Source organism: Cheilinus undulatus, linkage group 7 (genome assembly GCF_018320785.1).
Source record: "Cheilinus undulatus linkage group 7, ASM1832078v1, whole genome shotgun sequence".
Classification (NCBI taxonomy): domain Eukaryota; kingdom Metazoa; phylum Chordata; class Actinopteri; order Labriformes; family Labridae; genus Cheilinus; species Cheilinus undulatus.
In genome coordinates, this window is record NC_054871.1 from 30,648,302 (window position 1) to 30,779,175 (window position 130,874).

At 39.7% G+C, this 130,874-nt stretch overlaps 3 protein-coding genes and 2 pseudogenes across 3 annotated transcripts; 2 read left to right on the plus strand and 3 right to left on the minus strand.

The window, feature by feature from the left end:
• Positions 1-210: 210 nt before the first annotated feature.
• On the minus strand, positions 211-3,627 carry LOC121512020 (annotated as a pseudogene).
• A 636-nt stretch (positions 3,628-4,263) lies between these two features.
• Positions 4,264-17,282, minus strand: LOC121512247 (annotated as a pseudogene).
• A 3,190-nt stretch (positions 17,283-20,472) lies between these two features.
• Positions 20,473-27,259, plus strand: LOC121512440 (cytochrome b-c1 complex subunit 6, mitochondrial). Its single transcript, XM_041791715.1, has 4 exons — positions 20,473-20,627; positions 20,956-20,997; positions 22,139-22,300; positions 27,015-27,259. The coding sequence occupies exons 1-4, from the start codon at positions 20,583-20,585 to the stop codon at positions 27,045-27,047; spliced, it is 282 nt and encodes a 93-aa protein (XP_041647649.1). The 5' UTR covers positions 20,473-20,582; the 3' UTR covers positions 27,048-27,259.
• Positions 27,260-27,903: 644 nt separating this feature from the next.
• LOC121511815 (vitamin D3 hydroxylase-associated protein) lies at positions 27,904-38,150 on the plus strand. Its single transcript, XM_041790626.1, has 15 exons — positions 27,904-28,321; positions 29,034-29,147; positions 29,423-29,563; positions 29,718-29,851; positions 30,011-30,217; positions 30,317-30,357; positions 30,445-30,569; positions 32,644-32,769; positions 33,361-33,458; positions 33,955-34,054; positions 34,206-34,249; positions 34,362-34,401; positions 34,947-35,055; positions 35,863-36,008; positions 37,370-38,150. Exons 1-15 carry the CDS (start codon positions 28,109-28,111, stop codon positions 37,490-37,492), a joined length of 1,761 nt encoding a protein of 586 aa, XP_041646560.1. The 5' UTR covers positions 27,904-28,108; the 3' UTR covers positions 37,493-38,150.
• Positions 38,151-54,152: 16,002 nt separating this feature from the next.
• LOC121512558 (diencephalon/mesencephalon homeobox protein 1-B-like) lies at positions 54,153-59,087 on the minus strand. The gene is made up of 5 exons (XM_041791874.1): positions 59,010-59,087; positions 56,801-56,968; positions 56,464-56,642; positions 55,832-56,267; positions 54,153-55,658 (listed from the first exon to the last, which is right to left on the minus strand). Exons 2-5 carry the CDS (start codon positions 56,952-56,954, stop codon positions 55,240-55,242), a joined length of 1,188 nt encoding a protein of 395 aa, XP_041647808.1. The 5' UTR covers positions 56,955-56,968; positions 59,010-59,087; the 3' UTR covers positions 54,153-55,239.
• Positions 59,088-130,874: the final 71,787 nt, after the last annotated feature.

Consider the following 130,874-nt stretch of genomic DNA (forward strand, 5'->3'; position numbering starts at 1 on the left):
CAGAGAGAGAGCAAGGTGTAAAAACGCACAGCTGCATCAGGTAAAAGTAAGTGACACATGCACAAAGAGCATACCTGCGCACCATGATGCTTTGTGCCAGGTATATGATAGGGCTCAAAAGACAGGACTCGTGGTATTTTTAAGTTTAACTCATTGTGTGGACCATTTAAGTGATATAGTCAGGTGAAACTTGTTTGCCCTGATCTTTTCTTAACGTGGGACTGCACAGATTTCATATGGCTTTGGTGCCAGAGTAATGCCAAATTGGTAGTCCAAATCTGGCTTCACTCCAGCAGGCATGGAGAAGGTGAAGTGCTGCAGGAAGGAGGTGAAGAAGAGAAAAAGCTCCATCCTTGCCAGGTTCTCACCGAGACATATCCGTTTCCCTGAAACAAGAAGACAACAAGCCAATAGTATGAGAAATCGTAGTGTGCTGGGGCAAACCCAGGCTCCTGTATTAACAGTGAGAGATACAAATAAAACAGGGGACTGTGTGGGTCTTCACCTGCAGAGAAAGGCATGAAAGCAGCTGGCTTAACAAACTTGCCCTCCTTGTTCAGAAAGTGTCCTGGGTTGAAGGTGTAGGGCGTCTCCCACTCTTTCTTGTCGTATAGCACAGAGGTCAAATTTGGAAAGATCATAACACCCTGTGGATTGAAATAATATAATATATACTTGTTGCTGGAAGAAAGGAATGCCCACAGCATCCAACAAATTTCAGAACTTTTACAGATGTTTCATGGAGACAGAAACATGTTTTTCAGCTCTCATGCAGCTGGCTTCCTTGCTGTCTGCAGCTTACTCTGACTCTGCTTGACAAAAGTAAACACTTCAACTTGAAACAGTGTAAGCTCGCTATCTACTGGATTGAAAGGTAATAGCATCTAATTTGTATTAATCACCAAGTATTTTACTAATCAACAAAATCTGTTCATAATATAATATAATATAATATAATCAGTGGAATGAAATGCATCTTGGATAACTGACCTTTGGGATAGTGTATCCTCCCAGCTGGACATCTTTATTGGTCATACGAGGCAAATTGAGAGGAACTATGTTGCCAATCCTCTGGACCTCATGGAGGACAGCATCAGTATAGGGCAGGTTGACACGATCTTCCAGTGACGGGGGTCTGGACTGACCAATCATTCTGTCTATCTCAGCCTGGACCTTTGCTGTGAGGGAGGAAAACGTAGAAAAAGTGAAAAAGTCATTCTTCAGCAGCCTAAAAAGATAAAGAAAGAGATGTTTTTATGCAAAATGTAGCACTACTATGTTAGTTTTTCAATAGATTTTATGCTTTGTGAGTTGAAAATTTAATGAGAACAAAATTATTTTTTCAATCATTGTTCTCACAGTTGGCCATAAATGCTGGCTACTGTGATAACAGTTAGTCAGATTGTGATGATTTACCCTTTGTCTGTGCTCTATGGATTAGATGATATATTTGACTCATTTGGCATGTGCAAAGGAAATGCAGTCCTTTTGTGGATATGGCCAAAAATCTTTTAATTGTTGCAAGAAATTGCATGATGTGCTGGCATTCATTGTAGAATGAATACAATTAATATCATTTTGTGTGATTTTGTTTGTCAGCTGTTGTCAGATTAGTGAGTGAGAACTGTCCTGGTGAAAACTCTTACCCTGGATCTCAGGGTACTTTGCCATGTAGAGGAGAGCCCAGCGGAGGGTGGTGGATGTGGTCTCTGAACCAGCCACAAACAGGTCCATGACACACATTACCAGGGTCTCCTCATCAAAAGTGCTGTCAGACTGCCCCTTAGTCTGGAAAGATATAAATATGTATCTGTTACAAACATGATACTTAAGCACACATGTCAGGGCAGCTGTATTTATGAACTGTGTCTAAGACTTCATGCTCCTAAAATGTTTGACATGATTTGCTATATTTGTTTCTTTGATTTATCTTTTTTGCATTGGTGAAACAGATTAAAGTTATACCAACATGTCCCCGAAAAAGAGAGGTATGGCCTTTACTAGGTAATAATTAGCCTTTTTTTCCTAAACAGAACCATGTCAACAATTGAAAGCCTTTAAGTCAGTCACCATCTCTATCTCATTCAGGTAGCAGTCGATGTAGTCTCTTGGGTCAGATGGGTCCCAGTTTTGTTTGTGCTGCTTGAGCTCTTCTCTTACGAAATCCTTTACATATTTCCACACTTGGAAGACTGTCTGATGTGGACCTGGTAAACGCCTCATCAGCCGGGGGAAAGAGTCATAAAACTGCAGAGTAGAGCAGATTGAGATGCCAGCAGAAGATGGAGAAATTATGGGACAAATGACCTTACTTTTTCTTCAGAGACTTGTTACCTGTGCCCAAATGGAGGCTTCCAACTGGAGTGCTGTCTCAAACCAGCCAATCAGATTCCTGAATTTTTCATCCGAGTACTCAAAGCGATGTCCAAAAACCAGAGAGCAGATGATGTTGGAGATAGCATTGCCAATGAGGACTCGTGGATTGAAGGGCTTACCTCAAATTTAAACAGAGAGTAGATGTAAACCTTTGATTTATGGCTGTCTCTCTTTATTTATGTGATAATGCACACAGAGTATTTACCTTCATACAGCTGAAATTCTTGTGAGCAATGTGTGAATTCATCCAGAATGACGGGTTCAAGTGACCTCTTGCCAAATCCAAAATTTCTGAGGGTTGAAAGTGCAAAGCGCCTCTGCTGCCTCCACAAGTGCCCATTAGTGAACACTGCAATACATTTGTAAACCCAAAATACAAAAATGCTTTTCAGATCAACCTGTCGATTCATGACACAGGAGCTAAAGTAGGCTGAGCAAAATTAACCCATTAAAGCTGGAAAACACAAATTATAGCTAGAAAATTCTAATTTTTTGGAACTGAAATGTTTATTTCACTTTCTACTGAAATCCAAAAAATCTAAATTTAAATAGAATTTAACTTATTTTTTGTAGCTAATTTGATACATTAGGTGTTTTGGTAACTGATACTCCACTTGAGGGCATTTTTATCATTTTTCAGATTGCATTTTAGTAATTTATCATCATATTGATTAGATAGAGGTATCATAAAAGTATGTATCAAATATGATACAACAAGCTTTAAGGGGTTAAATTTAGAAATCTTTTTCACAGCTGTGTGTTTAGGTGTGCTATATCCTCTCACCTAGTCCTTGGCTTATGTCCAGAGGCATGGGAAGGGGTGGGCGGTCAGTAAAACTATCTCCCTGGTTTACCAGAGCTTCTTTTACAACATCAAACCCATTTAGAACCACAACCCATTCCATGGCAATACGCAGACTGTACACATCACCATATTTCTCCGCTAACTGCGAGTGAATTCAAGGAAGAAGTAAGAACACCACTTAATATAACAGATAACATGTGTTGTATAAATTGATCATTTCTGATTGTACCTCTACTAATCTACCTGTGTCATGCTTTCATGCATCCGGTTTTGGTCCACAGAGAACATGTTGCCCACAATAGGCAGAGCCAGAGGTCCTGGAGGGTAGCTGGCTGATCGGAGGTTCTTAAAAAATCTGCAGTGATGAGAAAAACCACCATGAAGAGCAGAAGACTTTTTATGTCCCACTCCGTGAAGGATCCAATGACAGAGAATATTGGTTCCATTTTTCAAACAAGGTCTCAGTTCAGTCGTAATACAGCCTGTGCTTTTATTTGCTTGCATTTAGTTGCCTGGAGTCACCTCTCTCTCTCTTTCTCTCATCCAGTAAAAACTTGTCATTGATTGTCGGCCATAAACCTAAACATCTACCATTGGACTCTTACTTCTGCGATTGTGGATAAGTAATATTACACAGTTAACCAATAATTAACATTAATGTGATAAAACAATCTATCAATCCACCCATTGTCTATAATGCCTAAAGTAGACTTTTATTTGATGTCAGACCACCAGGAACTCTGATTTAAAGTGCCTTTTACCTTAATGTCTGTTGTTAATAGTTTACTACCACTGATAAATCATTACCTTCTGACCAGCATTATTGTTTGTTGTGGTAGTATAAAGGACTTCCTCTTTGCAAATCTTCTGTATACTTTTACTTTTATGAGTAGTTTTTAAAATCAGTAGTTGCACTTTGACTTAACTGTATATTGGGGTAAGCATTACTACATTACATTTTAAAAGCATCAGTCACTGATGGATGACAGTCAGTAGAGCATAGTGATTTAAAAAAAAAAAAAAAACGATTCCACTTTACATCCAGAAACAGCTGTTGCATTTACTTTATTATAAAGGCGTGTCTTTGATTAAACGATCCTGTAGGATATCCATATTCTCTTGTTATTGTAACACATTAAGGAGAACTCTTGTTTTACTGAACAACCCTCTTAGGTACCAAAAGGAGCAACATAGTATTCAGTACTTTGATTACACTAGTCTCGTACTCTTTCCATCCCCAGCAAATACTTTTTTTATTGCATGGTTGTGACACGACAAAGTTCTGATCATTATGTCATACCATTCCTTCCATCTTAAATAAACTCAGGATGTTACCAAGTTGCACCTTTTTCCTGAAGTCTGTTAACCCTGCAAAGCACATAGATTTGCCAGACTCCATGTGCACATCCATCTTGAAAAGCTCCAGTCTACAATGTTTAAATTCAATTACATTTTGTTGAGATAAAACATAGTTTTTATTCTTTCACTATTTTTTGTTAACCCCTGAGCTTTTCTAACGTGGAGTTGCACAGATTTCATATGGCTGTGGTGCCAGAGTAATGCCAAATTGGTAGTCCAAATTTGGCTTCACTCCAGCAGGCATGGAGAAGGTGAAGTGCTGCAGGAAGGAGGTGAAGAAGAGAAAAAGCTCCATCCTTGCCAGGCTCTCACCGAGACATATCCGTTTCCCTGAAACAAGAGCACAACAAACACGCAAATAGTATTTGAGACTGTAGTATGCTGAGGCAGGTCTGGGCTTCTTTAATAACAATGAGAGATGTAAATCAAAGAGGGGACTGTGGGTCTTCACCTGCAGAGAAAGGCATGAAAGCAGCCTTCTTCACAAACTTGCCCTCCTTGTTCAGAAAGTGTCTTGGGTTGAAGGTGTAGGGTGTCTCCCACTCTTTCTTGTCAAATAGCACGGAGGTCAAATTTGGAATGATTGTAGCTCCCTGTTGATTGACATAACATAACATAACATAACATAACATAACATAACATAAAATAACATGACATAACATAACATAACGTAACATAAAATAACATAACATAACATGCAGAATGAAATGCACAATGATCCCACATGGTTGTATTTTTTGCCACATCCAAACTGCATTAAGAATAACTGACCTTTGGGATAGTGTATCCTCCCAGCTGGACATCTTTATTGGTCATATGAGGCAAACTGAGAGGAACTATGTTGCCCACCCTCTGGACCTCATGAATGACTGCGTCAGTATAGGGCAGGTTAATACGATCTTCCATCGATGGTGATCTGGACTGTCCAATCACTCCGTCTATCTCAGCCTGGACCTTTGCTGTGAGGGAGGAAAACACAGGAATTGAAAAGCATTTCTTCATCAGGCTACAAAAGGAGGGCTTAAAAAGAGATAATGCAATATGTGACACAGCCACCTTAACGAATAGAAAGACTCAGGCTAATCTTGATTTGAAACTTTTATGAGATTGCAACTAATTTTGACTTATTGTTATTACAGTTATTCTTTAATTTTGAGGAAAAGAAAGTAAGTCTTTCACCAGATCCACAAACAAGTACTTGTGAGAACTAGTATGTGCTTTTAGCCCTTTTTTGCATCATATCCACACAGAATTTGCTCATATCATATGCTGGAGCTTAAAACCTTAGAATTTTGTCAACTGAGTGCACTTGAATAGATGATAAATATACGAAAAATAAACAGCCACCACAAGTTAAACACAGTGACCATTCACTGGTGCCACTACTGTCATATTATTAAAGAAAACACATTGTTATGTTAAGTTTTTTTTATGTCCCCTAGTTAACACGAATGCAAATGGGACAGGTGGGCCCACCATATTGTCTGCTTTACAGAGCAGTATGTGATGATTCACCCTTTGCATTTGATCTGTGGGCTGGTTGACAACTTCTTCTCTTATTTGCAGTGGTTTGGCACGTGCAAAAGATATGCAAGTCTTCATTGAATCTGGCAAAAACTCTTCTAATAATTGTAAGAAATTGCATAATGTGCTGGCATTCATTGTAGAATTAATACAATTAATATCATTTTGTGTGATTTTGCTCATCAGCTGTTGTCAAATTAGTGAGTAAGAACTTGATTGATCAGAGCTCTTACCCTGGATCTCAGGGTACTTTGCCATGTAGAGGAAAGCCCAGCGGAGGGTGGTGGATGTGGTCTCTGAACCAGCCACAAACAGGTCCATGACACACATTACCAGGTTTTGCTCATCAAAAGTGCTGTCAGACTGCCCCTTAGTCTGGCAAGATATACAAATGTAATTGTTACAAACATGATACAGATTTATGCAGAAAAGCTGCAGGTCAGTATTTCTTTATTTTTGAACTGTGTATAAAATAATACTCTGAAAATGATTCTGTATTATTTTTCTTTGAATAAACTGAGTGTAGCGATGCATCAGATTATAGTTCCAAGTCAAGTTAAATGGGAAATTACTTCTGTGCTTTAAGCATCTTCTTAAACAGAACCATGTAAACAATTGAAAGCCTTTAAGTCAGTCACCATCTGTATCTCTTTCAGGTAGCAGTCAATGTAGTCTCTTGGGTCAGCTGGGTCCCAGTTTTGTTTGTGCTCCTTCAGCTCTTCTCTTATGAAGTCCTTTACACCTTTCCACACCTTCAGGACTGTCTGATGTGGACCTGGCAAACATCTCATCAGGCGAGGGAATGAGTTATATAACTGCAGAGCAGAGCAGATTGAGATGCCAGCAAAAGTTGGAGAAATTGCGTGACAGTTTTTTGTTTTGGTAACATTTATTTATCAATATTGAAAATCCATCTGAGAAATGATCTTTAGTGAATTGTTACCTGTGCTGAAACTGAGGCCTCAAGCTGGAGTGCTGTCTCAAACCAGCCAATCAGCCTCCTGAATTTTTCATCCGAGTACTCAAAGCGATGCCCGAAAACCAGAGAGCAGATGATATTTGAGATAGCATTGCCAATGAGGACTCGTGGATTAAAGGGCTTACCTCAAATTTAAATGGAAAGTAAATGCAAACCTTTTATTTATGGCTGTCTCTCATTATAAAAGTGATCATGAACACAGAGTATTTACCTTTATAGTCTTGAATTTCCTTTGCACAACATTTAAATTCATCCAGAATGACGGGTTCAAGTGACCTCTTGCCAAATCCAAAGTATCTGAGGGTTGAAAGTGCAAAACGCCTCTGCTGCCTCCACAGATGCCCACTGGTAATAATCGTACCTGTTGGGAAAAACATCCAAAGATATCTGCATTTTTTAAATAAGCTTGTTCAGAGTAGTAGTGATGGGAAACACATTTGTATATCCAAAATACATGCATATTGTAGATCAGCTTGTTACCACTCATTGCACAAGAGCTAAAATGAAATGAGGTTGAATTTTGCATAATGGTTTTTTGCAGCTGTGTGATTATGTGTGGGTTATATCCTCTCACCTAGTCTTTCAGATATGTCTTGAGCCAAAGGGAGATCTGGGCGGTCAACAAAACTTTCTCCCTGGTTTACCAGAGCTTCTTTTACAACATCAAACCCATTTAGAACCACAACCCACTCCATGGCAATACGCAGGCTGTACACATCACCGTATTTCTCTGCTAACTGTGAGTGAATGAGAGAAAGAACACCAATTAACATAACAGATAGAATAGGTTGTATAAATTGATTGTTTTATAATTGTACTTTTGTTGAATCTACCTGTGTCATGCTCTCATGCATCCGGTGTTGGTCCATAGAGAACATGTTGCCCACAATAGGCAGAGCCAGAGGTCCTGGAGGGTAGCTGGTTGACCGGAGGTTCTTAAAAAAATCTGCAGTGATGAGAAATACCACCATGAAGAGCAGAAGACTTTTTATGTCCCACTCCATGAAGAATCCAGATGCAGAAAATATTGAATCCATTTTTTCAAACAAGCAAGCTCAGTCAGCTCAGTCGTAATACAGCCTGTGCTTTTATTTGCTTGCATTTAGTTGCCTGATGTTATCTCTATTTCTTCCTCCTGTCATGTAGAATCTTTGCTATGACCGGATATTGTTGTAGTAGCAGACTCTGACCCCTGTGATCGTGGATCAGTGATATAACACAGTTTATCAGTGATCATAAAACATCCAGCCATGGGAATCCACATGGCTGATTCCAATCTGTTGGAAATCAAGCCTGTGGAAACAAATACTCAGGCCTAGCAAGCTTTGCAAAAGCTGCCTTCGACTGTGTTGCTTTGTTTTCCCAGCTTCAGCTTAAGTTTAAGGCCAGTTAGCAACTGCCTGGATGAGCATCAAGTTTTCTTTCCTCATTCTTTTCTTCGATGTCAAGGAGCATATTCAGAGAGGAAAGATACAGCCCCCGCAATCTGAAGAAGGACACTGAAAGAACTCAACTGCTGCCTCCAGAAAGACGAGAGCCTTGCTCTGGTCAGAAAGTTGATCCATAATACCAAAGACTTTCCACTTGCTGGAGGAAACCATGGAAGAAACACTGATGGACTGACCTCCGCTCCCTCCTGGATCTAGTTGGACATCAGACTCTAATCATACACAGTAAGAGGCTTTGTTTGGGCAAAACTAGCTGAAGAAAGTGATTTGTCTTTTTCTCCTTATGTGTTGCTGTTTTACTTTGCTGTGTCCATTTATGCCCAGTAGAGTGACTTTACTTACACTAGTGTTTTTGTTGTTGAGTGAAGTCTGGCCACTGGGTTTCTGTATGGTAAAGTTACCATACTGAGTTTTTACTCCTTAGCCACACCAGGGATTTCTCTTTGTTCTGCCATCTTTAAAGTCATATGTAAAGCCATTTGGAATCCATATCTTTATACAGTCATGGACAAAAGTGTTGGCACCCCAGGAATTTTTTCAGAAAATACACAATTTCTCCCAGAAATTGTTGGAGTTACAAACGTTTTTGGTATACACATGTTTATTTCCTTTATGTGCATATGAACAACAGACACACACACACACACACACACACACAAAAAAAAAAAAAAGAAGAAGAAGAAGAAGAAGAAAGCCAAATTCACATGATTTTACACAAAACTCAAAAAATGGGCCGGACAAAATTGTTGGCACCTTCAACTTAATATTTCTGTTTCTGTTTTCTGTAAACAGTAGAATGACGTGCTTTTCCAAAAAGCTCTACCTTAGTCCCATCTGTCCACAAAATGTTCTCCCAGAAGGATTGAGGCTTACTCAAGTACATTTTTGCAAACTCCAGTCTGGCTTTTTTATGTCTCTTTGTCAGCAGTGGGGTTTTCCCCGGTGTCCTGCCATAGAGTTTCATCTCATTCAGATTTTGACGTATGGTCCAAGCTGACACTTTTGCACCCTGAGTCTGCAGGAGAGCCTGAATTTGTGTGGAAGTTGACTGAGGATGTTTATCCACCATTCCAACTATCCTTTATTCTTATTCTTTTGTCAATTTTTCTCTTCCGTCCACGTCCAGGGTGATTAGCCACAGTTCCATGGGTTATAAACTTCTTGATTATATCACGCACAGTGGACAAAGGAATTTCAGGATCTCTGGAGATGGTCTTGAAACCTTAAGATTGTTCAAATTTTTCCAAAGTTTTGCTTCTTAAGTCCTCAGACAATTCCCGGCTCTTCTTTCTCTTCTCCATGCTTGGTGTGACACACACAGGCACACAACACAAAGGTTGGGTCAACTTTTATACATTCTGACTGGCTTCAGGTGTGATTTCTAGATTGCCAGCACTGCCAGCACCCATTTTTTGAGTTTTCTGAGAGAACTGGTGTATTTTCTGGAAAAATTCCAGGGGTGCCAATACTTTAGTCCATGACTATAAGACCATCAACTATTTCTTCTGTCTCTTCTTTCCCAAACTCTCTCATACATGTCCACCATGCTTTGCTTTATAAATAGTTTATTGTAGTTTAGTTATAAGAGTTATTTTTGATGAAGTGCCTTTGATTCTGATTCCTGCTTCTTTGTTGAATAGATTCTATTAAAGATTTAAAGAGAAGTTGTCTGTGATTATTGTAAATACACACTGTAATAATTTGTTGGTTGAGAAGGTCAGTTACAATTTCACACCTTCTGTTTATTTAAATATCAATATTTATGGAATGATACAATTATTCTATATAGTAAAGCTCAATTCTGAGACAAATTTTTGCTCCTTTTGGTTGCTGCTCTCTGATTTCAGGGTGGTGCCCTGTTATTTACTAATATTGATTAATAATTGTAATTATTTATATTTATTATAGTATTAATCATTGATATTTTAATAATAACCAAAAACTAGAATAACAAATCCCAACACATCATTCCCAGCATTTTCTATACTTCCTTCTATACTGCCAAGAGAATGTGGGAAAACAAGATCTTTTATAACTATAGGTGATTAATAAAACATGTAGCACCAAAACTATTAGTATTGTGATGAAAATTGATTTTCATTGCACAAGCATAGTTAGGAATAATCAGGGCTGTTTATGGACATCAACTGAAGCTGAAAAGAACCTTAAAAGTGCTGCAATAAGATAGAGGCAGATCCATTTCCCTTAGAGTAATATTACAAGGTTAAAGAATGAAAACAAAACCTTTCTTTCTTTCTTGGAGTTTTCCAACTCAGTGATTTATTCCACCTGCTGTAGAACCAACTTTCCCTTGGAGTAGTAAACAGTTTTTTATTGTTTGCATGGAGTAAAATTGCAGTGTCCAGATGTGCAAACCTGACTGAGACACACCGTGCTACGACTGGAGCCAAAGGCGCATCTGCTAAATACTGGCTCGAAGGGGGTGAAGATTTATGCAGGCACGTACTTAACATTACATAACTTTATTCAGTCCACATAGAAATCTGTTTTCACTTTGACATTATGGAGGGTTTTTGTAATTTTCTTGTCAAAAAAGCCAAATATATGGAACATGATTGATCTATAAAATCAATAAAAGGGTAGAACAGGTTTTTTTTTAGGCAGTCTAAACTGACCCAGCTTGAATGCAAGGTTACATCAAGCTTGTCACTAACCACTATTTGTCACTGAGTTTGTTTATGTTGCTATATCTAACTCTGCCAGCATCACAACAAAGCATATAAGTAAGTGATGTTAACAGTAATAGGTTAAGACTGGAAATAAATTTTGCGTGTTTAGGTTTGTGAATGGACAAAGGCAAGGAATTCAACTCCAAAAGATGATTGATAAGAGTCAAAAGACATGATCTTCACGATGAATTGTGAGTCAAGTTGGTAAGAAAACGTAAAAAAAAACTGCAAAGACACAGACATTATCAGATTATTATAACCTAAAAAAGGTAATAATGAACTTCATGAAAAGTAACCACTGATTAAATCAAAATCTTAATATATTTTTGAACAATTTTTGTCAGCCTAAGCTTAACGTGGAGTTGCACAGATTTCATATGGCTTTGGCGACAGAGTAATGCCAAATTGGTAGTCCAAATTTGGCTTCACTCCAGCAGGCATGGAGAAGGTGAAGTGCTGCAGGAAGGAGGTGAAGAAGAGAAAAAGCTCCATCCTTGCCAGGTTCTCACCGAGACATATCCGTTTCCCTGAAACAAGAGCACAACAAACACGCAAATAGCATGTGAGACCATAGTGTGCTGAGGCAGGTCTGGGCTTCTTTAATAACATTGAGAGATGCAAATCAAACAGGGGACTGTGTGGGTTTTCACCTGCAGAGAAAGGTATGAAAGCAGCTGGCTTAACAAACTTGCCCTCCTTGTTCAGAAAGTGTCCTGGGTTGAAGGTGTGGGGCGTCTCCCACTCTTTCTTGCCAAATAGCACAGAGGTCAGATTTGGAATGATTGTAGCTCCCTGTTGGTGGAAAATATAATATGATAGGATAGAATATATACAGTATGTTGCTTGTCACATTCAGAGAGGCCTTGCATAACTGACCTTTGGGATAGTGTATCCTCCCAGCTGGACTTCTTTGTTGCTCATATGATGAACACTGAGGGGAACTATGTTGCTCATTCTCTGCACCTCATGGAAGACGGCATCAGTGTAGGGCAGGTTAACACGGTCTTCCAATACTGGCGGTCTGGACTGTCCAATCACTGTCTATCTCAGCCTGGGCCTTCGCTGTAAGGAAGGGAAGCACACAGGAATTGAAAAATAGCTGACTAATGATAAAGCAAATACGTATGCCAAATTGAACGTTGTCACACTAGTGGATAATATATCAATTTGTTTTAACTTTTACATGAAACTCACTCAGTCATGCAGCTACATTCAAACATCCATACTTGTTGCAAAGTCAGTGTCAGTTTTTTATGAGTTAAAAGAAATAACCTGATGTGTGGGTTGTGACCTTTTCACCTGCAACATTACCATCAATAACCGTCTGTCACCTTTTTGAAGTAGGGGCTATCCTGGTCGGAACTCTTACCCTGGATCTCGGGGTACTTTGCCATGAAGAGGAGACCCCAGCGTAGGGTAGTGGATGTGGTCTCTGAACCAGCAACAAACAGCTCAAAGACACAAACAACAAGGTTTTCCTCATCAAACGTGCTGTCAGGCTGGCCCTTAGTCTGAAATGTGTTCAAACACACGTTACTTACATTCAACCAAGAAAATCCACAACAATTACATCTTTCTTAGAGATTTGAAAGGCTATGCTGTATTTTTAATTTTATTATTTAATTATGCTGTGTTGTATGGAGAAAATACCTTAGAAATAGCACTCTGAGGCAACACAATAAAAAAAAACTTGAAGACTGTACATCTCTACCAACCTTTCTCACAGATCGTTCATGTGAGATGCCGTTTTTGTGCTGAAATTTGCCAGTACAACGTATTTCCAGTTTTAGATTTTGTTTTTATTTAACTTGATTCATAAATAAAGTCTGGCAGCTACACTCAGGAAAAAAAGCACATTGCAAACATTGCAGACTAAGCAACATTTCATAAATAAAAAGGAGAAAAAGGTCAGAGGTCAAATCCAGGATTAAATTATGTGTCAACCCATTTTAGAAGTGGTAGTTAGATGAATGGTGACTCGCTTCTGCTTTGTTAGCTAACATAGCTATGCTAGGTATATAATTAACATTACTACATAAGGCAATACAGCTAAATTAGTTTTCGCAACATGAGTTTTAGCAAGCATAGCTAAAGCTAACGTAGCTACATAGATAACAAAGCTTATGTAGCTGCTAGGTGAGCTTAGCTCTAGGTACGTTAGCTAAGTAGCAACATTGTCTATGTAGCTTTTGCAGCTAAAAGAGGTATGTAGGCTCCATTTATTACAATGTTTACATGGAGGATGCGCTTGTGTCCAGTAAGCAGCCTGTTTACTCGGCTTCATTAAACATTTTGAAATCCGGTTTTGCAGGTCTGGCTTTTAGTTTTTAACCTTTGGTATCCTAACCCTTATCTTAACCCGTACCTTAACCCTAAACAAAATTTTAATCCAATTTTATTTTGAAAGTTTGATGGGGTATTTCCGTTCTGACAGAGACGGCCTCTTACATGAATGTGGCTGTCAGACCCCTCTCAAAATCTTGGTTTAAGGCAAAAAAAAAGGTGTTTGCACATGCACAAAATCTGGGAAGGGATTCAATAAGAAAATGTCATGTATCTCCAGCAAAAACAAATATAGAGCTGAGACTTAAAGTCAGTGTTTTTTTTCTCTAAACAATACAAAGCATATCTAGTGCTAATCACCGTCTGTATCTCTCTCAAGTAGCAGTCAATGTAGTCTCTTGGGTCGGAGGGGTCCCAGTATTTTTTGTGCTCCTTGAGCTCTTCTCTTATGAAGTCCTTTACTTTTTTCCACACCCGCGGGATTGTCTGATGCTCCCCTGGCAAATAATCCATCAGCCGAGGGAATGAGTTATAAAACTGCAGAACAGAGCAGTTTAAAATGACAGCAAAACATGATTTCTTTTTGTGACATTCATTTCTTAAAAGTGAAAATCCTTTTAAGACATGACTTTAAGAATTGATACCTGTGCTGCAAGTGATCCTTCAGCCTTGAATGCCACGTCAAACCAGTTTATCAGCTCCCTGAATTTGTCATCAGTGTACTCAAAGCGATGCCCAAAAACCAGTTGGCAAATGATGTTGGCAATAGCGTTGCCGATGATGAGTTTTGGATTGAAGGGCTTACCTCCACATTGAAACAGAAAAATCAAGTATCAAGTTCTGATTTGCTAAAGTCAGAGGCCTCTATCTGCTTTGATCTTTTAGCAATGTTTTAATGACCATACATTTTTATCTCTCATTTTCACATCTCTTTATTATAATACCAAAAACACACATGTATGCAGTAGTGGTCAGTATTTAGTGTGCACTCTTTTTCGCTAGGCATGTTTTAACTCTCCATATGGAAGAAGAATAAGAGAATAGATCTCCAACAAGATTGTTCAGGTTAAGTCACACCTGTGTAATTATATTGGTCCACCCTACTTATAGTTAAACTGCACTGTTGAAGGTGTTAAATATTTTTCCATATGACAGAGCTGCAGTAACTCCTGAAAATCTGTGGCAAGGTGCGTCTACCCTTGCAAGAAAAAAAGCAAAGCCAATCTCATTGCAAGACAGTGCATACTAATGAAGAATATTACGCTTTTTTGGGAAAGCCTAAAGTCAAACCCCAACACAGTTGATAACTTCACTCATGGTGCAAATGTGTCTCACGTCAAAAACAACCAACCAGCAAAACAACTAAAAGAACCCTAGCAGGGATTACAAAACAGGCAACATCTAAACACATCTTAACACTCAAGAGCATGACTTGGTGGGGGGTCCCCATCATGTCCTTGGGTTTAGATCAATTGACTCTTTACTGAGTTGAATTAACACTTGTGGATCAATACTGTTAAATAACTCCAAACCTGAAGACCATTTCCCTCAGAATGAAGTGAAGATTACATATTAAAGCCAACTCTGAAATTTTTAACCCTGAGATATCAACACTCCAGTTTTTGCTGGTTACAACAGCTGTTTTATGATGTCACATGGAATCATCATCTAAAAAAAGTACATATACCCTTAAAAATCACTCAACTGCAGTAGTTTGTGTAAATGTAATTAGTTACTCTTCACCCATAGGAACAAGTGCATCAGCTTTGCAAGATAAATCCCCCCTGATGACAGGCATGATATCTGGCCAATCCATATACTTTCCAAGGTTGATATACCGCAGCAAGACAGGCATGAAAAGCAGAGTTGAAATGAAACACAGAGTTGTTGTTTCAGAAATAGTTCATCGTCTCTCATAGTTGCAGGTGAGGTAACTGACAGACTTTCAAGATTAATCATGAGCAGACAAAAAACTTGAAATTGTAGGATTGAAGGAAGTTGTGGCCAAACCTAATCATATCATTAAAATGCATTATCATTTTTTCGTAACGTATTAAGATTTCAAGATTAATCAAGAGCGTTAACACATTTACATTAACAGCCCTAATAAAAATATTGCTCATAAACTATTGTTCAAACATACATTAAAATGCAAAGATTTCTGCAATAATTATGCAACATTTGTTGCTTGCCTAGCCGGTTAAGGGGGGCTCTGTGTAATGTTCTGTCTAGGGGACAGAAATCCCTAGCCATGCCCCTGGGAGTGACTACAAGCACAAATGAAAAAGAGTATTATGGAGTGACAGAGTCAAACTTGAAATTTTAGCATTGAAGTTTTTACAACTTTGGAGCAGATAAAAGCATGAGTGTTTGTACTGTTACACTGTGGAGGGTCTGTAAAGGTTTGAGGCCGCACTTCTGCCAGTGATGCTATTTTGTCTGAATATTATGGGATCATGGCTGTTGATCCCATTTCCCTGCCTGCCTCCCGAAGGTGTGTGAGAGGGATGGGTTTTGTTCCTCAGCCAAAAACAAAATCAAGTACACTTCAAATGCAGTGAGTTCACACAAAGTCACCAGCTGTCCCCCATACAGTTATATTGTAGGGGCAGTTAGGGATCACTTGGACAGAAGGAAAAATTAAGACATGCAAACTCTAAGGTACTGAAAGCACCAAAGAAGCCTGGTATCACAAATCAGAAGAAAACCAAAGAAAACTTCAGGGTAGTTACTCTAAAATTGTAAGTGTAATGGGAGACCACACTGATTTTTGACATTTACCTGAAGGACTCATTTTTTTCAAGAAAGTGTGCTTTTTATCAAGTCATGTATACATATTTCTTGTACATTTCAGTTGTATGAAGACACTGAGCAACAATTATGAATGGTCATTTAAGTTCTGCAAAAACAAAAAAGCTGAGTTGACTAATTCATAGTGCTGTTTTGTATTTGTGATTGTAGATTATTGCAACAATCAAATGTGCTAATGCACATTGAGCATTTACCTTTGAAGCTTTGAAATTCTTTTGAGCAGTGTGCAACTTCATCCAAGATGATGGGTTCAAGTGACTTCTTTCCAAATCCAAAATATTTGAGGGTTGAGAGGGCAAAACGCCTCTGCTGCCTCCACATGTGCCCACTAGTGAACACCGTACCTGATGGGGAAGGCATCCAAAATACAAACAATTACATTTTTAGATTAGCTTGTTCAGAGTAGAAGTGATTTTAGTAAGAGTGTGTGGGTGCATGTGTGCACCCTCTCACCTATTCCATCGCTTATGAGCTCAAACAAAGGGAGGGGTGGCCGGTCAGCAAAACTGTCCCCCTGGTTTACCAGTGCTTCTTTAACAACCTCAAAACCATTTAAGACCACAATCCACTCTGTTCCCAGTCGCAGGCTGTACACATCCCCGTACTTCTCTGCTAACTTAAGAGAGGATGAAGAACAAATCATTCAGTTAAACATAACAGAAAATGATCCCTTTGTTGATATTTTTGTTATTTTGTGAATCTACCTGTGTCATGCTCTCATGACTCCTGCTGTGGTCCACAGAGAACATGTTGCCCACAATAGGCAGAGCCAGAGGTCCTGGAGGGTAGCTGGCTGGCCGTAGGTTCCTAAAAAAATCTGCAGTGATGAGAAAAACCACGATGAAGAGCAGAAGACTTTTTATGTCCCACTCCATGAAGGATCCGATGACAGAGAATATTGATTCCATTTTGTGACAAGGGCTCAGCTGAGTCTGAACACAGCCTGTGACTATCCCTGCTTCCTCTGTGGGAATAAAAGCCTGTGTTGGGTTGCCTTGGGTCACCCCTTTTTCTTTCCTTTGTGTGAGAGAAGCAATTATATATCAACTCTCTGCTACACTGGCACCATGGGACTCTGACCTCTTCATTCATTGATGAATGATGTAACACAGTTAATCAGTGACCATTAAATATTGATTTAGTGAATTTAGTGGAAAGGTTTATTACTTAATGTATAGTGAAGAGAAGGTGAAGTATACTTTTACCTTATGCAAGACCGATAGACGGTAGATTGGAATTACCTTTTACCTATACACTAAACTTATTTACCAGATAGCAGCTACGGTGACCTTAGTTAAACATCACACTTGGCATTGGCCCTTGTAGTCTTTTGTGATGAGATGGGGGTTCTGCTTTGCAAATATTCCCTCCTTTGGAATCACCTCCTTTAATCTGGACTATTTAAATGTTCTTCCAACCATTAGTTCCAGAGAAAATGTCAAAATTCTGACTTTTCACAAGAATTTTGAGATCATGGGAGAAGTTTTTTTATTGAGTTGAACAAATGAGATTTCTTGTTTTTTGAAAGAGCTTTACTTGTCAAAGTTCAGATTTTTCCCTTTAATATAATTCAGAATTCTGACTTTTGGAGTGCAGAGTCCGCATTAAAGTACTTCATAATGCTGTATGGTCTTTGAGACAAATATGACAGGTGGTCTAATAAATTTGTTAAGCACTGTATATGTCTTCTTTTTTTTTTCAAATGAGACTTTCCCCCAAGGTTCCATTAAAAAAGTCAAAGTCAAGTTGGAATTCTTCATTCAAGCTCTGAATTGTATCAGAAAAGTCAGGATAAAGATAATTCAGCTTTTTTTTTCATCAGAATTCTGGGTAACAAGTCCAAACACTAAGATCACGATTGAAACGGTTTATTGTAAGCTCTCATCATTCTTGCATGCAACCCCTGAAAATTTGCAGGATTTACCTGTGTGACTGCAAACAGCTGAATTTTTCTCCCTGACTTTACCGCTAGTATTTTTTGTTAGTGCCTTAGTTTTGTCCCTCCTCATCTCCCTTAACCTGACAAGCAAACTACAGGAAAACTTTCTGCTGTGAGGGACAGGTGTGAACAGATAAGACACGAAATCTGGGGGTAAGTATTTCAAGGGGGTGCTTATACAAACAGTGCTTTAGAAATCTGATTTATTCTTGTAGAATTTCGGAATTAACGGTGATTTAACTTGTGTTCTGAAGTTCCCCTGAGTTCCAAGTCGGGACTGTGATCTCAGGATGGCATATCTGCCTGGCATCTCACACTATCCCACTTGTGATGTTAAACAGAACACAGCATAATCTCAGAGTTTTGAGAAAGGATCATATTTATGACCTTGAATTTCAACATTGTACCTTTTATTTCACAATTTTGACATCATTGATATTACTTTGACATTATTGTCAAGTTATACAGAAAGTCAGAACTCAACAGAAAGTCTGACATTTTTTTCTCAAAATTCTGAAATTTGAGTAAAGTATTGACCTTCGTCTTAGAATAATGAGATTACAGTCTGTTGGTAATCCAAGGACTTTCTGTCTGCATGAGGAATTGCAGCATTTATTATCAAGGGACTTATCATCTGTAATATTGGACCTGAAACTGCTGCACCAAACAGCCCTCCAGGTCTCAGACTCACAGGCCGCTCCCATGCAAGGATCCTTAGCCTATCATGGGACCTCTGGATAGAAGTGTCAAGTACACATACATACAGGGAAGATAAATGGAGGCAAAGTTGGACATTTTAACAAGACCATTATGGATGCTACCACCTTATAATGAACTCTATGATCTCATAAAACACAAATCCTCTGGTACATGATTTCTTTTCTGTAGCATACACCCACACCATGGTTTCCAAATAAAATGCCAAATTGCCTTTAATCCATAAACAGGACTTAAGACAACTGAGCAACGGTCCACTTCTTTTACTCCATAGCCTGGTGGTGAGATGCTTATGATGTCTGTGGTTCAGGAGTGGCTCAACATGAAGAACACCATACTTAAAGCTAATTTCCTGGACACGTCTGTGTGTGTGTGGTGGCTCTTGATTCTCAGTCTACTTTTTGCAAACACAAGCTACCTTAAGTTTTAGACTCTTCTTTGTTTGACAATCCTCTTAAGGCTTACATATCATATTTTTCCCTTCCAGTCAACTTTCCATAAATATGCAATGAAACAGTACACTGAAAACAGCCTGCCCTTTCAGCAACTGCACTCTGTGGTTTACTCCTCCTTATAGAGGGAATCAGTGATTGTCTTCTGGACAGCTGTCAAGTCAGCCAGCCGTCTTCCCCATGTGTATGGTTGTGGGCACTGACCCAGAGTGGGGGGATAAAGGCTCAGGAAACCTTTGCACATGGGACTTTCCCACAATATTTGAATATTTTGAACAGGTAATTTTTATTATTATTATTTTGTGAGCCATAAGCCATAATCATGAAGATTAAGACAAAGATTTATTGAAAAATGTCTTTGTGATGACTTTCAAATACATGGAAGTTTCAATTTCTGAATGAAATCATCGGGGAAAAACAAATCTTTTTCACAATTTTCTATTTTTTGAGATGCACCTGTATTAGAAACGTGCTTAACTTAACGGAGGCATATTTCATAAGTGCTATATACCTTAATTGTAGCCAAGAAATACCTTTTTTCATGGGAAATCATGATGGGCGACCTACAATGTAAGAAATTAGAACTGGTGGAACCTAGACACAGGGTAAACAAGATTCCACTGGGTGTAATACCAACCCTCACCACATGGTTGTAGTAAAGAGTTCTTTTTAGTTCTGTCTGAGGGGAAGTAACAAAATCACTACTGTCGTTTGCAGGACGATGGTTCATTATGAATCTTCAAAATAAAAAAGAACACGAAAGTGTTTTCTATAGGAAATATATTCGTTTATATATGTATTTATTTTTGCATCTTGTGTAGAGACAAGAAAATGCGGCAGCTTGTTGTACTGTTTTAATGAGTAAGTAATTTGTTTACGAATTTCACCCTATATCCACACAAACTGGTCAAACCAGTGCCGTCGTACATGTAGAAAAGCATATTCAAAAAGGATGGATTTTCATTCATATTTTTATCAAAAATGTTTTATTCTGAAGTTTGAACGAACATAATAACTGTGCCTGTCTCAGGCTGTAGAAATGCCTGTCTGCGAGCGTGTGGTTTATTTTGAAAGCCAGGGAACCGGAAACACTTCGTTTTCGCTGACTTTATCGCTGCTCCTGCTCTCATCTGACCCGCTGTGTCCTCTAACTCCAGAGATCTGTCAGCCGGTCATTTAAGGACAAGATCGTCAAAACCATGGTTTTTGAGGAGAAGATGATCATGAACGGAGAGCCAGAGGATGTTAGTAGATTTTAAATTCTATTCGTAGCTTTGCTATGCAAGCAACGTCTGAGTTTTTAGCTAGGAAGCTAACACATAGCAGCTAAATAAGCTACATAATCGCTGAGTTAGCATTAGCCAAAATTAATGTTTCTCTTATGACTTGCGGCAGCATGTTGAAGCCAATTCTTATGGCACACTCTACGCAGCATACTAATCTGTCATTGTTGAAAAATAATTGCTAACTGTGGAAGATATGACGGTAGCTTATATAAAAATCAGAGCTAACAAGTGTCGGTTAGCTTTAGGTTAATCATGGTATTGAATTGGTCTTGTGTATTTGTTTCAGGAGGAGGAAGAAGAGGAGGAGGAGGAGGAAGAAGATATGGTGGTATGTTTCTTTAAAACACACATTTGAGTCATAGTGTGCTAACTTTTCCCTTCTATTATTTGGAGGTTTTACTTTATGATCACAAGCCTGAATTTGATGTATTTTTTCTCAGTTTAAATATCTAATATTCAAAAGTGTTAGATTGTAATGGAAAAACAGACAGTTGAAGTGAGAAATTGTGGGTAGTATTTTTTGTGTGTGGGCTGTAGACGGTATTTAAAGCTCCTCTCTTCCCAAATACGTTACTAACAATAGTGCACATTGGGTCGTTTCAGGTCTGTCACACTACCACCTCCTCCCTGTTGATCTTTATACATAAATACACGTGAGACATTTTGTCCGGGTTGTAAAAGAATTGGCAGTAATGGCTTCAATGATTAAAACCATATAGGTTGATTATATTTACACATAGAAGGAAAAGTGGGAGGAATTTTTTTTTTTATTTTTAACTCTTGATTACAATTTTGGTGCCCCACGAACATGAAAACAAGATGATCAAGAGTAAATGAATACTGTGGCACAAGCCGTGTTACACTTGTTTTTTTTTTTAATAGGTTTTGTCATGTGTGGTAAATGGACTGCACCCTTCTTTCCTTTACAGCACAGTGTGTTCTCAGCTCTTCCTAAGAAAACAGCACTCACTGTAATTAGATTGAGAAATAGAGGGTGCAACAGCACATACTCCAGTTAGTTTGACCGTTAACAGAGCTATAGATGCTGCAGTTTGTAACATGGTAGTAGTTGCCCCTTAAAGCAACTAATTATCCATCCATCCATTTTCTTTACTGCTTATCACATTTGGGGTCACAAGAATGGAGCCTATCCCAGTTATATAGGTGAGAGGTGGAGTACACGCTTGATTGGTTGTCAGTCAGTCGCAGGGCTGACTTATAGAGACAGACAACCAGGCACACCCACAGTCACACCTACAGCCAATTTAGAGTCACCAGTTAACCCAATGAATATGTCTTTGGTGGTGGGAGGAAGCCACAGTACCCGGGGGAGAACCCACGCATGCTCAGGGAGAACATGCAAACTCTGGACAGAAAGGCTCTGACCAGAAGCCTTCTTGCTTTGAGGTATAGCACTGCTAGTGTGCTGTCATTTTCTACATTTGGGACTCTTCTGCTTTTTGTTTCAGGATCCCATTGAAGCTATGCGACAGAAGTGTGAAGAGACAGAACACTGCGCTCACACGCGGGAGCGCCTAGAACAGTGTGAAACCAGAGTTGGCTCTCGGTCTGCGACTGAGGAGGATTGTACTGAGGAGCTCTTCGACTTCTTGCATGCTCGGGACCATTGTGTAAGTGACGTTTGGAAGTGTGACAGTTAATACATTTGCAAAGCATAAATAATTTAAATGCACTTAAATGAAAGGCAAACAAGGATAGAAGTGGCTCTACAATGACAAGCAGTTGACGATTGATAGAAAGGTGTAGGTGTACCAATAAAGCATCTTTTCCCAGTTTTGTTTAGGGTTTTTCACTAATCATTCAAGCTCTTGTCTACCACTTTGTTTAGCACCAGCTTTCAGTTTGAATGTTGTTTTTTTTTTTAAGGATGGTCTTTGACAGGCTGTTAAGTTGATAGGTATGGTGATAGGTATAGGTCTATTCAGAAATATTTAAACTAACTCCTGTTGTACTGAATAGGCTATCAGTGCTTACACACAGTTTATATTGTCTAACTCTGATTTAAATTGTACATTTTAATGCTCTTCAAATCAAACCTTTTATTTTAATGGTCTACCACATCTTCAATTTACTACACTATATACTCATTACTACAATAACAATAATGATAATAAAAGCATGTAGATTATTTTGAAAGTACTTTAAACACAACAGACTGAAATATAAAGAGTTACATCAGTAAAGTACAATAAAAATTAAACTATTTCTCATTTTTTGTATTTCTCTTTCAATACATCCAAAGTTAAAACACTCAAAAGAAATCTTTCTCTTAATAACACATTTGTTTTTTTACAGCTATTAAGAGAAATAGATCATTCTATTGTTTTGTGGTCTTTTTTCTCATAAGAGCTTTGACAGTGTTGGACACGACACACAGATGAGGGTGTGTGTTAATGTGTGTTCTTGGTGAGCGAGTGTTTCTGTTCTGTCTGCTGTCAGACAACAGGCATAAGGCACGTTTAACTGGAGCTAGAACTTCGGTTTTTGGAGCTAACAATGGATGCTGTGGCAGGGGTTCCCAACCTTTTCAGCCCATGACCCCTAAGATAACTGCATCAGAGATCGGGGACCCCCACCTTCCATTGAGGGGGATAAAGTGCATGATTTTGGACGAGCATCATGTACCAAACTTACATGTTAGGTAGATTTTATAACTTTTACTTACATTCAACACAAATATCGCTGGATTACTACATTTTTATTTTAAATTGGACCCATTTTTAACAATATTCCTTTACAATAAAATTAATGATTGTATATCATGTCAGTTTCTCTTTGTTTATTGGAAAGCATCCTGTGACCCCTCATCACTGTCTCGTGACCCCTTTGGGGGTCCCAACCCCCACTTGGGGAACCACTGTGCTATGACACTCAAACAGAGTTTGTTTTGCTACGTTTACCGCTGCAGTATACCACAGACCACACGCTAAGCTTCTGATTGATGATACGCACAGCGAACAGCTGATAGATGTGTGGCTGACAGACGGTGAGACGAGAAGGACACATGAAGAAGCAGCGACTGAATTAAAGTTACAAAGTCACAGATACTGGCACTATGAGCGAGTCTGCACGCATACTTTAACTAAATAAACGCTGTATTCTCCTCAAGGAGACTGCACAGGTTTCAAGCAGCAGCATTTCATAATTTCTCACCTTTATGATGAACTTACTGAGCATTGGCAGATCATGTACGGCCCCAAGTAGCGTACGCAGAGAAGGGAGTGGGGGTTGGAGCGGTGATCATGGATCAGCTCCGTTACTTCATTGGCTGTGAAACCAACAATTTTAAAGTGTCCAGGGCATCTTTGTGATCTTTTATCATTTTCAGTTTGGTATTGTTTTCTGTCAGGTGAGCTGCTGCTCCGGGTGTAGGGGTGTGATGAGATCTCATCACACCCCTACAATTCACAAATACTTGATGAAATTATAGTCAAGTAAAAGAAGACAAACAACAGAGTTAAGGCTATGGTATCCTTGTAAGCTGAGTTGATCTGATCAGTCTAAAGCCTGATTTTTGCTTCTGTTACGCCATAGGTCCACAAAGCCTCGAGTCCTATGCAGAAGACTATGCATGAAGCTGGCATATACCTCCTCAAAATGTAACCACGCATCAAAAGAATGCAGACCTCAGGCCTGGTGATTGGTCTGCTGGTTTACATGGGTGACTGCCAGTCTCTGACTGTGTCTACTGGCATAGAGTGTGCGCTCTACTCTTAGATAAACCGTTACAAATGGAAATACATTAGTCAAATGTACTTGCCGACATCCAAAAATATCACATCTGTATTTCTGCATTCATTGCTCGTAGTGACTGAACAAGTGCAAAACATAATATGCTTAGTTTCACTGGTCATTGTTTCCTATAGGAAAACAAGCAGGGGCTTAAGACTGGTGTAAAAACCGTTCTGTGAATTAATATGTGGGCAAAGGACTGCCTAGTGACGCAGACACACCAGTGCACAAGTATGTGGTGCTCACAACAGCAGAGGCCACTATGGCATGGCTGTGGTGTAGATTCTCCACGGAAGCATGAAACAGGCTTGTTACAAATGCAGCTGACCTAATAAATTATAGCTGATCAGAACACTTGTGAAACAATTGGGAAACACACTATCAAGTAAGAAACAAAAGAATTAAAACAATTTAGTTACATTTACATGAGGGTACAAAAACTTTTTTTTTTTTTTTTTTGTAAGTTGAAAAATTGTACCATACCAGAAGTTGTGCTGCTCTCACAACTTTCCAGATAGCACAGTAAGGTAGAGGAATAGCATGCTTTGCATCTGGTCCTATAGTAAAGTGTATGTACAGTTGCAAGAAAAAGTATGTGAACTCTTTGGGATTTCCTGGATTTCTGCATAAACTGGTCATAAAATGTGTTCTGATCTTCATCTAAGTCACAACAATAGACAAGCACAGTCTGCTTAAACTAATACCGGACAAAAAAATGATATGTTTTCATGTTTTTATTGAACAAAACATGTAAACATTCACAGTGCAGGGTGGAAAGTATGTGAACCCCTAGGCTAATGACTTCTCCAAGAGCTTTTTGGAGCCAGGAGTCAGCCAACCTGGAGTCCAATCAATGTGATGAGATGGGATGTGTTGGTTAAAACTGCCCTGCCATATAAAAAACACACACCAGTTTTGAGTTTGCTGTTCTCAAGAATCATTTTCTGATGTGAACCATGCCTTGCACAAAAGAGCTCTCAGAAGACCTACGATCAAAAATTGTTGACTTGCATGAAGTTGGAAAGGGTTACAAAAGTATCTCTAAAAGCCTTGATGTTCATGTGTCCACGGTAAGACAGACTGTCTACAAATGGAGAAAGTTCCGCACTGTTGCTACTCTCCCTAGGCGTGGTCATCCTGTAAAGATGAATGAGAGCACAGTGCAGAATGCTCAATGAGGTGAAGACTCCGAGAGTGTCAGCTAAAGACTTACAGAAATCTCTGGCACATGCTAACATTTGTGTTGGCAAATCTACAATAAGTAAAACATTAAACAAGAATGGAGTTCATGGGAGGACATGGGAGGAAGTAACAGCGACATTCACTTGGATTATGCGTTGTTTTTCGTGTTGTGAACTGAGGGATACAACTGCCGACCATGGCCCGACTGTGGCTCAACCAGCTGCTCCTGACTGGTCAGATGGATTTCTGACATCTTTGATATTTTGGTCGTACAACTCCACACACACCCACATTGAGTGCAGAAACACAAGCAGAATCCTCAATTTTGGGGTGTGTATTTTCCTTTTTAAACTGTCAGACAACATCCTAAATCATAATGACATCAGCAGGAATGACCTTCTAATGCCTGCAGATGGTGAGGCTGTGTGTGTGGGATAGAGATAGAAGAGAGAGAGTGGGAGAGCAAGGATATGACTTCAACCTCAGTGTTTGAGAATTTTTGAAAGGAAAGTCCACAGATTTTGTCACAGTGCTTGTGCATTGTGAGCACTCAGGTGGTGCACAATGATTGGAATGTATAGTGTGAGCACATAAATCATGCATGATGGTTGTGTGTTGTGAGTGATTCAGTTGCATTGTTTGAATGGATATTCCATCACAACTGTCAGCTTCAAATCTCACAGTGTATGCCCGGCTTAAAGAAATAAACCCATTTGTTAAATATAAAACATAGACCCCCCCTATGTGTTGGTCCCCACTTGATGTAGTCTAATTAGCCACTTCTTGTGTTTTGACCATCTTCAACAGGCAATGCCTTTGCTCAAAACTGACAATATGTCCTCTTTGTAGGAACACTTTCATCAGACTCCTGCACTCTGGAGGCAAAACTGCACATGAAAAATAGGATGTACTCTATAGCCAGCAATACTTTACATAATGTGTTTTATATGTTAGCAAAATGGTTTAGTTATCAATTGTGTCTTTGGCTGTTTGTGTAATGTGCAGGTATGTCACTGCAAAAGAAGAAATCATGAATGGTCCTTACAGGGTAGAATGCTCCACATATGTAACAAGGCCATCAATGCTGACAGCAGGGCTTTAGTATAAGACTTAAATTAAGAGGCAGCCATATGTACCCTTTCCTGTACTTACTAATGCCTCTTATTACTTTAATTGGATTACAAGCTTCTTTATTAGTCTACTGTGCCTGTTATTTGAAAGTATGTCTATACAGTAAAGTAGTCAGTGCTGTAACACAAAATGAAAATAGTTTATGACCTTTACATAACTCATACTGTCTTTTTTTATTTTACTTTATTGTGCAAAACAGTTTAAAGCCATTCAGCATACCTTTCCTTGCACTGTTTCTTGTGTACGTACATTAATGAATCTACCCATATGTCCTTCTAGGTGGCGCATAAACTGTTCCACTCGGTCAAATGAAGTCCCTCCTGATTGTTCCACCAACGACTGATGGCACTCTACAAGCAATGAATGGCCAAGACAACATGGTTTTAAATACATCCATATGTGGACCTGCTGTATGTTGTAACTTTAGATGTGTACTATACTATATTTACTGATGTGAAGATACTTAAGTATTTAACGAGGTAACCTGAGGCAAAATCCATTAAAGTGAATGGCTGTAGAACCTTTTTCTGTGTCACATGTATTTTATATGACCAAGTATAAATGTATAAGTGGATAAATGATTCATGCCAAGCTGGGCTGATTTCTGTGAGATAAAACTGCCAAAAGGCCCACAATGATGTTATTAGCAATAAAAAAAAAAGAGTACATTGCCTCAAATTGTTCATGCTTGTCACTGTTGCAAATAGAAATCAAAAGAGGCTGTTTCAGATGTAAAAGGTGCAGGACTTAGCTTAATTCTGCCACAAAAAGTATCGCAGGAACTGCAGATCCTATGTGAGTAGTAACACTGAAGACATTCATGTAACTTTAAAAGGCAATTATATACGGGAAAGTATTAGTATAGGAAGTATTAGTTGCTTTTTAGGAGCAACTCTGCTGCCTGACCTTGACATGAGATGGCATGATCTTCAGCAGCATGTTACTTAGATGACAGTCACTGATTGAAAAATACATACTCTGGAGAGTTCCTAAATCAGCCAGGCAGAATGACTTGATCCGTGCATTTTAAAGAGATTTCCTGCATAGCTTTATCAGAGAAGTGGGGATTGTGGAGTAATTTAGGTAATGAAATGGATCTTATGATGTAACGTCTTCGTCTTAGCAGCACTGGCGCCATCTACTGTGCAAATCGTATTCCCTACTAAAGCATGCTAACGGGCTATCGACACCTGTACTTGGTTCGTGGAGGTGCTCTACGATGAATCCGCACTCCACAGACGTTAACCGCGCCCACTGATCGGCTTAAAAGCTCCGGAAGGTCCGACACCTCGCCAAATGAGCCGTAACAGCGGTGTGCTAGTGTCACATTAGCTGATTACGCCCTGAGCAGGTCGCCTACAACCAAAGGAGCCATGGATTTTAAACATATACTTCAGCAAGTGGAGCCTCACTACGGAACAGCCGCACTGGTTACGGGGGCTGCATGCGGTGTGGGAGCGCTGGTGATACTGGTGCAGAAGTTAAGCAAACACCAAAAGACGAAGGAGAAGGTCCAGAGAGTTAGAGCACGGAAAGCCGAGAGCCTGCAGCGGGCTGAGCAGGCTGTGCTGCAGTACAAGGAGTCGGTAAGAGCTCCGGGACCTGAGAGGTGGTACTCGGATGTAGGGAGGGGAAAGTTAGCTCTTTTCTAGTATTACACATCCCAGGTGTGGGAAAATTGTGTCGCAACCCCGTGAAGAAAACGGTTAGCTTTTGAGAGCAAGAAAGCCTAACAACCTGAACATGTAAGCTCTAACAGGCGATGCTAGCTATCGCTCTCTCTGTGTTAAGAAGTTCAAACGATTAACGATAGCTACGTAGTAAAGACATACATTAAGAGTTTATATGATTAGCTTAAAGCAGCATAACCCTGTTAGCTTCAAGTAAGCTGTAATAAATTGGTATAATGTTTAAGTAGATAGCAGTAGAGGTCAAAATAACAAGTTAAGGGAAGGTTACCAGGTTACTCAAGGTTTTGAACGTTGAGTTCTATCCAGTTAGTTGTAGAGTAGATTCTGGCTTTCCCTTTCACTGTATGGACCAACAACCACTGAGTCAAACCAGTCAAACCAGACTTACTGGCCTGTTTTTACATCTGCACTGTGTAAAAGACTGGGAAAGTGGCCTTACAGTGTTAGCATGCTAAATAACTTTAACGAGATATTTTCAAAAGTTGACTAGCTTCCTGCTATGTTCATTTCATGTAGATGCTGTGCTTTGCTATGTTTGACAAAATAAGCACGTCAACTGTGTATGTATGTAATGCGTGAGTTTGTGCCTATCTGTGTTTCTTTCTAGCATCCCATGACAAATTCTGCAAACATCTTGTCTCTCTCCCTGTCTGAGTTGACCAAGCAGCTGCAGAAAGGCTCCCTAAGTCCTGAGGATGTCTTCTACGCTTACCTGGAAAAGGTCCAACACTAACTAAATACTACACAGCCCATTGATAGTACCTGCTTGCAGGGCAAAGTAAACATGGAAGTAATCAGCTTGAAACTTCACTATGTTATCTTATCTCTTTTGATTTGGTGTTAACCTATATATGAAATTGACATCCCTTGTACATGATTTCTCAGAAACATAGAATGAGTGTTTGCAACAGTCCATCACCTATAGCTTACATTTTGTTTAAAACAGCTTCAGTATGAACCTGTTGCTAAATGCTTGTTTTTACTCTTTAACCACAGGCTCTGGATGTAGACAAAAAACTGAACTGCTGCAATGAAATCTTGTTGGATAGTTTTGAGCAGCTGAAAACTATTTCCTCCAACAAGAAGGGGCTTTTGTATGGAGTTCCAGTCAGCATCAAAGAAAACATTGCATACAAGGTATGTCTTGTAGTTAATGTATTACTACAGCGTGACACTCATGCAGCGCTTCTTATTATGTAAACCAAAGAAGAATCATGCTGTTCAATATATGTCTTTGACATGCACTTATCTAAAACTGCTCTCTTTGTCTTTTCTTATTTTACAACACAAGAATTATGACTCCACCTGTGGTGTGATCTGTAATTTGGAGCAGCCTGCCGAGAAGGACAGTGTGTTGGTGGAAGTTTTGAAGAAACAAGGAGCTATTCCGTTTGTGAAAACCAACGTGCCCCAAGGCCTAATGAAGTAAATAGTTTTCAATCATGTGGTCTCTGTGCAACTTTGTTCCCAACTCCACAAAGTGTTGTTCAGTTTTGCAGTGATGTTGACACTCAAAGCTTTTTACATGATACTAAAGCTGTTAAGCTCGTAGTTAATCTGTGCTTCCTTTTATTGTCTCCTTAGCTATGACTGCAGCAACCCAATCTACGGCCAGACTTTGAACCCCCACAACCTCAAGAAGACCTCCGGAGGTTCCTCTGGTGGGGAGGGGGCTTTAATAGGGGCTGGAGGCTCTGTGTTGGGCATAGGCACTGATATAGGAGGTAGTATCCGTATTCCTTCTTCATTCTGCGGGATCTGTGGTTTTAAACCAACAGTAGGTCGGCTAAGGTAAATGTCTCTGCCTTGCTCAGATAATGAATTATAATGATCTGTTGTGTCCTTTTGACCTCACTTTTATGTTGGCTTTGCATGTTGTTTCTCTGCCAGTACACAGGGTGTAGTTGGCCTGTATGGAGGGCAAAAATCAGGTCGGTTATGTTTTTATGTTTAAGTACTTAACATGTAGGTCAGCTGGAAAATGTGTTAATTTTTTCCCCTGTTTCTCATTAAATTAGTGATGGCAACTGCTGGGCCCATGGGCAGAGATGTGGACAGTCTTGCTCTGTGTATGCAAGCCCTGCTGAACGATGACATGTTCCACTTGGACCCCACCGTTCCACCGGCATCTTTTAACATGCAGGTGTGTTCTCTGCAGATTCTAGTGGATTGAGATAATGTTCTTGATGCTTTGCACACTTAACAAGTAACTTCCTGGAGTCTTTGCTGGCAGCTTGGCTGTAGGCTTGGGCCATCTACCACTCAGTGGGAAAATTCAAATTCAACAGACACAGAATTGTATATTATTATTTTATGCTTGAAGCCCCTTTCCAATTTCACTAGCAGTTGGTGTAAGGCTGGTGCTGTGTTTTTTTCTGACATGGAGTGTTTGCACAGAATAAAAACAAATAAGGCATAAATGTCAACTAGCTTTTTCTGGTAGGCTGATTTAAAAAAAGAAAAAAGACGTTCTTATTTTTTGCTGCTAAATAGAGCGGGGCTATATGCTTCCAGTATTTATTTTAAACCTGGCTATCCAGCTACTTGCCCGAGTGCATATTTGCTCTCTGTACACAGCACAATCATCCTAATTCACCATCTAAAAAAAAAGCAAATGACTGTATTCCCCGAAGTATAATGTTACTGCATTGAATGTTATATGTACATTAGGCTCTATGGACTCTCTCCATCGTAGCCTAAGCTTTCACAATGGTACACACTGTCACCATATGAACCAACTTCTGTTAACAACCCTGACAAAGGCTTATGTTACTAAGGGGAGCAAATTCCCTACAGGAGGTACATGTTTATCCCCTCCTGTAACAGTGAGGCAAGGGAACACAAGGAGCATATTTCTATGGATTTTTCATGATGCTTTAAAAAAATCATGGAGTTAGAGCACTATTTCTGCTAATGCATCATCCTTAATAGATGGAGTAAAACAGGACAATAAGCAGCTAGAACCCTAGCATGTTTAAATGTACAAATTAAGCCTTCAGTTTTCATCTGTGTTGCATATTACTTTACTCTATTTATTGTATCCACCTCTTGTCATGCCTTAATCCATGCTTGTTGCTTTAGCATCTTTATAATGTTATACATTTTCTTTTCTTTTACTTTGTTGGTCTCTTTTTATGGCCTTTACCTCTTTATTTCTGCCAGTGGCTGACTCATGATGTTTGAGGGGCAGGGCTGAAAACGGATGAAAAAGATAAAAGGCTCCTGCTTTATGTGGGGCACCAGCTCACAAAAAGTTCTTTTAAATGGAAGTGGTTAGAAACCCTGGTTAAGATTTAACATTTTTATTATGTGATTATACCTACTACACCTTAGTAATAAAACAGACAAGGAATTATGAACTAACATTTGTTTCGTTAGAGATACACAAGTAAGGAAGTCGGGTAGGGGTAGTCAGGGTCCTGGAACTGAAGTAGACCTTGTTTGGGTCAACTGAAATGTCCCTCTACAGTGATAGCAACACAAGATCCAAGAGCCTGTCTTCCCCAAATCTGTTCCTGAGCTGAGTCTCAATCACCTGCAATCTTGATGATCTGGATCTTGGATCATTGTTCTACTGAGGCAGCCATTATCCTGATCTGGCAAATGTATTGTGAGGAGCGTTTTAAGGGTAGGGAAGGGCACGTCAACACATTTTTTTTCAAAGAGAGAGGAAGCTTGAGGGCACTTTCCATTGTTTTATCCATTGGAAGGGCATTTACCATAGTTGCCCTCTAGAAGGGGACACCAAAGTGCATTCTGGATTGCTCTGGAGACTGGAAGGGCACACTAGCTGGTACTTTACTGAGTTTAGACAACTGGAATGGCACCCAAGAGAGTACCAACCATAGTTTCTCCACTTGGGAACCTTGAGAACAGACATTAGGGCACAAAGGGACTGTTTTGATCTCTTTTTTATACTTGATGCTGCTTTATGACTTTAATCTCTTTATCCACACTATCACTCTATTTTGTTTAATCTCTAGGTTTTGTAATTATTTCTTGTAATTGCTTCCATTTTCTTACATCTTCGGTCCTCTTGGTCTTGAGTTGTGTTGCTAGGTTCTTATGGTGTTTTGGTAAATTATGTTCAAGTTGTTTTTTTGTTGTTTGGGATTTCTTGCAGATGGATTTTCACTTTTAAAACTCTTTTTTTTTTCTAATTTCTAAAGTGTATTAAAGTCAGGTAGTAAAAATGTCTGTATTTGTCATTTCCTCAGACATACCAAAGCTCCAAACCACTCAGGATTGGTTATGTGGAGAGCGATGGCTTTTTTCAGCCATCTCCAAGCATGGCCCGAGCCATCAGAGAAGTCAAAGCTCTGTTGGAGAAAGCAGGGCACACTGTAAGAACACACAACACCAGTGGTACTCAACCTTATTCTGCCAAAGAGCCACATTGTTTGTTAAAAAATACTTTAGCAAGAGCCACAATCCGAGCTCTCCACGTTTTACCATTTTGAACAGGAATGAGGGATTTCAAACTGAATTCACCCAAATTTGAGCCGGCTCACTGGGCTTCTCTGAGAAGTCAGAAATTAATCAAGCATAACATTCAACCACTAAAACTAATTTTTCTGTTCAGGAATGTAAGTAAATAACTATAATTTGACATATTAATCAAGAATATTAATGTGTTTTACTATTTTTTCAGTTTTTTTTGTAAATCAGTAAATTTGAAAATTCATGGTTAACAATAATAATTATGTTTTAGCATTAAAAATATCATTTGGGTGAAAGAGCTCCTACGTATTGGTGTATTAACCATTGCAGAAACATAAAAAATGATGGTAATTGGTAATTACCAGCTGTGGCATAAACCTTACTTTGGTTAGGGTTAGAGTGGTCTAATAAATTTGTTAAGCACTGTATATATTATGTACTCAGAAGATGTTGTCTGACCTGCACATTTTTGATCTTAAACTGTTCCTTCATAGCTGGTGCCCTTCAGTCTCCAGAAGGTCGGACAGAGTTTCTATGAACTGGCGATGAGGGGTGTTGCTGCAGACGGTGCTTTTTCCTTTGCTCAAAAAATGTAAGATGGAGTTCCCTTTGAGATTCAATCAATACAGCAACCATATATGTTTGAAAAATTGTGTGTTAGGATGAATCAGAGAATTTTAAGTATTTTATCTTTGAATTATTACTAGCTTGGCCTTCTTCAAATCATTTGTTTTGGACCAGCATTCATTCTGCTCTGAGTTAACAGCGTTCATGCTAACTCTGGGTCAATATTTATTTTGGATCATTAAATTTTCCTTATGCTCTATCAACGCATTTATCCAGTATGCTGGTGCATCACTTGAAATCCCTAAGTTTGTCTGTGAAATGCTAATTAGCAAATGTTTAATAAAGATGAAGAACAAGGTGAACAAACCTGCTTCACATAAGCATGTTAGCATCAGTATTAAGTTAATGTTTTTATGCCGATTTTAGCACCAAACTCCGTTATACTAACAAGAAAAAGACACATAACAGTCTTCATAAATGAAAGGCCGTTCTCTCTAATGTCAATGTCTAATTTGTTTTAGGAAGGACAGCCCCCTGGATCCTAGTATCAGACCACAGTTTATCACCATACATGTCCCTGTATGGGTGCGGAAAACCCTCTCATTCCTCCTCAGGCCATTGGTGAGGTCTCTGTCTCTGTAACACACACATATGCACATAGAGAGACTCTAAAATATGATTGCTCCTCATTTATTGGTTTGTAAAAGTAACCTTGGTAGATCTTTGACAGAGCCATGTTATTCATTACATAATGTGTTTTTGTCTTTTGCAGTCTCCTCGTACCTCTGCCATGCTCAGTGCTTTCTGTGGTGTTGGGTAAGAAAGTAATCTTATAATTGTCAGCATATATTGTATGTTTAATTACTAATACATGCATACAATGATCAAAATACCCACACTCACTAACTCTTACTCTGTCTTCTTTTAGATCTATTGCAGATCTGTGGAAGCAGCATGTAGCTGTTGAGGTACTGTTAAAGCCATCAGCCAAAGATTAGTGAAGAGACAAACATTTACGAAATTGCAGATAAAGATGCAGTTATGTAAACATGCCTTCTCAACTATACAAAGTTGTTTGAATGTATAGCCTGTGATGAAATTTTTCAGTTTGCCAGTGAGCTATTTTTACCATGTAAGACACAACAATAGCCAATCAATTCTTGGCAAAGTCAGCTGGCAAGATAAGATACAAAATACTGATAGTTTAAATGAGAAATTAGAGCCAGAACTGAGTTGGAAAAACAAAAAGTTGCTGAAGCCCTAAAACATGCCCCCAACAGTAAGAGGTACTGATGTTTGTGTTGCTTATCTCCACCCCTGTCAAACAGACACAGACCCAAAACTCCATGATGCACATTAAACTCTGACCCATATAGCAAGCATACGTTGTCTCTTTGAAGCATGTTTGTGAATTGTCAGGTTTATAGTGTTGCAGTTATTGAGCTTTAGCTGTCAGCCAGTGATGGTTTTGATTAAATTAATATGTACAGTGAATTCTTGTGTTTCCCATCAGGAATACATCAACAAAACGATAGAAGATTGGAGAAAAAGCGACATTGATGTCCTACTTTACCCTGTGATTGGACCAGCCTTCAACTTCCACTACTGCTGCAAGAATACCCGTATGTTACCGTAAACACTTAAATATAGTAAATGTAAATGCGCATACTCAGTGATCTCTGAAGGGGGTAAGATAAACAGTGCCCATGAAATGTATTCATCCCTTTGGATGTAATGTCAATTAAACAAAAATATGTAAGATAAAATAAGGCTTGCACATCTGGACACTTCAATTTTACTCCATTCTTCTTTGCAAAACTACGAAAGCTCTATCGGGTTGCATGAGGATCAGTTGTTAACAGCCCTTTTCAAGTCCAGCCACAAATCCTCTATTGGATTGAGGTCTCCCAAGCTGTAGTTCTTTTGCAAACTGAATAAGATTGTACTCCAGGATTTTCAGCTATTTTGACGCATTCATTTTATCCTGTACCTTTACAAGCCTTACAGGGCTAAGTGCTAAGAAGCATCCCCACAGCATGATGCTACCACTGCTGTTCTTCACAATAGAGATGCTGTGTTTGTGGGGATGTGCAGTGTTAGGTGTCAGCCAAACATAGTGTCTCGTCTGATGGCCAAAAAGCACCATTTTGGTCTCTTTAGACCAAAGAACTTTCTTCTACTTGACCTCACAGTCTCCCACATGCCTTTTGGCAAACTCTAGTTGAGATTTAATATGTGTTTTCTTCAACAGTGGCTCTCTCCACTTCATCTCAGCTGCTGAAGCTTGTAACTCCTTCAGAGTAGTTGCATGGTCACTCAGTTTGTGAGGACCATCACCATCATCAAACCAATGATAAGAATAGTAATCTTATTACTCATGTACCCAGGCTAGTGCAGTGGAAGACACATTTCTTTTTCTCTCCTTCCAGAGCTTTGCACTTACACGATGCTCTTCAATGTCCTCAACTTTCCTGCGGGGGTTGTTCCTGTTTCCACGGTGACTGTGGAGGATGAAGAGGAACTAAAGCACTATAAGGGCATTTATCGAGATGTCTGGGACAGAAGTTTCAAACAGGTAAATGTGAGAAGAAGTGATACTATACAACTCAGCTAAATCCTATGTCCTAGCCTATTCTGACCGATTATTAGTTCAAGACTAATCTCTCCTGGCTGAGTTGGTGGAAATGATTTTGATGGTCACAATAAAGCAAATTATAAAAAGTGCTCTTAGTTTTCTCACTAAGTTCTACTACACTACAGATCAGTATGTAAATAGGCTACACACATGTGCACACTAAATGAGTAAGGACCACACATGTGAAGCAATTAACATGACTGATTGGCAGTTACCACTGCCGCTAACTTTGAAATTTATCAAACAGATGGTGAAAAAAAAGTAGATTTAGGTGGTTAGTATTCTTATAAATAAAATCTTAATGATAATGAAACCAAAAACTCTTTAATGGCCACTAATGCACCATGGGGATGTAGCAGACACTGACGGAAGAAATCCACCGTCAAACATTGACTCTGAATTTTCTTTTGTCCCTGTTCAGTCTCATCTCTAGATTGTCTGTTTTGTCCTCCAATTCACCAAAAATGTTATCAGTTATGGGAAATGTTAACACTTTTTTTGGAGTGGTCGTATGAACAAGATCAAATGCAAGTGAATTGTAACTATTTTTTTAAGTAATTTAAAATGTTGAGAGACGTATTTAAAGGTCAGACTCTTGACAGTAACACACTTTTCATTATTTATGGTAACCTTTTTTTGTCCTTTGTGTAGTAAATATTTTTATAGGAAATATCAGTATACAAGTTATTGGGAAAAAAAATAAAACACTTTTCGTAACAGTACCCCTTGGCTCATTCAGGCTAAAGGCTTCAGACCCTCCTAATTTTCAATCTGACACAAACACTGAAAGAAAAAGATAAAAAGCAACATGCACAACCTGTATCAGTGATTTGCTGTCATTGAGTTTTTTGTGTACATGCCTGTAAGAGTTTATGAATGAGATGCTATGTGGAAAGCATTTCTTTTCAGAAAAACAAAAGAAAAATCAGTTTGATTCTCAGATAAGCACTCTTTTATTCTCTGGTACATTTATAAAGTTGCTCTGCCTTTCTTTGTGCTCGTCTCTGTCTATTTTTTAGATTCTAACAAATTTTGATGCATACATTCATACAGATACCTGTCCAGAAACATTTGGCCCTCTGGGCCTATTTAGAAATTCTGTATACTAACATTACTTTCCCCCTCTTTACTTCATTAAGTAGTAGTTGGCTCTATTATCTGACTTTCCTGTTCTCTTCTTATTCCGAGTATTTTCAGACTAATGAAGGAGTAGTTCCACAGTTGGTCAGTAGGTGGAGGCAGAAGACTGTGCTTGTTCTGACTGCCTACTGTTGATGGCTGGATCCTGTGTTTCTGTGCAGGCCGTGAATGGAGCCGAGGGTCTGCCCGCAGCGGTGCAGTGTGTCGCCCTGCCGTGGCAGGATGAGCTTTGTCTGCGCTTCATGAAGGAGGTGGAAAAGCTGGTCAAACAGAGCAAAAAGTAAGGCCTGGAGGCCACAGGTGGGAATGAGCACTCCAGCAGCATCAGGTTCAAGCTTGTGATTTAAAATAGTGTGAATGTAAAAACAATCAATACTTAAGGGAGGAATTTAAGTGAGGTTATATTTTAGGTAGATAATAAACACAACACAGAAAAAATGTAAATCACATTAAAATAGATTAAATGTGAGAAGAATAATATTTAATCTTTATTTGCTCGAGAAAAGGCAGAAGAAAATTTGAAAAGCTTAAGATTTGACATTTTTATTGTAATACATGTATGATACTAAGACTTTTAAGCTTACTAGCTTTTAGGGTCATAATAAAAACAGCTGTTGGTCATTTTACTGATTGAGACAGTTTATATTTTCTTTTACTTTTTGTTTATTTTTATTTTAAAGTTGAAATGCCTCCAAGATTTAAACATTTCTTTAAATTGTTTGATACCCAGAAAGTCTCTCTGCTATTAATCATTTATAATGGCACACTGTATGGTACTGAAGCATAAAGAAAAACTTACTGCCTCTGAAAAATGTAATAAGTCAAAGTGGCACTAAATGTTAAAAATTGCATATATGGAGAACCTCACTCATGTACTTGTATTGACTAGAACTGAAAAGCTTTCCCTTTCCTGTTTAAGAATGAAATAAACTAACAGACTGCACAAAGACAAACCAGTGGTGGATCATGTTTCAAAAGAAATGGTAAGATTTTTTGCACTAAGGTTAAGTCAACAAAAACACATCATGAACAGGTAAGAATTGATCCTCAGGATCCTTCATCTGTTCATCCAGGTCTACAACAGTGAAATTTTTTTTGATTTACTGTTTTTGATATGATAGTTACAGATTTTAAAGTCTGTACAGCTGACTTTTTCTTGTTGTCAACATCTAAAAGTGTTGCATCTTTAAGGCATCCACCTCATTTCCACTGCTTCTTTTTCCTCCACTTCTCCGACTCCGTGCTTCGGATCAGCACAGACAATATTTTATTCTTATATTAAGTGATTGTTGCATCGATGCCATAACATGAAGTAGAAAAGAGATAAAGGAGACTAATGACACATGGCGCCTCCATCTACAAGGCCAGCGCACCATGTCGTCATATTGTGATTACCCTGTGCTATTGTAAATATATGTTTCTGTTGGGTTTACATAAATTTACATATGTTTTAAAACTCTCCTGGGATGGGAAACCATTAGGAACAATGTTAGTGTTTTCCATTACCACCTCCCACGTTTACGCTGCCGTCTCATTGAATGGAAATGGCCGTGTGCATGTGGTTGAGGAGGGAGGGCACATTAGGCGAGCAGGAGAGCTGGAATTGAGAGGTTGTTCTTAGCATTATCTGAGGCACATAGAGAGAGGGTGTGTGGGTCTCGCTGTGCCACTCAGTCAGGGAGCATTAAGCTTTAAGAGGCAGTGAAGGGACTCAGGTCTTCAGAGGGAGCTTGACATTGTTCATAAATCCCTCAGGATCTGAAACAGAAGCAATGACAAATACGCACAAAGTCAGTCATCATTTTTGCCTATTTAATACATTTACCAGTTATAATTGGGCTGTAATATTTATACACAATAAAATCAATTTAAAAATGTATGTAAACACTGGTCATTAAACGTCATTGCACTAAAGAATATCAGTTTTCAAATTATAAATACACCATTAAACATACCCATTGTTTTAAAAATTGGTAAGTTCAACCCAGATATTCTCTTCTTGGCCTAACATTATCTTGTGATTCCCAAAGTGGAGTCCATAGTCGAGCAGGGACCTAAAGTAATGACAAGGGGATTGGAAAGACTAAGTAAAACTAATGCATAACGTTTAGCATTGCTACCAAAGCATGACCCACTTTTTGAGAGTTCCTTCCAGGTAGATGTAGGGCTAACACCAAATCTGCAGCAAATAAAAAGACAGCAGTGAAAACAAAGCGTTTCAGACGGAGGTTAAAATAAGGGTTTTCTTGAGGACACCAGTGTGAGAAACATGAGGAGTTTTTTGAGCTGTAAACCATGTGAAGCTACTACATGTGTATCAGAGAGATGGTGTAAAGCTTTGAAAAAAGGCATAATACCCCCACTTTAAAAAAAAAAGCAACAACTTGCAAATCTCAAAAACCCGTATTTTATTCACAGTATAACACAAATGTCATCAAATGTTGAAATTGAGACATTTTACTATCCCATGAAAAATATCAGCTCATTTGATTTTGATGGCAGCAACACATCTCAAAAAGTGAGGACTGGGCAACAAAAGGCTGGAAAAGTAATTGGTACTAGTGGAAAAACAGCTGGAGGAGCGTTTTGCAACTAATTAGATTAATTGGCTACAGGTCAGTAACATGACTGTGGATAAAACGGGCATTTTGGAGAGGCAGAGTCTCTCAGAAGTGAAGATAGAGGTCCAACAATATACGACAAACTGCGACCTAAAATTGTGACACAGTTTTAGGAAAATGTTTCTCAATGTAAAATTTTGAAGACTTTGAATGTCCCACTATCGATAGTACTTGATATCATCAAAAGATTAAGAGAATCTGTAGAAACCTCATCGGCTGATGAACACTTCTAGAAACTGTCAACACAGTTTGCTGTGCCATCCAAAAATGCAAGCTAAAGCTATATCATGCAAAGAAGAAAACATATGTCAACATGATCCAGAAAGCCACAGTCTTCTCTGGGGCAAAGCTCATTTTAAATGAACTTAGGAAAAATGGAAAACTGCTCTGTGATCAGATAAATCACAATTTGAAATTCTTCTTGGAAGCTATGGATTCTGTGTCTGTTTGTGGAATAACACTGAAAAGAATGGCAGACGCTCCTATCAGGCTCAGGCTCTGTATTGCACTGTGTGTATGAAAGACTACAGCAAGAATACCAACATCAGGGTGACAGACCCCCTCAAGTCAGCTCAGCCAATAACAGATAGCATCAATCTAAATGGCCCCGTAACAGTATCCTTTCTCAAACAAGTCCCCATCTTCAGAACAAAGTGCACACTGTAATTATATCGACCCAACATTAATTAAAATGAAATTTCTTTTGTATTAAACGGTGATCTCCATTACACTTTTCAACCCAGCTGTATAACATACAAACTACACAATGAGAAATAGTTAAGCTCTCCCTTACAGAACCTTTGCCCCTTTTCCCCCCAGTATCCGTACTACTAACCCAGTCTCTCAGGTGGCTTTGACAGCCGTCCAGCCCAGGTACATTTGAGCCCCTTAGAGAGTGCACCCCCCACTGATCTGTAGACCTTATCTGCAGACCTTACAGGGTTTGGGTCCTTCACAGCTGGGGAAGTCACCAACCTCTGGAATGTGAGTTGGCTCCAGCCCATCCTCCCCACAGGCCCAAGCAGCAGAAGGTTCAGCTACTCTAAGGTCAACCCTGTTGCATCTATAAATGGAACCATCAACATCCACTAGGTAAGATCTAGGTGCAACCTTGCCAAGGCAGGTCCCGGCCCTCCAGATATGGGTACTGTCACAAGACAGGGGTTTCATCTTGACAGCTTTGACCTCCAGTTCTGGCAGGACCTGTGCAAATCTGTCGTAGAAAGACTTGACAAGCTGCCTTCTGTGCTGCAGCTTTTCTGTGACCCCCTTCACCACAGCAGGTTCCAGGAGTTTGTTAGTCACAGGAATGGATGTCTTCAGCCGACGAGACAGGAGCTGCTGTGCTGGGCTGCTGTCCATGTTCTCAGTTGGAGTATTACAAGAACCAGTGCAGTATCGCCAAGGTTGCCAGCTCTGTGTGACAAAACCAGCCCAATGGCTGATAAAAACCAGCCCAAAACTAGCCCAAAAACAAGCCCAATGCTGAAATTCAAAATGATCCAATAACCTCTGCCACACTGCATATATTGCTTGATTGCCCACAGACATTCTGCTTCTCTGTAGGTGGCGTTTATGTCTTGTGCCATGTTCCATGGTTTCCTTCCTCTCTGCTGGTTGTTTTAGTTGTACTTGAGTGTAACTAGAGTAGTTTGTTCTGCTACAGAAATTAAATACTCGTACACATGTAAAAAAAAAAAAAGGGTCTGCTCAACCTGCGGACAAAAAATCTACCGCAGCAGTACGTTATAGGTATCCCAATTCTGCGGGAAAGCCGCGGATCTAGCAACCCCGAGTATTGCCTTCCAAGGGTCATTGTGGTTACGCATGGTTTTGTGCAGGAGATTGTTTGCAATCTTGACGGCTGACTCTGCCTTACCATTCACCTTGGGTGTCTTAAAGAAGAGGTCAAATGCTCAAACTCCCATCCAGAGGCAAAATGAGCAAATTCAAATGTGAATTGAGGGCCATTGTCTGTGATGACCTTGTCTGGCTGGCCATGGCATCTGGCCAAAGCTCAACTGTGCCTTACAGAGATCACTGTCTCTGCGACAAGGTCAGGAAGGAGCTCAATCTCCCAAAAATCAGAGTAATGATCAACAATGAGCAAGTAGTCCTTCCTCCCGTGACTGAAAAGGTCCATGCTGACAATCTGCCATGGCCTTGTTGGCAGTTTGTGGGTGAGCATGGTCTCTTTGTGCTGGATATAAGCATGCTCATTGCAGGTTGTGCAGGCACTCACAAAGTCTTTAATCTCTGCGTGCATGGTTGGCCAGTATAAGGTTTGACGAGCTTGACGGTAGCATGCATCTTCCCCTATGTGGCTGGAGTGTATGCGTGTAAGCATCTCTAGGCGCAGTGTTTTTGGAATAATAACCCTTTGTCCTCAGAACAAAATGCCATTTTGAGCACTAATTTCATCCCGATAGGGCCAGTACCCACTGATAATAAGAGGCGTCTCCTCTTTGATGTCTGGCCATCCTGCGAGAACAGTGGATCTCAGTGTCTGGAGACTTTCATCCTGGCCAGTGTGCCGCCTTAATTTGTTCCAGATGTTGATCGGTTACATTAAGGTAGTCAGCCTGGTGGACATGTTGCATGTCCTCTTGCACTTCTTGTAGTGAGCAGACAGTGTGCTTATGGTAGGTTGTCCCCTTGCCCGTGCATGCTGCTGTTGTCCTGCTGAGTGTATCGCTGATAAACATCTCCTAACCACGTTTGTAGACAACTCTTAGGCTGTAGTTCTGCAGGGTCATGAGCATGTCTTGAAGCCTCTTAGGACTGCTGAGGAGAGGCTTGCTGAAGATTGAACTCAAAGGCTTGTGGTCCGTCTCTGCTGTGATAATATCACAGCCGTACAAATAACAATGGAATCTCTGACAAGCAATTATGATGTTGAGGCACTCTTACTTAATTTCTGCATAATTTTTTTCTGTAGCAGTGAGAGCTCTTGAAGCAAACGTGATAGGCTGACCCTCCTGCATGAGGCAGCAGCCGAGTCCACTTTGGCTGGCGTCGCTCTGGATTGTAACAGGCTTTGTTACATCATAATAACGCAGCACTGGAATGGCTGTGGCCAGCGATTTGAGTTCCTGCATTGTGGCATCATGTTTGGGCAGCCAGTGCCAGGGGGTATCTTTGTCCAGTAAACGTCGTAATGGTTCACAAACACTTGACAGGTGGGGCATCAATTTAGCCAGGTAGTTGGCAAAGCCAACGAGATGTTGTATACCTTTGGCATCTATCAGATTTGGCATGTCAACAATGGCTCTCACCTTTTCTGGACCAGGCTTCAGACCAGCAGATGAGAGGATGTGGCCATGAAACCAGACTTCTGCTACCTTGAACTGCAGCTTCTTTAAACCTAACCTCAGCTTCACCTCCCAGCAGCGCTCTAACAGTGCCAGAAGTTTGGTGTCATGGTCATGTTCTGCTTCTTCATCAGTATCATAGCAGCCCACCACCAGTATTTTGTAAGCAATGGTCTCAATGCCTCACAGACCTGCCAAAAGCTCATGCTGCTTTCTTTGATATACCTCAGGTGCCACCGACACACCAAATGGTAGTTTTAGCCAACGTTTTCTCCCCCAAGGGGTCCAGAATGTGGTCATGAGACTGCTCTCTATGCTGTGTTAACAGCAGCCCTCATGGCAATGGGGACATTGCAACTGAACTGCCGGAACATCAGGATCCAGGTCAAAATGTACCTCACCTGGCACAGACTCAACTGGTGAGGTTAATACATCTCTGTACTTGCTGACCACCTTTTCCTTGCCCAGTGGTCCAGGCAGCTGTGCCCGATCACCTTTGAGCACCTCATCAGGGATGGTAAAGTGCATGAATCCTAGGCATTCGTTGGTGTCTCCTGACAACAGAGGATGCTGTCCCTTTGTCACAATCTCAAATCAGAGCTTGTGTTTGTGACCTCATACCGTGCATTCGGTGTTGAAAATGCCTATGGATTCCACCAGCTCTCCAGAGTATAGCTGAAGCTGGGCGTGGCTTGGGCGAAGCTTTCCATTGGGTGCAAACTTTTCCTTATCTTTGCTAGTCATTATATAACAAGTGGTCCCTGAGTCCAACTGACATCTCTTTGGTTCGGTGTGGAATCGTAATGTCACAAACCATTACATTCCTTTAGTCTGTCCGACTGCAATGACTGACTCAATCATGTTCGACTCTCCATCACTGCTCTGCTCTGAAGCCTCCTCATCCATGCAGTGCACTTTCCTTGTAGTACTTCTCAGTTTGCTTTTTTGAAACACTTTTGCGAAGTGATTATTAGTCCCACACAATTTGCACTTTTTCCCGTAGGCTGGGCAGTGTTCTCTACCCCTAGAATGAGAATTGCCACAGTATCACAGTATAGGGGCATGTATAAGCAGTGTCAACCGTCTTGGGTGAATAGCTCTGTCTCGATTTGCTATGCCTGGACGGTTGCATAGCAACAGAATGAACAGCGTCAGTGTTTGGAACATGTGACAACGCCGTGTCCATCACTCGCATTCTACTATCAGTCTGTTCTGCTGCTCGACACATTTCAACAGCCATGACAAAAGTGAGCTCTTTTTCTCTCAACAGCCTGCACTTAGTGCTCTCGTTTGCAATCCCCAGCACCTTTTTGTCACAAATCATTTTATTCTTCAACTGTCCGTACTCACACGTAGCTGCTTTCTCCCTCAGCCTGGCCACAAAAGCGTCTATGGACTCGCCCTTCTCCTGTTTGCAGCATCCGAACAGGTACCTTTCATTAAATAATGTTCTTAGCTGGTTTGAAGTACTTTTCCAATGCGTCCAGTATCACCGTCGGGTCTCCCTGCTCTTCCTCCGAGAGGTTCAGGTTGTGACGATAAACATACCTGCATTCACTCCCAATCACACTCTGCTGGGTCGCTGCTTGAATCTTCTTGTCTTTCTCTGCAATTCCGGTAACAAGAACATAGTCCGTAAACTCGGCCCGGAAGACGTCCCAGTTCGTGCTCCAATCACCCGTGAAGCACATAGGCGAAGGTGGGGGAATGTTATCTGCCATGCTAACTTCGTAGGTGTTATCAGTGCACTCTAGCTTGACAACGCCAACAGCTTATGTTAGTTGCGTCCAACCGCCCACTTAGTCAAGATACACAGACCGAGCCACCATTTCTGACACCATGTTTGTGGCATAACACTATAAAGAATGACAGACGCTCGTATTAGGCTCAGGCTCTGTATTGCACTGTGTGCTCAGCCAATAACAGATAACCTCGATCTAACTAGTCCCGTAACAGTGTCCTGCAGACTAAAGAGAAAAGGAGCCATTCAGCTTGTTATCAGTGCAAAGTTCAAAAGCCTGCATCTCTGATGGTGTGGGATTGCATTGGTGCCTTTGGTGTGGGCAGCTTACTCATGTAGAAAGGCACTATCAATGGTGAAAGGTACTGTATGTAGAAGTTTTAGAGCCGCATATACTACAACAGGTGACACCCTTTCAAAAATTCCTATGTTACTGAATTTATTTTACCCTCTACCTTTATAAGCCTTAAAGGGCTGGCTGCCGAGAAGCATCCCCACAACATGTTGCTGCCACCATCGAGCTTCACAGTGGTGATAGTGTGTTTACAGTGATGTGCAGTGTAGTGTCTTGTCTGATGTCGACAATGGAGTCTCCCACATGCCTTTTGATGAACTCTAGTTGAGATTTAATACGTTTTCTTCAACAGTGGCTTTCTCTTTGCCATCCTCTCATAAAGCTTTGACTGGTAAAAACCTGGGCAACAGTTGTTGTAAGCAGAGTCTCTCCCGTGTGAAGCTTATAACTCCTTCAGAGTCATCATAGATCCCTTGGTGGCCTCTCTCACTAGTCTTCTTCTTGCATGGTCACTCAGTTGTGAGGACAGCCTGATCTAGGCAGATATCACGTGCTACATTCCTTCCAGTTTCTTGTTGATGGATTCAACTGTATTCTGGGAGATAGTCGGTGCCTAGGTAATTTTTTTGTGTCCATCTCCTGACTTACACTTTTCAATAACCTTTTCTCTGAGTTGCTTGGAGTGTTCTTTTGTCTTCATGGTGTAATGGTAGCCAGGAATACACATTAACCTGGGACTGGACCTTCCCGACACAGGTGTCTATACTACAATCACTTGACACAGTCACTACACTCAGGTGATCCCAACTTCACTAATTGTGAGACTATTAGCACCAACTGGCCTCTGTTGAATTAGGTCAGTCACTTTAAAGGGATGAATATTTATTTTATTTAAATACATTTTATTTTATTAAATATTTTGTGTAATTGACATAACTTTGTAGAAGTATGTTTTCACTTTGACAGAAGAGCTTCTTGTTATTTCTTTCTGTCACGAAAGCCATATTATATTGACCATGAATAATTCATCAGATCAATAAAAGGGTGAATACTTTTTATAGGCACTTTAGCTGCACATCTAGCAAGTTCAAATACTTCAACTGTAGTTCAAAGCTATCTATATTTTCTAAAGATACATTTAACTCTTCACAGTTAATTAAAAAGCTCAATATATCTTTAGTTTTACTTTTTTTATCAATTGATTTTCACTGAGATTGACTCTTTCAAAAGACCTTGAGTGCAACTTGTTTTTAGGCACCCACTGTTAAGTTATGTTGATGACTAAGCAGTATCTCAAAGAAAGTGTCATGATGTATTTTGTTATCCCCCTACATTAGTCCAAGTTAACATAAGAAAGTTAAAAGTGAGAGTTGAATGAAAGAGTTTGAGAAATTTGATGTCGAGGGCATCTGGCCAAAGCTCAGCCTTTTGTAATCAAACTGCCGAAGCATCCAGCAGCCCCAACGGGCCAAGGTGCTCCTCTCATGCAACGTCTCATTGATAAGAGCAGCAAACACCTCATTTACAGGAACCTTAGGCTATAAGATCAGGTACTTTAAAAGCCATCCAAACACATTCAGACCCTGCCTGTGTGCCAGCAAATAAAACACCTTGATATCACCCCAACTAAACTAGGATGATTCTGTCTTAATGTCCCATTTCAGGGACCAAGGAGCCCATAGTCTTTATGGCACCACAGTATTGCAGGTAATAATGTTTGACACAGCAGGACTCCTGCCTTTCAGATGATCACAATGACAAGTTCAGCCTGCATCCACAGCCACTTACAGGAGACATCAAAAAGCAGCAAGATTGGCAGCTTTTAGTGCTTTGGTCCATTTCATCAGTGGCTGCTACCAGCAGAGGCGACGTGCTGCGGAGGACGAGTGGGAGGAGGGGCAGGCAGATTAACAGACAGCTGATACAGGTGTATAGGCGGTATCAAACAGCAGCTCTGTCAATACAGCAGCCTCCAGAATTCTTCAGAAGGGGCTGGGATCCTCAAAGTATGCCCACAGATTTCACTATGACAGGATTAACTGGGAGCTCCGTATGATTTTCTCAGATTCTGTGACTCAACAATTCAGTGATCCACGTTCTATCGGCTTTAAAGGCCCCTATCCCAAGTTTCAAAAGCTTACCCTTCGGACAAGGGACATTCTTTCTCTCATGCGGTTCCGCTTCCCCTTTTTTGCTGCTTTCAGTTGTTCATCAACCCCCGCGTCCTCGCCAGCTCTCCCATCCTCCCTTCTCTGCACATCTGCTAGGTTTGAGTTTTCCTTTCTTCCCTCCGGCGCCTTGCTTGGCCCAAGGCCCTTATAGCCAAATTGGTTTACATTGGAGAGATAAATGCTCTGCAAATGCGCTTAAACACGTACAGTAAAAAATGCAGACAGTGCGTGTCAGGATTATCACCCAAGTCAGGGGGAGAAAGGAGAGCGTTTCTGTAGCACAAAGCTGGGGAGCCGGAGTGAAGCCTGCAGATATAGTCCGTCTCATCCACTTCTCAGGAGAAAGAGAGGAGGATTTAGCATTTGCATGCTAGACTGTAATTCCTGGCATTATATAACTTGTCGCCAACAATCAAACTCCTGTATTGTGAAAGTATTGTTTCACATGGGTGAGCAAAGTGTGGAGTTACACTCAGGGGTTTAGTGGCAGCATGAAGACAGCTGGCCCAGGATGCATGGCAGAGACCACCCTATAAGCCCAGGCAAGAACTACTTTGCAGCCCAACCTCAGGCCCAACTACAGAAGGTGCAGCTCAAAATCCCTTCAGAATATTCAGCTTTGAGTATAAATGACTCACCTGACTGCACTGAGTGACATGCTGAAAGAGGCTGATCCACAGTGCTACAGCTATGGGAGGAGAGGACACAAATATACAAACATGTAGTCCCAAATATCCACTCTGCTTGACCAATCATATGAGGAAGAAATATGCTGTGGGTTTTAATAAACAATTTGAAATGTTGAGGTAAAATAATTTGAAACATATTTTGTATTTAAAATATTAGCTGGGCAGTTCTGGCACAACCTCACCAACTTCCAAGGTGCATGGAGAATGAAGAAAGTCTTGAAAAGAACAGAAATCTCCATTAACACTTGTAGCTAAGAGAAGAACTTTACCAGACCAACGAGTTTCGGCTTGTAGCCTTTATCAGGGTCATCCTAATCCTGAGTGTGTAAAATATTACAAAGCCCATGTGTCTTCATATGCCGTTTTATTCAGTTTCATAAATTTTCCTGATGTAGCCACAGTGCCTATATAAAGTATTCACCCCTTGGATGTTTACTTCTTTTATTGATTTTATAAACCAATCATGATTAAAATGATTTGCCTCTTCTGATTTAAAAAAAAAACATCTTTAATGTAAAATTGAAAACAAATTTCTACAAAGTAATCAATTTAAAATATGTAATGTAAAATAAGTGACCACATAAATATTCACCCCCTTCAAGTCAGTATTTAGTAGATGTACCTTTGCCAGCAATCACAGCCCCGAGTCTGTGGATAGTTGTCAATCAGTCTTACACATCTGGAAACTGCAATTTTTCTCCATTATTCTTTGCAAAACTGCTCAAACTCTGTCCCACTGCACAGGGATCTGGATTGAAAGGCTCTTTTCAGGTCCAGCCACAAATTCTCTACTGGATTGACGTCTAGGCTTTGACTTGGCCACTCAAGAACATTCACCTTGTTGGCTTTAAACCATTTCTGTGTAGCTTTCACCTGTTGCTTCAGTTTATTGTCTTGATGGAATAAATCTTCTCTCAAGCAGCAGTGCTCTTGCGGACTGAATAAGATTCTCCCTAAGGATTTTTTATTTTTGCCATATTCATTTTACCCTCTACCTTTACAAGCCTTTCAGGGCTGGCTGCTGAGAAGCACGCCCACAACATGACGCTGCCACCACCATGCTTCACAGTGGGGATGGTGTGTTTGTGGTGATGTGCAGTGTTTGGCGTCTTGTCTGATGGCAATAAAGCACCATTTTGATCTCATCAGACCAAACAACTTGCTTCCACTTGACCATAGAGTCTCCAATGTACCTTCTGGTGAACTGTCTAGATTTAATGAGTTTTCTTCAACAGTAACTTTCTTTTTGCGACTCTCCCATAAAGCTTTGACTGATGGCACATATGTGTCTCGGTGGCCTCTCCCACTAGACTCCTCCTTACATGGTCACTAAGTTTGTGATGACTGCCTGATCTAGGCAGATTTACACATGTGCCATATATTTTCTATTTCATGTTGATGGATTTAACTGAACGGTATGATGTAATGGTAGCCAGGAATACTGGTTAACCAGTGATTGGACCTTCCAGACACATACATCTTTATACTACAATCACTGCACTCAGGTGATCCCAGTTTCATTAACTGTGAGACTACTAGCACCAATTGGCTTGACCTCTGTTGTATTAGGTCAGTAACTTTACATTAAGGAATTTGAAAATGTCAAAAAAAAAGTTATGTTTACCATGATTCATCTATATTATCAATTAGGAGAGAGGGGGCTTTCTTGGATCTATCCTCATAAGGGGCTCATGGCAATTTTAATTTTGACATCTTTTTTAAATTATAGTCTCAGTCGTAGTCTTTAGATCACATGCCTTTAAGTTTTAATCACATTTTAGTCATTTCTACCCTTTATATTTTTAGTCCAGTTTTAGTGGACAAAACTCAAAAACATTGTAGTCTAGTTTTAGTCCATAAAAAGTCCTCACATGTTGGTCTTTACTTTTAGTCCAAGCATTTATTCTCTTGCATGAATCTGGAACCACATCATGGTAGTGTGTTCTATGCACTCTGCCAAACCTGGGGTCCCTGCTTTCTACAGCTGAGAGGCAGAAGTGATAAAATATGGAGTGGAGAAAAATGAATTTTGACTGTTCGACAAAAACTCATTTTAGTCTAGTTTTAGTCATCTTGAAGAAAACTAAAAATACTTTTTGTCCATTTGTCAGTCAACAAATTTAGCACTGGCCCGTGGAGGTTAAGAGAGGTCGTCCATCCTTAATTTGACCAATTTTACTTTTGATCTAAGTACTCACTATTATATATTAAAATGGGCTGTCAGCATTAATGCATATATAGTATAGCATAAGATATTTTAAATTGCAAATACCCCCACATGATCAATCCTTACTATGAATTATGGGTGTTTGATTAAAATTTATAGTGTTTGTTGTCTTAGCGGGCTTACAGGTCACCCAGTTTTACTTAAGCAGATATAAACTGCACAAATCCACAAATACACACACAAAGACACACAACAACTTGTTTCATTTTCCTACGTTTTTAAAATCCTAACTGAAATGAATTTACAGTATTGTGACAATGTTTTATATAATAACATGCATACAACAGCTCATTTTTTAATGTCTTGGATACCTTTTATTCTTTATTCTTTGTCCTATATTTTTTATCTGTTATCAATGATTAGATTAGATCTGTTAGACGTAGCCTGTGATTATCCTGACTACTGCCTGACCTCTAATAATGATCCAAATTAATCCAGAAATTCTTCTCATTTTACCCAAAAATGTGCTAGAATTAAATGTAAACCAGATAATTGATAAACAATTCCAAAAACAAAAGTACATCTTGGACTAAAGTCTGCTTAAAAAACAATGTAACATATAATAATATGATATTATATGATCATATGTCGGTGATAATCCAACAAATGTACATGTCTTGTATTTACAGTCAAAATATATCATTGTTTCTGTTGAATTTGACTCTTAAAAGGTTTAATTTCATATTACTGAGGACATTAGACTGCATAGACTACATAAACTCTAAATTTTAAAAAACAAGTTTAAAATCTGTGTGAATGACCTGGAATAAAGTTGGTTAAAAAGTCAAATACAGAAATGAGTGATAAATTGTACATTGTACATAAATTGTTATTTTTGACCCACAAGGACAAGAAGTGTGTTTATTTACTACCATTAAAAATAAATTTGTGGTATCATAAAATTTCAAACTAAAATTTAACATATACCAGTCTCATTACCAATAATCAAATGGTCCTCTAAACATAACTAGAATTTAAAAAAAAATCCCAGTTAATTATTATTTTATTACTATTATTTTACAACTCATAACCAAGGAATAATCTCACCTGAATGAGGCATACTTGCCATACATTTAAGTAAAAGGTGTAAAGCCTGTGTTAATATGAAAAGGAATTGAAGAAAATTACACAACAGAAATAACAGACACTTAATGCTATCATGCTTTACAAACAGTGAAACCAGGGTGGGTCGAATTTGACGTGCAAGGACTCCAAACAAAGTAAGCACAAAGGCTAACCAAAACTAGATCTTTGAAAATAAAAACTATAATGAAAGTCAGTGTTGTTTTTTTTAATCATACAGATTCAATGAAATTGACATGGTAGTAATTGAATGTCAGACATTTAGAACTGATATATATCACAGAGCACAAAAGTTCTGTCAACATTTTAATCAGTTTATTTACAATAAAGTATTGGTAGGGCATTAATATGAGTATTTTTCATTAACATCAATTTTACACTATGGCTGATTTAATTAGTTCAAAGAAAATATATTTTTTATCAAAGGTAAGACTAAAATGCAAGGACTTTTTATTGACTATAACTGGCTCTTTGAGTTTTTGTCGACCTAAACTCTGAAGTTTAAATATGAATTAAACTAATAAACACTTTACTCTAAACACAAAAGATTAATTTAAAATATCTCAACATTAAGACAATAACCTGTTGACAGTCTCCAAAAACTGATATTAACCAGGACTAGTAGATGGATGTTAGCCAAAGTACCAGTGCTTCTGATGCAGTGCACATGCATGTATATTGTTCTATCATGTCAGCACCTACTGGGTCTCACAGGGACCCAGACATTTTTTCATGTATCCCACATATGGTGGCTTATTTATAAATTCGGTTTCAGTTTATGACTGTGGAAGTATATGAGTCATGAACAGTCTTAACAGGCTATAATTGAGCAAAACAACTCTATGATAAATGTATCATAGATTTTGGTATTTTAATGGGATTTATTGACATCTAAATCAGAGCGATTATCACTTGAATAATCCTAAAATCAAATTCATTTTTTAAAAGAGTGTACACTTGATTTTTCGAATGTGGCTACAAGCATAAAACACCCACCCTTAAAAGGCCCATATTTCTGAGGTGAAGAATGGTTTGGCTTTCACAGACTAAAACAACATCGTTGAAATAGAGGAAATGTCTTTTCTTTCCATCCCCACCTGTTCCTGTCGTCCTTTGGAGGACATCAAACTGCTGTCTCTGTCTGCTAGCATCAGTGTAAAACCCCACCACATGCTCTGCCATGGGGATTTGGGTGTAAAACTTCCAAGAAGGACCACAACCACCCCCTCTACCAAAAAAAGCCCCCCTTTTCTGGTCCCAAAACCTTACCCCTCCTTCCAAATCAATGCCGCCCCCCTCAGACCTCACAACACAAAGCCCTCAGTGCAAACCCCAGCACAGAAATCATAGCACACCATTCAATCATTGTTTTTTCCCCTCTCTCACCCCTTTTATGGTCCCACTAAAGGTTTTAGCTGGGCAGAGAAGGAGGGCTGTCACTGAGGAAACCTTAGCCCATTGATGAAGTGACAGGAGCTGCCAGAATATGATCCTAATCCTGTTTCCAGCATTCTTTTAGCCCGCTGGCATCGCAATTCCTCCACACATTCTCTGAGCTGTCAACTAGGAAAATCCCTCTAATAGCGCATTGCCCAGATACACATCAAAGAGCTCCTGGAAACCTTCAGCAGCTTAGCTGCCATTGACACACTCACACACACTATCTCACACACACACAAACACGGCGTTCCCATTAACTTACACCCATATGTTCTTTAGACACACAAATTGACCACATAAAGACTACCGCAGAAAAATCCCAAAGGTGTTTGTTAGAATTTGCCCTAAAATTATTTTCATTTACTGTAATCTGCCCACTTCTTAACCTCCCACCCCATTAACCTCTGTTTCCCCACTTAGACAGTGATATAATCTTTACGGTCGATGAGAGAGCAAGTGGGAAAAGCCCAGGAAAAAAACAGGTGTCTGAACTTTGCTGACTCCAGGAACCCTTTCAGCCCCATTTTTATCTCATTCTATTCTTACTTAATCCATCGATATCCCAACCAAAGGTAATCTTCTTATGGCAAAGCATTCTGTTTCGGTGCAGCCAAACCTTGGCTGACAGGGTGGGGGAAAGGGGGGGGGGGGGGCAGAAAGAGAGAGTGAAGGGTAGGTGGGTGGGATGTGGATGGGAGACTCTTTAGCGCCTGACACTGCTTCAGTCATTTCATTTAGGATTAGTTATTCCACACTGGGTGAACAAGTGGCAGGTTGTGGTGTGTAAACCTCGCTATCAATGTGATAGACCTCCTGTGTCTAAATTATGAACGCTTCTTCAAGGTGTCTGAAGTGGAAAATCTTAACCAAACTTTAATTTGTGCTCAACTTTGAGCTTTGAAAATCAAAACTTTACTAAGATTAAGTTTCTGTCAGTTCCTTGATGTTGGCAGCCACAGAGAAGCAAGATAGACTTGGTCGTCTAATCCGTACAAACTTCATCGTAGAAGAGGAACTTTTTGGGAGTGGCCTTTTGTGGGTATGTTGGTTGCTTTGTTTGTTAGTGCTTGTAATAATCCCTGGTATGCATTTGCACCCCAAATTTTTAAATGAGCTTTTTGTGCAAAAACAACATAAATTGGTTGTCAATAATTCTGTTTTGTTGACCCCTATCTCAGTTCTCTCTTAAAATTTGAGCTCATTTTGCTTTTAGAGGTGTCAAAATAAGGCAACTGACCACACTGAGAACACAAATCCTTATGTTTGATTTATTCCCTTGCATTGAACAGATAAATTACTTACATCTTAAACAATTGAGAAATACATGTCTTCAATCTACAGTGATATAATACATAGGGAACAGGCCTGTGCGTCTCTCTGCATAAAAAGCCACTGGCTCAGAAAAAGTGACAACTGTTGAGTTCTGAACAAAACCACAACTGGGTTCATATTTATTTGTCACCGCGCCTTCTTCATTTCTGCTGGAGGTCCTTCACTTAAAGCCAAAATCCAAAAGAATAAATGGAATGTCTTCTCTCAAATTCCTCACGAAAAAGGAGATGTCGAGTTACTCTTGAGCCGGACAAACGGGGGAAACATTGACTGATATTTACAATGCTAAATGGATTCTTGAATATGGAGCTGGGTGATGTTATTTTAAACCGGGAGCGTAACGTGTCATCTACAAAAAAATGTATTTGGTCTGGGATATAATGATTCACCCAAGCTTTATTTTGATATTAGATCTGACAAGCCTTCATTTTGAGGTGTACGGCTGCAAGCCATGCTTCAGCTGGGTTCATGCATGCATAGTTAGTTAGTAATAGAGAACATTTTCATGTCTTTTAGCTTCATGAAATCAAAGTGAGAAGCTAAAATAAGTACAGCTGGAAATATGCTGCTGACCAAGAGGAGGCACATACAAGAAGATCCCAAGATCTGCTGGGCAAAAGTCCAAAAGGCTCAATCATGATAGCAAAGTCCTTTGAGATGTTAGTTTCTTGTTTTTTGTTTTGACTGTCTGCCATGCTTCCCATAGTGAGCTGTATGCTTACAATGAAGACGAGGGAACAGAATAAAGTCTTGTTAAAAACCCAGAGGCCTATTTTGAGTTTTCATGCGTGCTTGAGTTAGAATGGATCTACTAGTTTTGGTTCTGCTTTGGCTTAAGAAAAGGTTAATTTGAAAAGTGGAACTGTAAATTAAACTTTGACATTTAAAAGATAAAAAAGCTTAAATTTGTAGTTTGGACTCTTGGGACCTAAGATGTTCTCTTCTTGTCAGCCTTGAGTTTTTTGCTTCTTTGAAAGTTTTGGTTGGATACTTATATTTGCAAATGGTAATGTGAGGTCAGAAAGAAGGTGAAGGGGGACAAAGTGTCACCATATGTTGACAGGAACCATATTTCGTAGGTACGGCCCTGGCTGGAGGTTGTAGCCTCAGCTGTCCGAGCTTTAGTTGGGAAGTGTGTCCAATCCCAGTGAAGCTGCATGCTGCTTGGCCCTCAGACGGAGGTTTTCGATGCTGGTGGTCTTGCTGTTGAGGCTTCCAGGGAGGCTGCCTGGTGCCGCCTGCAGTAGCGGGCTATTCCACACCTGCTGGGCCTGCGACAGGGTCTGGTAGTAGGACTGGCAGGGCAGCGAGCCCAGTGGGGATGGCATGTTGACGTTCATGCCCAGGTAAGGCAGAGAAGAGGGCGTGCTCATGTCAAAGGACGGGTAGTGCACCAGGTTGTTTGTGGCGGCCATGTGTTGCCGAAACTGCTCCTGCAGCCGGAAGAGGCTGAGAGGAGAGGAGGCGTAGGAGTTGCTTTGTGCCAATCCAGTGGTGGCGCTGCTAGAGGAGGGTAAGGTTGGGGAGCTGAGGGGAGAATCTGAAGGACAGGGAGAGAAGAAGAGGATGTTAGTTTGTTTTGACAAACATGAAGATTTTTTGTTTCACTATCTAGCCCAAACAGAATTTACTAGAAATGCTCTAACATTGGTTATTATCCCAACAGTGAGGGAATATTTGAGAAAAAGAAAAAAGAAAAAAGAGTGTTTTTACCTGATGTTGGACTCAGTCGTTTGCAGGATGGTGATCTGCTCCGTGGCTGCACCCCTCCTTCCCCTTGCATCTCCTCCCTGATCTTCACCCTTGTCTCCCCCCTCATTTCGTCCTCCTCTCTGTCAGCGTTATCTTCTGCTGCTGACTCACTGTCTGATGGCTCAGGGGAGGTGACGTTGACTTCCACACTCATCTCTCCGGGCTGTGGCCGTGCGGCTGCCAGCCTCTCTGTCTCAGAATGACAGGAGGATGTGGAGGAAGGAGGTGGAGGAGTGCGGGCCTCAGGAACCAGGGTGTTAGCTGTGCTGAGATCGGTCTTAGATTCCTCTGTGGAGCCCTCTGCAGGTCCAGATGCCTCCTTCTGTTTCTGGAGCTGTTCCTTCTGCAGGCTGCGCTGCTTTTTACGGAACTTAGCTCGGCGATTCTTGAACCAAACCTGGATGATAAAATCCATGGACAGATCAATGCACTGGTCAAGCACAAACAGCAACTTTACAACTAAGGATACACCTGCTTTTTCTCCACAATTTTAGCTCTATTGCCCTCCGGTCCTCCTTTTACTCTTGAAATTAAAAAAAAAAAGTGCAGTAGGCCAACAGTACGTAGAATAAATGCATTACAAATGGTTTTACCTGAACACGAGCCTCAGGCAGGTTGGTGCACATAGCCAGACGTTCACGCATCACCACATCAGGGTAGTGGGTCTTCTGAAAAGTTTTCTCCAGGGCCTCCAGCTGCTGGGCTGTGAAGGCTGTCCGACTGCGCCGCTGCTTTCGGTGCTGGGATCCATATCGGGCCTCAAGGATAATGTCTTGAAATGTACAGCCGTTGAGAGAAAAAAAGAAACATGCCCAGTTTAATTGAAGTGCACATCATTAATCAGTCATTATTTTGAGTGGTGGAGGCTTTCAGTGACAGTGGATGAAAGTTAAACACTGAATAAGTAGAAAATGAGCAACTATTTCTTACCAGCCAGTCTCTCTGCTAGTGTGAGGGCATGCACTGAAGGCCTGTAGTCAGGCGCATGCTGGGCCTGTTGCGCCGCCTGCTGGTGGAGGTTGTACATGGCGCTCAGTGAGTTCATGGCGTGGAGCGAGTAGCCATTCACCCCGTAGTGCTGCATGACCGGAGAGCTGTCTACACAGAGGACAATAAACTGTGAGGGTCAGGCAAAAGGTATGTGAAAACAGCCTCATTTAAACAAGGCTTATTTAACATTTTAGTTTTTTTACGTTTAAAGCAAAAATTCTTAATTTTATAAGTGTTTGTTGTAGCCTGACGGCAACAGGTGATGGACTACAAGTATTTATCAAGGCCATTCAAAGGGAGAGAAAAACGTATTTCAACCCTAATATGAGTTTAAAAAAAGAAAGAAACTTTTTTTTTTTTAGAAAAATTTTATAGGCGAATTTTTTCAATACTTATAATTTTTTATACAATTTTGTGTTCTTGGATCATGTGACAACGTTTTAAATCAGAGAGCTCTATTTAAACCATTTAAAAGAATAAAATATCTAAATTTGAAATACTAACAAACACTGTAAACATTAAATAAAAGCTTTCAGAAATTGTTACGGGAATGTTAAGCATAGCCCTGAATATCAGCCTCTTCAGACTCGTTTGTTGTATTTAAGATAATTACAACGAAAATTCGTTAACAGAAATTGTCCGTAATTTAACAGCTTTGATAAATAACAATAAGATATTTATGTCCTTATTAGGAAAATTAAATACATCATGTAGGTTAAGTTCAGCTGTTTAAATGTAAAAATAGATGTAAAATGTCTCCTCTTGATGTTTTCAGGCTTCATTATTATGCGGCCTTCGTTTTTTAGACGGAAATCCTTTTTTTCCATCAGATATTAACCCAACGTTAATAAATCTAACAATTGCACTTTTTGAGCCAACAAGAGCAAAAATGCGATTTTTTTCCCGGTAGATTAATGACGTTGAAAATAATGAGGACCATTGTGTCCATCAGCTACAGTCGAATGTTGAGTGAAAAGAGCATTGAATAAAAAAATTAGAATAATAAATTTGTAAGATAATATTTTCGTTTCCGCAGGCTGGAATGACAGCAGCTTCATACCATTTTGACTCTCCTCTCTGAGAGCTTGACTCTGTGAGTGTGCAGCGTTTATTATTTCAATCTGTGTTGGTCCCTGCAGGTCACTTTCTAACGCCCGAGGGCTCGAGCAGAAGTGTGACAGGTCTGCGGTGAAATATGCACGCGGGGTCCCTCAGGGCTCCTGTCTAATGTGGGTGCAAATAGGGTCCAACTATACAAAGCTATTAATTTATCATCAGGCCTGACATGTAAAAGATGTCTGTGTTTTTTTTTCCGTGTTCAAAACGTGTGACTAATGCAATAACAAATTTTAAATGGCTATTTTATTACATTATTTCACTGAATCAGCCTCTGGATGGATTCGTGTAATCTGTTCAGTTTTTTAAATCTTCAGCTTAAGATTTGAGCATAACGCTGTATTTTTGGGGACAATGTCCCCCATCCTCGGGCTCTGCTTTAAGCCTCTTTATGCTAATTGCCGTGGATATATGGGTTAGCTTTACTAAAGACTGCCTCCAGGCACAGCTCCGTAAAACAGCGTCAATTTAGCGACATTTACAAACTGAAATAACTTATGGAGATAATAACATTCGTTCAACTGACAACAGTAAAAGTAAAAAAAAAAAAAAAAGAAAAGAAAGTAAAACAGTCAAATGGAATTGCATTTGATTATAGCCTAAACTTAGGCAATCAATTTAAGCTAAACACGCTACAATCTGAAAAAGCCTAGCTTAAACTTAGCCTACCAAAAACTACACCGTAAACACTGCTGGTGTAAAATAAACACATTCATTTAAAAGGGGTTACCAAACACTAATAACTTGGGGTGTAGTTTAACGTCTGAAGTCGAATAAAATAAGCTTGCTTTAATTTTTACTTTTAAAGTTTTATTATTGCTTTTTAAACTAACTTTGCAAACATCCATGGACTTTTGAAGACAAAATGTTCGTAATGGCAGACAACTGTCGATGTAGAGAGACTCTCAGTAATATTGTTTAAAAGAAGCAGACAGAGAGGGCTGATGATTGAGGCTACAAAACAAACTGAGAAAAGCGACAGTGACATCAACATTAGACTCTGTGGCCACACTTGGATCCACAAACTTCTTACCTTTCTCCTCTCTGTGTATTTGGAGCGAAAACAAATCCACACAAGCCGCCGAATATTTTCCCTCTAAATCTTCTCTATAAAGTCCACAGCTGGTTGTTCATTTTTCATTTCGTGATATGATTTTAAATTACTTTGATATCCTGAGAATATCCCGGTGTGCTCCGTTCTGTCCTCGGCTCTCCTCTCTGTCCGTGGATGTGGATGTGGGAGGATGCTGAGCTGCCATCTCTGGGCCTTTAAAGCGCTCCGGGTGGGGTCACAGAGCCGCTCACACGCTCGGTCTCTGTGCCAATCACGTCGCTGTCCTCCTCCACCCTCCTCCTCCTCCTCCACGTTACTCTGCACCTCACACAGGACTCCTCTGCTTTCGAGCTAGCCTCTTTACAGCTGTTTCTTTACATTTTAAAGAGAAAACAGAGCATTCAACTTTTGTATCTTTCATTCTTTGGGTCTACATTTTTTATTTTTCACCAACACTGCTATTTTACTCGGTCTGTTAATTCTGAAGGCGGTAACAATAATAATCATGCTATTGATAATGTTGATATAATTTTTCTAAAAAAAGCACGCAGACTTACACAAGAGGAGGTTTAATACGTTTTAGGGCGATTTGAAACAGAAAATTAACACGATAAGATGTTTGTATACACTGAATTTATTTGCTGTATTAGTCTAAATGTTTAGTGTAATTTTTGTTACTCCTTAGGAACATGAGTCAAGTTCACATGCAGAGCAGCACTTTATTTTTCCTTTAATTTTTTTTTCACCAGTATTTCTCAAAATGATCTACCATCAACTTCATTCAAACTGCAATTTAAAATTAGGTTTCACAACATTCATTATATTACTTAGCTGCAAATAAAGACTAAAGCGGATCCTTGCATAAATGCATTTTTTAAATAAAATAAACAAATGGCATTAGCCTATATTAAATGTTCATTAAAAAGATTTAATGAGGTGTCAGCTGATCATCAGCTGCAGTCTCAATGTTATGCCTTTTATATGCAAGTGAAAGTCGAACTGGTGGATGTTTGAATTCATCTAAAAAAAAAAGGAGGAAAAAAAGGGTCTAAAACACAGTTTTAATTAAATGATATGCAAATTGTAAGTAATGGCCTGCACCTCTTCTTCTGACTCCTGCACAGTGACTTTCAGGTTAATACCTTGCTTTAATTTTATTTTCTTCCTGCCTCTGTGTGCCTGCATGTTTGGTGGGAATGCAGCTGAGATGGAGAGATGCAGGCTGGGCTCTACTCCTGCCTCCAGCAGCTCCCCGGCCCCGAGGGATTTAGGTTAGGATTGGGTAGACAAGACGCCATTTCACCCTCCAAAAAATGTCTTAAAATGACTGCTGGTAAGAGGATTAAAACAATAATGCCCCTCTCTTCTTCAAGGTTTTTAGAAAAGATTTCTTCTCCCGAAGAAAAACCGTTTAGGCTGGAATTAAGGGCAGCGAAAAGTAGCCTTTTAATGTAAAGCTTGCATATTTTGCTGAATTTTCTCAGAGAGAGTGAGAGAGGAAAAAGGGGAGGTGGCATAGGGGAGTTCAAATCCTAAACTCAGTTTGATCTTTGGCCCCACTGATTTTCAGAACTTTAGATTCCTAGTATGTTTATGAAGACAAAACTCAGTTCTTATATTTATCTGCACACATTTATTTAAAGTTTCCTTTTTGTTCTCAAGTATCAGCCTCAACTTATCCACTAGTCATTCGGCTTCTTATCAAAAATCCTAAAACCTGTAAAGGGACTCAATTAAATGACAAGTTTGGTGGATTTTGTCAAGCAACAAGTGGTTGTCAATCCTGAAATTGATGTCTTAGAGGAGCGAATGATTAACAGTAATCAGTGATCATAAATAACTGTTGAAAATGCATTTTAATAATGTTTGTTTCTCATATCCACATGTTGTTTTTGCTTCGTTTTCTCCTGACAGTAACACTGCAGAGCTTATGGCAGAGAGGAAGAAAAAAATGGGATTAACTTGTGAACCAATGGAAATAAGAACTTAAACTGGAGGTAAATCTGGCCAGTGTCTCTTTGTGGGAAGCGTTTCTAAAGCAATTAAAGCGAGAAGGAATTCCTCTCAGCTGCTCTTCCTCAAATCAGCTTTTTTACGGCCCTTAATGCGGGCTGATGTCCAGCATGGCTGAAGGCTTTAATGCAGAGTGTCAGAGGGCCTGCTATTAGAGCCATATTAGGCCAGTGGAGCAGCGACCTCTCCAAACCAGGCAGCAAACTCACAGTGACACACAGCCGTTCAGATGAACATTAGTACAGACACACTTTCAAACAAATACAGTGGAGGGTTATTTATCATCTATGAGGACTGAGGTATTAAAGTGAGCATACATACACCATGGAATTCAGTTTTGACTGTAACTTGAAGGTGAGAAACCTCAATTTTCATCTCACACTCTTGAGAGATATTTTCTTTAAAATGTTCTCCGTACACTCCAGACTAAGCTCCAATTGGAAAAGTCATTCAAGAAAAAATGACAACCTAAATGATTTTGTTCTGAAAGTTAAAGCATATTGTATGCATTCAGACCGTAATCGAAAAGAATTAGGAAAAAAGAAATGAAAGACATATTTAAAATAAAGGTTCATCCAGTAAAAGAGGTAGAACAAATCTGTTTTCTTTTCCTAGAATTAAATTTTTTTTTTTAAAACTCTTTTACATCACTTGATACTATTTTACCTCACAGTAATCCACCTACTCACTGTTCTACTATAGGGATCTATCTGTAATTTAGTTGATATGAAGACATGGTGGAGCTTTTTGAGGGGCTTGAACAGTCAAACTCCAGTTTGATGCCACATTCACTGGTGGCCTCTAAATACATCCAAAGTACACGTCTTAATCTTTAAAAGTGATTTTAGACTTAAACCTCAGATTTGATGCACGCTTCAGTGACAATAGCTTGAGGCCCCTTGGAGCACAAGGCCTCAGACACTGCCTTTGACTAATGGTAATACTGCCTATGAAAATACAACAAAGATAATAAATACAAAGGCATAAAAGAGAAAAAGCAGCCAATCCTAATCCTGTTGAAACTACAACCTACAAATCTTTATTTTTGCTTTAAATAGACTAAACCAGTTAATTATTATCAAAGCAATTGCTGCTTGGTTTTATGCCAAACCACCTTATTAATCAATGTACTTTTTACCCTCCAGTTGAATGTTGCAGAGCAGTACCAGTGGTTTTGAGGCCTAATCATAATCCTAAATGCAGGATGTAGTTTACTCGTCTGTTTATTTACCGTCTCCACGCTGCCTCTCATCCTGATCACATTCAGGATCACATTCAGGATCTCAGCACCGTTCGCTCCAGGCTAACTTTCTAAACCCCAAATTCATCTCCGATTTCTGTGGATTTTATCGACGCCCTCATTGTTCTCCTCACTCGGGCTGCATTCAGGCTTTATCGTGTTAAAGCCTCCTCTCAGATCTGAGTTATCGTCTTTGCTCTCAATCATCCTCTCGCCTGCTTTCTGAATATCCAAACTTTATCCCTGCATCAGGACTTTGGCAGCCTGAATCAAAGCTCAGCCGAGGAAGCTGCAGCGATTTATAAATCATGTTCACTTTTTAATCAGGTTTATAACGCATGAACGTTTGTAATTTTACCCCTCAAATGGCTGTGTATATTTCCAAGTGGCGTTTTACATCAAATCGAGGAGAAAGTTGATGCCTTCAGCCTTCAGAGCCCATTAACTTTTATCATTAGGTTTTCTTTAACTTCATGAATATATTAGGTTTCAATCCAGCTCCCCCGTCCTGCACATGCTCTTAGTCAAGGTTAGCTTGTGCTCATTTGGGTGAAATTAATCATTTTGATGTATGGTTTAGAATTGACTGCTTCCTTGGGACTTGTGTGACTGGAGTAACAAAGCAACATGCCATTAGCAATCCTCGGGCTGTGTATAAGCAGGGCATTCGCCTTTAAGACTTTCCTCGTTTGTGGTGGATAACCTGATTTAATGGACAGATCTGTGGCTTCAGAAAGCTCCACATTGTCTGTATTGCATCCATTATAAAGACATCAGTCTGTGATACACATGTAACTGTACACAACCTACAATCACATTTAGATCTCTGGCATCTTTTCTACTTTAAAAATAAGAATTAAACATTTTGTGATGGCATCTCTAAATAAAACTAATGACATAGATTGGACATGTCATTGAAGTACACCAGGCTTCTAAGTTAGAGAGTTTGTTTTATACAAACAACCAGACCAAAGTCACATACAAAGGAGCGGTATGTAGAATTTTTTGTACTGAAATGTCTACATTAATTAAAACTCATTACTACTTTATGCTCTTAATAATTGGTTTGAGCTTCTTTTACACAAATTACTGCATCTTTGTAACATAGCATGGAGCCAATCACTCTGTGGCACTGATGGGTGTTATGAAGCCCAGATTGCTCTGATAGCAGCCTGAGTCTGGTGTCTCTCACATTTCTCTTGATATTTCTTCATGGGGTTCAAACACAGTAATACCATGGTCAGAAAACCAGTTTCTGGCAGTTTTGGCTTCACTGTGAGCAGGTGCCAAGTCCTGCTGGAAAAGGATATCAGTATCGCTATAAAGCTTCTCAGCAGATGGAAGCAGGAAGTTCTCTAAAATCTTCTGGTGGATGACTGACAGTGTTGACCCTGGACTTGATACAGCACAGTGGACCAACAACAGCAGATGACATGGCACCCCAAACTATCACTGACTGTGGAAACTATTAACGGTGGACTTAAAGCACCTCTGATTCTGTGCCTCTGTGATCTTCCTCCAGACTCTGGGACCTTAAATTTCCAAATGAAATGCAAAATGTATTTTCATCTGAAAACAGGACTTTAGACCACCGAGCAACAATTCAGTTCTTTTTCTCTTTAGCCCAGGTGAGACGTTGGTGACATCTGTGGTTCAGGATTGGCTTAACACACTAAGAACACAACACTTGTAGCCTGTTTCCTCTACTGTCTGTTTGTGGTGGCTCTTGATCCACTGGCTCCCGCCTCAGGAGCTGTCCACATGAAGACAAGTTTAGAGTATCTGCAAACATAATTTATTGTATCAGCGTTTCATCCACATGGAACCGGCATTTTGGGAGCCCGAAAAATGCTACTTTTTGAAACCGGGTCCTAGAGTGAACAGATCTGTATATAGCAACCGTTAAGTCTATGTGTCTAAGCCCACCTTTCCTGAAAAGATTATGTCATAGCCCAGCTAACCTGCATGCACAAGCTCAGCCAACAGCAATAATAATGGCAGATTGCTTGATTGTGTTCATGTCTTCTGCTCCTCTGTAACCACTGTGAGCAACAGATGGTCATGGAGAACAGCATACACCACATGTTATCAGATCCATGGGGAAGTGCAACCAGAAGAGCAGGCAGGATAAAGTTTTGGGTTGGCTTGCTTCACAATCTTCTTCTCTGTTTCTGGTGCATTTCTGTGGCAGTGTTACAGTGCCACTCACATGCCTGGCATATATACTACAGTGTTTTCAGTCGTTTTGAATGGTTTCATGCATACGAAGACATTCTTGAAACAATCCCGTGTTTATGGAAAACTTTCATCAAAATGAAACAGAAATAAATTGTTTTCGTCTCCATTGACAAGGCCTCAGTCCACTCTTTGTGAAGCTCCTCTAAGTTCTTGAATCTGCTTTATTTGACAATCCTCTGACAACTGAGCTCATTCCTGTTGCTTGTGCTCCTTTTCTTACCACACTTTTCTCTTCCAGTCAACTTTCCATGAATATGCTTTGATACAGCCACTAAGAAAAGTCTGCCCTTTGAGCAATGACCTTCTGTCAGTGATTGTTTTCTGGACAAGAGTCAAATCAAGTCTTCCCCATGATTGTGGTTCTGTGTACTGAACCAGAGTCAGAGAATGAAGGCTCAGGAAACTTTGGACTTGAAATTGGACCTTTCTGCTGACTTGAACTCCAATATATTTTCAGCAGTTTTCAAAGCAAGAGAAACTCTTGATTTATATAGTTGTGACAGGACATGTTGAGACACAACATATTCATAGTTGCTGTAGAAATGATCAATGTTTAAAATGTGTGTTAAAAATGGCAAAGAAGAGGGTTAAAAGAAGCAGAAATGGGCAGGGAGTGGCCAAAAAAGGGTTATAAGTGACATAAACAGGCAGAAAAGTCGGTGTAAATGGGTTACAAGTGGCAAAAATGGCTTTAAATGGGCAAAAAAGTGTAAAACAAATAATTAAATGTGGTTAAGTTTGGCAAAAATTGGTTGACAGGCTCTACAGAAGGTAGAATAGCCGGACAGGGTTTAAAATGTGGCCAAATGGCTTCAAAAAGGCAAACACCAGAAAAAGAAATTGGTGAAAATGGCTTAACAGAGGTAAAGAAATGATTAACAGTGGCATGAATGGGATGAAAAGGGGCAAAAAAGCAGAGAGTAACAAAAATGGGTTGAAAGTGCCAAAGACTGGCCGACAAAGTGGTGGGAAGAGGTTAAAATGTGGCAAAAACCGGCAGAAAATGTGGTGAAAAGAGGCAAAAAATGCGTTCAAAGTAGCAAAAATTTGCTTAAAAAATAGAAATGGTAAAAAATGGGCAAATGTATGAACAGGGGAAATTTTAAGTGGCAAAAATGGGTGGAAAATTGGTTAAAAGAGGTTAAAAATTGTCAAAAATAAAGAATTCCAACATCCGAGCCCATCAGACCTTGATAACTTTTTAGCTCCAAAATGAGGTAACTGTTAGCCAGGATGCTAGCACCAATGCTACTGATCCAACACAAATGCACTGATATCAATAAATCAGAAGTAGGGATGTCCCATTCTCTGGGTTCTTCAGGGGCCCAGCCAGTTCTGTGGGCAGATCTGCCCAGGTACGAGTCCTTAAGGAAAAAAATGTTTAAAAAAGGAGTTGAGTCAGCACCACATCGTGAAAGAACACCATCAGTTACGCTTTAAAAGATTACCTAATAAAATAAGAAATTAAACCTCATTCTTACCCATTCTTTTTTTGTAAGCAAAACTAAGGCATATGTTACCCACAATGCACTTCTTGCAGGTTGAGCAGGACTCAGGTATGTGGTGCTTATAATTCTTTCTCAGCAGAATTACTTATAACTCAAACCTCAAGATCTTTTTCAATTTTAAACACCTACATCCCTAACACATGATGCCTTGAGTGACATCACTTGATACTATTTGTTGGACTCTGGAGCCATAAAAGACTGCACATCTTGTATTTTTTTGTTTTGAGATGTGTTCAGTAAAGATATTTTGATGTTCCCTTTAAATTGCTCTTTTTCAACAACAGTGCTGTGATAGATTTCAGTGTTCCTACAACATAACCACAAGTTGTTCACTCTCACTATTGTTGCTTCTCGTATGATCCTGTAGCTGCAGCAGCCATGGCCGCCCCCCTGAACGGTTTCTCTGGCAGACTTGACATATCGAGGTTGGCAGGTTTGTTTCCTCCCTCTTTCTCAGAGCCGCTCTTTGGTTGTGCCCCTCAGGCTGCGGCCCAGCACAAGGGTTCCTATTGTCGGGGCCTAATCCAGGGGCTACACAGCTTTAGCAACATGGTGGGATAAAAGCCCATCAAACCACTACTTTATGGGGGCAAATCTTTCCTAATCCCTCGCTTTATCTAAACAAAAGGAGAGAAACAAGAGGATAGAAAGAAATTGTGCAGACACAGGGCAAGACCGGGAGCTAAGATGCAAAGAAGTAGTTTCACTGGAGAAGCTAACCATTTTTGACAGGCTTTCACTAAAGGGTTGACAAAAAACGGACACCAGGATTCCAAAAAGGGCCGTACAGGGTCTTTTTCTCTTTTCTAAAGTTAAGCTTTAAGATCCTTAGAGGGATATGTTGAAATTAGTGAGATTAAATTCAAAAACCTGAACTATTAAGAGGACTTGGCAGGGGGCACCTGTCAGTTTTGGACATTGTAAAAAATTGGTCCGGGTTCATTCGGATTTCGTAAACAAGCAACGATTGTTTGATCTTGAATCTATTCTTTGTTTCCTCTCAAACTGGGAAACTAAGTATACTTTCCCAACTCACATAACAATCTCCTCTATCATCAAGCTAAGACTTTGACATGTTTTTACTCAAATGTACTTCAAGAAAGTGCAAGTCAGCAGGAATCTGTTTAATGTCATGTGTCTAAATTCCTAAAATTTGCCGAATGACTGCTACTAATAAGGCTAAGTAATGTTATTGTTCAGACAGACCCTTTATAAATCAGAGCATCTCGTATCGTGTGTGTTCTGCGTGTTCTTGCGTGTACTCCAGTGACAGATCCCCTGACCCCGTTTCATGTCTGCTGCCAATTCCAATTTCTATCTTTGCTCTATGGCAACTCGCATCCAATCCCAAGAGTCACATCTGCAAATGACTCTGAGTTAGAGGCTCCATTTTCTGCACACAGACCAAATGCTCCACAAGAGGACCATTTGGAGCCGGGCAGTCACAGAGCTGCGCAGAGATTGAGAACAAGCCAGTTTGCTCTGGCTCTACGTACATAAACCAGCACAGCCGGGGGGCTTTCACTGTCTTTCTCGCCCTCTCAGGTGCATGAACAGAGACAGGGTGACATACATAATTCACCATTTGATGGTAAATATATTGTCCATATAGAACAAAGTTCAGAAGTTTATCCATATGAAATGATCATTATTGTACTGTTTGATATACAGACTGATTAATTTGCATGACATGTATTTATTTTACACCACGCCCCCTGCTGGCCTGAGTTGGTGCCTTCTCAATAGGGTAATTAAGAGATAATAGGCTGGGGATGCTCGTCTGGGACTGAGTGATTAGTGATTCATTACATGAGCTTATAACGAGGAAGAAGAGTGCATGGAAGTGGTTAGGTTTTAGTGGGGGGTGCACTGTAAAAGCCTGACAAATTGCCAATGGATTTATCCAGGGTAATTAACTATCACCCTGGGAAAGGGCTGGGCCTGCGCCTGTCAGTAACCTACAGTGAAGTCACACAGTCATCACAGCAGGCTGACTCTGGCTTTATTTCAGGTGTTAACGTAGATAATTATGAGGATGTACGTACTGGTATTGCTTAACAGTGGCTTTATCAAGTCTACACACACCTGATAAAATGCCTTATGTTTTAGATTTGAAAAATGATGCCAAGATATTTCATTTCAGAATCCATTTTTAATGTGACCTACAACACATGCAGTTCAACTGAAAAACAACCAAATCCTTTTGGGAGGACATAATGAAAAAAACAAGAAAAATGGTTGCTTTAATATGCACAACCATAGACTAATGAAACATTTTGGATTTTATTGAAATATCCAGTTTTTTGGGGTTGGATCAATTAGCGAAACTGATCACGATTTGCAACATTCACCCATTCTTCATTACAAAACCTTTCAAAATCTGTCAGATTGTAAGGGCATTTTCTGTGCACAGCCCCCTTCAGGTCACTCTACAAATTTCTCAGCAGGATTCAGGCCTGGGCTCTGTTGATCTGGTCCAAAACCTTTATTTTCATCTGGTGAAGCCATTCTGTTGTTATGGGTCTATACTTCATTGTCAGGCTGTAAGGTGGAATTAGTGCCAAAACTGAAAGGGATTTGGAACTGTTCATAATTCCTCACCTTTACAACTTCAATCCCTGCTGAAGAAGAATTGCCCAAAAGTATGAAGCCGCCCCCATCATGCACTATGGCTATGGTGTTCTTTGTTGTCTTGTATTCTCATATTCTGGCAATGGGCTGGGAATCCAAGCTGGAGGTCATTTCACCCCATGGTGGAAAATTTGTTATGGTGTGACAGACCAAGTTTGAACTTTCTGGTCATCTTTCTAAAAGGCACATTATGTGGACAAAAGTATTCACCTGGACATTACACCAACAGAGACTGTAACAACACTGAACTCAAAAGCATGTACTTTAATATGGAGTTGGGCCCCTTTTTGCAGCTATTACAGCCTCCACTCTTCCTCAAAGACTTTCCACAAGTCTTTGGAGTGTTTTGTGGGAATTTGTGCCAATTCATAACTGATGTTAAACGAGAAGGCTTGACTTGCAGTCTCTGTTCCAGTTCGTCCCAAAGGTGCTTGATGGGATTGAGGTCAGGGTTCTGTGGGGGCCAGTCATTCTTCCACACTGAACTCATCAAACCATGTCGTTATGGTTCTTGCTTTGTGCACTGAGGAACAGTCAAGTTTGAACAGAAAGGGCCTTCCCCAAACTACCGCCTCATAGTTGGAAGCATAGCATTGTCCAAAATGACTTGGTATGCTGAGGACCCTGTAAAGTGAAATCCAAATGTAGGAATATGGTTGCTGTAAACATCTGATCACACTGAGATCGACCGGTGACTGGATTTTGGATTTAGGCCATTAGAAAGTTTTTCACCTCTTTCCTGTCAGGGATTAATCTAGGCGGGTCAAATATGTGGGCTGGTGATGTCATCAGCCCACAGTGGGGAATGACCCCAGCCCTCCAACACCATGACATAAAATCATAAAGCAGTAAATCTCATTACAGTCTGTTGTTAGCTAATGTCACAGCCTTCATTGAAAGTTACAGTCAGTTAAATGCAGTTTTTTGGTCATTGTGTGGTCAATTTGCCAAATCTATCAGTGATCTATGGATCATTTAAAGTATCATAACAGAGATTTGAGACAGAAAAAAGACTAAGTCTCTACTCAGCACAGAGCCAGGTAGCTATGCTCTGATCATAGATCAATGCAAGGTCAAGGGGCATGCTAATTTTAGGCATTTTTTTAAATATTAATATTAACACCTGTAGCAGCAGGTCTGATTGAAACACCTGGATTCAATGAGTAACAGGTGTGGCCAAATACTTTTGTCCATATAGTGTATGTTTGACACAAAAACAAAACTGCGCATCACCAGAAACACCATACCCACAGTGAAGTATAGTGGAGGCACCGTCATGCTTTTGTGGCTGTTTTTGTTCAGCAAGATGAAGGTGGAGTGAATTTTAGCACAAAATCTTCAGGTATTTGCTGGAAAGCTTTAGATAAAAATAAATTCTACCTTACAGCCTGACAACCCATAGCATATATTCAAATCTACCAAAGAATGGCTTCACCGGAAGAAGATAAAAGTTTTGAAATGACTCAGCCAGAGTCCGACCCTGAATTCTACGGATAAGAAGAAATTCTATGTATGTGAGAAGTGTCCAGAGGTATTCAAGATTGGCCTGAATTTACAAGTATGATACAATAGTAACGAGGAAAATCAGGGGAGGGTCTGGCACAGAAGTCAGGAAACATTAGGAGCAGGACCTGGAAGATGGAGACATGGGTAACTGATTTAAAATAAAACAGGAAATACCAATAAAATTGAAACAACAATATTTATGACCTCCGGTAACTTGGCATGATGTGTCAACCCCTTTTTACTTTGCATTAAAATGTGTCATCTCATCTATGACAGGTTAGCTAGCTTTGTCTTTGTGTCTCTCTCTTACTCGTGCTAACTGTAACTCACGTCTTTCTGCTGTTATAAGATTGCCACAGTTAATACCATTGATTAGAGGAGATGGTAAACAGCAGTGCCATGGGGACACTGGGTTTTCTTACCAGAATCTCTCTCATGACATGAAGAGAATATAAAAGACACTGCTCTCTGTCTTCACAGCTCACAGGTTATCATGGGCACTGTATGGAGGAAGCTCTTCGATACAGTTTGATAAGGTCATGAGAGAACACTCTGACTTAAGCTGGGCAATGTGGCCAAAAATTTACATCACAGTATTTTTTTGCTCTTCGCATTAATGTTATTGTAAACCTGTCTTATAAAATTTAAAGGGATTACAAATTTAAATGTATATTCAGGTACTAACAGCCCCTTCTCCTAAAACAAAGCTGTGACGGCATACTGACCTTTACATTTCATTTCTCTTTCACAAAGGTTGGCCAAGCTGCTATTGAAAACACCACATTTCCTGATGTTTCACAATTAAAGCATTTCAACAACCACAGACTTTTTTTATGAAGGACTTTTCAGAAATACAGCTTACAGTTGACTTAATTTAGCTTTAACAAATGTACCAGCCAGTGTACGGAGCTACAGTGTTTGTAGCTGCCTTTGTTACCTTGCATGACACCACCGACTCTTTCTTTTGATCAACATGAACTTTAAAAAGTGAGTCATCCATTTAAACACAACTTTAAACAGCTGTTTAAGTTGCCATTATACAAATCACTGCAGCAGTAAAGTTAAGCTGAGTTAATCCATTGCAGCTCATGGCTTGTGTTAAAGCCTCAGACCAACAGAGACACTCCACATCATGAGCACACTGTAATGTAGACACACATCAAACTTGGAGAGGAGAGAACCCCTTCTCTATCTGATTGCTGTACTGCTTATTAATTACACAGACAGGTGGTGCTTGGTTAGTTTCCTCAGTGCTCTCAAGAGTTTAAATCATAGACTTTAAGCTACGGTTTTTCCAGACCCACATAAAAACAGCTCGGTGACTCTCTTTTGGGTCCCGAACCATCAGTTGAGAACCACTGCACTACAGCGCAGTGGTTACCAGTGCTTGAACTGGTAATGAGAGTGTTGCCAAAATCCTTTTCATAGCAGAAATTATACCAGCCAACCACTAACTTGGATGTTATCTGTAGGACTTGATGTCTATTCTAGACTTCATCACCACCTTATTCCCATAACATCTGAAAGTGAGGTGACAAACATCTCTGTGTCCCCTCTGTTCTGTCACCAGTAGTATGGTGCATGCCCTGTTAGGGCTTCCATATAGGAAAACAACAGAGCCCAGTCTTGGTACCAATTTGCCAGTATTTGTCTATCACATATGTGACATTTACAGTCTAGTAATATTCTTAAAGCAAACATACTTTGAGAGTAATGTCGGCCAATTTATGTTATTTTTCAAGATATTTTTGGGGCTTTATGCCTTTATTTGACAGGACAGCCGAAGAAAGAGGAAACATGGGACAAGAGAGTGGGACATGCACTTACATTTACCAAGACCAGGAATCGATCCCAAGACAAGTACTCTGAGGACTTTACCCTCTGTATATGGGTGCTGGCTCTACCAGCTGAGCTGATTTAAATTTTAACAACCATATCAGTTAATAGACTCAAACATCACACAAAGTCCAAGTATCATGAGTTGAGGAATGCAGTAGACTCTCTCAAATATACTGTCCTCCTGTTTTAGGCTGGACTTTTCCAAGTTGACCAGATTTCAAAGAGAGAACTTGTGATCCTAACCCCTCAAAATCATAACATAGTTCATAAAATGAACTAGAACAGAACTGAAAAGAAAGTTATCCAAAGTTGTCTGAAGTTTAAAAGACAGATAAGCTTTATGGGGCATCCTTGCACTGACAAATGTATACTGTAAACTTTGTACTGATGTGTAAAAGAGAAAAAGTTGCTAGAAATCTGTAAAAATATTAACTTTAATACAGCACAAAGGGACAGTCTAAGAAATGTAGCATTAAAAAGCACTAAGAGAATTTAACTGAGACATTCAGCGATGTTCCTCTTTAGTAATCTTTGCATGGCACACACACAAATGACTTCCATCCACTATTTGATTGTCATGATCCTATAATAAAGTAGGAAAGTCTATATTTCCATCTTCATAGTCCTTCCAAAGCCGGCCTCCCATCCAGGAGTAATCCTCTCTGGTCCATATCAAACTCAAAAAGCAGCGCACACTTACATGGAGAAGTTGATTTCCTCTGTCTGTTTTATCTGATTTGGAAGCACTTAGAAACAGCTCAAAGTCTTTTCTCGATTAAAAGGATGGGAAAAAACTCAGCCGGTGTGATAACCGCCTGCTACCTCTGAACATCTGGCTATTGTTGTTAAATCTGCTTTAAAGCATCTGTGGGTCATGTGGATTTGAACATTTAGAGAATTGAGGCTCGTCTATTGGGCTTAAGTCACTGTCAAGCTGCATTTCTTTGCTTTTTAGTCCCTAATCAGAATAAAGCTGCTGAGCTGAAGCCTTGTTGTACCTCTGAAGAATTTGTTCAAATGAACTTGTAAAAACACACCTACATGTGCAAGTGCATGCACAAATACACCACAAACAGGGACAAAAACCCCTCTGATTCTTGGTTAGTGGCAGTTAAAATCCAGTCATCCACTGCCCCGCATCTCTGAGAGGTCACTGCTCACAGGACATGATAAATCCAGTTCTTTCCCCATAAGCTTTATTATAAAGTGTTTTGCACAAATGAGCATAAGGTTTTGATTTATTGTTGTTTCATAATCTGGGTTTATGCCTTGTTCTGCAAAGAGCCTTTCTAAGAAGGCTTTGGCTGTCAAAGCAGAGCCCCATCCAACATTAACCTACAGACTGGACGCCATCTAAAAGGTCAAAAGGATGTACAGCAACAATAATTTATCTAATAATAGTTTCAAGATAAAGAACAATTAAAGACAGAACACCCTCTTCCCAAAAAATAAGGAATTTATACAGTGCCTTTAAAAATTATTGACCCACTTTGATTTTTTTTTTTACCTTTTTAATGATTTTGTGTATCTAGCATGGTCAATATCAATCCAATCCACTTTATTTATATAGCACATTTTATAAACTGAACGCTTCCAAAGTGCTGCACAAAACATCATTTAAAAACAAACAACTGTTCTACCAGTGCTCAAAATAAAACCAGTAAAACCAAGAGAATATACTAAAACAATAGATATGATAATATTATTATGCTTTCTTGATATAAAGATACAGAAAAACCCCTCTTAAAAAACAAAGTCAAAACAGATTTCTACATAGTGTAGAAGAAATAATTAAGGTCCAAATTCTGTGGCAGGTTCAGATGAGCTTTATTCACTGTGCAGTGAAGAGAACAAACTCACAGCATGGCTGGCAATGTCCTCTCTGCCCTGAGCAGGTATGAGATGGGGTTTTATGGAGGCTAATCAAAAAGACAGGATCAAAGGAGAATCACAGGACAACATTTGGTTACATGGGGTACAGGATACAGTCAGTGGGAAGACATTCAATCAATATTCGACTTGTGTATTTGTATGCTGTTTCCTAGGTGGGGCGGCTAGCATTTCTGTGTCGTTTCCTGGTCAAGGTGGCAGGGAGACTAGATTAACAATGAGGTGTGAAGAGTGATCAGAGAATATATGGGTTTTTATTAAAACACAAGCTGATACATGGGTCCACTGAATAGGACATCAAATTCTACTTCCACAATAGTCATGTCAATTAAATAAAAATATTTAATGTAAAATAAGTGTTTGAATAAATATTAACTCAACAGAGGCCCAAGTGGTGCTATTAGTCTCACAATTAGTTAAATGGTGATCACCTGAGTGCAATGAATGTGTTTCAGTTGATTGCAGTATAAAGACACCTGTATCTAGAAGGTCCCGTCACTGGTTAATCAGTATTCCTGGCTACCATTACACCATGAAGAGAAAAGAACACTCCAAGAAACTCAGAGGAAAGGTTATAGAGTTCACCAAAAGGCATGTGGGAGACTCCATGGTCAAGTGGAAAAAGTTATTTTGTCATATGAGATGAAAATGGTGCTTTTTGGCCATCATAAAAGATGCTATGCTAACACTGCAAAGCAACACAAACACACCATCCCCAATAAGAAACACAGTGGTGGCTGCATCATGTTGTTGGGATGCTTCAGGACAGCCAGCCCTGGAAGGCTTGTAAAGGCAGATGAAAAAATGAATGCAGCAAAATACAGGAAAATCCTAATCTTTGCCCATTTCCGTGTTTCTCACTGGCAAATCCATCTTGCAAAGCTCCCATCTGAACCGTTTGGGCCCGGTTACAAAGTGACAGGATCAGCGCAAGCAGTGAGAAGAGGCCAGTGCAATTATGGCAGAAGACGTTCATCCAATCACCCTTCCATTTTTTTTTTTTTCAAAGGCTCTGCCCTTTCCCAAACACCGTCTATGGAAGGTTTACCAGATGGATGTGTGAAACAAATCCTTCTGGTGTGTCAGGTTAGGAAAATCCTGGAGGATGATCTTATTCAGTCTGCAAGAGAACTAAGTCTTGAGGGAAGATTTATTTTCCAGCAGGGGAGATGGCAAAAGGTATCTATTATGGGTTTAAAGGTCATGTAAGACACGTTGGGTGGTTGTTGATCTTGGCTCCTCCTGTGGACAATGTTGTACCTCTCATCTTTTGCTGATGTTGTGCTGACTTTTAGCCGTCAAATATACACTTGTAAATAAAAAAATATTAAAAACTTATTCTGATGATCCTTTTGTTCTGTAGGCAATAAGAAGGCATCTGTTTTGATTTCAGCCTGTTTCCTAGCTAAAAATGCTTCACAGGAACTTTAATATAGGAGTTAAAACACCAACGATTTTCAAATTTTATTTTTTTTATTGCTTTTTTAAAATCTGTTTTTTTCTCAGTTTAGGGCAGGGGATTTGGAAAATGTTATTTTATGTCTAACAGAAATAAATGCATAAAGACTGTTTAATCTGAAATCTTGCCTAGGAGAAAATTCTTTTCCCTTAATTATCACAAAAAAAAAGGGAAAGTTGATTTACTATATTGTGCCCCACCTGCAGATTAGCAGGTCCACTCTCAGCCAGTTGGCTCTACTTACAGCACGGTGGAAGCTCAGCAGAGAGCATGAGCCCGTGTTTAAGAAATGACGGTTTGGCCTGAAGGCATCAAACTCTCTGCAGGGACGCTGCAGTTGGCCACTTAACCTGGATACCTACTCACCAGGATCCAACCAATCAGGGGTGAAAAAGAGAGCATTTGTTGCAATAATGGGGAAAATAAGCATCTTAAATGAGCAGTTTGCAGGCTTAAATGTCCACACACACTAACAAAAGAACAAAATAGAGAGAGAGGTGGCAGAAGCTGTGTAAAGAGACGCCTTCAGAATAAAGGATGTCTTGCTGAGCCCAACTGGCCATGTAAAGAGTCAGGCTGTCCTGTCTGTCAGATGGCTACTGGCTGGAGGAACCCAGGATTGAGAGCTGCTGTCCTTGAGTTAGATAATCCCTCCAGCACACACTAAAGAAGGAGGGGTTGTGAGGGTCCAGAGCCATTTAAAGAAAACCAATTGATATCTGCAGTATTTATCTGTGCCTAATGAGCTCTAATTAGCTGCCTGCTGAGCTGAAACATGGGCGAGAAAAATAAACTCTTAAATTTGAGTATTTTTCTGTAAATATTAAATGGCTAATTTTCCTTTTTTGATTAAAATGTGCGGAGATTTATTAGACAATCCTCAAAATTTGTCACATTTTCACTCTAAGAACTATGATATGCTGAGGCAGAGTTGTGTCTATATTTGTATGTTTTAAGTGTGTTTTGTTACCCTCAGGGTCCTGCCGCACACCCCCACCCTTAAGAGAACCCTTTTAGCGTGGGTCTGACTCCACATGCATATGGATGAGGAAGGAACACACAGGGGAAAGCTGGGGAATCTGATGACAGTGCGGGAAAACACCAGAGCATCTACAGGGACGTATGACTTCCCAGCCCTGCCACTGATATGATAAAGTGGCTGGATTTGAATATGTGTGTGTGGGTTGGCTGTGCGTGTGTCCCGTCAGATGGATATGAATAATGTATTGATAGTTAGCCCCCCTGTGGTCGCTCATACAATCTCTGCAGTGTGTGTTGTGTTTAGCCTGCCCAGCTGGCAGGGTCACAGGGGATGCTCGACACATTATGTCACAGTCCCAGGAGAGGTGTGGGTGCATGTTCGCTTTTCATCATCAATCAGCAGAGTAAACTGTTTAACAACAACAACAATGAGGCAGCTAAGAGGCCCCTCAGCTCATGCCAGAAGTGGTGATAATTACCTAAACATGAAGTTGTCACTCTTCCCTCTTTCTCAGCCTCTCCACGCATCTGCCTCCTCTGATTGTGTGCTGAGTGAAGCATGACTCGCTCTCAACTGAGACAGACATTAATTGGCCAGATTGATTTTTAAAAGCGTATTCATTTGACCTGCACCATGTCTGTATGGAGTACTTTCAATAAGCTTGATAAATGCTTCCCAAACTGTTTTATATGCTATTCTGAAACCTCTCATTCCTCTTATAAAAAGAATCCAATACGCTTTTGTTTCTGTGTTTATCCCTGTCTACTAATATAAGGGACAAATATGATGACTGTGAAAGTGTCAGGATGTCTGCTTAAAGAAATCAAATTCCTCACACTGCCTTTTAAGTATACATCTGAATTCTTTCCAGTACTTTTCAGCTCCTACTGGACCTTTACACTGCAATTATTTTCATGAAATTTCTACAAATGTTGAGTACGATCCCTACACTTTACAAAAAAGTGATTTTTAAACTGATTTATCTGGTGTGGAGGCAATCAATATTTACTTAGTCCCGCAGACCTTCTAGCATAATCTAGCCAGATTAAACAATTTAAGAGTCTTGGAGTTTTCTACTGAGCTAGCTGACCCCCTTTAACAAAAAAAAAAATCCCAATTTTTCACAAACATGCTTTTAATTGAAACAGCGATGTTCCAATTAACCTTGTAAGGTGAACAGCTGAGTAATAATGAGCTGGTCTAACTTTGAGCCATGGTAGCTAGCTCCCATTTGAGGGCCAGTTTTCCTTCCTCTGTTTTTTGTTGGTTTTTAATCCACATTTAAAAAGTTAAACTGGTACCAAATGAGGAGCTGTTTAGGAGCCAAAAAACAGCCCTACTGAGCTGAGCCTTATGATCTGGGTCTCTTAAAAGAGATGGATTTCCAGCCACAACAAGTGACACTGGATGGACATCAGCTGAGGAAACATGGGTAAAATCTGAGTTTCTTGAGCTAAACCATGTCAAAGCTGTATTGAACCAATCTGGACTGCTTTGTGGAAACAGACCATTGTTTTTTTTTTTGTTTTTTGTTTTTTTGCAGAAATGCTACCAAAACTTCTTGCCCCCAGAGGGGAGTTCACCACTGTTGCTTACATAGATACACAGCATCACCAGCAAACACAAACAGCAGCCACATAATGCTTTTCTATCAGCTAGTGATGGGAAGTACAGCTCTTTTTAGTTGGGGTAGGGGGGCTTCTGTTGCAGCAGAAGTCCCCTATGTGATGCTAGAGGTCTAGCAGTCCAGATTGGTTCAATACAGCTTTGACATGGTTTAGCTCAAGAAACTCAGATTTTACCCATGTTTCCTCAGCTGATGTCCATCCAGTGTCACTTGTTGTGGCTGGAAATCCATCTCTTTTAAGAGACCCAGATCATAAGGCTCAGCTCAGTAGGGCTGTTTTTTGGCTCCTAAACAGCTCCTCATTTGGTACCAGTTTAACTTTTTAAATGTGGAAACAAGAAACAATTATGGACAAAATAATTACTTTACATGATGTCTGGAATCAAACACTAATGTTTAACCAGTTAGCTGCGGCGTATTTAATGGCAATGAACAGGGAAAAATAAAGGGAAACTTCTCCCATTATTCACAGAAAAATGCTGGCTCTTAGGACTGGCTGGTTTAGGACAGACACATCATTAGAGTCTGTGGAAAGTCTGCTGATAGGCCTGTTTCCGGCTTGTGTATATCTTTTATGATAGTAAGGGAATACACATCAAACCGGCATGTATACCGTTGTCATGGAAATAAAAAATGCTAAAATACAAATCGACTTTTGCTCCACTCTTCTCTCTGCAAAAGTCCGGTACCACAGATTCACATAAGAAAAGTACATTTGTGAAGTCATGACAGGCTCACAAGGTAGAAATCAGAGTTCTTGTAATACAAAAAAAATGTGAGTAAATGTTGGGTTACAAGTTTATATTGTCATTTTAATCATGTAATATCAATCTACATTTGTGACTTTTTTTCTCTGTGAACAAAAGTGTATGGAAGCAATGTAAATGTTCAACAGCATGATGACTGCAGAGCGTTGTTACAGTTCTGCTGTAGAGACAGTCTGTAAATGAGGTTAGTGAAAGCTAAGGCCCGCTGGCATCTTTCTGCTATGACCTTCTGACCTCTGCCCTTAAGAGCAGTTGGTCCTGGATTGATTTCTGCTTCCTCTTCAGTCACTGTACCGGCTCAAAAAATATTTTGATAGTTGAAGTGATCTACTGGGGATGCTTGCAGAGTATGACGACAGTGAAGTGGTCTAAAACCCCTTTAAAAACTCATTAGAATGAGAAAGGAAAAACAAAAAGGCAGACTATTTTTGCAGTAAGTTTGCCTTGGATTAGTATTTTGTACCCCAAAACATCTCAATGCAAAGAAGACGAAAAGTTAAAATGCAGCAGAGGTCTTTATTAGCACCAGGCAGTCAGTAAACAGACTTCCTTTGGCACAGTCGCATAGCCTTGAAACACAGAAACTAATCCATGATATTGATCAGTGTGTTTCATATTGGCCCCTGTAATCCATCAAGCTAACAGTGCGGGATAGGCCTAATTTATATCATCTGAAAGGCGTAATCAAAGATGAATGAACCCCAGCGTGATAGAAATGTGCGCTGGGTCATAATTTCTTAGACTGTGAGTAATGTTGGTACGGGATAAACACAACAGTGGCTGTGGAAAACACGTAAAACTATACAGAACATCCAGACGTGACGCCATGATCTCAATACAATCTATTTGATGCATAATCTGGTTATGAACTGTTTAATGCAAGACACTGAAGAATATTCACTCACACACTGTATGCTGAAAAAATATATTTTAAATGGCTATATAACCTTTTGAGGCTTTTTATAAGCCAAAGCTTTAACCACATTTTCATTCATGAGAAGAGAAGTTCATGCAAAGTGGCAACAAATATACACATATTTTCACACACACACACACACACACACATATATATATATATATATATATACAGTGCTTAAGAAATTTATTAGACCACCATCCAAAGTAAGGTTTATGCCACAGCTGCATCATGAAGTGCTTTAATGCGGACTCTTTTATTTTCAGTGAGCTCTCCACATTTTACTATTTTGAACAGAAATGAGGGATTTCAAACAAATTTGAGCCAGCTCACTGGGCTTCTCTGAGAAGTTAGAAATTAATCAAGCATAACATTCAACCACTAAAACTAATTTTTCTGTTCAGGAAAGCAAGTAAATAACTATAATTTGACATGTTAACCAAGAAATATTCTTGTGCTTTACTATTTTTCAGTTTTGTTGTAAATCAGTAAATTTGAAAATTCATGGATAACAATAATAATTATATTTTAGCATTTAAATATCATTTGGGTTAAGAGCTTCTACATATTGGTGTATTAACCATTGCAGAAACATAAAAAACGATTTTGGTAATTCCCAATGCTGTTAATTTAGGGCAGCTGTGGCATAAACCTTACTTTGGGTGGTGGTCTAATAAATTTGTTAAGCACTGTATAATATATATATATATATATATATATATATATATATATATATATATATATATATATATATATATACACACACACATATATAAATTAGTGCTGTCAAATGATTAAAAATTTTAATCAGATTAATAACAGGGTTGCTGTGGATTAATTTTGATTAATCATGATTAAATATCATTCATTTTTAATCTATATTAATTGTGTTTCATTTTGTATAAGCAAACAGACTCAAGAAAGAAGGGAACACATATGCCAGGGCTATTCAATTACAAATTCAACTGGGCCAAATTTTTAAATCAAGAAATATAGCCAGGCCAGACATGTTTGGCACCCAGTAAGCAGTTGGTAATGTCAAATTTCGAAACAATTAAGATCAATTTGATGAAAAATATCCACTTTTATTCATATTCTCCCTTTTGAATTTAGCAATATGACAATAGCACATCAAAAAGTGCATAAAAACACAACAACAGAGCTGTATTTGTAAATAACCTGAGGCAGTAGAATTTTTTTCACCTGAATAAAAATACATTTTATTTTTATTCGAGTTGGTTGGTCACTACTGGATCAACGGCCCATTTGCGCGTGCGTGGTGGCATTCTGGACGGTAACCCTGCTTGGACAAACTACCCGAAATGCATTGCCAGAGGCTTTTCAGGGATTTTGAGTCATTCTGCGCTGTAGATGAATCTGCATTAACATGTCAATTTTGACAGCCCTAATATATATCTAAAGTTATATCTAGATCTATCTATCTATCTATCTATCTATCTATCTATCTATATATATATATATATATATTTAATGAATTTTAGGAAACTCTAGGCTATTGCTGAAATCAATAAGTTCACATTTTCTCTACATTACATTAAGATAGAAAATGTTTGAGAATTTCACGTGTAATATTTAAGTACTGACACAAAATAGTTATTTTTCTTTTTCAAAATTCGAAATTATTAGAACAAAAACATCTTTATAAATTTGCACTGACTATTTTTACTGAAACTGTAAGTCGATATAACAAAACATGTTTGTGTTCAGCATCACTCTAAAGCTCTTGATCACATTTTTGTGAAGTAAACACTAATTTTTCTTTTTATAGAAAAAGCCCAACCAAATGTGCCAAACACATATTTGCCTTTATTTTCTTGATTAAACCATCATTATATTTGCAGAGAGCACAATTTACATGTTTGTAATTAAACTTGAACTTATGAGACTGAATACATTTCAAGGAAGTGTTGAAAAAAATTAAAATTGTTGGCCTAACAAAAACAATCTACCTCAGCCTCACAAGAGAAAATGTTTGTGTCAAGTAAACAGGAAGTTTTAAAGTTGACATTTCTTTACATTTGTGTGGTCTCAACACTCACGCTTTATGTCATAGGACTGGGTCTTAAAGTGAAGAGAGAGAGAGAGAGGAGCAGTAAATATACGTGTAAATATATATAAATGTTTCCTTTTTAAAAGCCACTTAAGAACTCCAACCCTTTAAATAAGGCCAGGAATAATCTGTTTCCTCCGTCGCGGTAGATCCAGCAGGGATTTGCAGAAACATTCGGCAGTGACACAGATCTACATAATCATTTTAAGTTTCTACCCGCTCCTTCCAATGATTCTCCTGCTGTCACTTTAGATACCGCTAAAACTGATTTGGGCTCCCTAATCTCCCAGTATTTCTTAGACTTTAAAAATCTCTAATATTATAAGGAGATTATTTCATTTATAATTGATTGAGTGCATTTGCCGGAGTGCCACTTCAAAGTTGCTGAATTAAAGATGCATTTAAGAAGCCTGGTGCCGGGCGCTGTGAGTCGCAGGGTGGGGTGGGAGGTTGCGCTGGGGGGAGAGGATGGTGGCGGAGGGGGCGGTGGCGGTGGGAATGGGGGGAGGCTTGTGTCTTCCATGGAGATTTCTTTAAATGGGCTCTCACTTGGAGGAGGCATCAGAGGACACTGTAGCCAATAGTAGCAGCCCAGAAGTGGAGAAAAATGTCTGCAAAGAGGCAGCTCTCATTACATTTACTTCCTCAGAGATACTGCGTCAAGTCCCATCCATCCTTTGAGTTCCTCTAAGAACACATCAAGAGGATGATTCCTAGGTGAAGTCTGCTCTACCTGTGAGAAACTTTACCCAAATATCTTCCTTTCCCCTTGAGTGAAACCCCTCTGGACTGACAAAAGGTGTAAGTTTTTCAAAGCCTTTTTTCCTTTAAGCTCTATCTTTGGATTCCAGACACACAGGACCCCAAAATCTTCAAATATGAAGCTCCCTGATTCCCCAACTGAACCCCAAACTGACTCTCCCCTCCTCATTGGCTCACCAATACCTCCTACTCCTCCCATTGGACCACTTTTAGGGTCTTCATTAACAGACAGAGAGAGGGCGTCTTTAAAGAAAATCCCCCTCTGCCCCAAAGAACAGGAAAAAGATATGGCCTATTGGAAAGCTCAGGCCTATTGGAGTGCTTAGTTCTGACTAAATGAATCTTGACAGTGAGGAGGATGCTCTCCTCCTGCCCAGTATTGTATCAGCTGACTGTATATCTCTCTGCTTCTGATCTACTGACTCCCCCTCCCCCCAGACCACCATCACCACCACCACCATCATGGCCCAACCAGATCATAATCCTCTTAACGCTCTGCCTTATTAACCACATCTAAATGACATGAAAGCACCCGGCTGGAGAGAGGGAGAAAAAAAGTAAATTATTTCCCCTGGAATAAAGTCCTTGCCTCTTTCAGCATGCACCACTTTGTATTTCACATTTGATTATGTGACAAGTGTATCTAAGTCTGCTTGGGGCTCAAGAGAAATGTATTTCAGAGCCCATCAGCCACAGCAAATTTAAAACCAGGGTCCAACATACCCCGTGATACACACACAGTCACATCAGCGCACACACAGCTAAATTGAATTCCAATTAAGACGATTCCACTCAAGATGAATAAATGGATCATCCATTTGGCTCATTTTTTCAATGAAGAAATCATGATCCCTCTAACCCCCAGAGAAATCCACTCATTAGGGTCCATTTCTGAATTAAGAACTCACTTTCCATTAACTCACATTTGCTCTCACGCTCTTCATCATCACCCCACCCCTTACAGCCTGGTGAACCTCTATAATACTCAGTACCACCACCTGTTAATTAATTCCTGGTTAACCGTTTGACCCAGTTTTTGCTCCAGAGGTAATAGAGTTTTGTCCCCCTGTGTGTTCACACACTGACACTAAAGCAGGTCTTAAACAGAGAGGAAATGACATACAGCGAGGGAGTTGGTTACACACATGCGCCCACTCACTAGGTCTCTAATCAGGAGTTACACAAGTGTGAAGTAATGTTTAAGACCGGCATGTCTGCAAGAGAATCAGTCAGTAACTTCAAATAAACTATATGTTTGTCAATATCTTGTATGGAATCAAGATATTTTAATGTCTACAGTCCATAATATCATCAAAGATTCAGAGAATCTGGAGAAATCTGCACATTAGCAGCAAGACTGATAAACAACACTAGATGACCTTCAGCATGGGTAACTTGCACATCTGTGAAGGCAGCACTAACACTGAGAGGTACATACATACTTCAGAGCAACCTGGGAGAGCTTTCTGGGGCCCAACCAAAAGGGGGGCCCATGGATGATAGCAAAATCCTGATCCACTGTAAAGTTAAGCCATAATAACCATTTATATATTTTTTTTACCTGAATAATGATCACTCTTTAAAGCAACAAATATTTCATTTTCTATGTTGCAGTATATATTCTTCTTAAAACAGATTAAAATGGGTTAAAAGTGGCAAAAATGGGCAGAAGGGAGATGTCATGGGATTTAAAAAGTCGCAGGAATGTGTTAAAAGTGTCTAAAATGTTTTTTAAAGTGGCAAAAATTGGTTAACAGAGGAAAGAGTGAAGAGTGAAGTGGCACAGATGGGTTAATAGTGGCACAAATTGATGTAAAAATATTGAAAGAGGAATTAAAATGGACAAAAATGAGCCTAAAAAGTGGTGAAATGGGGTAAATAGTGCCAAATGGTTCAACAGAGGCAACAAAGGGCAAAAAAGTGGCAAAATGGGTAAAATATTTGCAAAAATGGTCAGAAAAAGTGATGGATAGGGTTCAAAATGGATAATTGGCTTAAAAGTTTTAGAAATGGGTCGAAAAGGTGGTGAAATGAGCTTTTAAAAGAAACAAAAATGTGTTAAAAAATGTTAAAAAAAAAAAGGTTAAAAGGTTAAAGGAGGCAATAATGGGCGGAAATTACACAAAATTGATGAAAAGTGGCAAGTAAGTGTAAAAAATCAGTGGTAAAAGTGGTTAAAAAAAAAAAAAAAGACATACAAATAAATAATTTAATCAGAGCCCAATAGTAGTTCAACACACTTTTCAGCTGCCAAATGAAATAACTGTTCGCTAGGATGGATGCTAGCACCCATGCTACTGATCCACATGCATTGATACTAACATTAAAATCACAGATGGGGTGGGCCCATCCTCTGAGTTTGTCAGGGGTCCAGCCAAATCTTTGGGTGGGCCTGATCCTGATGAAGCCTTTTCAGGGACATCCCTGATTATTTCAGCAAGATATTGCTTTCAGATTTAGAGAGTATGTTAGAAAAGTGTATCAGTTTGAACATTAAATACCTTGTTTTTGCACCGTATTTTAATGAATATAGTTTGGAAAACATTTTTTCAAACCGTATTCTGTTTGTATTAACATTTTGCACAACCCAACTTTTTGGAACTAGGGTTTCTACACTAATCTAAAATGTCAGGATGCCATTTGTTAAATATAATGTATGTTAATTTAAAAAAAAAAAAAAAACTTTTTAAGTTATCCTGCCAATAATTAAATTTGATTCCATATCATGATGCATCGTGAAGGGTTGCATTCACCATTGGCTCTATGCACGCATCACTTCCGCTTTTGACAATAGGCGGTTCCCAAACTTCTGGTCAGGAAATTGAACACAGAAGAGATTAGGTGTGTGATGGCAGATTTGTTGCGGTTTACCTGCTGTTTGAAGGAGTTACCCAAGGTGACTGTCAATGACCAGTTAAATTTAGCTGAAGATGTATGTTGTGGCACACAGCAATGATGTCCAGAGGTGCTATTAACCCGCCTTTGAAACATAATTTTAGTGTGTTCAGATGCCATTATGATAAAGAGGAAACACAAATGACAATCAAAAAAACAAACAAAAAAATATTTGACAAATAAACGCAGTATAGGACGGTTTATTTTTGTAGGAAGATGACAGAAGGTTCTGTTTTGGCCTAGCACGTATCGTTGGGCTTTTTTAGCTTTTATTTACTTCTGTCTCCGTTGGACTGGTGTTGTGTCTATGCGACTTTGAACCACTGGCATTAAGCAAAAAAAATCAATCAAAAGAAAATGTTTGAATTTTCAACACATTTTTTTGTCTGTTTTTATTTGATCTAGTAGCAACCGCTGGGAAAAACTGAGGAGATTTCTAGCTTTAGAGTAAAATTACTGCCTTAGGAGATGTGTAGACCAAAAATTGCTCAATAAATACTGAATATTGACATACAGTATTTGTCCACATTAACACGTCCCATTTATGACTGGGTGGGACTGGGTGATGATATTACAGTGTTGATTTATCAATAGTATTACCCATCAGCACTAGTGAAGGTCCCTTTTAGTTCTCCAGTGTAGCGATCTCTAAATTTTGGAGTAGGCATGGTCCAACAGCTTTCCAGTTTTAAATTCCTCATATACTTCACAACCTTCTTAAGCCGATGTGTTGACTGTATTATCGTGTCTGTGACAGAATCTCACACCACGACCACAAATGACTCTGCTGAATCTTGATCATTGTGGTATTTTTACAATCTTTGTAGTTCAAAGATGTGACTGTAAATCCTTATCTCCCTGTTCCTGTGTATTTTTTAATCATTCCTATAAACCACAGATCAGAGAACAAGTATTGTAATGTTTAGAATTTTAAATCAGAAGAGAAATTTGAGAAAACATTTTCATATAAATAATGTGGATCAGACTGGTTTAACAGGCTGTTCTCCTAAGATTGTTGCTATCACTTTGACACTTTCAGCATGAAATACAGCTCTGCTCTATGTTTGGACCTGCTGAGATAAAATGGACCTGAAATTTGCCGTTCCTTTGACTCCTCTAAGTGAACACCAGACTTGGGTTAAGTTGACTAAAGGCACCATGTCCAGGGCTTTGTAAGGTCTGTTTGGTTTCCCCACATCTTGTTTTCTTGTGGCTCCTCACTGCTCTAAGTCCTTTTCAGGGAGTTTATGAGGGCCCGCCTCACAGAGAGAAAGCTTTGGCTGTTTGCTTTGGGAATAGTCTCCTGACAGGGCGCTAAAGGAGCATGTCAGAGCACGGGTCCCAAAGTGTTTGGGCAAAGAGAGCGGCTACCTCTTGCCACTGAGGAATCCGCCCTTCTTCGGTAATCTGTCACACCTCCTTCCAAATAAAACAGCTCAGAGATTTTCACACAAGTCTGTCAGGGTTAATATTTACCCCTGCCCTTTGGTCAAGAGGGGGAGAGAGGCAGACATGGGGAGAGAAGTGTGAGTCTGGTTTTTGGAGCAGGGAGTCATCTGGGTGTCTTTACGAAAACAGACAAGGTGATAAAATACTGGCAGGTACTTTTTACCAGCCATTTTTCTTTGGCTGATGCTTGTGACCTCTTGGACTTTGTCTGCAAGTACCGATTTTGTTCAGGAGACTTTGGGTTAAATAGTTTTATGTTAAATTTTTTATGAGATGATTAACAGGACTCAAATCAGCTGAAAGCAGGCTACATAGTTGGCCTGGGTCTGTCCAGATGACTGGACTTACATCTTCTCTTGTTTGTTTAATCTCTGAAAATGAAGAACGTAGTAGCAGACTTTTTCATGGCATTGGCTCCAGCGGTGGCTCTCTCAAGCTTCAGACAGTTACCTCATCAAGGGACAACCTTTAGTGTTGTGTTGAAAAAGTTAGTCATCCACTTGAGGTTGGCTCCAACATCCAAGGAATACCTTCTAGAGCCCATATTAACCTGTCAATTTATATTAGGCTTTTATGCCTTTATGTAGTAGATAGGACTGTGGATTGAGTGAATGAAATGTAGATTTTTACTACTACAATAGGCATATTTACAGCTTGGTACAAGATTTTTCCTTGCTTTTTGGGGTCTCATTAGTTCGTACTGTCTTTGTAAAAGTTCTATAATTTACCCTTTTTCTTGTCTTTATAGATGATCAGTTTAGAGTAGATTATGGCTGAGTTTTGCATAGTAACGCATTATTAGGAGCATGGTTGAACTGCCTGAGAGCTTGGTAAGCTATAAGATACAATCAAAACTGATGCTCGTTTCAGACTGGGTGCCTTTTTGTGATGCATGTCCACTCTGGCTCACACTGTAACGGCTTTCCAACCAGGTGCATTTGTGCAGCGTTTTAGCTAAAGGCGCATTTAAACTGCATTTAACTGACTAGTCTAAGAGGAGAAAATACTTACAGAAAAGTCAAATTTATCACAGGGACATTGTGTCAGCAGGTATGATGTGAGCCTGATATGCTGTGTAGAGCGGCCTTTGATCCTCTTTGCAGATTAATTAAATGCTGTGATAAGACCTCTTTTTACTTTGAGTAGTTACACATGAGTTTAAGCCTCAACAGCCCATATACCACTTTATTTCCGCACCATCATATCGCACTGATCCTACGACATGCTAACCACTTAGCTTCTCAGGGAAAGGCTCTGACAGGAAGGCAGTGGCAATTAAGTGAAGCTACAGCAGCTACTAGTGGTGGGAGGCTTCATTACAATTTTTCAAAAGATGAATTCAGGCCTGGTTATTCAGCTATATGTTTATAAAAAAAATTACAAGTACTTGGTTTAACTGATTTATAAATCTTGTGGTGGCTAATTTGATCTACAAATTTAACCATTTAACTGCAGTTTTGGCTGCATCTCCATGTTGTCACAGCCCTCGCTATCTTTATAAGATTTCCCTAAAAAAATCTCCCAACAAGTGACCTGATTGATATAACTAAGGGAAATTCAGAATAAAGGCATTCTGTGCAAATGAGCCAAGTCTCTCTGCAAACATGAAAAACCAGACATATATATTGAAAAGTACAAACCTGAAGTATACCCCCACCCTGTTTATATCACCTGTGCCATATGGTACTGATGTGGACATGTATAACTGCTAAAACCAAGTAAATACAGTCGCTAGAAAAAGTATGTGAACCCTTTGAGATTTCTTGGATTTCTGCATAAATTGATCATCAGATGTGCTCTGATCTTCATCTAAGTCACAACAATAGACAAACACAGTCTGCTTAAACTAATACTGCACAAAAAAATGATATATTTTCATGTTTTTATTGAACAAACCATGTAAACACTCACAGTGCAGGGTGGAAAAAGTATGTGAACCCCTAGGCTAATAACTGGTTGACTCTCCTTTGGCAGTGATAACCTCAACCAAACGTTTCCTGTAGTTGCAGATCAGACCTGCACAATGGTCAGGAGAAATTTTGGACCATTCCTCTTTACAAAACTGTTTCAGTTCAGCAATATTATTCGGATGTCTGATGTGCATCGCTCTCTTGTGGTCATGCCACAGCATCTCAATCGAGTTGAGGTCAGAACTCTGTCTGGGCCAATCCAGAAGGCATATTTTCTTCTGTTGAAGCCATTCTGTTGTTGATTTACTTCTATGCTCTGGGTTGTTGTCCTGTTGCATCACCCATCCTCTGTTGAGCTTCAGTTGGTGGATAGATGGTCTTAAGTTTTCCTGTAAAATGTCTCGATAAAATTGGGAATTCATTTTTCCGTCGATGACAGCAATCCGTCCAGGCCCTGAGGCAGCAAAGCAGCCCCAAACCATGATGGCCTCTCCATCATATTTCACAGTTGGGATGAGGTTTTGATGTTGGTGTGCCTTTTTCCTCCACACATAGCGTTGTGTGTTCCTTCCAAACAGCTCAATTTTGGTTTCATCTATGGACAGAATATTTTGCCAGTAGTGCTGTGGAACATCCAGGTGCTCTTTTGTAAACTTCAAATGTGCAGCAATGTTTTTTTGGACAGCAGTGGCTTCCTCCGCGATGTCCTCCCATGAACGCCATTCTTCTTTAATGTTTTACTTACTGTAGATTTGTCAACACAAATGTTGGCATGTGCCAGAGATTTCTGTAAGTCTTTAGCTGACACTCCAGGATTCTTCTTCACCTCACTGAGCATTCTGTGCTGTGTTCTTGCAGCCATCTTCACAGGACGACCACGCCTAAGGAGAGTAGCAACGGTGCTGAACTTTCTCCATTTGTAGACAGTCTGTCTTACCATGGACACATGAACATCAAAGCTTTTAGAGATACTTTTGTAACCCTTTCCAGCGTCATGCAAATCAACAGTTCTTGAATGTAGGTCTTCTGAGAGCTCTTTTGTGCCAGGCGTGGTTCACATCAGGTAATGCTTCTTGAGAACAGCAAACTCAAAACTGGTGTGTGTTTTTTTATAGGGCAGGGCAGCTTTAACCAACACATCCAATCTCATCACATTGATTGGACTCCAGGTTGGCTGACTCCTGGCTCCAATTAGCTCTTGGAGAAGTCATTAGCCTAGGGGTTCACATACTTTTTCCACCCTGCACTGTGAATGTTTACATGTTTTGTTCAATAAGAACATGAAAACATATCATTTTTTGTGCTGTATTAGTTTAAGCAGGCTGTGTTTGTCTATTGTTGTGACTTAGATGAAGATCGGAGCACATTTGATGACCAATTTATGCAGAAATCCAAGAAATCTCAAAGGGTTCACATACTTTTTCTAGTGACTGTATGGCCCTGTATTTATTATTTTCTGTCTATTTGGGTCGAGAGACGCCCATGGCTTATGGTAAAACAGGTGAGTCTTCTATTCTAAAGACACTAGTGTGTATCAGCTGAGTGAGACATGGCATACACACAGGCAGTTTCATAGCACTGACATGTTCAAATGTGCACCAAACTGAAGCTGTGAGACAGCTGTGTAGTGGCCACAACATAATAAGTCTGAGACAGTCTAAACTCCACCTCTCTACCATCTTCTTGGTCGTGAATGGTAGTTACAGTCAGCATTTTTAAGCTGACGGGCCCTCCAGAAACCAATGGATAACATCACTGGGACCACGTTCAAGATTTATAAAGTCTATGAGACTGCCTTTTGATTCTAACTACAGAATAAACAAAAGGTGATATATTCTCACCAAACAATTTATAAGTGACCAGACATTTTTTTAAATGAACAAGCATATCATAGGTAGGCCAGATGAAACAAGGACATCTTTTTTTTCATAAAGATGAGCTTAAAATTCCCTTCTATCAGTTTCTGAATCTGTCTTTTCGACGCAGCCTGTCGAACACGTGTGGTGTTGGGTGAATCGAGGGAGTCTCTGTAGGAGCAAGTTGGGTGGAGGGGGAGGAGGTGGGGGGATTTAACGTGGCCTGTCGGAGGGCTAATTCCTCCGCTGGTGTTGGAGCTCTTCAGCTCCGCTGTGGCTCAGATATTCAGATTTGGGCTGGGCTGCCATGTGGGCTTGGAGATACTCTGCAGCCGGCTCCTCCCCCCCCGCTCTATTCAGGGCCTGTGAGGAGCCTCGGGATGGCGTTAAAAAAGGAGATTAAGTTTCCTCCAGAGAGCAAAGCTCCTTAAGGGGGTATCTGTGTGCCTCTCAGCCGCCTGGTCAGTGAGGGATGCGTGAGGGGGGCCTCGCCGTGAACTCCGCTGAGACGGTAGGGGGTGGGGGACACATAAGCAGTAGGGTTGAGGATGGCAGGGAGGCTGACCTGACTCCTACCCCATGACTGGCACCACTCTAACCCTGGTTTCCAGCTTAGACACTGATATAACACAGATTCTTTGCTTTGGGTGCTCGCCAAAAGAGATGACGGAAACGGATGATATCACCTGAGAGGATTTTGCTTTTGTTTGTCCGTGTTACACTATCATATAATGTCATTTTTTAGTATATTCCCGGGGTGTAAGCGAGCATGACCGTGCATATGTGCTTTGGAGTGTGTGGTGGAGATATAGTGTGTCTGTATACAAGGCGAGTCTCATTCCCAGAGCTGGGATGCAAATCTAATGGATGACTGTTTGGCACATGCAAGTGGAAAAGAAATAATTCTCAAACATGCAACATCTTTTTCTCCGTGATCTTTTAAATAGACTGTATGAACACCCAAAGACAGGCAACAGACGTTAGAAACTGACTTTTGCAGAGGATACTTAACTTCATAGATCTGACACTTGAAAAAGCAGCCAAAAAGTGTTATTCAAAAGCTCTAAAACACCTTTGATATTGGATCATTACCTGCCCATTCAAAAGTCAGACTTATAGGTATCTAATTTTCAGGCCGATGAAGTGAACAGAGTTAAAATCTACCCTTCAAAAGCCTTTGATATGTTTCTTTGATTTAAAAAAGGGGCTGTAGTGCTAAAGGCAGAGGGAATTAAAAAAAAAACCCTTACACATTCCTTTATTTGATTAGCAATACTGATGACAAGGTTAAATGAGAGGCGGAAAAAATCTAATGACTTCTTCAGATTTGTAGCAGAGCTGAAAAAGCCTTATCTGCTCTATTCAGCAGCAGTCTCTCCTGGGAAGCGAGGATCACTGCGCTGAGGGACTGTCAGGTCCTGCCAATAGCCGTAATGGGCCCTAATTCCACATTAATGCAGTCTAAATGAAGTGTCACAGGAAGATTGATCTGTTGGGGGTGGGCGTTGCCTTGATGAAGGTTGTACTACTGAGTGAGCACCTCACTGGACACCTGGTTACCCTCTACAATACCCCCAGGGGCCTAATGTGAAGCCTGCAGAGTGACCTGTCACCGTCTGCATGCATACATGTAAGTGCACGTTTAAAAAGTCTTAAATGTGCTTAAAAATATGACTGAGTCAAAAAGTGAGGCTAATTTTCTGTGATTTCTGTGAATAAATGCCAGCAGGTGGAGGGATGGAGCTGCAATGTCTCTAATATTTTGAAGATTGTCTAATATTTGCTCGGCTCCTTTTGATGAAGGTACATTTTTCGTCATGTTCTGTTGTCTGACAGGTGCATAGGCCGGATAATGCTGCCAGCTGGAGACTTTGCAGGGGGCTTAAATACAACCAGTCCTCCTACTGTACATATCTAAAACCCCATTTTACTCCTTTCCATTAGTAATTCTTGTCCACAGAAATGGATTTTTACTCACTGTCAAGTTTAAACTGTTACTTCTCCTGTATGGAGCGTATTAGGCTAATCATGCTGAAATTCTGGTTCCTGTATGCTTGTCAAATATAAACAGAGAGATGGGAAGCCTCTCCTGACTCTATGTATATTTAGATATTTTTAAACATTGAAGGTTAGTTAGTACAGAAGATCAGGCATGTTTTAATTGAATTAACATGCAAATTTGTCATTAGATGACTGTTTCCATCATTGTTTATTATTCATACAATAAATTAAATGAAAAAATCAAAAGGTTGTACAGACTTAAAATTCAATGGCCACAAACTTTTGGCCTTGTTCTCCCTTTTTTGTCTGTTTATTTTCCACTGAATAATTGTCTTTGCTTTTCTTCTTTTAAAAGACAATAAACTGTTTGTGTAGATCTGCATGATGTGTGTCTCAGTAAATTTAAATAAGGTAAAATAAGTTGCTTGATATATATTTCCCCCCTAAGTCAGTATTCAGTAGATGCACCTTTCACTGCAATTACAGCACTGTGTCTGTGCTGATAGGTCTGAATCAGGCTTGCAGATCTGGACACTGCAATTTTATTCCATTTTTTCTTTGAAAAATGGCTCAAGCTCTGTCAGGCTGCAAGGGGTGGTGGCTGTGAACAACTGTCTTCTAATCTAGCCAAAGACTGGATTGAGATCTGGGCTTGCCTCAGCCACTACAGAAAATTCACCTTGTCGTCTTTAGAATTTCTGTGTAGCTTTCGCTGTATGCTTTGTGTCATTGACTTGTTGGAAAATAAATAATCTTTCAAGCCATAGTTCTCTTGCAGACTGAATAAGATTGTCCTCCAGGATTTTCCTATTATGAGCCTTCCAGGGCCGGCTCCCGAAATGCATCCCCCCAGCATGATGCTGCCACCACCATGCCTCACAGTGGAGATGGGGTACATTACATACTTTTGTTTAATTGACACTACTTTACAGTGTTACAACGTCATTTAGCAGATGCTTTTATCCAAAAGCGATGTACATCTGACAGTAAGACACGGGTTCCAGGTGTTAAGGACCATTCCCAAACTGGCCCAAACTGGATATTGGTTGTGCACTGGCTGGGATTCAACTAGCAACCTCCTACAAAAAAAATCAGCAGTGTAACCCACTATCCAGCCTCCTCATTACTTTATAGAGATCTGTTTTCACTTCGACATTGAAGAGTTTTTGGGAAAATTTCTTCATCAAAAAGCAAAATTGTATTGACCATGATTGATCTATAAAATCAATAAAGGGTAAAACATTGAAGGGGTGAATACTTTTTATAGACACTGTATCTTTAAGACATTTGAAGTTCTTAAGATGAAGAATATTTTATTTCTTTTTTTGAATGTACACCCACTTAATACTTAAGTATTTTTTAAATTAAGTACTCCTTACCCTTGACTCAATAATTTGACTGAGCAACGTACACTTGTGTTGGGGTGATATTAGACTAAGATTTTCTGTACTTTGGTAAAAATAATGAAGTTGTGCACTTTGTCAACTACTGGTCATTACACGTTCATAAAAAATCTAAATTAAAATAAACAGAACTGTTAAGGAACCTTGTCAAAAACAGGTTTGTTTGCTAGTGTAGACCGTCCCTCGGAGCACAGTTGGTGTATCAGTTGACCTTTAGGTAAACGTATGTCAGTCCAACCAAACCAACCCGGCATCTCTCATGTCAACAGCCAGACAATGTGGCACAACACAGAGAGAGCAGAGTTCAGCTGACATTTTTGAGCCTCAAAATCCTCTGAGACGAAGCTCCAAACTCCAACATCTGAAAAATATTTCAGATCACTGAATGTGTGAATTACAAAGTACTGATATTATGTAGCGCTTACGTGAAACTTGAGCTTCAATGAAGCAATTCACTCTCAAAGCCATAGCATTAGCTAATGCACATCAGGATTTTGTCCATTTTGTATTTGGTTTTAAACTATCCCTCAATAAGAAAATCATTAGTCAAGACCAAGTATCATGTTACATCTGAGTTATCTTGGAGTTGTACTACTTAAAATATGACCACTGTGGGTTTAATGAATAAAAACTCAAACATTTTTCTCTCTATTTAGGAAATAAAATTCACTTTCTCTTTTATAAATTGAACATAATAAATGCATACCCTACAATTTTGTAAGGTACAAAGTATAAAAACCCCTAAACCTTGGCTGACTTTTGCTTAAAAAGAACACATAAGAAAAAAAAAAAGTCACACCAGTATATTTTATAAAACTTCTTTTATAATACACTTACTCTTTAATGAGGAAGACTCACACTTTTACTTGACTTGATGATATAATCGTGCTTCTAAAAACATCCTATAAGGCCTTTCAAGGACTCATCAGATGTTTAATTCACATTCAGTTATGAGGCCCACTGAATTGGTCACATCAGCCACCTAGCTGAAACTCTATAAATCATATTCCTGATGTACTTATGGTTTCAGAGGAGTACCGTGATGAGTCTGTCAGCAGAAAAGTGAGTGTATATGTGAGTGCATAAGCAACCATATGCTTACTTTCTGTGTGTACCTTGAATATGAGCTGCACCAGGACTCAGGATGAGCTTCCCAGGTGACCCAGAAGACTGCAGCAAGTGTGTCACTGTCACTTTGATTAACTCTAATACCAGGGCTTTTGGCACATGTGGTCAGGTTAATGAAACTCAGTGAGAAGGCACTTTTTCCTGGTTCCCTCCCCGCCTGGAAGCTGCGGGTGATGGGATGAGGTTCAGCGAGTCGCTCCCTCTCTCTCTCATCAGCCCCCCTCTCCACCGACAGGACAGTCTGATACCTTCCCAAAGCAGCAAAGCTCTTTAGATGTATTAGTCTTCTGCCTCCTGACTTCACTGCCTTTTGTAGCCTGTTTAATTATCACTCTACCTATGATGTAATGAGGCAAGTTCTGTTAGACTGTTAGACAATGGAAAATTATAGACAAAACGCTTAGAATATGCACCTACAAAGGAAACACAGTCCAAAATTATATTTTCCCTGATTAATCAAATTACATTCAAGATATCTTAAGACATAATCCAACACTTATTATTGGGGTGCATCTCTGATGGCTTATAGTCTAGAAACTTTCAAGAGAAAGATCCAACCAATGAAAAGCTTCCTTACGACGTGAAACTTTGAGTTATGGTTATGCCAAGGTTATCATGACAGTGGCTCTTCAAACCCCTCAACGTGTTCCTCTTTGCTCTCTCTTTCTTCGCTGACACAGAAGTAGGGCACACCGGAGAATGGGTAACACAATTGGGAGGCATCCTGTCGCTTTAAGAGGGGGACCCATCTAATCTCTCCCCGATCCACTCAGGCCCTGGATTTATAAATTTCCTGCAATCTTGACTCTCAAAGCCGTCTTGATTTTGAGAGTGTATGTGTCTGCTTGTGAGAGAGGAAGTGTAGGACTGGCAAGAGGTGCTATTGGGGAGGGGGTGTGTTGTGGTTTGTTTGTGCTGTCCTTTAGAAAAAGAGCTTACGGGTTCAGCTGAAGAAACGCGGGGAGCTAATGTGAAGATTTAGGACTTTCTCCGAGGCTTGGCCTCGTCTAAGCTCTGTTTGCTTGAGCCGTTTGTGGGGTCCTGCTCACACTAAACCCAGATTAATATTCCCCCCATATCCAACCAGCCCAGACACCGTCTCCCGGCCTCGCTGTCCTCCCCCCTTCTTTTCCCTGCCTTTTCTGGCCATGATCGTCTCCCTTCCCTAATCCAAGTCCGCTGCCTCTCATCTTGCTCTTTATCTCGTCTAAGTAAGCACCTTTCTCATGGATGCTTTCCACGAGGGGAAGCAGCAGGAAGAGTGCAAATATGTTTCCCCGAGCCCTCCTCATTGCGCACTGACCTCTGTTAGGTGTTATTATAAGAGTGACTGCTAAGCCCTCAGATTGCTTTTAGCCAGGTTGGCCAGGGGAGAGGCAGGCTGGCTTTAGTGGCTCTGGATTGGTTTACATGCCACACAATGAAAACTTGAATGTTGCATGTTTATTGTATTAGGCAAATATTTCAACCATGTAGGTTAAAACAGGGGGAAAATTATAATCAACTCTTTGAATCTTCACACCAAATAGATATTTGGATAATTTACCCTTTTATTGATTTTATAAATAAATCATGGCCAATATAATTAGATTTTTTGACTTCAAAAAATATAAGATGCAAAATACAAAGAAAAATATGACCTACTTCAACAGAGGTTCAGCCAGTTTGTTACTAGTAGTCTCACAATTAGTAAAATGGCGATCACCTGACTACAGTGAATGTGTCAAAAGTGAATGTAGTATAAAGACACCTGTGTCTGGAGGGTCTGGTCATTGGTTGACCAGTATTCCTGGCAACCATTACACCATGAAGACAAAAGAACACTCCAAGCAACTCAGAAAAAAAAATAATTAGTGAAAGAAAAGTCAGGGGATGAGTACAAAAAAAAATCCTAGACAGTGAAAATCCCCCCAGAGCTTTAACAGATAATGGAAGGAATATGGCACATGTGTACATCTGCCAGGATCTGGCCATCCTCACAAACTGAGTGATCATGCAAGAAGGAGACTAGTGAGAGAGTCCACCAAGACACCTATGACTACTCTGAAGGAGTTACAAGCTTCCGCAGCTGAGATGGGAGAGACTCTGCTTTCAACAACTGTTTCCCTGGTTCTTCACCAGTCAAAGCTTTATGGGAGAGTGGCAAAGAGAAAGCCACTGATGAAAACTCAGGTTATATCTCCTCTAGAGTTCACCAAAAGGCATGTGGGAGACTCAATGGAAGGAAGGTGTTTGGTCTAATGAGGCAATGTTCAGCAGACACCAAACACTGCACATCACCACAAACACACATCCCCACTGTGAGGCATAGTGGTGGCAGCATCATGCTGTGGAGATGCTTCTCAACAGCCAGCCCTGTAAGGCTTATTAAGATAGTGGGTAAATTGAATGCAGCAAATGGTGCTTTTTGGCCATCAGACAAGACGCTACGTTTGATGCACACCAAACACTGCAAGTCAAAAGGGGGGAATACTTTGTAAACATTACGTGTCACTATGCCAACATTTTTAATCACTTTCAATGCATTAATCACAGGGATAAAATATGTGATGAAAAAAAATTTAGCAGACAACTCACGCTTTGATCATCTACAGCAACTATGTGAAAAAGGCAATCGCGTGCATATAATCTCCTGTGGTTCTAATTTTTCTTATTTTATCTATCCTAAAGATCAACATCATCCAAGATCGATAAGTCAGTGAACAATTTGCCCACAGTCTCTTCTCCTCCTGTGTATAAGGTTCATCCAGGCCTTACAAATTTACTGATGTGCTATCTTTTACACAAATGTTGTGGTTTTAAAAGCTTGTCAAAGTTCTGATGCCATTACAAGCATGTTGTCTCTGATCATTTTGTAACTTTTAGTTTAAGTCTAATAGTTACCCAAGCTTTCCTATATAGTTGAAACATGCAATTAATCTCAGTTAATCAAATACAAAGCCTGTTATTAATCAGATTCATTTCTTAATCGATTGACAGCATTGCCACTAAATTTACTTTAGTTTCACTTAACTATAATGTCTGTCAACCTCTTTGTGCTTTTTTTGTTACTACTCTGCATGTCAACCCTTCAGTGAGATATCCATTTGAAAAAAGTTAGGATTAGTTTCTACAGTATGTTTTTACATTTTTACATTTAAAAGTGATCAAACACTATTAAAAGTTTTGTCTTTAATTAAAATAGTTAATCAATATTGTGAAAAGAGCAGAATTACAGCATCAAAAGTCACAAATATTCAGTCAGCAGTCCAACAGTAACTGTTCTGCCTCACATTCCCCTGCCATTCGTTTCACCACACTCTCACAAGATTGTCACACAGAGCCTCTTTTTCTCCTTTTCTCACTCTTTTTTGTTGTTTTTTTTCCCCTCTTTCTTGTTCCTTTTCTCCCTCCTGGATCAAGGCTGAGAGAAGAATAACAAATGCATTTTGAGCCGAGAGAAAAGGGGATGAATTTGGCGTGCAAAACAGGCAGGCTAAACCCATTACCTAAGTGTTCTTTATCTTCCCATATGCTTTTGTTGTTTAATCAGCTTTGTATCTCTCCAAATCCTGGATTGAGATAACAAACAAATGGATGAGCTCAACATGCAGAGGAAGAAAGCCTTTTTGCTGGCACCTTTAATGCCAAAAAGACTGTCCTGATGCTGCGCAGCGGTCAGAGCAGAAAACACAACTGGGTCCGATTTTTCAGAATTTTGGACCAGGTTGACCTCCAGTTCTTCCTAAAATAACCTCCCTTCATACTCCCTCCCTGTTGTAAGGGAATGGGCAGATGGGGGGGGGGGGGGGGGTAAAGCTGGAGCTCACAGATTTGCAATCTCGAGCCACGATTTCTCTCTGCTTCCTCTACATAAGAAAAGAAGGATTCTAGATTATCTCTGGCACTCAAAGCCAGGAAGAGTTAAAGACTCACTGAATGCAGGGAGGACTTCAGAGCCAATGCAGATATACAATAGTCACAATCCTTATCAGATTTACTTTGGGGTTTCTAAATGTATGGTTTGTGCCTGTTATTGGGTATACTCTAGGTTAACAACAGATGAATAATTTTTTTTTTTTTTTTTTAGTATCCTTCAGTAGAACAGAAACTATAGTGAGTAAAAATATCAGGTAGGTAAAATTCAGAGCCATATTAAGTATTTTTCCTGCATTTTTCAGCTAAAGATGTATACGTCTTCCTGCACTCTTTCTGGCCTCTGTGCACCTTTTAGATTTGCCAATAAAAAAAAAACCTGACGGGAAATGCTGCCAAATTGAGGAAAACTCCAAATATTGCAAAGTTTTTGTTTTGTTTCATGTTTTTTGCTTGGAGGGGGTGGAAATGTTGGTGAATCAATAAGGGGAAAGTACTTTTTCAGTGGAATTATTGAAATTTCTGAATCACACACCCAAGGCTGTTATTAAAACTCCTCCAAGAGCAGATGAGTTTAGAAAAAGATGTTCAAAGTTCTTCATTTTTGTGATCTGATGGAAAAACAGGGCAAGAATTTCAAGATCAAACTCAGAGTGTACCACTTTTTATGACAAAGGGGGATGTAAGGATACGGTCAACCTATGATTTGATCCCAATCCTGAATTTGCTTGAAGAAAAACTATAAAGCCAAAGTGTGGATTAATTTCCTTTAATTCACTTTTCAGAAAATTTGAAAAATATAGTCTCTTATCTTTTTTTTTTTCAATTAAGTAGTCCTTTTCTACTTCAATGTTACTTTCAGATCAAAAACCCAAAAACTGAGGTGTAGATGGCCCAGAGGTTTTAGGCGCCTCCATGTACGCAGGCAGCCAAGGTTTGAGTCTGGCCTGTGGCACCATTTCCCGCATGTCTCTTCCCCACTTTCCTATCCCTGTTTCTGAATTTATCCACTGTCCTCCTCTATCAATAAAAGCATAAAAACCCCAAAACTTTCACATTCTTCATATTCATTACCTTGAAAATTGAGAGTATCTTCTGGAAGTATCTATAAAATAGAAAAAGGTCATTTCAAACAAATCCCAAATAAAAAAGAGCAAAACATTAAAATAAGGTGTTTCACTTTGAATTCTTGTTATAATAATAATTTTATTTATAAAGCATTTTTCAAAACTTCAGTTACAAAGTGCTTCACAAGAAATCCGACAAAGGAAATAGAAATACATATATTCAACAGTACATGGAAAATAAAACAAAGAAAAAAAAATCTAAAGCATCAAAACATTAGTAAAAACAAATAGAAGTACATTTAAAAAGCAGAGAAATTGTAAAGAGAAGGCTAATTTAAAAAGGTGTGTTTTTATAGCTGATTTAAAAGAAGACAGTGAATCCTCGAGTCTGACATTTTCAGGTAAATTATTCCAAAGGATTGGAGCCCTGAAAGCAAAAGCCCGGTAACCTTTTGATTTTAATCTGGTTTTAGGTACAGATAAAAGGTTCTCATCAGAGGATCTCAGGCATATAGAAAGTTAAAAGCTCTGAGAGGGAGCTTGGGGCCAGACCGTGTAGGGTTTTAAAAGTCAAGACTAAAATTTTAAAATCAACTCTAAAACGCATAGGGAGCCAGTGAATTGAGGTTAAAGTAGGGGTGATGTGATCATGCTTTCTTGATCGGGTTAAGAGTCTAGCAGCTGCATTTTGAATGCACTGAAGCCGTGAGAGCAGGTTCTGATTAAGACAGCTTAAAAGGGCATTACAATAATCCAACTGAGATGTGATAAAAGCATGAGTATCTTTATAAAACTGATAAAAGAGTGAATTTTAGAAATAGTTCTGAGTCAATAAAAACATGACTCAGAAAGTATTTTCACATGAGGCTCCAGACTGAGGTTACCATCTAAAATAATACCAAGGCTCTTTACTGTAGGTACCAGATAATCAGCAAGTTCTCCAAGAGCAGGACAGATTTCAGTAAACACATGCTCAGGGCCCAAAATAAGAACCTCTGTTTTTGACATGTTTAGCTGGAGAAAGTTTTCAGTCACCCAATCTTTAACTACAGCAAGACATTTTTTAAGAGAAACGATGTTTGATGGATTAGATGGTTTACAGGATAGATACATTTGAGTATCATCTGCATAACAATGGTAGGAAATACCATGGTTTTTAGTTATATTGCCCAGGGGGAGTAAATAAAGAGAATATAAGACTGGCCCAAGGATGGAACCCTGCGGCAAACCATAGGGAGAAAAGGCCTCTGCAGAATTATAACCATTTAATGACACAACACACTTTCTGTTGGATAAATATGACGAAAACCACTGTAGGGCAGTGCCTGAGACACCAACCCAAGACTTCAGCTGCTTAATGGGCGTGGCATGATTCACTGTATCGAATATAGAGGTCAAATCAAGAAGGACCAGTACAGAGCATTCACCTGTATCAGCGCTCATGGAAATGTCATGAACTACTCTAACTAGAGCAGTTTCCATGCTATTATCAAGATTTGTGACAGCTGGGTAGAGACCACTTTCTCTAGGATTTTGCTAAAAAAGGAAGCTTGGGAATGGGTTTATAACTGCTGTGGACAGAGGGATCAGAACCAGATCATTTAAGAAGAGGTTGGGTGTAAGCAGACTTAAAGTAATCAGGGATGCACCCATATGAAAGTGAGCCATTGATAATTGAAATAATAAAAGGGGCTACATTATCATGTTTACATGTTTAATAAAAATTTTGTTGGTAATTTATCAGGTGGACAGGAAGATGTTGTCATTTGCGAAATGGTGTCAAATAGTTCTTGGAGAGTGTTCCTCTGGGGGCAATGAGGGCTGGCAAAAGTAGTGGGAGGTTGATTATTTGCTCTAATATCCTCAATCTTGTTTATGAAAAAGTTTAAGAACTTTTCACAGTCCGGATTAGAGTTGATAGTGACACTAGGAGGGGTCGGTTTAACTAAATGATTGATAGTCTTAAACAAGAACCTAGCATTGTGTTGATTAGATGAAATGAGCATTGAAAAATATTTTGCTTGCATCTTTAGTCTCATTGTTGAGAGATAACAACAAAATTTCATGTGATCATAATGTACCATGAGTTTAGATTTCTTTCATAGTCTTTCAGCTTTCCTTTTTTTGGTACGAATACAACCATCGATCCAGGGTGACAGAATTGGACATTTTGTTTTTGATATTTGTTTAACTGGAGCAACAATATCCAAGAGTGTGGTACATAAATCATTTAAATTCTTCATTTGACAATTAATGTCTGAATGCAAATCCAATGAACAACATAATTTCAGAAATACTGAAGAAAATCTTGAGGCACCAGTGTCATTAAAGATGCGAGAGCAAATTTTCCTCTGTTGAGTATTGTTATACTCATAAAATTCAGAGTTAAAGATTAAACAGAGATGATATGAGATAAAAATGTCTCTTAAAACCATTGAATGTAAACCTAACCCAAGGTAAAAGCTAAATCCAGAGTATGGCCACATTTATGTGTAGGGCCAGACACACGCTGTATAAAATTAAAAGACTCCAAGATATTTAAAAATTCTGATGTAAACCTGTCAGATTTGTTCTCAGCATGAATGTTAAAATCTTCAACAATCAAGACTTTGTCATGACTAAGTACGACAGAGGCTAAAATCTCTGACAACTCAGATAGAAACTGAGTGTTTGATTTGGGAGGCCGATATGATGACCCAAGTGACAAGATGGATGCATGATGTTTTGAATACAAGAACCTCAAAGGAGGAGAAAATATTAGATGGTAATGGTTTGCAGGTAAATAATTTTTTAAAGACAACACCAAGACCACCACCCCTGCCATTAGGCCTTAGTGAGCTCATAAAATCATAATCGGGGGGGCATGTTTCTCAAAAAAGGCCGTGTTCATCAAATTGGACCAAGTCTCAGTGAGAAACATATAGTCAAAATTTTTCTGAAAAAGTAAAATCATTTAAAATAAAAGTCTTATTCGTTAAGAGTCGAACATTAAAAAGGGCTAACTTGACTTCCTGATTCCGGGTTCAGCAGTTTTAGTAGCCAACGTAAAAAGACAAGAGCTCCTCTCAGTTTTATGGAGCTTCCTATTTGCAGTAATATCTATTTGTTATCAGTACTGGTATGTTAGAGGGGCAGGATTCTGAGGCAGAGGAGCCACAGGAAGGATCAGCAGAGTGTCATACTGAAAAAGCCTGACAGGACTGTAAGGTCAGTTCAATGTTTGTGGATAATACACGTGATCTGATGTGGTTTGGGTGAAGACAGTCCCGTTTAAATAGTTCTGGTCAATGAAGGAAAGACATAAAATTATCAACAAAGGGGATATCTCTGCTCCTGCAATAGCCCTTTAACCAAATGTGAAGCTGGCGCAGGCGGCTGAACTTTACATCACCAAAACAGGGAAGGGGCAGCGGACCGGAAATGGTGCACTGCTTCCCAGTGTCCAACACGTTGTTTATCAGCTGCAGTAAGTCCTCTTTGAGGATCTCTGATTTTTGATTTTTCACATCATTAATCCCACAGTGTAAAACTACTGCAGGGGCAGAACCATAAGAGCGAATCAGCGAATTGTTAACAGCAACTGTGCATCTTATGTTCCTGGCTTGTAATTTACATGTTTTTTACATGTTCAGATAGAGTGAATCAGACTGCTGCTACAAAAGAAATGCTCTATGTGGTGTTAGTGGTTTTTGTTCAGAAAAGAAGACAAAAACAAACAGTTAAAGACTCATCCTGATGTATTAGTAGGGTAGCAATATATTCAAATAGAATAGGGAGAAAAGTTCAGACTTTTTCACTCTGATAAATGATGATACAAAGACAAGGGCAAATGTCTCCTATTGGTAGGCGGCAGGATTCACGTCGTTGATGTCAAGTCATTAGTCATTGGTATGTCACATGTCGCATTTGTTGTTCTCTACTGGTATAATCAAGTGCAACGTTCGACGATGAGCTGTGAGCAGCCAAAATCTGGCTGAATTTGTGTGAGTCAGCCTTAACTGGTGCAATGAGGCTCACTGAAAGAAGGTTTTGGTGTGCCATGGGAATTTGTGAAACCTTACACTATTAGTACAACTACACAACAATTAAATTTACTGTAACCATGTAAAAGAGGCTGTTCTGCATGGATATAAATCTGGTGTGCCTTGAAATTTTGGCTTGAGGTTCAGTGTGCCTCGAGCAAAAAAAGTTTGAAAACTACTAAATCTAAAAAATCATCACATTGTCATTGATCATTAGTGGTTTTTTTTTCTTCAAGTGATTGTCCCATTCAAGAATGTGAAGCCCCCCAATGACCTACACAAAATAAAAAGTGATGGACTGTTGTCAAAAATCATCAATTTTAATTGTTTTATGGACAAACCTATGAAAACAGGTCCATGTGTATTTATCATACCAAAAGGTGCTTGTTAAACTGTTTCAGTAAAGTTCAGCCATGATCTTACTTTATATGTGTCAATGTAATTTTGACAACCTCAAAGCAGACAAGGCCGACTCCCGGTGACGCCATGTTGCATGAAGCAGCATAGACTTCGAGCTCCGTGTTTCCAATTAATAATATCCTAAAAAAATCTACAAAAAAAACATGGCATGGCAAGGTCTTTGAGAGGCAAGGGTCCCAATAAACAGGACAACACGAAGGATAAGACGGAAAATCTGAAGCAGCTAACTCTGAAGAGTCAGAGCAGTCTGTTGGATGCTAGCACAAGTGATTCAGAGTCTAAAGTATTAGCCGAGCTGGTGAAGTTAAGGAAAGAAAATCTAGACGACAAATAGAGCCCAAAAAGAGCCCACCAATCCTTAACAGCCAAACCAAAGAACCCCACGGCCACCCCGAGATCACTGATGGTCAAGTTTCAAATAATGCATGGATATTTTAAACTATGTCATTTATAATGTAAAGGGTATAAGCTATCTGATTAAAAGAAAGAGCCAACTTAAAAAATTACAATTTTCTATAGCAATGATCCAGGAGACGCATCTATCAGAAAAAGAGCATTTAAAATTAAGGAGAGAATGGGTAGACCAGATATATAGTTCATCTTTTAAAAATGGGAGTAAAAGGGGAGTTGCCATCCTACTTAATAAATCAGTTTATTTAAGTCATGAAAAACAATTGAGGATAATGAGGGTAGATATGTGATGGTAATAGGCACTATTGGAGGTACCAAAATTACAATGCTTAATGTGTATGCCCCAAATAAAGATTGTCCAAATTTCTTTAGGAAGATAGCATCCCTATTAGCAGATAAAGCAGAGGGAATTATTGTGGCAAGCGGAGACTTCAATTGCATTTTGAGGCAAACTATTGATAGACTTCCAGCAGGAGTGGGTTCAAGATCTAAGAAATCTATAACTCTTCATGCATTGATAGGAGAACTGGGCCTAGTGGAGGTATGGCGCTGCCTACACCCCAGAGAAAAGGAATACACTTTCATGTCACAGGTGCATGGCAGCTACTCCAGACTGAACATGTTTTTGATTTCAGGAATAGACATTCACAGAGTTAGTGAGTGTATTTTAGAACCAATCACTATATCAGACCACCGTCACCTTAAAGTTAAGAATAGGATCAAATAAACAGTTTAAATATTGGAGATTAAATGTTTCGTTATTAAATGATGAAAATATCCCACAAGAAATCCATAAACACTAAACAGATTATCTTACACATAATGATAATGTCACAGTCTCCCTCTCTACTCTTTGGGAGGGGGCTAAAGCCGTGATGAGGGGTAACATTATTGCTATTTCTTCCAGAGTTAAAAAACGGAGATTAGCTCAGCAAAATAAACTGGAGAGTGAAATTAAGAAACTACAGACAGAGTATCAACAATCGAAAAAACAGTCAACCCTGCTATTGTTGAAGGGGAATAGAGAGAAACTTGACAACCTGTTGACATATAAGGCAGAGGGAGCACTTCGATTTACAAATCTGAAGTAATATGAGTTTGGTAATAGAGCAAGCCGCCTGCTGGCTTTCCAATTATACAAAGTCCAGTCTAACAAAGTTATACATAAAATAAAATGTTCACATATTAATAAGGTGCTGACCCAACCCAGAGATATTGCAGAGGCATTTGCTACATATTATAAAAAACTGTACACAGAGGAAAACCAGCCACATAAAAAAGAAACAATTGAATCCTTTCTTAATTCAATTAAACTAAACAAGTTGACTGTAGATGAGGCTGATATAATAACACGTCCTATTACAGAAGAAGAAATCAAAGAAAACTTTCTCAAACTTAAAAATAATAAATTCTCAGGGGTAGATCGTTTCCCTGGAGAATATTATAAAACCTTTGTAAATGAGTTGACTCCAGTTTTATGTAGTCTATAACTATGCCTTAAAAGAAGGAAATGCACCAGAGTCATGGTCAGATGCAGTGATAACTGTCATTCATAAACAAAATAAAGATTTATTTCTATGCACATCCTACCACCCAATCAGTCTCCTCTGTGTAGATTTTAAAATTCTGAAATCTACAGTAGCCAATAGAATATAAAAATACACTAGAAAACTTTTAAAACCAGATCAGACAGGTTTCATTAATAACAGACAAGAACTGACAATGTAAGAAAGGCCCTGAATCTACAATTAACTGCAGTTAAAAGGAAAACCCCGTCAATGCTTCTCAGTTTAGATGCTGAGAAGGCATTTGACAGGGTTGATTGGGCCTTTTTAGAAAGAACTCTCAGCTCAGCTGGGTTTCAACAATACTTTTATTAATTGGATTAAGATATTTTATAAAAACCCCGGATCCAGAGTCCGAGTTAATGGGCATTGCTCAGAATTTTTCCATCTTGGACATGGGACATGGCAAGGGGATGTCTTGTCACCTTCCTTGTTTGCATTAAGCATTGAACCTTTAGCCGAACTGATAAGATCCAACCCCCTCATAAAGGAATACGTGATGAAGGAAATGATCAACACAAACTGGCACTCTTTGCCGATGTTTTAATTTTTATGGAAAATCCTGTTGCATCTGTACCTGCCCTCCTTCATAGTCTTAATGAGCGCAGTATAGTGTCGGGTTATAAGGTTAATACAAACAAATCTGAAGCCATGATGATTGTGGGAGAGTGGACCTCCCAATTAGATGATCTGGTCTCCTTTAGCAGGTCCAAACAGGGATTCAGATATCTTGGTGTCACCCTCACGCCTACAAACACACAACTGTTTTCCTCTAATTACGATAAATTGATTAAAGAAATTAAAAAGGACTTGGGTAGATGGGACATACTCCCTTTGTCATTCTTTGGTAGAGTAGAATCGGTAAGAATAAATATTCTACGACGACTACTATTCTTATTTCAGTCCCTTCCTGTTTTAGTACCATAATCCATATTTAAACTATTAGAAAAAGTAATATTGAAATTCATCTGGCAAAACAGAAGACCAAGAATAGGGCTGAAAGTACTGATGCTACCTAAAGAGGAAGGAGGAATTTAAGGTAAGGACTACCTTACCTTAAATTTTATAACTGGGCAGCCCAGTTGCGGGCAGTGGTGACATGGGTTACTAAGGACTTGGAGAATGGATGGGTCTCTATCGAACAAAACTCAATGCCAGGGATATATCTGTCTGCACTTACATTTCTTAGTTTGCAATCTCAGAAAAAAAAAATTTAAATTGACAATTTATGGATCAGACACACACTAAAAGTTTGGACTTCAATCCAAAAACAATTAAAAGGAGCTGTAGCCCTGTCAAGGCTATGCCCATAGTTGGGAATGTCAAATTTTTACCAGCCATGTCTGATGGGGCTTATAAAAGGTGGGCAGAGAGTGGATTGGTTATAATAAATCAACTTCTTAATGGTAACATAATTAAATCCTTCTCATAACTGAGGGAGGACTTTAAATTACCGTCAACAGATTTATATAGATTTTTGCAAATAAGACACTACGTTATGAAAAATGTGGATTGGGAAAATATTAGGAAAGAACCCACAAATATAGAAAAACACTTTATACACGTTTGAAAACCACTCATCAACAAAAAAACAAATCTCTCGTATTTACAAGACGCTAATGTTGGATATATCAGAGAGCACGTTACACATTAAACAACAATGGGAAGTGGAATTAAATACAATAATAGAAGATAAATCCAGGGAAAACATTTGTTTCAAATGCCATAAAAGTGTTGGAAGCCAACTCTGGAAAGAATTCGACTGGAAGGTCAAAGTGAGGTTCTTCAGAACTCCATTAACAACTTTTGTCTCCAAAAACAATCCCAGCAATAACTGCTGGAGGAACTGTGGTATGGTTGCTGCCCAGAGATACAAATATTTTGGAAAAACATCAAAGAAGAACTGGAAAAAATGTTGTCAATTGATCTCCCCATGAACTCTTTGCTGTTTGTTTTAGAGATGTTTCCAAACCACCAGTTTAGCATAGATCAGTGTTATATATTACAGGTTTTGTTGATGATTGCAAGGAAAATGATTACTATTAATTGGATGAAGCCTAACCCTCCCACGATTGCCCAACGGCTGCAGAAGGTGAAACGTGTATATGTTGGAATATATGACTGCACAGTTACAACTAAAAACGCCACTCTTCTTGAGACGATGGATACCAGTTACTGTATATCTTGGTTAAAATGCTTATACCCTTATCAGCCAAATTGTATCTGAATTTTCAACATTATTATTTGATTTATATACGTGTATGGTGTTTATTTATTTGTTTGTTTACAACTTTGGAAGCGATTTACCTGTGTGGATAGCATTTGTGCTCTATATAAAGACGGAGTTAATGATACATGATGAAGGAAGCCCATCTCAAGATGTTTTTTGTTCCTTTGTGATGTTAATTGCCTGTTAACACATCAATAAAGGCAATAGGTTAAAAAAAAAAAAGCTGACAAAGCCTTTGAGATCTTGGTGGTGTTTAAGCAAGAAAATTAATTTGATTAAAATCATAAACTGGCTTTGATGTAAAAACATCAGAGATTTTATTTCATGCCACAATCGCCCAGCCCTAGAAACAACGATATTCAGTGTTCTTTAGCTTGGTTTATAACTTTTCTTGTGGGTATTTCTATGTATCACTTACTTCTTTAAATTCATTTGCTGTATGCGACAATTGAAATCATAATGAAGCCAAAACCACATTTGTGCAGAAATGTATCCATATAGAACACATCTAAATGTGCTTAACTTCTTTCAACACACTCACATTTAAGAATTAAGTGCTTCAGAAATCAATCTAGCAGCAATCAAAAGCTGCATAAAAAATAAGGCAGCATACATTAACATTTTAAGGTCTCAGAGGATATTCTAACTGACATCTAAACAGCAAAAACTCAGAAACAAATCAGACTACAGAAAGTGACGATCAGAGTGGGTGCAGGCGACCTCAATGTGCATCTCACAGTTGAATTCCCTCAGGGGTAGAGGGGCTCATCACCCCTTCTTGTTCACCCCCATCAGCTAAACACACACACACCCCAGTGATACATACCCTGACACACACATCCACACACAGTCTGGGAATGCTGGCGGAAATAGCCCTCATTTATTATTGCCACACTCCCTCGTCTCGTCCCCTCGGTTCAGCGGGTGCGCCGCCAAAGCACGTCTTCTCCCGCCAATGTCACACAATTACCTCTTAACTGCTCAAACAAATAGAGCGACCCAGAGAGTGACATCAAATCAAAACTGTCACAGGTGATTGAGTCTAGTCATCAAGGCGGCCCGCCCGCTACCTGTCAGGAGAGTGAGGGAATGAAAGGAAGAGGGAGAATATGATAGCAGCTTTATAATAGACCCCTAATAATGTATAAACACCCTCTCTCTCTCTTTTTTTTTTTTGCTCCTCTCATATTAAAGTTGGGCTCTGTCTGAGTGCTCAGTGCCCTCCTTTTTCAGCTGCTCCTCTCCCTCTCGGGACTCAGAATGGAGAGAAATGGCTGTGAATGGAGTAATGATAGGGAAAATGATAGAGGGGAGATTGAAATTTCCATCCTCTCTGAACCATGCCAGCTCTGCTCCTGGAAAGACATTGGATGCTAATGGGGTTAGATCACACGCATGAGAGTTTGAGGCCTGAGTGATGTTAGCTGTTGATACTCCAGACACAGATTGAAAACAAAAAACAACAATTTGAAGAGGAGAACTCCCTTAAGGTCTGTGCACAGAGTGATAGTCCCCAGACCCAAGATCCCAGCAAACAGTTTCCTCTGCAGGAAATCACAGACAGATCCACACAAAAACTGACAGATGCAGATAGATGATTGGTGCAAAGAAGAGCGTGGGTAAAGGGTTGAGCAAGAGCAAGCCAAGGGGACATTAGGGACATGATGATGTTGTCAGTGTCTGATGTAAATTGGTGAATGACACAGTCAACAGACACGGCTGGCTGCTTGCTGCGGCAACACGCCAGGGCCGTGACACTGACAAATGGAATATTTCAAAGGACTTAATCAGAGGAAATGGGGTTTGGTCTGCAGGTGACACGAGTCTCGCTCCAGCGCTCACAAAAAGAAAACTGATTGCCTGCCTTGAAACCCCAACCATCTCTCTATTTCTCTGTTGGTCTATCTCTCCACTGCCTATCTGACTATCACTGCTCCCCTGTCCTCACCTGCCACTGCACTCAAATACAAGTAGGGGGTTTATTATAAGCGTGTCGTACAATTAGATTCAATTACAGATAGCCTTGAAGAAGATTTGTCAACAAGGTTAGAACATACGTACGGTGAAGTGTACAGCTATTTAGAGTTTGACCAGTAGACTATATAAGTTGATCTATTTATGCGCTTCACAAAAAAAACATGTGAGGCCAGGTCAAAGCAGGTGCTTTAAGCAAAATGACAATGTCAACCTAGTGGAAAGTAAGGAGTACAATGTAAGGAGGATGCACAGTGGGTTACTATCGGCATAGCATTGGTATCTACAGATGTAAGCCTAGAAAGACACTTTTTCGATTTTCATATGCTGCAGCCTGAAGCTAAAGTTGTTTAAAAGTATAATCTATACTCAGTATCCCGTAATGACAAAGTAAAAAACGGAATTAGGAAAATAGGAAAAAGGAAAATTTATGTAAAATAAAAACCTGAAATTTGACACTGACTTAAGCATTCAGTCCCTTTACTCAGTACTTACTTGAAGCATCTTCGCAACAATTACAGTCTTGAGACTTTTTGAGATGGGGGGGGGGGCATCTAACCCAAGCTCAGTCAGTCAGATTGGATGTGGACTATTGGTGGACAACCATTTTTGATATGGTTCAAGTCAGGGCTCTGGCTGGGCCACTCTAGGACATTCACAGAGTTGTCCCTAAGCCACTCCTGTGTTGTCTTGATGTGTACTTAGGGTCATTGTCGAGTTGGAAGGTGAACTTTTTGGCCCAGTCTGAGGTCCTGAGGGTTGCTGGACAGGTTTTTATTGAGGATATCTTTGTATTTTGCTCCATTCAGCTTTCCATCAACCCTGACCAGCCTCCCGTCCCTGCTGCTGAGAAACCCCCAACAGCATGATGCTGCCACAACCATGCTTCACTTTTGGGATTGTATTGGGCAGGTGATGAGTGGTGCCTGGTATGCTATCCATAACTTTTAGAATTAAGGCCAAACAGTTCAAGCTTGGTTTCATCAGACCAGAAAATCTTGTTTCTCGCAAACTGAGAGTGCTTTGGGTGTTTTTTTTTTTTTTTTTTTGCAAACTCCAAGCAGGCTTTCATGTGTTGGAGAGGCTTCTTTCTAGCAACTCAAGTCCCTATCAGTGTAGGGCTACAGTGATGGCAACTTCATCCCATCTCCACACAGGATCTCTGGAGCTCAATCAGTGACTATCGGGTTCTTTGCCCCCTCTCTTAGTAAGGCCCTTCTCCCCTGATTGCTGAGTTTGGTCTAGGAAGAGTCCTTGTGCCAAGCTTCCGTTTGAGAATTATGAAGGCCACTATGTTCTTGAGAACCTTCAGTGCAGCAGAATTTTATTTGTAGCCTTCCCCATATCTGTGCCTTGCAACAATCCTGTCTCTGAGCTCTGCAGGCAGTTCCTTTGACATCATGGTGTGTTTTTTCCTCTGATATGTATTGTCCTTCTAGGTGTGTGCTCTCCAAATCATGTCCAACAGATTTAATTTACCACAGGTGGACTTCAATCAAGGTGCAAAAACATCTCAGCAACAATCCAGAGAAATAGGAGGCACCTGAGCTGTGCCCTAGCGCTCTCTATTGGCCAGCCGCCACTGGTCAGAGGATGAAAAAGTCACTACGGACACGTCATCTAGGAGCAACAAATGTCTTTGCCGCCTTCTGTGCGAGGACCTTAAGTAATTTTTTACGGATTTTCCAAAGTAAGGGCAAGGTTGAACAAGTTCACGATTAAAATGAGTGAGCTCGAAATTCAGTTAAGGGATCAAAAACTAACTACCGTAAAATACCAAATAATAGCCGGGGCGTTTATTTGTCTCAATCCCTGAGCAGACCAGGCGTTTATTTGGGACCAGGCGGCTATTTGGAACAGACGTTTAATTCCTTTCTTACAAAAATCTTGCTTAGCAAAAATTGGAAAAATATGGTAAATTTAATCAAAGTATTTATTTACACCAGTATGAATATCACCTTTACATTTTTAAGACATAGTTATACTTTTGTCTTCTTCTGTCAACTCAACACTCTCTAAACACTTTAAATACTGATAAGGAACTAAACAAACACAAAGTTAACGACAGACAGTTTAAAGTTAATGTCATACTTTTTATTTTTTCGCTGCACCGGGGCATGGCACTGCTACCTCACTTAAGAAAACCAGCAAGGGACGGGGGTGCCCCAGCCAATGTGGTGGCTAGCACTTGCAGACAATCAGGCTCAAGTCAGAGGGAGTGTTCCTATTGGCCGCTGTAGCTTCTGTATCTCAGCTCAGTGAGAAGTTGACTCAATGGCAGAATTACGGCAGTGTTCGGTCTTGTGTAGAATTTGTTCAAGATGAGATGAAGTATTTTCTTGCCTGTGATTCGGACCGTGATTTCAGTGGAAAAGCAGAGCAGAATCATTCCACAAGCACTTTGCCACCGTCAGTATTCAATTCAGCAGACATTCTCATCAGCGAGGAGGCACGTAAAGAGAGGGGCGGAGCTACGGAGCTCAAACAGGGAGAAGAACAGAAAGGGAGGGGGAGTTGGGAGTTGATTCTGTACGGTTCTCGTCTCATCTCAGTCACATATCGGAGCTTTAAATAAATTACACCCGGCATTTATTTGGAACAGGCGTTTATTTGTCAAAATGTACTGCCACACCTGGCGGTTAATTGGGACCCGGCGATTATTTGGTATTTTACGGTAGTTTCCATTGTTTTATTCTTCAGCTGCAGAGAGCTTCCCTTTTTCAGAGGAAAAATGGGATATCATGTAGTCATGATTTCTCAGTTCAGCATGGACAAAGAGAAAGGGCAAGAAATTAGGGATGCACTGAACTTTCCTATTAAACACAATGTTTCAACAGACTTGAAAAGCAGCAGAATGAAAAGCACTAAATGATAACAGTTGGTCTTGCCAGGATAAAAAAAAACACATGATAAGGCTTTTACTTCAAAAAGCACACCTGAAGCGTTACCATATTTACACTTCAAGCCGTGGACATATTGACAGATGTAGCAGGAGGCTCACCAGGTGCTGCTAATCCAAGTTCACTCCTTACCTCTCCGAACATAAGCTTTCATTCACTGCCACCAAAGTAAACTACACTTCATTCTAGCTCATGACTTGAAAATTGAACTGTTCTGTTCAGTTTTAACCAAAAGTGTGAGCATGTTTGATGTAAATGTAGCAAGCTCAGGCACAACCCTGAACAGATGTAAATTTAGGCTGGTGAACATCTTCTTGCAACACAGGGGACTGCCAAAACGTTTATGGAAAAGTCTGATAGTACCATCAATAGCTACGGTACATAGAACTATTTTAACAGTATAAATCAGGGGTCACCAACTTGTAGACCTACTGGTAGTCTGAGACATTTTAGGTCGATGTTCATATCTAAATGTGGATTAGCTCTAAATCTTACCGAGTTTCCTTAAGCCCATTATTTTCAGCATAAGCAAGCAATCACCATTTTAAAATGTGTTTTGCTCAAGTCTTAAACTAATCTTTCATTTAAAAAGAAAGGACTTCCTTTATCATTAGCCTCTGTTTGAGCAACCCTTGGAAAATTCCTTGAAATTTCTTGTACATTATAATACAAAATATCAAAAATGTAACTTATTTCACTGTAATATATTTGGTTTTATCCACCCTTTGTTCTCTCTTTTTTAACTGTCAGATTGTAGTTTATAGCTTTATATATAATTTGTTTTCCCACTTCTACCCTTTAAGTTCTTGCAACATCTTTAGCATATCCTAGTGATCGCCAACGGGGCTGGGACCCCATTTGAAAAAAACATAAAAAATAAAAAATAACTAAAAACACTGTGAAAGGCTGCATTAGTAGATAAATGAAAACTGTTAGGGTTTCAAGAAAGTTTTAATGCATTCATTACATGCAGAAAATCTTCTGTTTTTTAATTTAGGTAAAATTTAATCTTGCAGAGAAGATGGATTTGTCAGACTACATCCCTGGCATCAGGCAAATCCATCTTGAATAGCTCCAGTCTACAACCTTTGTGCTGAACCAAACATTGTTCAGACCAATTAACGTCTTTCGAGGAGAACAAGGCAGTAGCTGCAATGACTGCCTTCAGTGTAGTGATTAGCTCAGACATAGCTCTAATATTGCATCAGCTTTACCAGAACATGACTGTGTTTCTGCATTGAATAAAGAATATAAACAACACTGAAGGCTTTTAATGACAGAAAAGATGTTTGGGCTCTTCTCCTCATCTGCTTTGGCAAGGGTTTGCCATCATTATGGGTTGGGTCTGCTGGAGTTTCCAATGGCTGCTGTTGAGGGAGCCGTTAGCTCAGATGTAGCTGTAGGAAAGCAGCAGTGTAACTGGAACTGGCCCACATTTCTGTCCCACATAGAGCCACACTGAAAGCTTGTCTTGCATTTCTCCTAACCTGCCTTGGCAATTATTTATTCACTGAAAAGCTCCGCCATTAACAATCTACAGCAGCGATAACCTGTCAGCTCAAGAGATGGGCATGTGTACAACGTCAGTTTGTCTTGTTGTTCTGATTGGCCCTTCATGAATGTGACAGACAGAACCTTCCTCCAAACCCCTTCCAAGAATTTTTTGTAAAGTCCTGCCCTTCTCAGATGGTTTCACTGGGAGCTTTTACAGATGAATTTGAAATAGATCTATGCAATTGATATATGCCATGGTCAATCAGGTTAGCTAGAATAAAGTTAAAAAGTAAATTTTAGCCGTTTTTGTCTCTGTGAATTTGTAGAGGTAACTCATACTTTCTATGTTAATCTTGTAGGGATAGTAGCTGGAAAAGGCTGGTGACCACTGATATAAATATTTCATTAAAGCAAATATTCCACTGTATTGTGGTACTTGAAGAAAATACAGTAAAACACCAAAGCCACAAGTGTTCATCCTCTGGTTGGCATGACTGTGAAAAAAATCACTGCAATTCATTCAAAAGGTTAAAAGATCTAGCATAAACATCTATTCCAAGATTACTGCTTAAAAGTACCTGGCCATGTTTAACGTGGACATGTAGATTGTGAGTAAAATGCTTTCATACTAATAAAAACATGCTCTCAGCCCTGTAGGTTATTACACAGGAGTAGATCAGCAGTGATAGATCTCCCAGCTTATAACCCAGGACAGATGGGGCATCCTGGCCAACACAGGGAAAGGACATCGTGTTGAGAGGACAAGGCTTTACAATAATGTATGAGATGAAGAGAACACCTCTAGAAGAGTTCTGAAGGTCCCTTCATCGTCCAATAAGAGGAAATCAGACTTAATCCAAAGGACTTTACAGTTCTGGGACAAGACTATCCTGCTGGTAATTAGCTTTGTTCATAACTGCTACCTGGAAAGTCTCAGCAAAACCCAAAAAAGAGAAATCCATCTACAGACTCCATTGTTTCCAGGACTGAGCTTGGCAGTGCCACCACAAGCTGAATGCGTCTATGAAATTGGTGATTTGGTGGCTAAAGTCCAGTGGGCCCTTGCTGGATATGAATCATGGCAAAGGGCCGCTGCCCTGTCACAGCGGCTACAGATCAATGATAATTACCACCTTGACATGAGTACGCTTATTACTGAACAGGATCAGGGACAGGGGCCCGAGCTGTGGTGGCCGTAGGGCCCGATCGATACTCCAGGAATAATGGCTCTCTGGGGCCCTAGATTGGACTTTGCCACTAAACAAGCCATTACAGCCGCACGCGTGACAGCTTAGGTCTAGATATGCGTCCTAACTCTCCTTTTCCTGGAGGCTTCTCTCCTAGAGCCCGCCACAATATGGCTCCCACAGGCCTCCATACTCAATCTTGTCATGGACTGTTATGGACAGGCGAGACACATGCCTCTGGCTTTGAGACGTGTTAACCAGAAGTGAGTGATTAGGGGGAGCATGCTGCTACAACAGAATGTGCTCCTGTGCAACACGAAAGTGAAAGGGGCCTTGCAATGTGACCTAATGATTGTCACTGAGTATAGAGATCAAACACTGCTGCACTGGTGTGTACGCACCAACATACCCGTGCACACATACACAAACAAAATGCACATAAAAGCAGGCACATCAACACGTATAAGCGATGCTGATCCGTCTATGGCAGCCCTCATCTTCTTTTCTCTTTGATTTTTACCATTTCCCTCCTCCAGATCCCTTGTTTTTTTCCCTCTCCTTTTTTAATCCGGTCATACCTGTAATCGGGCTCTGCGACAGGAAACTTCAGAGAATCAATTAGTCCTCGCCTCATCCGGGAGCCAAGACGATTCCTCTCGACTTGAGCCGCAAACTCCTTCTATCAGGAGTCATTCTGCCTGCCTAACACCCAGACTCCTCTCTCCTGAGCCCGGATAGGTTTGACTCTAAGCCTCTAAAACGTTGACAACCCAAAGCGCCTTTCTCTCTGCAAGCCCTAACCGCCTGCCTCACCCCGGCCCCTTCTCTTCTTTCTACCCGTCGCTGCTGCTAAATAAAGAATGATTTGTTTTTCCTCCATTGCAAAATTGTGATAATAATGCAGCGTTGTTGCAATTCAGCCAAAATTAAATAAACACTTGCTTTTAGCAGGATATAAACTACATCTTCTTCTTAAGCTCGATCAGAGTGGTAAGAAGAATCTGTTGACTCCAGGTCCTTCTTTTGCCTTTGAGAATTTAGCCACTGAAGAGGCAGCATTGTGGATGCTGTTTGTTTTTAAATGCAGCCACACGGCACAAAAGGAAATGCAAACCTGGGACTCTTCTGCTGGCTGCAGCAGGCCCTCGAGTGGAGCCTGGAACAAACAGAACATTGAGGGGTCAGATTTAATCCCCCCGCCCCTGCCTTTTGTATTCAGATTAAAGACTAAGGAGGATTTGCAGGAGCCTGGAGTCTCTTGTTAAAAGACGGTGTTCTCCACTTAACCTGCAATTTACCTGTCACTTAAGCCCACTGCAGCGATCATCCACACCTCTGGTAGTGAAAGGAGCTGTTAAAATTCTGTTTTCACAACTCTGAAGAAAGGCTTTGTGTTCATTCGAGCATAATGAATTCCCTGACAGATGCTGATTAAAGCAGCGGCGCTCTCTGACAGACACTTAATGCTAGAAATAAACACAAGTAAGATTTCTGCGAGTACACACTAAAGTCTACTTCTAATAAACCACTTCTTGACCAGTCCGACTCTGATGAGGTCGAGTTTGGTGTGTATTCTCTCGGGTGCCATGAAAAAGACGCCCGCAGGACATGGAGGCGAAACACATTGTGAAGCTTCTTGACTTGATTTGTATTGCCAACCTGCCTCATCTGCTCTACTGAAAAATCCCGCTACAGAAACATGACCTTCTTTTTTTTCTCTCCTGCTCTTTCTCCAAGTATGATTCATCTCCTACAAACTAAGTCCAGAAAATGAATGAAAGCGCCACCATCACTCTCCCCGACCTCATCCATTTCATCCTCTCCTGTGACTCGTCCTGCCCTCCGCTGGACGGCCATAACACCAACTCTAAATCTTCCTCCTGAACAGAACTCACCGGGTCCACAACAGCAGTAAAGTGGACCATTCGTTTTCACAGCACGGCCAAAAGGAGTAATGGGAGTGTTGTTGAGACATTATCAGTCACTCACTGGCTGCCAAAGCTCTATGAGCCGCTCCTGCCCCCTTCCTTTTTTCCTTTAAAGCATGTGCAGATGCCCACCAAACAACCGCGCAGCTCTTGATGGGGCTTTACACAAGTCTTTGATACGTCCCTTAATCTTCACTAAACTATCCCACTGGTTTAAACACCCTTACGCATTAGCCTATGTCTTATAACTTAAGAGTTTATCGTTGTGTGCTAAATTTAGACGTTCTCTCTTAAGACTCAAGGCAGCTCGGAGGCTTGTGTGCATACAGTGTGCAAAATTATAAACCTTCTGAAACATAACAAAGGATGGAAAAGTGTTCATTGTTTTAGGAATCTGCACCTTCTGCCATTTAGAGATTAAAATACTTTCTTAAGGAAGGACAAAGGAGATTTCTTGTGGACATTTAAGTCAGATGAAAGTAAAACTCTTTCAAAGTAAAGGCCAAGATGGAAAAACAAAAGTCCTTCTTCTTTATTTCTTTGTTAAAGAGGATCAATGTCTGCCTTACTTTATATTTAGAAACATTTCCCATCGTCCTCCTTGTGTTTTCTCCATTTTCTCATCCGTCTTTTCTGAGGCCTTCTCTCTTTTGCCCCGAGAGAGTTGGCACTTTTATTCTGGAGGAACCCACCTGTCTGCCTGCACATCAAACCCATCCCCGGTGGGCTTCTGTGTTAAATTCCAAACTTAAAACCCATTACTGAGCTATCAGCCCACTCATAATGCTGTCTAATGACCTCATTTCCCTAAGTGTCAGCCCTGTCAGTCACCAGAGGGCCTTGTCAGCTCAGCTGCCCATGTCCGAGGGTCCCGGATGCTCAGGGGCATCACCGACACTGACGCCGCCGCAGCGTTCACCTCGTCCTCATCAGAAACAGGATAGAACGTTCAATCTGTGAAAATATGTCAAGGCAAAGTGAGCGGGGACACAGGGGGTAAGAGACTTTGGAATGAAAGTGCCGGGTATTTCATTTACCATATCCACTCTATTAGTCAGAGCGGCGCAGTCAATCAGGGCCCCATTTTGATTCTAAGGGGAGTCAGGGTAGAGAAGTGGGACACGGCGAAATGGCTGACGGTCACGGCGTGGCTATTCCAGCTCAGCTGAAATCAGTTTGAGGAGTTGGTGTGTATAAAAATGGATTAAAATAAACATAAAGACCTGAAACGTCACTGCCTGTCCTTGTTAACCAAGAGGGGTGCACTGAGCATGTGCAAAAAGTAATGTGAGGGGGCAAGGTGAGCTGCAGAGGGTTGAGTCTGATCTATGTGTGTGTTCATGCATGCGTGCGCGTGCTGTCTGATGGCTGTCTCGTCCCCAGGTCTCCCAGCGTACCTTTCTTTGAAATGATTGAGTAAATATGGAAGGGGGCCCCTAGGCCACACAGGCACCGGCCCCTCTTTAGGAGTGGATAATTGACTCCTTTCCCTCCTTGATAATTCATCGCTTGCATATGCCAGCTAATACATCAGCTGAAAACTGCCCTGGCCTCAATCTCCCTTGACACATACTCGTATAGAAACGCACACACCAGCACCCAGAGGAATGAACGACTGCGGAGAGACTGAGCATAAAAAAATGGGGATGACAAATGGGAGCACTTCTAGATCTATGAATGAATTATGTCTTCTAAATACCTTGAGCAGAGGCAACTGTCAGCCGGCGTCTATACTAATCTGGGACAAAATATGACCAGCTCGGCATTAAAAGGGAGGGAGCAGGGCTGCTAGAGAATGAGGCGAGAAATGAACCAGCAATCAGGCTATTAAAATGTGGTGTCTGATTCAGCTTTAGTGGACATTTGCACATTTATCACAAGATGGAAATATCCTCCCCCTTTTGTCACTTAAATGCGGCCCCTTCCATTGAAATAGATTAGGATTATTCCAACAGGACAGAGATATCATTTGTTTTACAATAGCCGAGTCAGCACTCACAACAGTCATTAGGAATTAGATCAAGCCGGCTGCTGTTTAGAGGGATACTTTGCAAACTGCGAGGGAGGATAATATTAATGGCATTTCATTTTAAGAGGTGGGATATTAACAGACTGCTTTGCCCCACGACAGAGGTGGGATGGAAAGACAAATGACTTTTACAAAAGATGCAGGGACAAACCGTACACAAGCCAGGAAGTTGAGCATGCACGAAATACAAGGGGTCACTCACCTGCTGATGATTATGTTCACAGCGAAGGTCAAAGACACTCTAACCTTGCTATTGTTCTATCTCATGGTTATCCGGGAGTGTAGTGTTTTACCTGTGGGAAATGTATTTTTCAGAGACGTCCTGGCTGAGGTTGAGGGCCGCAGGAGGATCACTGCATCCCTCTGAAAGATATCGAGCAGCAGGCAGGTGGAGGCCCAAGGACACCGCTGTATAACCAGGCACAGATAGAAGCCATTATGCATTTAAGGTCCAGAGTCAGACACTGGATGAGGAAAAGAAACTTAATAACTTCACTTCCTGAATTAAATGTTTGGAGTCTATCATGCTGCATGAAGAAACATTGACTTTCTCCTACATCTGCTGAACAAAATGTGTGATAAAATAAAAAGTAGGGAACAATAGATTAGAACAGTCTTTGTCATTGTGCAAGTATGGAGAAAATGAAATCAGTCTTCATGGTGTCATGATAGTAAAAATACTCAAAAAATGGCCAGAAAAAAATTAAAAGTGCAAGATAAATAGAACCATATTAAAGTGCTTAAAACAATATAAACAGTGCCTAAGGAATTATCAAAAACACAAGCACATCGCAACATTTAGTGTGCCATTGGCTTTTGCATAAGACAAAAGGGTTCATCTCAGAAGAGCTAATTTTTTCCCACTGTGGATCATTTATCTATGGCATTTCACTGTTTTTATTTAATTGCAAATTTCAGTTTCACTTGTAGATAAAGAAAAATAAAAAATGTTCCACCCAAAAAATGTTCACTCACATAGCAATTCTATGGATGCTATACATATCATTTCAGCATTTAAATACCCATAATATTCCAATATTATTATTTAAAATTTTGAATAGTTTAACCATAATTTATAAATCTGCTGAAATTGCTGTAGTTAGTTACAGAAGTTTCATATTTTTGTATCTTACTAAAACGTATTTTCCACGTCAAACTGCAAGTATCTCATCATCAAATCAGATATTTTGGACTTTATGGGGACTTTAATTCTCTGCCTAAATGCACCTGTAGTTTCTAACGCTACAGCCCTAAGAGAACTCCATGGTCATTTCTAATTTCCGTCATTTTGCCAAATTCAACGGCTCATATATGAGTTATTTAAATATCTCTTGAAGGCATATAAAGGCCCAAAGTTTCACTTTTCACTCCTCAGTCAGTTTCAACACAAACCTAAAAATATTACTCCAATAATGTTAACATCAGTTTTTAGCTTGTCTTTCCTCGCTAGTTATTCTGTCACTGTTCAACACCTAGAAGAAAAACGTTGACGGAATTTCGTGACACGAAGAACCGTGGTATTTCACCGACTAATACACGCGTGTAGGAATTAATAAAGTATGTGAATAAAAAACGTAACCTCACCAGATATCAAAGCCACAAACAAGTTAGAAACAAACTCAAGAAATCATCTAACCTGAAATTACTTCGACCGTCGTCAATGACTTGATAACACGTGGGAAGGGCGACACTGCCCCCTGGTGGCACAAGTCAGTGTTATAGACTGCTGAGTTCATGAACAGCTTCGTTTTAGATCAGTGTTACTCAACCCTGCACGACCATAGAGCCAAATTCTCTGAAAATACCTTCACAAGAACCAAAATCCACACCTGGGGGTGTCGGTGTTCTTTATCTATAGTCAATTAAGATCATTAGTTGGGTTTAAAATGAAGTTAAAGCCATCATTTTTACCCCCACTGTCAACTCCTTCAGATGATGGTTTTGTTCATTGTACACAAAAAAGCATGATCCTCTGCTCATTTCATTCTGCCTGTATGTTAATATACCAGCTAATACATGTGCAATAATAAATACTTTGTTTCAAAAGATAACTTTAATATGATTAATATTCAAGATAAAGTTAGAAAATCCTAAAATTCTACAATAAAATGCTTCAGATGAAGGAAGATTTTGGAAAAAAAAGCAAAATAACGCATTTTATTACTAAATATAACTGAATACCAGCAATAGATAACTGAAAATTTAGTATACATCTTAAATAAACAGAATAAAAGTTAATACATGTTAGTGTGTCTGATGGAGTTGAAAAAGTCAAGATAGGATGGGCAAAAAAAAAAACAGGTATTTTGAGGGGGGGAAGAATGTTAAATTAAATATCTGTTCCTCACACAACTGCTAGTTCAGACCCCAGCCTACAAAAATATCCACTTCAAATTTCAGTAGTAAAATAAAAAATAGAGATTCAAGCTTAGAACGTATTTGTTCTTTTTTTCAAGAATCAGTGATATTTACCATGCATGTTATTTCTTGCACACATCCAGTGGAAATATTCAAAAAATAAATAAATAAATAAAGTTTGACAATTGAATTTGCCATTTAGAGAAAACTGTGTAAGTGAGGGTAACAAACTGATTGATGTGACTTGCAATGGATCATTTCTTAGGTCAAAACTTTGCTTGTTTTAAGTTTCTAGGGCGAATATTTTTCCAGGTAAGACTTAAAAGAGCTACAAGTCATCAGAAAAGAGCCACATGGCTCAAGAGCTACGTGTTGAGTATCACTTGTTTATATTGTCTTTAAAGATAGCCTACAAGAAGGCCTCAAACTCTGGGGAGATATTAGCAGTCTGGAAGCCCCAGGTAAAGACTAATATGTCTTCTTGTCCATTTATCTAAAAGCAACCATGACTAGGCATTTTAGTGAGACAGAGTCTCACCGGAGGAAAGATGGGCAGAAGTTAACCAATCTGCAAAAACTGCATCTAAAAATTGAGGAACCATTTTAAAGAAAAGATGCCTCAAGGTAAAACTGTGACGACTTGAATATCCCACCATCTACAGTATATGATATCATCAAATGATTCAGCCAATCTGGAGAAATCTCTGTGCACAAGGGACAAGGCCAATGGTCAGTATTGGTTGATTGTGATATTCGGGCCCTCAGGCAGCACTGTATTAAAAACAGGCATGATTCTGTACTGGAAATCATTGCATGGGCTTAGAAGGACTTCCAGAAATCATTGTCTGTCAACACAGTTCAGCATGCCATCCATAAATGGAAGCTAAATCTGTGTCATGCAAAGGAGAGGCCATATGGGAACACAATCCACTAATGTTGCTGTCCTCCCTGGGCTGAGGCTCATCTAAAAGGACCTAAGAGGAGAGGGACCATCCAGCATGTTATCAGCGCACAGCTCAAAAGCCTGCATCTCTGATGGTGTGGGGGTGCATTAGTGCCTATGGCATGGGCAGCTTACACATCTAGAAAGGCATTATCAATGCTAAAAAAGTATGTAGTGGTTTTAGAGTAACACATGCTCCCATCCAGCTAATGTCTTTTTAAGGCCTTGTATATTTCGAGGCAAGGCAATGCTAAACCACATACTGCATCTATCACAACAGCATGGCTTTGCAGTAGAAGAGTCAGGGTGCTGAACTGGCCCTCCTGCAGTCCAAACAGAAAACATTTGGCAAGTCATAACAAAAAATCTTGCAAAGAAGGTCTAGGACTGTTGAGTTGTTAGGATCCTACATTAGACAAAAATGGGACAACATGTCTCTCCCAAAACTCCAGCAAGCTCTCTCCTCACCTCCCAGATGTCTACAGACTATTGCTGAAAGAAGAGGGGATGCTACACAATGGTAGAAATGCCCCCGTCCCTATTATTTTGACATGTGCTGCTGCCATCCAATTCAAAATGAGTTAATATTTTACATGACATTATAAATATCTCAGTGTCAACATCTGATATGTTGTTTCTGTTCTATTATGGATTGTGAATTTTGCAAATCATTGTATTCTGTTTATATTTACATTTTACACAGTGCCCCAACTATTTTGGAATTGGGGTTATATTCCAAAGCATCTCTTTTTGGGTAACAAAACCATAGAAATACAGGACTTACCTGAATATAAATACAGCCAAACACTTAACAGTCTTTCTTCATTACCTCTTTAAAGAGCCACATCACTCAGTCTTACCACATAGAAATGTATAGTGATACGGTTAGTCCATGAGTATTTGGACAGCAACACTTTTTTTTTACCTAGTTGCTTCCATTGACCACCATAATGGATTTGAAATAAGAAAATAAGTTTAGACCTTCAGCTTTGATTTGAGAGTTCCACAAAAAATGTACCATTAATGAATAAAAGACATTTTATACATAGTAGCTCCATCATCAGGGGCTTAAAAGTCTGGACAACAACTGACAGCAGTTTCATGGTCAGTCTGGAGCTGATTTCAAGTGTTGTCGGGCAAAAAGCAGCCCGGCTCTATTTTGATTTTCTTCTATTCACTTTTAGTCATTTTAGACATATTGCTGACTTTATTTCATTCTCAAATTCATTATCAACAATAACCTGGAGAAATAGCTCCGACATTATTATTTGATCGACACCTACAGTGACAATGTCTTGAGGGCTCTATAGGGCATGAGGCTCCAGGCCCTCTCCTTTGCCTCATGGTCAAACCATCTGCAATCTGCAGGGCTCTCAAATTTTGATCTCTGGTCGGGGGGGGGTGTTTTCAGGTTATGGTAGTGCCAGAGGTTAATTTAACAATTAACTAATTTAACTAACTAAGTTTTTAATTAAATTTAACAATTTAAATGTGTACATCCAACACAATTATTTTCCTGCTTTTAATTGTCAGATGTGTCGGATACATTTAAATTGTCTTGAATTGAACATCTTTTTTTTCACTCTTTTTCCTCCCATTGTGAGCATGACCAGGGTTCAAAATTGATACAGGCCTAAACATTTTCATTAAAAAATGTGGTCTATAGGCTACTATAGGGAGGAAATTGACTAGGCTATACAATGAATTTCAATGGCCTTTAGGACACTGTTCAACTGTTTGAGTCAAGCATTGCCCCTGGCCAAAGTGAGGCCCTAAGCAGACCCTGATATGAGGCCCCAAACGCCCCCCTCCCGGCCCACACACAAAAACACACACACACACACACACACACACACAGGCACAAACCCACCATCTTGATATTACAATAACACATACAGAGTCTGTGCAAATTGCAATTTAGCATGAGTTAGTTGAATATAAAAGAGGCCATTCTTAGTTGTAATTGAGTCATCAACAAGGATAGCAACCAAAAATTACCACAGGACTGTGGTAGGACTTGTTGCAATAACAAAGATAATATTTTTAATGTCTGACTTTTTAAGAGTTATTTTCATCATAACATAAATCCCAAATTTTTAGCTCTGTTTCATCAGGGTTTTTACCTCGGAATTAAACTAGCATAAACCAGTGATCTTGCCCCCTTCATTCCCCATTAAACACACCCCTGCACCCCTCACCTTCCCTCACAGACAGCAGCTCATTCGTTTTGCTTCTGTATCTCCTTCACTATGTTTCTTTTTCTGTGTCATCATCAGTAGGCTTTATTTTATTATATCACCTTAAAATACACGTTGTTTTTAGGCTATTTGTTTTCACTCTAATCTGATTTTAAAACAGCTGAGAAGTTCGACGACGTCAATTAATTCCTGGTCAAAACCAGGCCGGAGCTTTACGGAGTTTTACCATAAATCCACAAACTACAGGATAGTAGAAGCTGACTTTTGACAAGAAAGGTTGCAGAATAACGGGTGGATATACAGGACAGACGTGATTGGAGTTTCTGCAAGTATCGGCTGCGAGCGTCAGGAGAGAGAGAAAAGGAGAGCTAGCGCACACTGCGCGCACTTCATTGATCACAGATGGCATTGATTTCCAAGAAATAGATATCTTGAGGGTTGATTTACTAACGTGACAGCCATGTTAAGTTTTTGTTTGGTCAACATTGTCTATACATCACCTCGATCGTATTTATCATACAAACACCAGACTGATATGCAGAGAGAGAAGAAAATAAACACTCAAAGCGAGGCCCCCCACGATGTTGAGACGTTCCATTGCATATATAGCGGTGTAACTTGGTGGACGTCACACAATAAATGTTCATGCGTGAGAAATACCAAGTGTGACAGGTGAGAGTGTGAAAAGGTTAAAATGCGTGAGACTTGAGAGCCATGCATCTGTGCTATGTTATATCACTGAAAACACTGAATATTGTTTCCCATGTAACCAGATGAATGATTTAGCAGCTATATCAGATTTTTCCTCTAGCTCCAATCTTCATTGAATGTCCTCTCATGTTTGAGCCATAAAGACTCAATATAGATTGACTTTTATTGACAATGTTGAATTTTGGGGGGAACAATTTTGTCTTACAGCCATCTTGTCATTATTAAACTGTTGCATTTTTCCCTTTCAGTGCACACTCACTGAACATGTTCCTTTTTACTAATGGGAGCTATCTGCATAAAAAGTAATAGCCTCAGCCACAGCCTTTTGTGAGTCATTGAGCTCTCACTGACACTTATGTAATTATGAGCCCTAAGGCCTTCTGTCATTATTAAAACCACATATCATTACTTTGAAGCTCGAGTATGTAACATTCGATGAGAACAGTGTAGAATCAACTCTTCTCCCGCTCCCTGTTCTTCTCCGTGTTTGAGATCCAAAGCTCCGCCCCTCTCACATACCTCCTTGCGGACGAGCATGTCCGTTGAATCGAATACTGATGGTGGCGAAGCTCTCGCGGAGTGATTTTGCTTCGCTTTTCCACTGAAATCAATGGCCGGATTACAGGCAAGAAAATGCTTCATCTAAATTCTACATAGGACCGAACACCGCTGGTAACTACGCCATTATACCAACTTCTAACTGAGCTGAGAGGTGGAAGCGAACTTACTACAGCGGCAAATAGGAACACTCCCTCTGACCTGAAATGTGATTGGCTGCGAGTACTAGCCTCCTCATTGGCTTGTGTTGTTTTTGTGGGCATACGACACTAAAACTAAATCGCTTGTTGCAGCTTTAATGAGTGAAGTGAAAATACACCACAAATTGCAGTTATCATATGCCTTCAAGAATTACCACAGACCGTTTTCAATAACAGAGGTATTTGGAGAATTATTTCTCATGATTGTGGATACAAAACCATCCCGCGCACTGTCCAAACTAAATGTGTGCCATCACCATAAACTGTGAAAGAACTGGATAAACCCTGTGTGACGTCAGCCATCTGCTTACAATAGACGGACTCAAACAGCTCTTGAAGCCAATCCATGGCGGCTTCCATATTGAAATTGCAGACTCAACTGAACTTTGGATCAAAACAGATGCGCCAATCAGTCCACAATGCATTTTTTCCTAAATATACTCGAAACCTAAAAACACTAGGAGGGTGATTGGATAACGTTTTGTCTGTCACATCTTTACAGGCCAATCAGAGCAACAAAACACATGACGTCGTTGTCACTACCAAGGTGCGCATGCACAGCTACCAAGGAATAAACTCCATATAGAACAGCATAGTGTGAACCATGGCGACTGCAGACATGTCAGTACACAACTTTTGTCATTTTTGAAAAGAAAACAACACACTGCTGTTCTTTGTTCTTCTTTTAACAAAGAAATGTTGTCAAGTTCTGATAAAACTGGTGCTTTAGCAGCATCCACGCTAATGTCTTCCGTTATAACGGCACCAGCCTTGTTCATCTTTGCTTACGTCCCGACCCCGCCGGGCCCGAAAGTACTGCTCCTTATCGCTGATTGGTCCTGTCATGTTCTAACCGGGCCAAAACAGTTCAGACGGGAGCTTTGCAAGATAGATTCACCAGTGAGAAACAAGGAAACAGACATTTCCATCTGCTTTGCAAGGTTCATCGAAATCATTGTGGCACAAAAAAATAACCCACATAATCAACAGTGTTTCATGTTAGTATGTGTTTGTTTAGATTGCAGACTCATAACCCACAGACTGTTTTTGTCCACAGCAGTCGGTATGCATAGTACTTTGGCACTGGTGCTGGGGCAGAACATTAGAGTGGCTCTGATGACCACCCAGCAGTCACAGATTCACTCTGATGATCACCCGACAGTCAGAGAGTTACTCTGATGACCACCTGACAGTCACAGAGATACCCTGATGACCACTCAGCAGTCACAGAGTTACTCCGATGACCACTCAGCAGTCACAGAGTTACTCCGATGACCACTCAGCAGTCACAGAGTTACTCCGATGACCACTCAACAGTCACAGAGTCCCACTTGGTATATTTATTTAAATGCTTTTACTGTCAGTATCTGAGACCTATTTTTCAATGACATCTATTTATAGAGTTCATTTTTTATACAGAAATACATATACTATATGGACCTATTGTTGTCACAAAAGTATTTACAAATGTGAACAAAGATCTGTGCACAACTCTGCAAATGCGTAGGCATATTTGAAAATACATGCACAAATCCACAAATATGTGTTCAGATATGCAAATGTGTGCAAAGATCTGTAAATGCATGCAAAGATTTGCAAAGTTTTACTTGGTTAATTTTGGTTCAAAACACTCGTTCTTTTTTGTTAGCAATAACATTGATAGAGTGGTCTTTAACATTTATATTTATATTAATAACAAGTGAAAGGTAAGAGAGTACGCTACATGGCACTAAACAATGTGGATACATTTAAATCACATTCAACGTGAATACTAACGAGAAGATGGAATGATTGAGTGGCAGTGACGCACCCTTGTGATCAAGCAGTACAAGGTTTGATTCTAGCAGCATCTGTAAAATTCAATGTGTGATCAAAAAGGACTGACCTAACAAAATATTCATTTCAGTCTATGACTGTTCGCACTAAATAGTAATTTTTTATATTTGATTATTTACTCTGACATCACGCCGATGGTTCTGTCAGCTGCCCTTAAAATAGAAAATCGCTCTTCAGTCCCGTGAGTAAAGGAATCCCAACATAAAAATGTAATCAATAGCTAAAGTTCTGCTGTGGCTACCAGAAAAACCTCAAATTAGACACCTCAGAGTCACCTGGCTCTGCCCAATGTGCTGATCCTGCACCTGGAGCACAAACGGTGCCAGCTTGATGTCTCTTTGTCCCCAGTGTAAAGCAGGGAGGGAGCCACTAATTAATAAAGAATATACTCCATCAAAGAATCTTCATTGACATGGCTAAACTATATATTAAGCTGAGCTTCAAGGTTTGACCTGTGCATCATCAGCCGACCTCTCCTTACTGCTGATAAAACTAGTGAAGACTCCCTCTACCGTGGCGCCTGTCATCCACTCCCACCCGCGCAGATTCTGGCCTGATACTGATTAACTGAAAACATCGAGCATAACACCGCATTCAGTTAATCACCAGGCATGCAAAATAACGTTGCCCACGGTGTAAAGATATGCTATCCCCAAAAATGGAGCAAGCAAACTGTGCTGTGGGGAACACGAAGCACCGTCACCTGAGAGGTGTGTATGACAGCCAATTGTGAAGCAGATATCAGTTGAAACTGATTTTGACAACTTGCAAAAAAAAAAAGAATCAAAAACAGAGTGAGTTTTATGAGCCAAAATTAACATAGTCCACAATTACAAATTAGTCTACATATTTGCAGATTAGTGCATGCATTTGTGGATCTTTGTACAAATTTGCAAATCTTTTCACACATTTACAGATCTTTGCAGACATTTGCAGATATGAACACATATATTTGTGGATTTGTGCATGTATTTTTAAATATGCCTACGCATTTGCAGATTTGTGGGCAAATCTTTGTATGCATTTGTAAATACTTTTGCAACAATAATAGCTCCATGTGTATTGTTTAAAAACTTTATTAGTTAAATGCATCATTCATTTTTGTGATTGTGTTTTTTGGTTAGAGTTTTGCTCTTTGCTTTTAGTAATGCTCTAAATTTCCTTGAATTGTGATCATTAAGGACACAGGACAACCCCGTCCATTCAGGTCTTCCGTAGAATTGCTCAGCTCTGATATGTGTTTCACTCTGCTACTTTTTTGATCATCATGATCTCATCATCCCTTTTGTAGGAAAACTGAAAGCAGGTTGCAACGACATGTCATCCTTTTAAAGGAGACACTATCAGTCTTATTCCTGACTCACTAGATAACTACAGACACCCACACTCCTGTATTTATTAATTCATAATGCACTACACACAACGTAGCCTGTAATAACAGCAGGCAGCGTCTGCTCTGTTATCAGTCTCTCTGTCCTGTGCAGGGATCACACCGTGTCTCTTGCTGTGTTTGTGGACAGCAGATGTATAACGGTGAGTAAACAGGTGTCTGCCTTCGCCAGCAGCTGTTGGGTCAGATGCCAAATAATGGGCTACACGTCAGGAATGAGCTGTTTGCACTGTGGTCGCTGCCTTTTCTCAGATAACAAATGAATAATCTCAACATGTGTACCATTCTCATAACGTGTGTGTGCTATTGTGTCTTTTTACTGCCTCTTTTTTGCAGCATGTTAAATAAAGAGCCTGTTTTAATATAACAAATGACTTCCAAGCAAGTAAATACACAGCTTTATGTGCTACAAACATGTATCCATGTCTGCTGTTACACAATAAAAATGACAATACAACATTCATATTCAAGTATTTG

What these genes read in the sequence shown, in the direction of transcription:
- LOC121512440 (XM_041791715.1), top strand. Translation starts at nt 20,583, where the DNA reads ATGGTTTTTGAGGAGAAGATGATCATGAACGGAGAGCCAGAGGAT. An exon ending in AGGAGGAAGAAGATATGGTG is followed by an intron (nt 20,998 to 22,138) that starts GTATGTTTCTTT and finishes TTTTTGTTTCAG; the next exon opens with GATCCCATTGAAGCTATGCG. An exon ending in TGCATGCTCGGGACCATTGT is followed by an intron (nt 22,301 to 27,014) that starts GTAAGTGACGTT and finishes ATGTCCTTCTAG; the next exon opens with GTGGCGCATAAACTGTTCCA.
- LOC121511815 (XM_041790626.1), top strand. Translation starts at nt 28,109, where the DNA reads ATGGATTTTAAACATATACTTCAGCAAGTGGAGCCTCACTACGGAACA. An exon ending in TCTACGCTTACCTGGAAAAG is followed by an intron (nt 29,148 to 29,422) that starts GTCCAACACTAA and finishes CTTTAACCACAG; the next exon opens with GCTCTGGATGTAGACAAAAA. An exon ending in AGCAGCATGTAGCTGTTGAG is followed by an intron (nt 34,402 to 34,946) that starts GTACTGTTAAAG and finishes GTTTCCCATCAG; the next exon opens with GAATACATCAACAAAACGAT.
- LOC121512558 (XM_041791874.1), bottom strand. Translation starts at nt 56,954, where the DNA reads ATGCAGCACTACGGGGTGAATGGCTACTCGCTCCACGCCATGAACTCA. An exon ending in TGCCTGAGGCTCGTGTTCAG is followed by an intron (nt 56,268 to 56,463) that starts GTAAAACCATTT and finishes TTTATCATCCAG; the next exon opens with GTTTGGTTCAAGAATCGCCG. An exon ending in ACGACTGAGTCCAACATCAG is followed by an intron (nt 55,659 to 55,831) that starts GTAAAAACACTC and finishes CCTGTCCTTCAG; the next exon opens with ATTCTCCCCTCAGCTCCCCA.